Below are 144,179 nucleotides of genomic sequence, written 5' to 3'. Positions count from 1 at the left end.
AAGCAATCAAAATTGATCAATAGAGCTTTCTACATACACATATTCTGGTAAGTTTTAAGTTTTTTAGATTGGTAGGGTGAGGTGACTTACATGTATCCAGGCAGGTATGGGAGGAAATGGCTTACCTACAAAGCAACAAAAATTAGGTTGGCTTCAGATCCTTTCTCATTAATATTAAATTCCAGAAAATATGATGCAATTTTGTAGAGTTTAAAGGAAAAATATATGAGTCTGAAAAATCTATCAAGTTATTTTCACTTGCAAAAGGGAAAGAAAAAAAGGATCCTTAACAAGTAGAAACTCAATATATATATCTGCGCTTCCCAGAAACCTTATTAAAATTGTGCCCTAAAAGATAATTAAAATAAATACTCTAGGATGGGAATGTCTTTAGTGCTGCCATATTTAACATATATTTTGCTTTTAGCATCTAACTTTTTTTAACCATATTTAAACTTTCTTACTATTCTGCATACAGTGTTAAATCCTAATATGTAACCTCCACAAAGCAGGGAGTTTGGCTTGTTTTTGTTCACTTCCACACCAAAACCAGAAAACCATACAGAATTGGTCCTTAAGAAATGTATGTTGAAGGAATGAATGAACTAACCAGAAATGAGTGCTAAATCAAGTATAATGCCTTTCCCCACATGATTTTTCTTTTTAAATAATTAATATTCTCATTTATATTCATAGACTTCCTAATACTGAGCCATAACCTAGGAGTGAGCACATAATTCACTCCTGGCCAATTAGAGCACCAGATTTCCTGGCCACAGTGAATGGTTTAGTGATGGCATGGGAACAAAGCCGGACTAGTGAGATGCCACTCTGGGGACTTGTGCTGGAGTTGCCAACAGAAAGATGCTCTCCTTCTGCTGGAGTGCCAAGCTACTAGAATGTCAGCTTGTACCTAGACAGCTTCCCACAGCCAGGTGAAAATGTGCTTGAGAATGAAACCAGTACAAAGGGAAGCTTTAAGTACTTGTTTCCAGCATGCCAAAGAACATTCTGCCATATCTTTTCGTAATATGAACAGATCAGCTCCCTTTTTTTCTTAAGTCACTTTGACATGATTTCATTTGCCACTCATAAATTAGAATTTTCTATATTTTTATGTTTTGTGCTCTCATCAAGTTTTAGTGTCAGACCTATCAATGCTAGCCCCATAAAAAGATGTAGGCAGATTTTCATATTGTTTGCATTCTTGGAACATGTTGGAAAGCAAATAACTCATACCTCGTTCCACCTTTATTTACAATACACTGAAAGATAGACACTGACCTGGGGGAAATTAAAATACCATACACCCTTTATTACCTGCAAAGATGGCCTGAAGGACATGAGCTCTGCGGGCAAAGTGGGATCCTCCTAACAGAACTCTCCAGGCAACTGGAAGGTTCTGGAGAACCACAGCCTCTCCCACTGCCACCCCTACACCCACATACACAGGGTGGGGAGGGGTGGAGAGACTTGTCTGGAGTCAGTTTTGATTTTCTAATTTTCCTAAAGAATTCTGTATTTTGTTTAGATTTTCATCTAGTTATACTTTTCTCATTTCTAATGCTTTATATTTTTATTTTCTGCCTTCATTCAAGGCCCAAATTCCAAAGGACTTGTTTTTTTTTTTTTTTTTTGAGGCAGAGTCTTGCTGTGTCAGCCAGGCTAGAGTGCAATGGCATGATCTTGGCTCACTGCAACCTCCGTCTCCCAGACTCAAGCAATTCTGCCTCAGCCTCCCAAGTAGCTGGGATTACAGGTGTGTGCCACCACACCCTGCTAATTTTTGTTTTTTAGTAGGACAGGGTTTCACCATGTTGTCCAGGCTGGTCTCGAACTCCTGATCTCGGGTAATCTGCCCGCCTCAGCCTCCCAAAGTGCTGGGATTACAGACGTGAGCCACTGCACTGGGCTGGACCTGCGTATTTTATTTATCGTTTTGAAGAATCGCCCCTTTTATCCATTAATTGTATTTTTTTATTTTTAACATTCAGAGTCATTAATTTATGCTTTTACTTCATTAATTGTATAATTTTATATATACATCTATGTGGGTTATTTTGTTAACTTTTCCGTGTTGAATTGAAGGCTTGGTTGTTATTTTTGGCCTTTTGAATTTAAATGTATGAATAGCCCTTATGCTTAGCACCAGCCCATACTTTTGCTATATACTGTTCTCATTTTTGTTGATTTTTAGATCTCAGAATATAGTTTTGATTTGATTTACAATTTTTTAAAGAAATTTGAGATTTTGCTTGTTTAGTTTTTGTTTTTAAGTTTTTCAGTAGGTCTCAGTTTTCATCTAGCATTTATGTGGATCTAGCTTGATTGTGCGATAGTCCTAGAATGTAGTACACATTTTTTTTCCGGCTTCTATGGGCATATAATGTATATTCTTTATAAGGTACCATATACTAGATTATCTAGTAAATTCATCCTATTAATTATGTGACTAAACTCATTAATATTCTATTTTTGGTCTATTTGGTCAATTAAATTTAAAGACAAGGTGTTTAAAAACTCTTTTTTGTACAGAAAAATTGGAATGAATAAAAATTCTTTTAGTGTATCAAATTTTATTCTTATATCTAAGAATTGTGCTTTCTATATCTTGCAATACTTTGTTTAAAGTGCATATAAGTTTATGACAAATGTGGGCCTGATGTTTTAAATCAAATAGAAAATATTCTCTTTTTCCATTTTTACTCCTGGCCTCAAAATTTACTTTATTTTTGAAATGTTTTTACATGTGTGTTTATTTATTTATGTTTGTTTTGTTGTTGTTGTTGTTGTTGTTTCTAGACGGAGTCTCGCTCTGTCACCAGGCTGCAGTGCAGTGGCGTGATCTCAGCTCACTGCAACCTCCGCCTCCCAGGTTCAAATGATCCTCCTGCCTCAGCCTCCCAAGTAGCTGGGACTGCAGGTGCGTGCCACCACGCTCAGCTAATTTTTTCTATTTTTAGTAGAGATGATGTTTCACCATGTTGGCCAGGATGGCGATTTCTTGACCTCGTGAACCACCCACCTTGGCCTCCCAAAGTGCTAGGATCACAGGCATGAGCCTCTGTGCCCAGCCTATTTATTTTATTATATGCTTTTATGAGTCAAAATGTGATTTTTTGATATATGTGTACATTGTGGAGTGATCAAATCAAGCTAATGAACATATCCATCACGTGACATGCTTATTTTTTTGTGGTGAGAACTTCACAATGTTCAAGTATACAGTACATTATTATTAAATATAGTCACTAGGCTGTACAACTGATCTCCAGAATTTACTCCTTCCATCTAATTGAAACTTTGTACCCTTTGACCAACATCTCCCCATCACCACCCTACTCCTGCTGCCCCAGCCTCTAGTAATTGCCATTCGATTCTCTGCTTCTATGGGTTCAACTTTTTTAGATTCCACACACAATTGGGAAATAGTCTCTTCAATAAACAGTGTTGGGAAAACTGAATATCCACATGCAGAAAAATGAATTTGGACCCTTATTTTATCCTATATATAAAAATCAACTGAAAATGGAGTAAAGACTTAAATGTCCACCCTAAAACTATAAAACTTCTAGAAAAAAAAGTAGGAAAAAAGCTGCTTGTCATCGGCCTCAGCAAAAATTTTTTGGATGTGACTCTAAAAGCACAGACAACAAAAGCAAAAGTGGACAAATGAAATTGCATCAAACTAAAAAGCTTACACACAGCAAAGGAAACAACAGAGTAAAGAGACCAACTCTAGAATGGTGGGAAATATTTCCAAACGATATAACTGATAAGGGGTTAATAGCCAGAATATATAAAGAACTCAAACAATTCAATAGGACGAAAGCAACCCAATTTAAAAATGAGCAAAGGACATAAATAGATATTTCTCAAAAGAAGACATTCAAATGGCCAACAGGCATACGAAAAAAATGTTCAACATCACTAATCATCAGGAAAGTGCAAATTAAAACTACAATAAGATTACCTCACACTTGTTTAAATGGTTTATATCAAAAAGACAAAAGATAACTGTTGGTGAGGATGTGGAGAAAAGGGAATACTTGTACACTGTTAGTGGAATGTAAGTTACTATAATCTTTATGGGAAACAGTAGAGATGTTTCTCAAAATAGAACTATATATGATCTCACTACTGGCTATATATCCAAAGGAAATGAAATCAGTATGTGAAAGACATAACTCCACACTCATGTTCTTTGCAGCATTATTCACAATAGCCAGATGTGAAATCACCCTAAGTGTCCATCAGTGGATGAAAAGACAAAGAAACTGTTGTACCTCTATCCACTGAATACTATTTGGCCTTAGAAAAACCTGTCCTTTGTGGCTGGGCACGGTGGCTCACGCCTGTTATGCCAGCACTTTGGGAGGCCAAGGAGGGTGGATCATGAGGTCAGGAGTTCAAGACCAGCCTGGCCAAGATGGTGAAACCCCATCTCTACTAAAAATACAAAAATTAGCCGGGTGGGGTGACATGCACCTGTAATCCCAGATACTTGGGAGGCTGATGCAGATAATTGCTTAAACTCGGGAGGTGGAGGTTGCAGTGAGCCGACATCACACCACTGCATTCCAGCCTGGGCGACAGAGCAAGACTCCCTCCGTCTCAAAAAAAAAAAAAAAAAAAAAAAAATCTGTCATTTGCAACAATGTAGATGAATATGGAGAACATTACACTAAGTGAAATAAACCAGCCATAGAAAGAAAACCTTTGGGTTTTGTAGTTTGTTTGGTTATAAAATATTTTATTACAAAATATAGCATACAGAAAAAGATGCATAAAACATAAATGTCTGACTTAAAGAACACTCATCTGTTCACTACCCAGGCCCAGTAACAGAATGTAGAATATGATGGAACTCCAAAAGCCAATAGTTCCTTTCAGTCTTACCCTCAAGTATTAACCACTCTCGTGACTTTTATAGGAATTGTCTCCTTTCTCTTCTTCATATATCATCCACCAAAGTGTGTGTTCCTTACTTCAAGGTTTAGATTTGCCTTTATTAAATTTACACTATAAAAATTATTTAGTATAAATTTGTTATGTTTTACTTCTTTTGCTCAGTATTATCTTTTAAAGATTTACTTACCTTTTGTGGAGCTATAGTTTTTGGGTTGTTGATGATGCTTTATACTATTCCATGGTTTAAATATATGTTAATTTATTTTTCTCTTCCACTATTGTCTGCCATTTGGGTTATTTCCACTTTGGGGCTATTACACATAGTGCTGCTATGAACATTCTTAAACAACTTTCTTGTGCAAACATTTACATTGATTATACAACAATAAGCAGATTGTATTGTATGATACACATACTGTGTATCATCAAATTTGGGATTTGCCAAATATTGTGCAAAGGGATTGTATCTATTTATAAGTCCCACAGACATGTATGAGTTTCTATTGGCTCACATTCTCAGTGATACATGATTAGTCTTTTTGACGATAATGATTCTGATGACTATATAGTGATACGTTCCAGTGGTTCTAATTGTGCATCCCTGAGCTTACTAATGAAACCGGGTGCTTTTTCACATGTTAATTTCCCGTTAAGTTTTCTCTTTTGTGCAATGTCTGTTCAAAATTCTTGGTTGACAACTATTGGGTTGTCAGCCATTTTCTTATTAATTTGTTTTTTGAATTATATTTTCTTCATACGAATCCCTTGTTGTAAAAATCTTCTCCCACTCCATGGCTTGTTTTTTCAGCCTCAATAATATCTTTTGATTAACAACATTTCTTCATTTTAATATACTCAAACTTCTCATTCTTTTATGGGAAAGAAATGTGTGTTTTTCGTGTCTTTTTAAATTAACTTTATAGGCCAGGCCCTCTGGCTCACACGCCTGTAATCCCAGCACTTTGGGAGGCCAAGGCGGGCGGATCACCTGAGATCAGGAGTTCGAGACCAGCCTGAGCAACATGGAGAAACTCTGTCTCCACTAAAAATACAAAATTAGCCAGGTGTGGTGGCTCATGCCTGTAATCCCAGCTACTCAGGATGCTGAGGCAGGAGAATCGCTTGAACCTGGGAGGTGAAGGTTGTGGTAAGCTGAGATCGCACCATTGCACTCCAGCCTAGGAAAGAAGAGTGAAACTCTGCCTCAAGAAAAAATAAATAAATAAATAAATAAATAAATACTTACTGGAAACAGAAATTCTTCTATTTTATCTTATAAAAATATTTATTTTTTGTTAAGTCTGTCGCATTTAGGTCTCAAATCTCTTGAAATTAGTTTTTGCACGTGTTGTGAGATAGGGATCAAGCTTAGTATCATTTACTTAGAAAAAAAATGCCCTTTCTCTACTGCTCTGCATTATGACCTATATCACATATCAAGTATTTATCTCTGCTGGAGTCTGTCTGTGGCTCCTCTATTCAAGTTCGTTGGCTACATCCTTTTGCTGATATTATAGTGTTTTAATAACTGTGATTTTATAATGTCTTCATACCTTATATAGCATGTCTTCCTACCTTGGTTTCTTCTTAAAAGTATTCTGGGTATTTGACTTTTAAAATTTCCATATGAATTTCACAATCAGCTGAAGTTCCTTTGGGAAATTTGGGAAAAAATAATTCTTTGGGATTTTGATTGATATCGCATTGAATTTTCAGTATAATCTAAAAGAAGTGCATATTTACAACACTATCTTCCAGTCCATGAGTGTGTTATATCACTCCATTTAGTTTGTTCTTCTTTAATGTCTCTCAAAAATATTCTGCTCATCTGAAGAGAGACCTTGCACGTCTTTTGTTAGATTTGCTTCTAGATATTTGATATTTTTAATACTCATAATATATATTTTTAGAATTTTATGTGTTAACTGTTTGTTAAAGGTATATATGAATACACCTGATTTCTGTACATTAATTTTGTATCTAGAAAACTTACTAAATTTTAAAATTATTGTAATAATTTATCTATATACTTATTTAGATCTTCTACATATATGACCATATATCTATGAAAATTACCATTTTAATCTTTCCTTTAAAATCTTTCATACTCTTTTATTTACTTTTCTTACTACTCTAACTAGAATCCCCTGATAATAGTCAATACAGAAGTAGAACTTGGGCATTTTGTATTGTTCTTACTTTGAGAGAGAAGCTTTCAACATTTCACCATGATGCGTGAATTTGCTGAAGGCTTTATGAAACTACCTTGCAGGCTTGCTAAGAGCTTTTATCATGAATAGATCCTAAATTTTACTAAATATTTTTTCTTTATGTTTCTGTGATTATATGATCTCTTCTATTCATGTGGCAAATTCATTTATGATTTTTTGTTGTTGTTAAATGATCCTTAAATTTTTATAAGAAGTCAATTTAAATGGGATGCATTATCTTTTTTATACATTGCTAGAATCCACTTGTCACTATTTTGTCTAGGACTTTATATTTCAGTGAAAATGAACTATAATATTTCTTTTGCATACCATTCTTGTCAGATTTTGATATCAAAACCATATTAACCTTAAAAAAACAAGTTAGAGGTTGCTCCCTCTTTCTATTATATGAGATAATTTGTGTAAGATTGACATTACTTCTTCCTTAAATGTTTAGAAGAATTATTCACTGAAACCATTTGAAAGAGGTTTTTGTTTGTTTTGTTGTTTTGCTTTGTTTTTGAGATGGAGTTTCGCTCTTGTTGCCCAGGCTGGAGTGCAATGGCACAATCTTGGCTCACTGTAAACTCCGCCTCCTGGGTTCAAGCGATTGTCCTACCTCAGCCTCGCAAGTAGGTGGGATTACAGGCATGCACCACCATGCCCAGCTAATTTTTGCATTTTTAGTAGAGACAGGGTTTCACCATGTTGGTCAGGCTGGCCTCAAACTCGTGACCTCAGGCGATCCGCCCTCCTCAGCCTCCCAAAGTGCTGGGATTACAGGCGTCAGCCACTGTGCTAGCCGAAAGCTTGAGTTTTTTATTTTGTATTTTGCCCTCAAGTAATGTATTACTTGCCCTTTTTTCTTTTCTTATCTGAATTTATTCTTTTGTCTTTTATTTCTCTTGTGATTTGTTTTAGTTCTACTATGTATTTCTGTTTTACTAATGGTTAGTTTTAAACATTTAACAAACACACTTAAACTTTATGCAAATACAAAACTTAGAAAGTGAAGTAACTATGTTTATATTCCCTCAAGAAGAGACTCTTAGAGTGCTTTCTCCTACTCTGTCTTCCTTATGCCTGTTAAAATGATTGGAATTCTTACTCTGTCTGAGTTGTTAAAATATTTCTTTTAGTACTTCCTCTTCTATAAGAAACTTGATTTATATTTTAAAATAAGATTTACTGGATTCATTGAGAATCAATATTTTTCTTGTGTATTTCATCTCCCCCAATCTATCTTGTTTCCTGATTAAATTTTAATTTGGAAGGCATGCTTTTTCAAGTTCTCTGGAAGAGGCTCGTGGGTTCATACTTTTGGAGTCCTTCTAGTCTCTGGCTGTGGAAGATTCCGTAATCACAGCCCTCTCCCACTGATACTCTTTGAATATTTCCCAGTGTCTTTAGCTTCCGTTGTTGAAGATAAGAACTCTAATGTCAAGTTATTTCCTTTCCCTTGTAAGTAACCTATTCTTTCTTTTTAAAAACTTACAAAATGTGCTTTTTTATTCCTGGGAATTAGAGTTTTCACAAGAAAATGTTTGTGTTATTTCATTAATTATGTACACAATTCCTTGACTTCCAATCCAAAAATCTTGGTCTTTTTTCAGCTCCAGGAATTTCTTTTTAACTTTTCATGTTATTCTTTCTTCACTCTTTTCTCTTTCTCCTCCAGAGCTGCACATCTTTTTCAGTTATGCATCCTGAATCTACCCTCCATTTCCTTTCATTTTCACTAACGTTTTCATTAATTTGTCTTTTTTTTTTTTTTTTTTTTTTTTTTGCTTTATGCTATGGGGTATATTTTTAAGTCTGTCTAAAGATTAATAATTCAATTTTCAGCCTCTCCACATATTTCCACTCCTTCTAAAGATCATTTTAATTTCAGAAATCATTTTTAAATTTTCTTCCTAATTTCTGAGATTTCTTTCTTACTATGAGTTTTCTCTTATGTGATACCTTTCTGAATCTCATTGAGAATTTGTATCAGAGTTCTCTCTTTTGATCTCTTCTCTCTCCTGTTCTGTTTAAACCAGCCCTACTTTATTTTGACTTGTCAATATCATATTTCTCCCTTTAGGCTTCTCATTCCCTCAAATGCCCACTATTTATGTCATAGTCTTTTACTTTTTTTTTTTTTTTCTCTATTTTCATTCTTATGAACACAGACCTAGACCTACCAGCACCATCAGCCAGCATAAGTCCCTTCAATACTACTAAGGCATGGCTGTGGAGGACTTACTTCAAGGTGTTGGTCCCTTTCCAGGCAGATCAACAGCAATGGGGTAGACAGGCATGGATTTCTAAACTGAGGAGAGAGAAAGGCCATTAGGTTCATGAACTTCTCCAGGTTCAGGGAGAGAGAAAAGTGATTACTGCTAAAGAGCCGTGCGCCTCTACAGGACTGAGACCTACCAGGATAGCTGGTGTCAGCAAGGCTGAGCTTCTCCTGGGGCTACGAGCTGTATACTAACGGGAAGGCTGGGCTTCTCCCACACTTCGCTCCTTGTCCTCTGAGATGCAGACTATCACCCATAGCAAGCAGATCCCCAGACACTGCCTAAATCATCTCCATGAAAACCGAGGCTGCAGTTAGGTAGGTGGGACCTCTTCCAGGCTTCTTCTCTGGCCTTTGGCCACATAGTGAGTGCTGAGACAGGGAGTGAGTTCAAAGCATATAGATACAATACTTCGTTTCCCTTCTACCCCCTTAGAAAATACATTCCATTATTTGTAAATTGGAAAGTAAAAATAATTACTATCGTTAAAAAGGGAATTTTATTTTATTTTTCCCTGAGATGGAGTCTCATTCTTGTTGTCCAGGCTGGAGTGCAGTGCTGCACGATCTCAGCTCACTGCAAGCTCCACCTCCCGGGTTCAAGTGATTCTCCTGCCTCAGCCTCCCAAGTAGCTGGGATTACAGATGCCCACCACCATGCCAGGCTAATTTTTGTATTTTTGTAGAGACGAAGTTTCACCATGTTGGCCACGTTGGTCTTGAACTCCTGACCTCAGGTGACCCGCCCTCCTTGGCCTCCCAAAGTGCTGGGATGACAGGCATGAGCCACCATGCCCAGCTGGGAACTGCTTTTTGAAAGCACCTCATGTGTAAAGTCAGAAGACCCTGCACTATATTCATGGTGGGGAGCCAGATGGACCTGTGTTCCTCATCAGTGAAGCAGTAATGGTAGAATAAACCCAGGCTACTCCCCAATAACCTTGTGAAAAATCACACAAAACAAACGTGAAAATACTTTATTGGAGATAAACCACCATTAGAAAGAAAGCTGATGTTGCTATTAGTATCAATAAGAATGAGAGTTATAATAAAGAAAAAAAATGGACTGTCTCAAATAGTAATAAAACATCCCATCACTGGAAGCATTTGTAAGGAAGGCACGCAACCCTCTCTCGGAAATGTTGGGGGAGATTGATGCATAGGACTTTCAAATCCTTAATCTCCGAGTCCCTTTTCAATTTTCTAAAACCTATGATTTATTCAGTACTTGGCAAGCGTTGTAGGCCTGGGAACCAAAATCTCCCTGAAGTTAAATTTAACTCCACGAATTTGAAATCAAGGAGGAGCAAATATGTATTGTAAATTGGGGTAAAGTATGACCGCAACATGTGGCTAATGCACACAGACTTCTCTTTCACTGATGACAGAAAAAATTACAATGGGAATTCTGCAGTAAAATAACTAGCTGCAGCCCATTGGCATCACTCTGTCAGGCAGAGGGAGAGAGGAATCCCAGATTAATTAGCAAAATTTGACAAATTTTCTCTCGAGTCCTAGACTCTAAGCCCACCTGCTCCTACTACTTCAGAGGCTCAGAACGCAAAGCCTCCAGTCTGGGCCTAGATGTGGTGTAAATGGATACGTTTATAGGATGCAAGTTATCAAGAAAGTCCATTCCCTCATACTCAAAAGAAACCTACATGAAAATCACATCTCTGTCAGTTATGTCCAATATATTCTGAAAACTAATGAGCCTTGTTAGGAAATGAATGAGACTGGAAACTGACAGTAGAGCCCCATCATCATGAAACCAAAGTGTAAGGAGAAAGCAAAGTGAAAGGAAAATCAATCTGGCCGTTGAGGCTTTGTTTGATTTACCTAATTGATTAATTCAACCAACACTTACCAAGAATCCTTTATATATTGAAGCCCTTGGTTCAGCACCTTGGAGAGGATCCAGAAAAGACCTGGAGACATATTTTGTTCCTAAGATATTTATAGTATCAGGTATAACAAATTATGACAAAGTAGAAAATAACTGTGATATGTAGAAGTAGGAGGTTCAATTAAGGAGTGAGTGGAACTTGGGAAGATTATTCTTACTGAGAGAATCAGGAAAATCTTCCTGGCCAGTCAATATTGGAGCTGAATCTTGAGAATAAGAAGAACACAGACATGCCAGGAGGAAGGTGAGTCAAGGCATTACCTGAGAGGCAGGTGAGTGTGAGGACTATTCATGGTACAAGGAGCTAATCCACAGCATTTATCAAGTGTCTACCATATGCCAGGAGTTGTGCAGAGCTCTTAAAACAAATTATTTCATTTGATTGAGAAAACTGAGGCACAGATACGCTGATCACCTTGCTTGAAGCTTAGAAGTGATAGAATGGATGCCATGTCTGGTAGTAGTTATAGGAGGATGTATAAAAGGTGCTCACGCTACATCAAGAGGACTTTGGATGTCAAGCTTAGGAGACAAATGTGTCCAGCTCTTGAGATATTCTCTATAGGTCTTGTTACTAAAAAGATTGAACATATTAGTTATTAGCTAAATGTTTCTCTCACCATAGTGATTTGGAATGCCTTGAAAACCTGGGCTTCTATGGCAGAAGTGGAGACAGTCAACTGCTATTACTTTTTCTTGCCACATGGTTCTTGCCTCTAAATTAAGCAGAACTCTGAAATAATGTAAGAAAAGTCTTACTACAGTTGGAATCTTTTGACTCTGGCGGAGGAGAAATAAGGAGTCTTGCCACAGGTAGGCAACAGACTGGTCTAGAAAGGAGTCCCCACCACTCACCTCAGCCTGAGTAAGAAAGCCCTATTGTATGGAGAATAGATAGAAGAGGCTAGAACAAGCATCTACAAACCAGGGGTCAGCAAACCAAGTTCAGCTTTCCACTTGCTTTGTAAATAACATTGTAATGAAACAAAGCCAGGCTCATTCATCTGTTTATTGTCTATGGCTGCTTTCACACAACGATGAAGTGTTGAGTAGCTGTGACAAAGTCCAAGTGGTCCACAAAGCCTAAACCCTCTGGCCCTTTACAGAAAAATGTTGCTGACCTCTGAAACAGAAAACTCAGAAAATCCTAGCATATTCACATGGGAAGCGAGAGTGCCCATCCTGTAATCCAATTACCTTCTCCCTCTCCACCCTGCTGCTGCCCACACACTGATCAAGAATCTGAACCCGAGAGAGGAAGAGATTTGCCTAAAATCACAGAACTGGTAAGGGAGCATACTTGGGGTCCCTAACTGTTCGACTAATATTCCTTCTGTTAATACCACACCAGTCCTGAAAGGCTAAGGTAAGTTGTTTGTTTTCTTTTATTTTTTTCCTTTTCTTTTTTTTTTTTTTTTTTTGACAGAGTGTCACTCTGTCACTAGGCTGGAATGCAGTAGCATGATCTCGGATCACTGCAACCTCCACCTCCCTGGATCAAACGATTCTTCTGCCTCAGCCTCCCGAGTAGCTGGGACTACAGGTGTGTGTCACCACACCCAGCTAATTTTTGTATTTTTAGTAGAGACGGGGTTTCACCATGTTGGCCAGGATGGTCTCGATCTCTTGACCTCGTGATCGGCCTGCCTTGGCCTCCCAAAGTGCTGGGATTACAGGGGTGAACCACTGCGCCCCGGCAGGTAAGTTGTTTTCTAAGCAACTATTCAATAACTACTTCCTGAAACACTGGGTGCCCAGCACCATCCCTTCTCAGGCTGCTGTGGGGAGTACAAGTTGCAGAAAGGAAGCTTGATGGCTTCCCATCATGTAGTCTGCACCGGAAGTGGTGGGAGACCTCACACAGTGGAGCATTACCTTAAAACCTGCAGCTTGAGAGGGGAAAGGATACAGCATCATAATTTCCCTGTGAACCCTCTCAGAAAGTCCCCACAATGCAAACTAACTTTACATTCCTCTATGAGTCCGATGTCAGCAGTCGGTCCTCCAGGGCTGGAAATGATTTCTGCTTGTGGATGATGCCTCAGATGAAGTCGCCAGCTTGCGTTTAGCAGCTGTGTAACTCAGGACGCCTACAACTCTGAGCAGCACTCAGGGAATGAGACACATTGAGGAAACGGCAGGCACTCGGCTGCCATCCTACCTTCAGCCTGGGCTGGGGCTCTGCTTAATGAGCAGAAGGACAGGCGGCCTCCCCAAACTGTTCAAATTACTTTCCTGCTCTTCTTCCTCATCAAGTTCAGGTAGTTAAATGAAAGCAAGTGTGACTCCACTGAATATAGGAAGCAATTCGAGTGTGGGGTTGTGTGTGGTAAAGCTTTCAGTGTCTAGTGGAGACTGGCCATGTGGGGAAGTGTGTGGAGTGTATGTGGGTGGGTGGGGGGGTTTCTAATGGTTAGAAACCCGTTATGCTCCCTTAGCAGTTCTGTCATTTTAGGCAAATCCCTTCTTCTCTGTTGGGCTCAGATTCTTGTCATAAGGTAGTGGGAAGAGGAGATAACAGAGTGGATTATGACTGTGTGATCCACCCCCATGAGTAGATTACATGGGGGCACCCGTGTTTGGGGAGGTGAGAGGTTTCCTCAAACAGGAAAGTCTTTTCTGGAAATAGTGGAATTCGATCTGGAACTTTTTATCAGAGATTTATAGAATCATGCAATCAGAATGTCACCTGAAGGTCACTGACTCCCAGGTGATGCCCGGAGTGGGAACTGCACCTGAAGCATCTGAGACAGACAGGCTGTGCTGAGTGATCCCAGCAGCACACTCACTATTTCCCAGGGGCGCCCGCCATGTGTTCAGACAACTTCAGTTGTCAAGTAATGATTCTTTACATTGAAATGAACTCACAGTTTTCAGTCCTGTCTTCAAGTCCACATAGAATGAGTCTGTTCTCCCATTCCTCATGTTGGCACTGAAGGTGTTTGCTTTAGGCAGTAAAGTCCCCTTTCTATCCCCTCTTCTGTCTTCCTGATCATGGAGCAGATGAATGGATGATGTGTGTGTACATATGTGAGAAGACATGTGTGTATGCACATGTACATATGTGTTGGGATGTGCACAGGAGAGAAGAGGGAGTAAATACAGCAGTTCTGAATTAGTACAGTATAAAAGTCAGGTGGAAGAGAGGGTACAAAAACAGGCAGGCTGTATTGCAGAGGGCATTATATGTGAAACTCACACAGCTAGACTTGAGGTAGGAGAGTGACACTGCCAAACTGGCGGTTTAGAAAGATCTCTCTGGGGCTGGGGGCAGTGGCTCACGCCTGTAATCCCAGCACTTTGGGAGGCCGAGGCGGGCCAATCACCTGAGATCAGGAGTTCGAGACCAGCCTGGCCAATATGGTGAAACCCCATCTCTACTAAAAAATACAAAAAATTAGCTGGGCATGGTGGTGCATGCCTGTAGTCCCAGCTACACAGGAGGTTGAGGCAGGAGAATTGCTTGAACCTGGGAGGCGGAGGTTGCAGTGAGCCGAGATCACGCCACTGCACTCCAGCCTGGGTGATAGAGTGAGACTCTGTCTCAAAAAAAAAAAAAAAGAAAAAAGAAACAAAAGAAAGATCATTCTGCCCTAAATTGCAGAGGAGATGCCTGCAGGACCAGGACAGGAAGATTCATAAGAAAATATTCTAAGAGGTCCAAGTGAGAGACGGTGAGTGCTGAGCAAATCAAAGGACATAAAGATGGAGAAACAAAGTTACCTCCAAGAAATGTTCAGGAGGGAACCTTGGCAAGACCTGATGACTGGTGTAGAGTTTGACATAGAGAAAAGAATCAGGGATGATGCCAAGGGGTTGGCTCGGGGTGATGGGACAGTCAGCAGATGGAACATCTTCAAAAGTCTGCCACTGCCAGAGAGTTTTATTTTGTGGCCTCCTCAGAGCCCTCCCAGAGGAGTTTCTGCAGAGAGAGAAATGATACATCAACTTCATGAGTTGGCAAGGAGTGAGGAATAGGAAACACTAATTACAGGCCAAGATAATTAACCAGCAGGTCTGGGATCAGCTGCATGTAACCTCAGCTCATCTGCTCCTGAAAATGACCAAGGGAAGATGTGAGGGAGGAGTGTGGGCAGGACATTTTGCAAGTACTGAGGGAGCAGCTGAGCTCAGGCCTTGGTGACACTTGAGTTTGATGTTCTTGGCACTTTGGCTCTGGTTTCTGGAGCCCTTGGGGGTGCCAGATGCACTGCAGCCGGCCAGCCAGTTGTCCAAACATCACTTATGCCTCTGGGCCACTAATTACAAGCCTCCCCTTTAGCCTTACTGCTGTGCTCCATTAGGGCTTGCTGGTGACAGGCACAGGAAATGGACTAGAGGCCATTAGACCATCCAGGTTGAGAAAGGTCAGGTCTTGCCTCTTGGGAGAAAAGCCTAAAGCCTAGCTTTATAATCTGATGCTTGAAGCAGGAAAAAGATCTCAGGACTAGGAAAGAGGGATAAGTTCTCATCCAAGCCCAGCCATATGACCTTGGGCAAGCAAGTCATTTCACTTCACACAGCCTCTGTTTGCTTACCCCTTACCTAGGCATAAATAAGCCCTGGTTGGGAAGATCAGATGATATCAGAAGCATGGAAACACCTTGTGAACGGCAAGTGCATTTTAAGAGCTGTTTTTACTGCTGTTAATGTTAATTTCTAACACAAACATTAAGGTACACTTAACTGGGAAGGAAGAAAATAGGGTTTTAATCCCATTTCTGGCTCTGATCTTCATATGACCTTAGGCAAGTCACGTCTCTCCAGGCCACGGTTTCATCTGAAAACTGAAAACGTTGATTTAGATCAGTTATTCTCAACTAGAATTTTGCATTAGAATTGCCAGTGGAGCTTTGTAAAGATGTCCATTCTCCACCCAAGATATACTGAAGTAGTTTCTCTAGAGAAAGGAGTGGTTCTCATGCCCACTGAGAACCATTGGAATGGATGGTCAAGCTCTGCCTGCCTCCCACCTCTGCATACCTGCTCCCCCCACTGCTAGAACTATAGGACCCCTCTCTTAGGTTAAGGCTGGACACAACCTTCAGCACTGACCCTATCCTTAGGCTGAGGCACTTAAACCACCTCAGGCCCAAGCTCTGGACCTCAGCGTCAAGTCCTCTGAGCCCCGAACTGGCTCTGACCTCTTGTCTCAGTCACATCTAAACTCCAACCAGACATCAAGATGTGGTACTCACCTCATTCCCTAGGAGATCTGCACGATGGCCTTGTCCAGCTCTGCTTGGAAAGGCATTGTTTGGCTTTTCTCAGAGTCTGAACCCTAGGCTGATGGGAGACCTGCTGCTAGCGGAAAGATTGCCCTGCTTTGACCACCTGCTGGGATTATGCAGCTATCACTGGCTGTTGGACCCTTCCTTTTGTCATGCCAGCTGCCTCACAAAGAACTCCTTCCCATCCTGAATTCCTGTTGGACAGCATGATGGGCTTCCCAGGATTACATGTGGCCTGTTGTGCAGTGGAACAGGTGGCATTTTCTGCCTCTAGGCTGCCTACTCAATCCTTCCCTACTCCGAGCTTATTCCTACACTGTCCAGCTGCAGCCAAAGTCATTTTGTCCATTTCTGCCCCACATGTGATTTCAGTGGTTGCTAATATCCCTCAGGGCTGAAAAGAACCAGAGTGGTTTCTCTGGACTTCAGGAAAAGCACTGAGCCTCTCTGGGCCTGTTTGCTCATCTGTAAAGTCAGAGTGACAACCTCTGCCTTGTAGGAGCATTAGCTGACTCAAATGTTTCTTCCCATCTATTAACTGAATGAACTTCCTGTCCTCTGGCCTTAGGTCTTAAGTGTTGCTTCCGAAAGAAGGTCTCCCTCACAAACATTCCCCCGCAACTCTTCTGTGCTCTGATAGCAACCTGTACTTTTCCTTTGCAACTCCTTAAACTTGTGTAATTGTCAATTACCAGTTGAAAGTCTTTCTCCCGGCCTGACACAGTGGCTCATGCCTGTGATCCCAGCACTTTGGGAGGCCGGAGTGGGTGGATCACTTGAGGTCAGGAATTCAAGACCAGCGTGGCCAACATGGCGAAACCCCATCTCTACTAAAAGTACAAAAATTAGCCGGGCATGATGGCAGGTACCTGTAATCCCAGCTACTCGAGAGGCTGAGACAGGAGAATCGCTTGAACCTGGTAGGTGGAGGTTGCAGTGAGTTGGGATCACATCACTGCACTCCAGCCTGGGCGACAAGAATGAAACCCTATCTCTAAAAAAATAAAATAAATAAAAAATAAAGTCTTTCTCCCTGACTATTTCATAAGTGCCATGAGGACAAAAACTGCCTAACTCATCACTATTAAATCCCCCATGCCTGGAACATAGCAGACATGAAATACACATATCTGATGACAGACAGATGAAATGTTGAATGTGTCTGACACATAGCTGGTGCTCACGAATATTATTCTCTCCTCGCTTCTCCTCTCCTCTTCTCTCCTCTCCTTTCCTCTCTTCTCCTCTCCTCTTTGAGAGTGTACCACTAAGCCCTCCACAGGCAGTGATCCCTCAGCACAGAGCAACACAGAGCAGAGCTGAGCTGTTGCATGAGGCCTAGCCCAGCCTCTCTCCTGGGTCCTGTGTGATCCGAAACCCAAGCAGCAGCCCCAAGTCACTCGAAGTCTGGTGAGAGTGATGCCCATATCAGCAGTTATCAACCCTGAAGTATTCAGTATTTAAGAATCTTCATTTGGAAATCTTTTTTAAAATAGTGGTGCCTTGGTCCCAGTCATAGTGATTTTCAGGTAGTTGGTCTGGAATGTGGCCTGGTCTTTGGTATTTTTAAATAATTTCCCTAGGTGATCCCAATATACAGTAATGGATTAGAACCACCGATCTGGTTCAATCACCATTTTTCAGATACAAAGGCTGAGGCGCGAGGGGGAACAGAGTTAGCCCAAGAACCTCCAATACCTTTTGCAGAACTGGAGCTAGAAGTAGACGAGCTAACTTTCCACCCATAGCTCCTTCTACTGCACCAAGTAACAAATTGAAATCCCCTTTATCAGTAACAGAGGCGGCTCTCCTGGCATCACAAAGCTGGGAGCAGAGAGCTTGTTTTCTCACCCTAAAAGATCTGTTATTAAAAGCCTGTTTATGCAAGAAGGATATAATTAAAAGTGAATGAGTGCCATTTTTTATCGCAATGAATATTAATTAAAGGAAAACACTGAATCAATACTCATTAGAAAAAGACGGAGGCTGAAAGGCAGACTGTTCATACCAGGGTTGTCAATCACATCAGGCAGTAATGAGATGACAGGACCCTAATAGCAAAATGTTGCTCTATTTTCCTCAAATCCTCTTGGATTTAGAAGTTAGCCAAAATGCAAATCTGCTGTCAGGCTAGGCTCCGTGGCTCTGCATTCTGCTTGGGCACATGACTGTCTTGCCTAGGACACGGCCCTCAGTGGGCGTCAGGCTGTAAATGGTTTTACTTATGCAGGGTCAGAATGCTAGAGAACTAAGTGGCCTCTTCAGCCTCCCTAGAGAGTGAGGGGCCAAACAGATCCAGTGACTTGCCACATCGTTCCTGTCACTGAGCCCTGGGAGAAAGGCAAAAGCACAGACTTTCCCAAAGAAGAATCCTCAAGTCATCAGCAGGTCGCCAGAGCTGATAAATTAGGCTCAACTGGGAGGCTTTTAAAAATGCAGTTTGCCAGGCCTTGCCTTGGTCCTACTGAATCTGAATCTTTTGGGCTGAAGAGTCGTAATTGGGAGTAAGCATTTAAAAAATTCTCGTGTTAAACTCTGGTTTTAAGCCCAGCTCAAGATCTTTGCTTTCCTTTGTCAGTCAGGGTCTTAGATGATTTTAGTCATCTAAGAATCAATCAATCATAGATTCACTCATTCAGCTGATAAATATTTATCTTCATTAGGCACTGTGCTGGTCATACATGAAGACAGAGACTTGACCTCTGTTTTCTAGTTTCCTGTGGTTTAACAACGGAAACTACCACAGTGATGACTGCACCATGAACGAGGAACACAATAGTGAGGGAACACAGAGGTGGGAGGGCTCAGCTCTGAATGGGGAGTCCACGAAGGCTTCCAGAGATGATGAATGGAGAACTAGGTTGAGTGGCATGTTCTCCCAGCAAAGGTGCAGAGCCTTAGAGAGGTGGCTGGAGAATCCATTTTAACTGGAAGGCAGATGGTTTGGTGTTTTACGAGGCTGACGAGTGCTGGATGGGGAAGAGCTCATGCCATGTAAAGGCATGTGCATTTCATCATGTCAAACACAAATTGTACCTACATTGTCTGACGGAATACAAATATCAGCCAAGAGGAAAAGAAGCGAACGGTTCAGGAGACTGACACACACATTGGTGGGTTCTAGTGGGAGCACATGCAGAGACTGCAGGTTTAAATGCTTCTTCATTACACTGGACTTTGGAACCAAACAAGTGTTTGGGGGAGTGATATGGTTTGGCTTGTGCCCCATCCAAATCTCATTTCGAATTGTAATCCCCACATGTCAAGGGAGGGAGGTGACTGGATCATGGGGGCAGTTTCCCCCATGCTGCTATCATCATAGCTAGTGAGTTCTCATGAGATCTGATGGCTTCTTAAGTGTTTGGAAGTTTCTCCTTTGCTCTTCTCTCTTCTGCTGCCTTATGAAGAAGATGCTTGCTTCCCCTTCATCTTCCACTGTGATTGTAAGTATCCTGAGGCCTCCCTGCCCATGTGGAACTGTGAGTCAAATAAACCTCTTTCTTTTATAAATTACCCAGTCTAGGGTATTTCTTTATAGCAGTGTGAAAATGGACTAATACAGGGAATTTCAAAAAAAAAAAATGCCAGATAGGAAGGGCACATCTACTTAGGAGCCAAGATAGCAAATGTTTAAGTAATGATGGAAGACAAGAAAAAGAAGAGACCAGAAGTTCAGAGAAAGAAGTGATATCTTCCCAGAGAAGCTGAGTAGATCCTGAACAGGCAGGGAGGAGAGGAGAAGGAACTTTAGGCTGGGCAAGGCTTGGCCCTGGGACCAGCAGCAGTGAGCAACGGCCCTGACCACTACTGTAAACCGAGAATGTCTTTATGGGCTTTTTGACCCATGGCTGTGGACAAATGCCTAACAAATTCCTAAAGAGAAGGGCCCCATGTCTGGCTGCACCTGCACAAACAGAGCAGCAGGATGGGTACCAGTTCTGACGACCAGGAACAGGCGAGCTCTGCACTCGCATGGGTCCCATATGGTACATTTTAGAAAAGAGTAAGTGGATTCTATGTTTTCTGAGACTGGCCTTACAGAAGTGGGGTTCCTCAACTCTGGCAGGGCCTGTGGAGCTCCTCCATACCAGCTCTCACAACTCAGAGAGATGTGAGATTTCAAAATGAATGTCTGAGGGTACAGGGGCCCTCCCACTGTCACTCTGCCATCTAGTCCCACCTGAAATGAGACCTTTTCCCTTGAAGGACCTGTTCTCTATTTTTCTGGTTAGCAACCCAGCTTCACATTGCATTGGACTCACTTGGGGAGTTTTAAAACTTGTTGATGCTTGGGTCCTACCCCTAGAGATTTTTTTTTTTTTTTTCTTAGAGACAGGCCATTGCTTTGTTGCCCAGACTGGAGTGCCATGGTATGATCATGGCTCACTGCAACTTTGAACTCCTGGGCTCAAGCGATCCTCCTGCCTCAGCCTTCTGAGTAGCTGGGACAACAAGCACACACCACCATGCCTGGATAATTTATTTTTGTTTTTTGTAGAGACAGGGTCTCACTGTGTTGCTCGGGCTGGTCTTGAACTTATGATTTCAAGCTGTCCTCCTGACTTGGCTTCCCAAAGTGCTGGAATTACAAGCATAAGCCACTATACTAGGCCAGAAATTCTTATTAATTGATGTGGAGTGGGGCCTGGGCATTAAGCCTTGTAAATATTGCCCATTCTTACTCTCATTTAGATAGGCAACCAACAGATGTTAGAAGGAAATTAAGGAATTATTCAGCAATTGAGGTGTTCACTGAGAATGTTATTCCCATTTTAATGAAGGATTCTTTTCTTTTTCTTCTTATTCATATCTTGTTAATTTTCCTTTCAAACTCCAAAAGCAGTTCACATGTATTGCTATAGTCCAAACAACACAAATAAACATTTTTGTATATCTAAAATTAAGCTATCTATACTCTCCCTTATTTATAATAACAAAAACCATAACTTCCTACTATCCACATCCTACATAGGGAACATTTGGGGGTTGGGATCTGGCATAATATTGATTTTTTATAGTCCAACAATTATTTAGATTTAATTTTAAATTTTCTTTCTTTACTCAAGAATACTTCTCTCTCCTATGAATTCCCATTGTATTCCTTTTTCATTTTAAAGATTAGAGCTTTCAGGAATTCTTATAGTGAGAATTGTGCAGACTTTTGTATCCTGAAATACTTTTATTTTGATCTTGCCTTTCAATGATCATTTGAGTCGGTACAGAATTCTGGGTTCAAAATTATTTTCCCTCAAAACACTGAAGATACTATACTATTGCATTGTCTCTTGAAGCCATTATTGCCAACCAGAAGCTTGTTGTTTATTACTGTTCCATTCTTTCTCCTTTGTACATAATCTTTGGTTTCTTTCTAGAAGCTTTTATATTGTTTTTGCCTTCATTTTCCAAAATTTGGCTAGAATATGTCTAGGGTTGATTTGTTTCTTCCCACTCATTTTGCTTAGAAACCTGGTGTGCCCTTTCAATCTAAAAATTCTGGCACTAGGCTGGGCGCAGTGGCTCGTGCCTGTAATCCCAGCACTTTGGGAGGCCGAGGTGGGTGGATCACGAGGTCAGGAGTTCAAGACCAGCCTGGCTAACATAGTGAAACCCCGTCTATACTAAAAATACAAAAAACTTAGCCAGGTGTGGTGGCGGGCGCCTGTAATCCCAGCTACTTGGGAGGCTGAGGCAGAGAATTGCTTGAATCTGGGAGCCAGGGATTGCAGTGAGCCAAGATCATGCCACTGCATGCCAGCCTGGGCAACAGAGTGAGACTCCATCTCAAAAAAAAAAAAAAAAAATTCTGGCACTAGGATATTCTCTTATATTATGTCTTTGATTTTTTTCTCATTCATTTTGTCTGTTCTCTCCATCTTGTACTCCTATTATTACAAATGCCGGAATTTTTACACTATCCTCCGAATGTCTTAACTTTCCCCATATATTCTGTCTCTTGGTCCTTCTGTTGTTTGGTTGTTTGTTTGTTTGTCTGTTTGTTTTGAGATAGAGTCTCACTCTGTCGCCCAGGCTGGAGTTCAGTGGCGCGACCTCGGCTCACTGCAACCTCTGCCTCCCAGGTTCAGGTGATTCTCCTGCCTCAGCCTCCGGAGTAGCTGGGATTACAGGTGCGTGCCACCATGCCTGGCTGGTCCTTCTGTTTTAAGTACTGGCAGAATCACTCCATTCAGTCTTGTGGCACACGACCTTTCTCTTCACATATATCCAATGAGTCTTTGCAGCCCATTTATTGACTTTCTTCTCAACCAGCTTTTTTTTTTCATTTCTAAGATCTTTAATTGGTACTTTTTTATAACAGCTTGTTCTTATTTTATAAATGTAAATATTAATTATAGTTTCCACATTTTATTTACTGAATTTTCTCTTTCCTAAGGTGCTATTTTCTGTTAAGTTTTGTTCCTTTCTTTCTCAATATTTGTTTCCTTAAATACTTAGTGATTATTGGTGACATATTCAACTTTGTATTAGAGATGGCTTTCAAGGCCATCTGAGAGTGCTCTTTCTTTACCAAAATCTGACTCTAGTCCTGTGGTGGAGGAATGGGATGTGCTCTAGGTCATGAGTTGTGGCTGTGCCCAGACTTAGGCGTGGGGGGTGGAGGGGTTCCAGCTTCTCTTGGATGTCACAGGTACATCCCTGCCTCTGGGGCCACAGCACTAGGAGGCACTGTCCTGTTGCACTCATTCATCTGGCTTGCTACTTGGCTCTGTGAAGGGAGTTCAAGGTGAAGACTGACAGCACTACTAGTGGGTCTTGAGACACTCTAGGTCTGGGGAAGTAGTCTGCCAATGCTCACATGTAGAGGAAGTGGGCCTCTCTTTGAATTTTATTAGCACTGGGCTCAGAGACACTTGGGAAATGCATGAACCCAAACATAATCCAAAGACAAAAAAAAAAATCCTTTAAATATTTCACTATGTTGCCTTTCCTTATTCTAGGATGAATATATGTGTTTAAAAGGCCAGACCCCAGTGGTTACATGTGCATAGTTAACTTGAAAATGTTAAGTGTTTTTCACAAGACCTGAAGCTTGATAAATTACAGCCACTATGAAAAGACATTCAAAGAATGTATTATAGTCATCAAAAGTCATATGCTCTCCTCTTTTTCCCTCTATCTCTACTGCTTCTCTTTTTAAAATCAGATTTTAAGTTAGAATGGGTCTTAGAAGCCATTTACTTCAATCCCTATATTTTCGCTTTTTTGAGGTTAATACATTAATATTTCAAGGTTAATTAAAACATTTTCATTGCAGCAAATATGGAAAGTAAAGCTAAAACAATATGAAAAAAAGTCATCCATAAACTCATTACCAGAGACCAGATCAGCTCCATAATGTATAAGCTGTGGCTCAGGCAGGAGAAGTGGTGGGCCAGGAATCTAGCTAGCAGTGAGTAGGTCATCTGTCAAGTCTTCTCCATGCCAATCCTCTGTCCTTCCCTCTGAAACAGGAAGACTTTGTTTTTTCTATTGGTTGGAGAAACACAAGATTGACAACAAGCCTGGGTAGGGTTATGGTTTTGCAAAGCAAGTACAGCACACAGGAGAGAAGGAGAGGCAAGGGAGTTGGGAGTAAATACAAGGAAGTTGTAGCAATAGACCCTGAAGAAAACATTACTGTCTTACCCAAGAAGCCTAAATGAAACATCAATTCTGCCTGCTCATGCCCTCTTTCCTGTCCCTAATCATGTTGGTCACAGTGTCTGTCTTTTGAATCTCATGGCCTCTCAGAGCTGAAAGAATCATTCTGCTCTTTGCTTGTCTTGAAGTATGAGTGTGGTACGGGCTTTGTCATTCCAGGTGTGAGGCCGTGCCAAGACCAGTTTCGGGAGAGCTGTGGTGGCTGTGCAATTGTTCCCCTGCACTACCAGGAAAACTCTTCTAAGAAGCTTCAATGTCACCTCCAACTTGAAATCCTCCTTCCTCTGCCCAGGCAGTGACTCAGTCCCAGCTCTGTGTTCCTTAATACTTAGGGCATATTTCTCCCACAGCATTTATAGGGTGAATGTTTATTTATAGGTCTGTCTTAACTGAACTTCCTAAAGACAAAGATACAACAGCTAGAACAATTCCAGGCACATAGCAAGGGATTAATAAAAGTTTGATGAATTAATGAATGAATGTTCAAATTAATACACTTCACTAAGGAGGCTTACCAAATATTCTGGAAGCATTTTTGTTTTTATAGAAAACAGCCCCAAGAACAAATAAGACAAATTCACCTGCCATACTAAACATGATATAAACATTCTAGTTAAGGCTTTCTTCTGTTAACATAGACATTTATTCCCTGACATATCCTAGAGTCAAGGGTGGAAAGCATGTGAGCAGTCATTTACTCTAACACCACAATCACTGCTTGAATTTATTCTGCAGAATCTCAGAAGAGTGCTAATCTAGTGCAAACTCCTCCACTGTCAGGGATACACCTGCTCCCCAATTCACCTATTTCAAACTCAGGAAAACACTATTTTTAGAAGAAAGCATTTTAGGAAATGCAAAGAGAATTGAATTTAAAGTTAAAGATTTAGACTTGAAGTCTAGGTCTGCAATTAGCCAGCTTTTGTGTTCATCTCTTCACTATCCCAAGCCACATTGTATTATCTTGAAAGTAGAAATAATAATAACTGCTATCATAGGTGACTGTGGACACAAAGTGTGAAAATGAATATAAAAGATTTTGTGAATAGTGAAACATTGTGTACATTTAAGGAAAGAAAGGAAGGGAGGATGGGGGGTTGGTAAAATTAAAGTGATCCTTCTCCAAAGATGAGAGGGGAATCATTGCAGTCATGGAATATCATATTACAGGGAACAGGAATGCCTTCCTTGAGGTTACGTGGGGAGTCAGCAGAAGGAATCAGTTTTGTAACTCTAATCTGATGCCCTGTCTTTCCTGCCTCCATCCTCCCGCCTTTCTGATCCTGTGTCTCTCATAGGGAGCTATGTGCTTTGAGCCACACTGCTTGGGTTTGGATTCTGGCTCTGCCACTGATCAAACCTCAAAAAGTATTTAACTTCTCTGTGTATCGCTTTCCACACCTGTAAAATTGGTGTAATCATGGTATCTCCACGTAAGGTCCTTTATTCCCTCTTAGCCAATTTTTTCTTCAGGGTCTATCACTACAACTTCCTTATATTTACTCTCAACTCCCTTGCCTCTCCTTCTCTTCTGTGTGCTGTACTCGCTTTGCAAAACCAATACTCTTGTTAATCACAACTCTCCTTTTACTCTGTGCCTGCTACCATGCACGTGGGAGCTTGAGAAAAACCCACGACCACACAAACTGCCCTGCTTTAAATATAGGACCAAGGACCACAGGTGTGCCCTTAAGGCTACCTGGCTACCATATTGTATTTTCTTATTCTACTCACTCTCCCACCTGCTAGAAACAATTTTGCAGCTTCTCTCTCCTCAATCTGCCATTGCCCACACCTGCGGCCACTGACCTTGCTTTCCACATCTCTGAGGAAATGGAAACAATCAGATGAGCTTTCTATGGAATGTCACAAATATATCCATAAAACTGCCAGCATGTTCAAACGAATCCTCTACCTCCCCTTTTATTACTAAAAACAAATTTTCCATCTCTCCTCTAAAGCTGTTATGGGTTGTATTGTGTATTCCAAAAATTCATACGTTAAAGTCTTAATCCCCATGGCCTCAGGATGTGCCCTTATTTGGAAATGAGGTCATTGCAGATGTAATTAGTTAAGATGAGGTCATACTGGAGGAGGGTGGGCCCCTAATTCAATATGACTGATCCTTAAAAAGAGGAAAAGTGTATTCACAGACATCCACATGGGGAGAATGCCATATTAAGATGAAGGCTGAGATCAGAGTGATGCACCTACAAGCCAAGGAACACCAACAATTACCAGCAAACGCTAGAAGCCAGGGGAGCAGCATGGAACGGATTCTGCCTCACAGCTCTCAGAACAACCAATCCTGCTCACACCCTGATCTTGGACTCTCGGCCTCCAGAACTGTAAGACAATGAATTTCTGTTGCCTAAACCACCCAGTTTGTGGTACTTTGTTGTGGCAGCCTAGTAGACTACCATGAAGTCCAAACCAAGACCTAAAGTGGCTAGGTCTTACCCTCTTTCAGCTACTCAAAGACGTTGTTTTAAGAGCACTTCCTTTTCTCTCATATCATGTTGGTTTTTCCCACTCTATTGCATCATTCTTATTGGCATCCACGCAGGCTGTTATTTGTCCCATCATAAAAAATAATAGTTTTTAGCTTCCTTTGACTCCACTTCCTCTGCCTTCCACCCCCTCTTTTCTCTGTAGTACTTTGCAGCAAAAATTCTTGTGCTGATATATTCACTGTCTCCAGTTCTTCTCCTCCTATTTTCTCTTAAAGAGACTCGAACTAAGGCTTTCATGCTGACTACTCCACATGAAGAGCTCTTGTCCAGGTCACCAGTGACTCCACATTGCTAAGCCCAGTGGTTGATTTTCAGCCGTGCTCCTACTTAAGCCACCGGCAGCATTTGATGCAGCCAATCTTTGCTTCTTCCTTGAGGCACTTCCTTTCCTTGGCTTGTGGGACAGCACCACTTTGGCTTTCTTTGTCATTTTTCACTGACTGCTCCTTCTCATTCTTGTCTTCGCTGAGACTCCTGACATTGGAGCCCGCAGGGCCCTGTCCTTGGTCCTCCTCTGTGTGTGCATACATTTCCTCAGCGAGCTCTTCCAGGCTCAAGGTTTTAACTGCCACTTGTGTACCAAAGACTTCTAAATGTATACCTTCAGCCAAGCCTGTTCCCTGAATCCCAGACTCACCTGTCCCGCTGCCCACTCTAGTAGATACCAACAAGCTTAACATGTCCCAAACTGGACTCCTCATCTTCCTTCAAGTGTCTACTCACCAGTATTCTTCTCCCTCTCAGTAATGGCCAACTCCGTCCTTCCAGGAGCTCAGGCCAGAACCTGGTACTCATCTTTAACTCTTCACTTTCTCTCACTCCACAGACTCACTAAGTCAAGAAGTCTGACTGGCACTACATTTAAACCATATCTGGCATCTAAACCTTTCTCACTTCCTCTGCTGAGCTATCATCATCTCTCCCTAGAATTATTTCAATCGCCTCTGACTGGCCTCTGGACTTCCACTTTTGCACCCTATGTCATGGGTGTAACTGGCTGGGGCTGACTTCACGGGTGGTAAAGGAATTTATCAAGACAGTTGTAGGTACAAAAAGGCAGATTTATTAGAGAAAGCATGAAATGTTTTTGCAAGGTGGCAGTGGGCAGCACAGCAGAGAAAGGACTATCTGCAAAGATGCCGGGGCTGGAGGAAAGTTTTTTAGGGTCCTGCTGAAGGGGGCTATGTGTGGAATAAGGTCATTGTGCCTGCCAAATAAGGTCATCATACCCATGGATTGTTCTCCCCAACCTGGGGCCCCTTCTTCATTGTTGCTTCCTTACCTTCTCAGGATTCCACACCCTACAGTCCATCTCAACTCAGCAGTCAGAGAGATCTTGTAAAACACAAGTCGCATTAAGTCAGCTCACTTTTAAAGTCCTCCAGTGGCTCCCTACTTGATCCTACTTGATTTGGAGAGAAAGCCAAACCCTTACAGTGGCCCCTTAGGCCCTTCATGGCCTCTGCCCACCCTTATATCTCTGACCTCATCCCTTTTATTCCCCTTCTTCCTCCACTCCAGCCACAGGATTCCTTGCTGGCCCTGGAGCATCCAAGTTGCTCTCCCCTTAGAGTCCATGCACTGGCTGGTCCTTCTGCCTGGGTTGCTGTGCCTCCAGCTACCCACAGGGATAACTTTCTTACTACTTCTGCTTAAATGTCACTACCTCAATGAGGCCTACCTGGATTACAATTATTTAAAATTGTAATCCCTGCTCTCATTTCCTTTTCTTTCCCCTGCCCCATCACCTCCTAACATACAATATAATTTACTTATTCATGTGATTATCATATATGTTCTGCCTCCCTGTGCTAGACTATAAGCTCTAGAGCGCTGGGATTTATTTTTCTGTTTTGTTTATTCATGTATGCAATAAGTGTTTGTGAAAGGAAAATACATCTCAGGACCCCCAAATCACTAAGTGAAAGGGAAAAGTCAAGTTGGGAACTGCGTCAGGCAAACCTGCCTCCTATTTTAATCCTAAATAAGATAGCTGCAAAGATTTTTTAAAAAACGATATACCTCCCTCATAATTTGCCTGCAAGGAAATTCCTTGTGGGCCTCAAGATCTTTGCCCTAAACCAGTTCTGTGGAATTTCACCCTGACAACATAAATTGATAGCTTATCTTCATAGGTGTGGGACAATGGACAGACAGAATCAAGGTAATTCCTCTGCTTACCTGAGACAAATGCATATCCAATTGCTTCCTCTGCCCTATTGTTTATGTAAAAATGCAGATTCACTGAGCCAGACTAAGACATAAAAGACTATTCCTCCTCTACCCCCTCTTATATGTAGAGTGTGTCTTCAGTGAAATGCTGATCAAAGACCCAAAAGAATGCAAGCTTTTGGCTCTTATCTACCTATGACCTAGAAACCCCCATTTTGAGTAGTCCCGCCTTTCTGGACAGAACCAATGTATATCTTACATGTCTCACGTCTCCCTAAAACGCATAAAACCAAGCTGTGCCCCAGCCACCACTAGGCACATGTCATTAGGACCTCCTGAGGCTGTGTCACAGATGTGTCCTTAACCTTGGCAAAATAAACTTTCTACATTGATAGAGACCCGTCTCAGATACTTTTGTACGCACATACTCAAAATAGATTTGTTGGATGAGTGAATAAATGAATGGATATAAAATTTTTTAAATAGTGCCTGGCACCAAAAGAGTGCTTAATAATTATTTGCTATCATCAATATTACCACCCATTCTTCAGATCACATTTGCATTATAAAGATCTAGGAACTTCGTTGGCAAAGAACCCCTTGAAGGAAAAGACCATGGGTGAGGAGGAAAACGCAGGGAATGTTTGCAGATTAATGAAGCTCATCCAAGACTCATTTATTTCCAGTAGACTTTGCATGGGCTCTTTGATTTTTCCCCAATCGATCTCTTATGCCAGCCTTGAATGAATCCCTTGGACCTAACCCTGGCAGAGCTCTGCTAAAATCACTGCTCTGGGTTTCTCAGGAGAACCACAGGCCCAATTTAGCTAGCAGGAAGTAAAAATTAACAACTTCAAAGAAACCTCAACCTATTTCTGCTGTTACCTCACTTCCAGAAATTTTCTGTCTTTAAGAATAAATAAAAGAAGTAAACCCTAGCCAAAGGGGTGGTAATGGTTAATGCTACTAAACAAAGAACAAGCAGGCTCTGCTGTCAGGATATTCCAGTGATCAGTAGAAAATACAAATAGTTTAAAATTTGTTTTTAATAGAAGGGCTTACAAGGGGACTGACTTAATAAATCCACGTGACTTCTGCTTTACAGGATGACTGTGGCTGTGGCTTTTAAAACAGAGTGTAGGGTAGAAGGGTAGAAGTAGGGAGACCAGCTAGGAGGCTACCGCAATCATCCTGGAGAGAAGTGATGACAGCTCAGATCACAGCAGTGACAGTAGAAGATGTGACAAGTGGGTGGGTACTAGATATATGTCTTGAAAAAGGGAGTCAGTAGGATTCCCTGGCTGGCCGGATGTGTGATGTGTGGCATGAGAGAAAAAGAGGGGTCAGAAACACCAGCACAGCTTTGGAGCTGAGCATCTGGAAGGACAGGGTTGCCCTCAGCTGAGTTCGAGGGAGCCCTCAGAGCACCTCACCCCACCTCTAGGGCACTGCTGACGTTCAGAGAATGTGTGCGTGTGGTTGCCTTACATTTTTTTGTACATGAACATTTCACATGTCTTTTTTTTTTTATTTTCATTTTTTGGACAGAATCTTGCTGTTGCCCAGGCTGGAGTGCAGTGGCACGATCTCGGCTCACCGCAACCTCCACCTCCTGGGTTCAAGTGATTCTCCTGCCTCAGCCTCCTGAGTAGCTGGGATCACAGGCGTGCACCACCACACCCAGCTAATTTTTTTTTTTTTTTTTTTAATACAGACAGGGTTTCACCATGTTACCCAGGCTGGTCTCGAACTCCTGACCTCAGGTGATCCACTGCCTCAGCCTCCCAGAGTGCTAGGATTACAGGCATGAGCCGCATGTCTTCTTTAACGCAGAACTGACATGTATTTTTCAATTTTCTCAGAAGCAAGAGAGAGGAATTCAAAATCCCTAATCATTAATTCCTCCTTTCCCTGTCTTTTTCACTCTGTCCAGAAAAATTAGTTTTCTGAATAATTTTCGCAGAACAGAAATAGCTGAAGTCTGACATGTTCTTCAATAAAAATGCAGATATTAGTGACCTTCACACACACGGAGCCTCTCTCAAGTGAACATAGTCCCTCAACGTGCAAGTCTTGCCTGAATGCCTCAATGTCCATTTAAAGCCACCCGGTAAGAGGAGCAGGTATTTCTGTAACTGAGAGGAGTATTGGGAAAAGGCTAGAGACAACATTTTATATTTCTGAGCCCTTGGGATAAGAAAGAGCCCCATTTTCTCGCCTGAAGGCCTCTGAGCAGTTAGAACCACTGGGCCACTGCTGCTCATCTGTAGCCCATCCACTGATGGCTCCTTGCCCAGACACAGAGCCCTACCCAGCCAGTGGACCTGGAGAGGAAAAGGGGATAAGAGTGAGAAATGGGAGTTGAGGGCCTCCCAGCTCCCCATTACTAATATTAATTTACTTTCTAAATGCAACTATGGCTATGGGAATTTAGGACCACATGAAGCAATAAGATCAAATGGAAATCTTGACCTGCTTGTTTGGGTGAATCAATTTTCCTGGAAGGCTCAGGGCACTGTGGGGAAAGAACGCATACAAGGTGAAAGCATGGCTGTTGCTAGAGCCCAGGAGACCCCATGAGTTCAGTCAAGGCTGGGAGAGAGTCAGGGACTCTACCCTGTGACCCCCAGGAGAGTTTGCACCCACCGTGTCGCAAGGGCACTGCTGTATGCTCAGAAGGGAGCTGTGTTACGAGTTTTCAAATGATTCACTGCTCTCTAGATCAAGGTTGTTGTTATCAAGCAAAAGCAGTAGGAAGAGTGTGTGAGTAGAGCACTCTGTAGTTAACAGAAGGTGTTCAGATACTTGCTGATTTGATTCTCAAACTACCCTGGACTGTCGGCTTCATCAAGACAGAGAATCATGTCTGTCCCATTCATTGTTATCAACTGTGCTAAGGACGGGGAGTGGCATGTAACAGGCGCTCAGTGCACATTTGTTAAATAAAGATAAAAGAACCCGATAAGATAAGAAATAGGAGTTATTATTCCTATTTTATAGTTGAAGCCGAGAGTCCCACAGTTAATAAACGGCAGAGCCAAGACAAGACTGAGAATCTTAATCCCAAGGTCATTGCTAGCTATTTTGTCTTACGAGGCTTCTAGGTCACAAGCTTCAGGATGCAAAGAACTCCAAAGGTAGGAGCATATGGAGGAGCTGTACAGTGCAGAGAAAAGCAGGCAGAGTCCCTGGAGCTTCCCAGAACACAGAAAGATTTACAAAGAAAGCTCAGGACTGAGGTGTGGACACCGACATGGCAAGAAGCTTCATTTCCTCCCTGCGTGGCCAGGACGCATCCCCAGAGAGCAGGCATTCACTGGAGATATGCGTGGCTCTTTAGCCTCCCCTGCAGGAGAGTTTCAGAATGCACCCTCTCTAAGGGGCTGAAGTGCTCATAGGAAAGCCCAGATCTGATGGATGATCCACTATTGAGGTATTCCTGAGCAGTGGGATTCATCACCCCCACTTCTCCAGAGGAAATAACCAAGAGTTTAGTCTTCCTACAAATTAGAACGCTGCTAATGTGCATAGCTCGTTGTGAAGTACAACTATAAGACATTGGGTTCTTAAAGCTGAGAGGATCCCTAAATAGTCCGTAGCCTGGGTCCCTAGACAAAAGGTCTGCGAAGCTGCTGAAATAATCTGCATGTTATGAGTGTTCTGGAGAGGATTGTCCATGACCTTCATCAGATCCTCAGAGGGGTCTCAGATTCAAACCCAGCCACAGGAGGGTCTAGAATTACCTCCTCAGCCCCTCAACTACCCAGATTTGCTCAAAGCCCCAGGGATGGGAAGTCCGTCTTTCCCAAGGCAGCTGAGGTCATTTCCTGTGATCAATTCCTGCTCCCCACAGAGAGTGAGGAATGTACAGATGGTTCCACTAGAACCCGAGCAAAACAACTCCCTCCATGTGTCCGGCATATGAGGTCCAAAAATGAGCTGTAGGGTGGGAGTACTGGGACAGCCTTCAAAATGCACCAGCCAGCATGGAAAGGGCTGCTTTTGAAATTTGTGCATTTAAAGACAACTAACGACTAGTTTCATTGCCTCCCCCAAAGTGAGGTTTTTAAGTGACAGATTCTGCTCCTCTGTCTCATAATATTCTTACACAAAGGTTAGGCATGGAGCTGATGACACCCATCAGCTCCAAATTCCAGTAGACCACCCCCAGAATGAAGTCTAAGACATGGAGACAAAGCCCCGCGCTTGTGCTGAATGAGATCCTCTAGTGCTCTCTGGTGGCTACGACTTGTTACTGCACCTTTCACAACACATTTGTACGAAGTTTGTATTTCTGATTTTTTTTAAGTATTCCAAAACTGAAATCAGTTTGAAGTCCTCTCTTTGCTTACATATGAGTTGGGGCTCAAGGATTGTATAATCAATGTGTCATGTGACTTATCAATGGCAGAGCCAACAATGGGGCTTAGGCCTTTCCTCTCGTTCGGGAGCTGTTTCCCACTCTGAGATTGGAAGGTGGGTGCAAGAGCGGGAACTGCCAGTCTCAGGGTGGGAGCAAGCAGGTGTGTTAAGGATATCTCCGGGGCACAGAGCAGATTTGAGAGTTGGGGGCGACCCAAGAGCTGCACAGGGGCCAAATCACCAAAGGTCCTTTATTCTAGGATATGGAGCTTAGCGTCTGTTTGTAGGGAGGACAGCCCCATGAAGGATTTTAAGGAGGAGAGCAATGGGATGGGGTCAAGGCAGCAGTGGGGAAGATGAACTGGGAAACATTAAAAAGTATGGCCCACAGGCCGGACACTGTGGCTCGTGCCTGTAATCCCAACACTTTGGGAAGCCAAGGAGGGTGGATCACTTGAGGCCATGAGTTTGAGACCAGCCTCGGCAACATTAACCCCGTCTCTACTAAAAATACAAAAATAGTGCACGTCTTTAATCCCACCTATTCAGCAGGCTGAGATATGAGAATCATTTGAACCCGGGAGGCAGAAGTTGCAGTGAGCTGAGATCCCGGCACTGCACTCCAACCTGGACAACAGAGCGAGACCCTGTCTCACACACACACACACAGAAAAAGTATGGCCCACAGCCTGGGCTAAATAGCAAAGCCTCATCTCTACAAAAAATTTAGAAATTACCCAAGTGTGATGGTGCATGCCTGTAGTCTCGGGTACTTGGGAGGATGAGCTGGGAGGATCACTTGAGCCTAGAAGATGAAAGCTGCACTGACCCGTGATCACACCACTTTACTCCTGCCTGGGTGACAGAGCAAGACCCTGTCAGGGTGGGGGTGGAGGGGCCGTGGGAAAGTGTGGTCCAGGGAAAGTGTCAGAATCTCCAGGAGAGACAGCTTATAATGCATGTTCCTACCCACCTCCAGAGAATCCATACAGTTGGTCTGGACTAGAACTCCGGTCATACCTTTAGCAAGCAGAAAGCTCCTTGGGTGTTTCTGATACAAATGATTCCAGAGCCACACTTGAAGAGTCACTGGAGGAGAATAAGAGGAGGAGGCAGTCAAAGACAGAGGCAATTTGCAAGGGATGAAAGGGAAAGAGTGCCTTGAGATTACAGCTGAAGGGGGGCAGTCCGGGGTATAGGAAGGAGAAAGGAGAACAGACAATGTGTGAAAAACTAAAGGAAGATTGTTTTAAGAGGGAGACAATCGTTCACAAAACATACTCTACCAGAAAGTTAAAGTAGGTGTGAACAAAAAACGGGTTCATACCTACTCTACGGATTGGATGTGGCCACTCAGAGGGTTCCTAATGGCTCCACCTGGCAGCAGTTTTATTGGAACAACGAGGGCAGAATCAGACAATAGAGAAGAGGAGCTAACTGGAGAAGAGAAATAAAGAGAACTCAGGAAATATTCCTCTCTCCAGAAGCTTGACTGGGAAAGAAAACGAGAAAGAGGATGAAGGCTGAATGGGAAGGGAAATTTTGTGCCAAAGAAAGATTTTGTTTCTCAGATGGCAAAGATTTAATATCGGTCTAAGCTGTGGAAGATGAGCAGGCTGAGAGTCACAAGCAGTGGATATGAGACAGAGCAGGCACCGCTGGAGAGGGGAGGCTCCCGAGGACCAAGGAGGAGGGCCCCTTCCCTCCTGAGGCAGGTGGCTAGAAGCAAGGGGAAAGTGTGAGGGAAAATAGATTCGCAGGTTGATTAAATGTAGAGGCAATGAAAATAAATGTCCTGAATACAAAAGCTCATTTGGTAAAATTTGAAATACTATAAATCTGGAAGAATTGATGAGTTCATTAAATAACTGAAGATTCAAAAAGATATTTACAATCTAGAGGGAAGAGCTACAAACCGGCTTCAGTAGTGTAAGTGGAAATTCTGCAGTTGGTTTTTAAATTAGCTTGTGCAAATACAGGAGGGTGACTTGACCTAATGGCAAATGATAACATAAAAAATTAATTGATGGTATCTCCATTTGACTAAAAAGGCTTAGGAGGCTTTGAAAAGCCAAGAATTTGAGGTTATCAATGTGGGTTCTCAGGGGTTTGCAGAATTCTAGCCTAACAACTATTATACCAATTCTTTCTAAAGATGCAAAGGTAAGAAATAGTGGGTGGTGTGATTGTTGAGGCAACTTAATCTATACTGTTCTTTATAATATTTTAATGTCCTTTATTTGCAAATCTTGCTATTTAAGCTATAATTGGAAACTAGTTCTCTGTGATGTATCTCGAAACTGACTATACCAAAGGATATGGCTACAAATGGGGCTCATAAACCTCCCTGACCACCTGGGAAATTTTTTTTTAAATGGAGCCTCACTCTGTCACCCAAGCTGGAGTGCAGTGGTGCCATCTCAGCTCACTTCAACCTCTGTCTCCCAGGTTCAAGCAATTCTCGTGCCTGAACGTCCTGAGTAGCTGAGATTACAGGTGTGTGCCACCACGCCCAGCTAATTTTTGTATTTTTAGTAGAGATGGGGTTTCACCATGTTGGCCAGGCTGGTCTTGAATTCCTGACCTCAAATGATTTGCCTGCCGCGGCCTCCCAAAGTTCTGGGATTACAGGCATGAGCCACCACGCCCGGCCTGGAAAAACTTTTTAAGAAGTGTCCCCACAGAAATTCCAATTGATTAAGTCTGGGCAGGGGATGAGGTCAATGAATCATTCTGATGATCAGTTAGATTTGAAACCACTGAACTGTGTAGGAAACTAGTCATCAACTGGTTTGGAGGTGACTGGTTCCCATCCTAAACTCCTACAGAGAGATAGAACTTTTTTCCCTGTGCTTCACAAGCATTCAGAACCATTAGACTGGGCCTGTAGTGTGTATGACAAATTTATGTGCTTGAATCTGTGGCTAATTATGATTTGCTAGTGGCATTTGTTGGTATTGGATATAAAAATGTAGAAAAATCTGCTTAGACTTATAAAACTCATTTTCTTAAGACAATTCAGTTTTCAAAATAAATTCAATCAGTATGTATATATTCTTTTTAATATTTTCAAGTGAATAGTCATTGATAAGCAATGGCTGTGTGTAATGATGCTGTGGATGTTATGAAGAGAGATGAATAAAGTAATAAGAGGTGGTTTGGAACTAACTCGTCATACCCAGAGAACCTACATTTTAAAAAATGAACAAATAATTTATCATCTGTATACTTTAGATTTAATTTTATTAGTTGTCATATTTATTTGAGTTATGATTGATATACCATGAAGTCCATCCTTTATAAGTGTATTGTTTGATGAGTTTTAGTAAATCGGTACCACTGTGTAAGCACCATCACAGTTCTAGAACCCTTCCATTTTCTGACAGCCAAGTCCCCTCCTGCCTGTGTACAGTCCTACAGCCTCAGTGAATCTCTGATCTACTTTCTGTCTCTATTATTTTTGCCTTTTCTAGAAATTCCCTATAAATGGAGTCATAAAACCTTTAGGCTTTCATGATTGGCTTCTTTCACTCAGGATAGTGTCTGTGAGGATGATCCTATTCCTTATGTGTATAAGTATAATCAGTCACTCCTTATTTTTCGCTCTTGCATTTCTGTCTGTGATCCATTTACTAGTCAATTTTTTGTGTATCATGTGAAGTAAGACTCTAAGTTTATGTATTTATGTATGTATGTATGTATTTATTTATTTATTTATTTTTGCATCTGGATAACCAGTTGTCCCACTGCTATTTAAAAAGACCATCTTTCCCCATTGAGTTACCTGGGCACCCTTGTTAGAAATCAATTGACCATAAGTGTACAGATTTATGTGTGCATTCTCTCTTCTATTCCATCCATCTTTATGTCCATCCCCATAGAAAGTGTAAGTATTAATTTATGAAACCTTTGCTTCAGTTATATAAAGTAGGCTACTGTGTAAAATGTATTTCTTACTGAGGATTATGGTAAAAATATTTTTTAAATGACATTTGTCTAGGGAGTGCCAGATAATATTCACAATAAGACACAAAAAAGAGTCCTAGAATAAATAGGCTGTTGGAAACCCATAAAGATTGCAGAACCAGGTACACCCTCATGCTTTGCAGAAGGGGAAACTGAGGCTTATGGAGAGAAAGTAACCTTCCCAAGGTTATGACAGAATGCAAGACTGGAGGACCCCTGCCTGGAAGACCCCACCTTCCCACTGCACCTCCCAGCTGCTTCTACCTCCTCCCTCCACCAAGCTCCTGCTGGTAGCAGCTGGCAGAGCCCACAGGGGCACAGGGCTGGGCAGCAGCCCACTGGTGCTCCTGTCTTAACCCCTCTCCTCAGCCTCCTCTCTGAATCTCACTGAAAACAGTCTCCCCAGACGCTGCAGAGCCCTGCCAGGTCCAGATGACAGTTCCCTGGGCTCCTGCCCCTTCCTTCTTCGGAGAAGAAGGAGCTGGCTCTTCTTCAAGGACTCTTCTCAGAATGGAAAAAAGAAAGCAGTGCCACCAACGTCAAATGGCTCTTACACAATGGTGGTGTCTTGCTCAGAATTGTGTAAATAACTGGGGAACATATGAATTAAATTTCCCTCTATTTACCCAGGAATGTAATAAGTCAGGACTCTGGAGAAAGGCTGCCACTCGGCCCTAGCACTCAGAACACCTGAAGGAGTTGTCGTGTCCCCAACCCCAGTGGCTTCTTACCCTGGAGCATTTCTATCCCTTTCAAGTTCCAAGGGCTCATATGCTCGCAAGGCACCCACATATGGGCTTGGCTCTGTCCCTGACAGGCTGGGTTCGGTCATGACTGTAGCATCCCGGGCAGCCTCCACCCCTTCCTTCATAGGGAGAGTATGCTTCCAACCTCTCAGACAGGGCTAGATATGTCTGATCATTAGTTCATTCATTCATCCCTTCACTCAACTAATACTTGTTAAGCACTGTGTTGGGAAACGCTGTGCTAGCAGTAGGAATACAACAGTGAACAAGAAAACACAGTCCTGCTCTCATGCCTAGTGAAAGAACTTTCTGGCATTCCAAGTTAGCAAAGCTTTTAGATAGAGGTGAGCTCCTAACACTGAAAGTGTTCTGCAGAGGTTGAGACTCAAGCATCAGATGAAGAATTGAGTGGTTGGCCTCCAAGATCACGCCCAAGTGCAAGGTTTCAGGAGGCTTTTAAGTGCCTTCAACACTGCACCTGCTCTCTTCCTCCCTCCTGCCTGTGCAGTTCTCTTTGGACAGCACCTGCAGAAGCTTTCAGCCAGAGGTTTCTGTTAAGGGCATGGATGGTCCCTGGAGCAACGATGAGTCTAAGTAAAGCAGATGCTCACTTTTCCTGCCTGAAAAAATAATTTAAAAAACCCATTATTATAATTTTTAAAAATGTTCTGTCTTCTCTGTCCCCTCAGAAGAGATCTGAGAACTTTCTCCTGCATGTGAATAAACCTGAAGAATAAAACAAAGATACTTAAATATAAAAGTTCTAGATGAGATGTTCCCATTGGGAGAAACTGCATAAAGAATACATGGGAAATCTCTGTGTTATTTTTATAACTGAATGTTATAAAATTAACTCAAAATAAAAGGTATAACTAAACACCTCAGGAGTTCTTGATGCTTGTACCATGGGTATGTAAGATGTTACAATGAGGAGAAGAGGAGTGAAGCAGGCTCTAGCAAGGGAACTGCAGATCCAAGCCTGGGAGACAGAGAGAGGGCATGGCCTGGGAGGGAGAGAGATGACATTGCCTGGGTGAGAGAGAGATGGCATGACCTGCGAGAGAGAGAGATGGTGTGGTCTGGGAGAGAGAGAGATGGCATGGCCTGTGAGATAGAAAGAGATGGAATGGCCTGGACAAGAGATGGCATGGCCTGGGAGAGAGAGAGAGAGAGAGAGAGAGATGGCATGGCCTGCAAGAGAGAGAGAGATGGCATGGTCTGGAAGAGAGATGGCATGGCCTGGGAGAGAGAGATGGCGTGGCCTGGAAGAGAGAGGGAGAGATGGCATGACTTGGAAGAGAGAGAGAGAGATGGCATGGCATGGGAGAGAGAGAGAGATGGCATAGCCCAGTAGAGAGAAATAGATAGTATGGCCCAGGAGAGACAGGTGGCATGGCCTGGAAGAGAGAGAGAGATGGCAAAGCCTGGGAGAGAGAGAGAGAGAGATGGCAAAGCCTGGGAGAGAGAGAGAGAGAGATGGCATGGCCTGGGAGAGAGAGAGATGGTGTGGTCTGGGAGAGAGAGAGAGAGAGAGATGGCATGGTCTGGGAGAGAGAGAGAGAGAGATGGCATGGTCTGGGAGAGAGAGAGATGGCATGGTCTGGAAGAGAGAGAGAGAGATGGCATGGTCTGGGAGAGAGAGAGAGATGGCATGGTCTAGGGGAGAGAGAGAGAGAGAGATGGCATGGCCCAGGAGAGAGAGAGATGGCATGGCCCAGGAGAGAGAGAGAGAGATGGCATGGCCCAGGAGAGAGAGAGAGATGGCATGGCCAGAGGAGAGAGACAGAGAGATGGCATGGCCTGGGATAGAGATGGCATGGCCTGGGAGAGAGATGGCATGGCCTTGGGCCTGGGAGATCAGAGCAGGTCTCATTCTTCCAGGACAAAGGTTAGAGGGAGAAATTGCTCCAGCTTCTCTTATTTCTCCTTTCCTACCTACAACAAAGACCTGCCCTCTATAAACCCCACCCCCTCCCCACCCCCACCCCTACAGCTCCAGAACCAGGAGGCTGGGACTCAAGTTCAGAGAAGGGAGGATGGAGCTCAGGCTGAAGTGCTGGCTGCAAAAGCAGAGGGAAGGAAAAGAAGGAGTGAGGGAATTTCCCCAAAGTCTAGAACAAACAAGCTGAGAGGGGAGAACTGAGCAAATTTAGTCAATTCTGGTGTGGGGGGAATGTTCCTGGATAATCTGGGAAAATAGATAAGTTGAAGGTTGCCTGTGGTTGTGTTTGTCAACACACAGGTGATCTAGTGGAAAGTTACATGGACGATGAAAAAAAATGGCTAACATTCAGGAAGCATTCAAGTCAATGGCTGACTCTACACTAAGCAGCTTACACATTATGTCTTCATGAAGTAGGCATTATTCCCCATTCATACACGGTGACTGTATGTCATACCAGTACCTGAGTTACACGGACACCCAAACTGCTTGAGGCCTGGAATCAGACTCCCTCTATCCACTAGGTTGCTTTATAACCTCCTGGGCTCTGTCACTGCCTACAAGCTTTGTGACTTCCAGCAGATTAACTTTTCTGAGCTTTAGGATTTTTTACCAGTAAAAGAAGTTATGCTAAGTATTCCCCAAAAGATTTTGAGGTTCAGATAAAATAGCAAGTTGAAATGCAGGTTGCTTCATGAGTCTCAAACACCAACCTAATCGCTATTAGTAGTGGCCATGGCCTCTGACATTCACAAGGCCAGCCACTTAGAGAGTTGACATTTAGTTCTCAGCACCACTGCGTTGACATTTTAATTCTGTTTTAAATAAAACCATTACTCACTAATGTAACTAATGTTTTATTGTTGCTAATTCCAGAACCATTACACCATGGAGCCAGAAGTTAAAAAGAATTTAACTGAAGACCAAAACGTGCTCAGTAGCAAATGCCTGTTTTATAAATAATTTCTGTTCCAAATTCTAACTTGGAAATTAAACAAAACACTCCTGAACAACGAATGGATCAAAGAAGATATCCAAAAGTATTTTGAGAGTAGTGAAAATGGAAACACACATAACTAAATGTGCGGAATTCAACAAAAGTGGTCCTAAGAGGGAAGTTTATAGTAATAAGTACCAATATTAAGAAAAAAGAAAAGTCTCAAATAAACAACCTAACTGTATACCTCAAGGAAGTAGAAAAAAAGAACAAACTAAGCCCAACGTTAACAGAAGGAACTAAAGATTACTTCTGAATACATAAAACAGAGACTAGAAAGACAACATAAAAAAATCAACAAAACTAAGTGGTCTTTTTAAAAAAGGATAAAATTAACAATTATCTAGGCTAAGAAAAAATAAAGAGAAAACTCAAATAAATAAAATTATAAATGAAAAAGAAGACATTACAAGTGCTACCATAGAAATTCAAAGAATGTATTTTATGTCAACAAATTGGATAATCTGGAATAAGTGGATAAATCCCAAAAAACATACAACCTACCATGAAGAAATAGAAAATCTGAGCAGTCCAATAATGAGTAAGGAGACTGAGTGAGTAACGAAAAACTTCCCAGTACAGAAAAGCTCAAGACCAGATGGTTTCATGGGTGAATTCCAACAAACATTTAAAGAGGAACTAAAACCAATCCTGCTCAAACTCTTCCAAAAAAAAAAAAAGATGAAGAGGAGAGAAAACTTCCTAATTCATTTTATGAAGTCAGCATCACCCTCATACAAAAGCCAGACAAGGATACTACAAGAAAGGAAAATTACAGGAAAATATCCCAGATAAACATAAATGGGAAAATGCAATAAAATAAATATAGCAAACTGAATTCAACAGCATATTTAAAAAATCATTAATCATGATGAAGTGGGATTTACCCCTAGGATGCAATGATGGTTTAACATATGCAAGTCAGTAAATACGATATACTACATTAACAGAATTTAGAAGGAAAACTATATGATCATCTCAACAGATACAGCAAAAGCATTTGACAAAATTCAGCATCCTTTCATGATTAAAAAAAACTCTCAAGAAAATAACTATAAAAGAAACGTAATTCAACACAATGAAAACCATATATAACAAGGCCACAGCTAACATTACATTCAATTGTGAAAAGCTGAAAGCTTTTTCTCTAAGGTAAGGAGGAAGACAAGAGTGCCCACTCTGGCCACTTCTATTGAGCACAGTACTGGAAATCCTAGCCAGCGCAATTAGAAAAAGACATAAAAATAAAGGACATCCCATTCAGAAAGAAAGAAGTTAAATTGTCTCTGTTTACAGAGATATGATTTTATATACAGAAAGCTCTAAAAATGCCATCAAAACAGTTAAAACTGATAAACAAATTCAGTGAAGTTTCAGAATACAAAGTCAACATACAAAGATCAGTAGCATTCCTATACATTGACAACAAACTAGCCAACCTCCGCCCCCGCCAACAACAACAAAAAAACAAAACTGAGAGATCAGGCACAGTGACTCAGGCTCCCAGCACTCTGGGAGGCCAGGCAGGCAGATCACCTAAGGTCAGGACTTTGAGTCCAGCCTGGTCAACATGGTGAAACTCTGCCTCTACTTAAAACACAAAAAAATTAGCCAGACACGGTGGTAGGTGTCTGTAGTCCCAGCTACTTTGGGAGGCTGAGGCGGGAGAATCACTTGAAGCCAGGAGGCAGAGGTGACAGTGAGCCGAGATCGTGCCACTGCACTCCAGCCTGGGTGGCAGAGTGAAACTCCATCTCAAAAAAAAGAAAGAAACTGAGAAAATTCCATTTACAATCCCATAAAAATATTAAAATACAGTCATGTGGTGCTTAATGACAGGGATATGTTCTGAGAAATGTCTTAAGTGATTTTGTCATTGTACAAACATCATGGAGTGTACTTAGACAAACCTTAATAGTACAACCTACTACACACCTAGGCTATGTGGTATAGCCTATTGCCCCTAGGATACAAAACCAAACAGCATGTTACTGTACTGAATACTATAGGCAGTTGGAACACAATGTGTATCTCAGCATCTCTAATCATAGAAAAGTTAATGTGCTGCACTGCGATGCTAAGACGGCTAAGAAATCACTAGCAATAGGAAATTGTATATGCGGTCCATCATTAATTGAAACATTGTTATACAGCACATGACTTTACTTAAGAATAAATTTAACAAAGGAAGGAAAAATTCTATGCAGTAAAAACTACAAGACATTGAGAAAGAAATTGAAGACATAAACAAATAGATGTCTCACGTTCATGGATTGGAAGAATTAATATTGTTAAAATGCCCATGCTAATCAAATTGATCTACAGATTCAATCCAATTCCTATCAAAATTCCAATGGCTTTATTCACAGAAATAAAACAAACAATTCTAAAATTCATAGGGATCCATAAAAGACCACAAATATCAAAGCAATCTGGAGAAAAAAGAATAAAGCTAGAGGCATCACACTTCCTGACTTCAAACTATAATAAAAGTAAATAATTAAAGCTATAGTGATCAAAACAGCATGGGACTGGCATAAACACAGACACATAGACCAATGAAACTGAATAGAAAACCCAGAAATAAACCCATGCATCTACAGTCAATCTTTGGCAAGGATGGTAAGAGTTCACAATAGGGAAAGCTTAGGCTCTTCAATAAATGGTGTTGAGAAAACTGCACATCCTCATGCAAAAGAATGAAATTGGACCCTTATCTTATACCATATATGAAACTTGAAGTGGATTAAAGACAAATGTAAGATCTGAAACTGTAAATCTCCCAAAAGAAAACACAGAGGGAAAGCTCCTTGGCATTGGCCTTGGCAATAATGTTTTGGATATGATCGATACCAAAAGCACAGACAACAAAAACAAAAATAAAAAGGTGGGACTACATCAAACTGAAAAGCTTCTGCACAAAAAACGAAACAATCAACAAAATAAAAAGGCAACTGACAAGAAGATATTTGTAAATCATGTGTCTGATAAGGAGTTGATATTGCAAGATACATATATAAGAAACTCATAAAACTCAATAGAAACAACAACAACAAAATGACGTGATTGAAAAATGGGCAAAGAACCTGAATAAACATTTTCTGAAAAGCACATACAAATGGCCAACATGTATATTAGAAAGTGCTCAACATCATTAATCATCAAGAAAATTCAAATCAAACCTATAATGAGATATTACCTCACACCTGTTAGAATGGCTTAAAAAATAACAAGTGTTGACAAGGATGTGGAGAAAAGGGAACTCTTGCACACGGTTGCTGGGAATGTAAATTTATACAGCCATTATTGAAAATGGTATGAAGATTCCTCAAAGAATTAGAGATAGAACTACCATACAATCCAGGCAATCCACTTTGGGGTACATATTCAAAGGAAACAAAATTAGTGTCTCAAATATCTGCACCCTCGTGTTCATTGCAGCATTATTCACAATAGCAAGATATGGAAACAAGCTAAGTGTCTGTTGATGAAAGATACACACACACAAACACACACACACACACAAATGGAATATTATTCAGCCTTTACAAAGAAGAAAATTCTGTCATTTGTGACAACATAGATGAAAGCAAAGGGCACTGTGTTAAGTGAAATAAGCTGGGCACAGAAAGACAAATACCATGTAATCTCACTAACATTCTACTCTCAAATTCTATGAGTTCAACTTACTTAAAAAGTAAAGGGCTGGTAGGTGGGAGTGGGGATGCAGAGGTACTGGTTAAAGGATGCAAAATTTTAGGTAGACAAGAGGAGTAAGTTCGAGAGCTGTATTTGTACAACATGGTGACAATAGTTAATAACAATGTATTGGATTTTTGAAAATTGCTGAGAGTAAATTTTAAGAGTTTTTACCACAGATAAAGTGTGTGAGGTAATAGTATACATATGCTAATTAGCTTGATTTAGCCATTCTACAATGTATACATATTTCAAAATATCATGTTGTACACCATAGACATATACAATTTTCATCAATTACAAAGTAATTAATTTAAAAAATAAGTTAAATTAAATGTTTACACATAAAAAAATGCCTTATGATTAGCCAGCTTCCCTGAGATGGTTTTTTGTTAGTATTTTTATTTTTAAAATCCTGCTTTTAAAAAAGCCATTGTCATTCAGATTTGCTGTGTTGTGACAGCTGGAGTGTTTAAATTTGTCCTGTGGTTTGGCCAGAGAAGCCAATGGACCACCCAGCCCCTGTGCTCTACGCCCATGACCCTCAGGCAAGACGGGCTCTGGCTGAGGACCCAGAAGGTCTTTCCAGCTCTTTTCTGAGTGGCCTTATCTGACATTTTTCCTGAGCCTAGGGAGGGGCATGAGAATCAGGAGACCTGGGTACTTGGGTATTGTTAGCTCCCTGGCTTACCATCCGGTCTCACCCACTCCTTCCCATCCCCCATATTACTATCAAACAGGTGAATTATTACTATTATTATTATTATTATTATTATTATTTTTATTATTATTCGAGACAGAGTCTCGTTCTGTCACCCAAGCTGGAGTGCAATGGTGTGATCTCGCTCACTGCAGCCTCCGCCTCCCAGGTTCAGGCAATTCTCCTGCCTCAGTCTAGCGAATAGCTGGGACTACAAATGCCAATGCCTGGCTAATTTTTTGTATTTTTAGTAGAGACGGGGTTTTACCGTGTTAGCCAGGATAGTCTCGATCTCCTGACCTCATGATCTGCCCACCTCAGCCCCACAAAGTGCTGGGATTACAGGTGTGAGCCACCGCGCTCGGCCAAACAGCCAAGCCAAATCACTTCTGGCCATATCATTTTCTGTTTTAAAAAACTTTTGTGTAGCCCCATTGCCTAAAAATGTTGCAGTCCTCGGCCCTGGCCCACTGTCAAGATTCTGGATTGGTTGGTCTGGGGGATGTGGCAGAAGTTTGAGTTCTTAAAGTTCCCCACGTGACTCTGATGTCCAACCAGGGTTGAGAAGCACTGACCCACACCATAAATTTTCAACACTGGTCTGGCAGGCGAGGCTGTTTCCATTCTGATCCCTGCTTGACGCCCACTCCCCTTGTCTTCCCCATCTCAGTAAATGGAGCCAATTCTTATGCAGAAATTCTGATACTTATCTTTGCTTTCTACCCCTCCCTTATTCCTCACTCTCATTTTATGGCCAGGTTCAGGCTTTTCTTCTTACAAAACATCTCTTGTCTTTGCCTTTGTTCACTTGATTCCATGTCCACTGTCCCCACTCTGCTGTATCCAAGTCATACCCAGGGCCTCTTTATGACCTCCATGGGCCTCCTCATCCATCAAAAAACATTAAAAAGTATATATTTAGTGCTATGTTGGTATAAAAGCAGATATAATCCAAGCTGGATTTATTATTTTTTATTCTGATTTTTAAAGAAATCGAAATTAAAACATTTTCATGGGCCCCTAATGGTGCTGTGGCCCCAGGCTCTGTGCTCACTGTGCCTTTTAGTATAAGTGGCCTGGGTCCTGGCCACTGCCACAGCCTCCCAGCTGGTTTCCCTGTCTCCCCATCCTCCAAGTCCATTCTCCTCATGTCCACAGAGACCTTTTATAACTGTGAATTACATTGTTCCACACTCCTGCTTATAATGCATCAGTGATTTCCTGTTGTACTAAGAATACAACCAAAACTCTGACCATGGCTTACAAGGTCAGGCATCAAAGCTTTGTTGTATTATAAATAAGAATAAAGCCTCTTACTATTGTACCCTCCACATAAGTAACTTCTAATGTTTGAATCTTTACAGTGAAGTGTGAGTAGTCATTTGATTTGTGGGTGGGGAATTGAGCAGCGACATTTAGACTAAAGAAATAGGTTTGTCAGTGATCAGTAGTTAACAATTTTTAAGTCTATATTGGTAGAGTGTATGCAACATATTCAGGAATGATGGTTGAAGCTGAGCTTCAGAGCTTCAGGCCTCAGGAGGGCCATCAGCCTCCTGAAATTATATGCCAAGTTTTGAGAATATGTGTTGTATTTAAGTTTTTCTTGGAAGAAGCCACATTCCATAAATAAGTATTAATTTCCTACTATGTACAAAACAAAGGCACTATCCTTGGTACTAAGACTACAACAGTAAATAGAGAATATAAAAATGCTTTCCACTTGGAGATTATATTATTCTAGTGGGGTAAAAAGCAAGCAATAAACCAATAAATAATCAAAATAAATAGCCTCTTAGCTAGTTGTCAGTGCCATGAAGGAAAATAAATTAGCTTATGGAGATAGTGAATGGGATAGGAATAGAGGCTGCATCCTTAAACAAAGTAGTCACAAAGGACTTTGCTGAAAAGCTGACATGTTTAGAAAGAACTGAAGGAGGTGAAGGAGTGAACTATGAGACTTTATTTGGGAGTGTCCCAGACAGAGGGAGTCTAACTATCTTTAGATCCTCAATAATTTACCAGAAGACGAAGTACCGCTCCTTTGAAGTAAGAAGAGAGTCAAGAAACAGGCAGAAAAAGAGTCATCTAAGGAGTGCTGGCGACTGGTTGTGGAATTCAAGGAAGATGTAAGGCCAACAGATTCTGATAGACTGGTATAAAATGAAGTAGTGGCAAAAAAACTAGATGAGGTGGAAGTCTAGACAGAAGTTTATTGAAAGAATGCAAGACCTAGAAAGACAGAAGACTGTGATTAGAGAGTGGGGTGTGTAAGAATTTCAGATTTCAGAGGTAGACATGGCTATGGGTATAATAGATGGCTAAGGTGAAGTGGAGGAAGTCATCTTTGAAGGTGAAGAGGTCAAGGAACTGAGAGCCCAGTGTGCCCAGGGCACTAGGAGCAATTGTGAAGGAGAGGTAAGCAATGGTGACACATCCCCAAGCAAAAGGAATGAAGGATTGGACAAAGAGGTTGAAAGGTGACAGTAACAGAGATGAGTAAATACGGAATAGCCAGAGTGGAAGAAGAGCAGAAGAATTTGGAAAAAGAGTGGAAAAGTAATGGTCATGAAACATCAGTAAGGAGTTAGGGAAGCGAGAACCCTGATTCTCCCATGATCAGAGCCCTGCTCCCCAGATGTTGGGACCATGTCTTGTGGTCCATTTGCTTCATATGGCCTACTTTCTCATGTCCTATGGTTGAGTATGCTTGGTCCATGTGGCTGTAGCATCAGAAAAACCTCTGGGAAAGGGGAGACAACATGAATGGATAGAACTATAATTGGGCTGGGTGCAGTGGGATGTGCCTGAAGTCCTAGGAGTTGGAGTCCAGCCTAGACAACATAATGAGACCCCATTACTAGAAAGAAAGGAAAGACAGAGAGAGGGAGGGCGGGAGAGAGAGAGAGAGAAGGAAGGAAGGAAGGAAGGAAGGAAGGAAGGAAGAAAGAAAGAAAGAAGAGGAGGAGAGGAGGGAGGGAGAAAAGGAAGGAAGGGAGAGAGGGAGGGAGCGAGGAAGGAAGGAAGGAAAGAAGGAAGGAAAAAGAAAAGGAGAGAAAAGAAAAGAAAGAGAGAAAAGGAGGTAGGGAGAGAAAGAGAGAGAAAGAAGGAAAGAAAAGAAAAGAACTATAATTAATATAAAATAAACTTAGGTGAGCAAAGGTAAAGGAGGTATGGCTGAGTATATTAATTTGCTAGGTTGACATAACAAGACACCACAGACTAGGTGGCTTAAACAACAGAAATCTATGAAGTTTATTTTCTTACAATTCTGTAGTCTAGAACACTAAGATCAACAAGTTGGCAAGTTTGGTTTCTTCTGAGGCTTCTGAGGCTTCTCTCTGTGGCTTGCAGATGTGTCTTCTCCCTGTGTCTTCACATGGGCTTCCCTCTGTGTCTGTGCCCTGATCTCCTTTTATAAGGACACCTGTCATATTGGATTAGAGCCCAGACAAACTACCTCACTTTAACTTATTCACCTTTTTAAAGATTCTGTCTTCACATTCAGTCACAGTCTAAGGCAGCGGTGGGCGAGGACTTCAACATATGAATTTGGGGAAGCGACAATTCAACCGATAACAGATGGTATATGTATCAAGTACTTAAGAACTCGGGGAGCCCGAGGCTGGTGGATCACCTGAGGTCAGGAATTCAAGACCAGCCTGGCCAACATGGTGAAACCCCGTCTCTACAAAAATTGGCCAGGCGTGATGGCGGGTGCCTGTAATCCCGGCTACTCAGGAGGTTGAGGCAGGAGAATCACTTGAACCCAGGAGGTGGAGGTTACAGTGAGCCGAGATCATGTCATTGCAGTCCAGGCTGGGTGACAGAGTGAGACTCCATCAAAAAAAAACAAAACAAAACAAAACAAACCTCCAGAATTCTTCCTAATACCTCACCCATGCTCCTGCAAGATTACCATGGGGAAAATAACCAAAGAGGAAACCAGGTATCCTGTGTTACCAGCTAGGCTATTACCTGAATTCATAGCACTGGACTCTTCAGTAATTCTGGGTTAAATGACAGGGCTTCCTTTGATTTAAGTGGGGCATCCCTAGTTCCTGCCAGAGCTTAAATCCTAATCTTGGTCTCCTATCACTCTTTGTCGAAGTGCATGGAGAAAGAAAGACAAAGCCAGAATGATTTAAAGGATGCTGGTCCCAAGCTGTTTTTTCACTGTATGAAATAGGGCAGAAAGCAGGAGAAGTTAATGTATAATATGGCCAGTTGATGACACTTTCATTGCCTCCTAATAAACAGACTCTGGTCTGGATAAGAATGAAGAAGAGGGTGGGAAGCAGGTTGGGCTGAGAGGCTGGAAAAAGGGGAGAGGTGTCCTTTCTTACATAGTCACTAAAGTAGGTTCTAGAAGTGATCATCCTAATGGCAGCTGAGAAAGTGTGAGGATTTTGTTCTTCAGGAGAAAAAACATCTCAGTGTACCTTTATTTGACAATACCATGTGCTAGAAAGCCAGGCTGTGTTGACCAAGCAAAGGTCACTTTGTACCTTCAAAAAACAATTAAGTTTCTTTTTAGGGTACTTACTCTCAAATAGAATGGTCAACAACCTAATATAAAAGAATATGAGCATGGCTAAGATATGGAATGAATCTAAGGGTCCATCAATGGATGAATGGATAAAGAAAGTGTAGTGTGGTATCTATACACAGTGGAATATTACTCAGCCTTCAAAAAGAAGGAAATCCTGTTCATTTGTGACAGCATGGATAAACATGGAAGACACTATGTTAAGTGAAATAAGCTAGGCACAGGAAGACAAATCTCACATGATGTCACTTACATGCATGTCTTAGTCCATGTAGTGTTGCTATAAAGTAATATTGGAGACTGGGTAATTTATAAATACAAAGGTTTTATTTGGATCGCAATTCTGATACTTGGAAAAGTTCAAGACTGGACACCTGGCGAGGTCCTCAGGCTGCTTCCACTCATGGCAGAAAGTGAAGAGGAGCTGGCCTGTGCTGAGATCAATCACATGAAGAGAGAGGAAGTGGGGGTGGGAGGCTATGCCAGGCATTTATTTATTTATTTAGAGATGGAGTCTCGCTGTTGTCACCCGAGCTAGAGTGCAATGGCTCGATCTCGGCTGCAACCTCTGCCTCCTGGGTTCCAGCAATTCTCCTGCCTCAGCCTCCTGAGTAGCTGAGATTACAGGCACCCACCACCATGACCTGCTAATTTTTTTTTTTTTTTTTTTTGAGACAGAGTCTTGCTCTGTTGCCCAGGCTGGAGTGCGGTGGCCCAATCTCGGCTCACTGCAAGCTCCACCTCCCAGGTTCACGCCATTCTCCTGCTCAGCCTCCTAAGTAGCTGGAACTACAGGCACCCGCCACCAGGCCCGGCTAATTTTTTTTGTATTTTTAGTAGAGACGGGGTTTCACCGTGTTAGCCAGGATGGTCTCGATCTCCAGACCTCGTGATCCTCCCGCCTTGGCCTCCCAAAGTGCTGGGGTTACAGGCGTGAGCCACCACGCCCAGCCACCAGGCTCTTTTTAAGACCCACTCTCATGAGAACCAATAGAGTTAGAACTCACTCATTCCCGAGGGAGGGCATTGATCTATTTGTGAGGGATCCACTCCCAGAACCCAGACACCTCCCATTAGGCTCCACCTCCAACACTGAGAATCAAACTTCAACATCAGGTTTGGAGGCGACAAACATCCAAACTATAGCAATGTGTAATCTAAAAAAGTTGAACTCATAGAAGTAAAGAGTAGAATGGTGGCTGCTAGGGTGTTGGCGGAGGTAATGTGGTGGGGAGATACTGGTCAAAGGATACAACATTTCAGTTAGGAATGCATTCAAAAGGTTTATTGTACAACTATAGTAAATAACAACATATTGTATTCTTGAAAATTGCGGAGACTAGTTTTTTTTTAAATGTTCTCAGTGCAAAAAAAAAGTGTGTGAAGTAATGCATATATTAATTAGCTTGATTTACCCTTTCTACAATGTATATATAGTTCAAAACATAATGTTGTACACAATCAATATGTATAATTTTTATTTGTCAATTTAAATAAACAAATGTTAAAAAGAAAAAAAAGAGCATGAGTACAGGGAAATCTGTGTTCATGATCCCAGCCTCACCTACCTTCTCTGTGACCCTGGGCAAGGTATTTCTCTCCTCTTGGACTCAATTACCTCCTTTTAATATTGCTAATTTTGTAAGTAAAGTAAAGATGATAATGTTTGACTTTTTTGTTGTTTTCAGGATGAAATGAGTATTAAAGGAGAAACATTCTTTTTGGGAATAACGTCTTGTTTCGTACCAGAGTGCAGCCCCTTTTTAAAACTGCTTTGAGAGCCTCTAAAACTATAATCCAGTCTTAATAATAACATAATAGGTATAGTTCCACACACTGAAACAGAGATGTCATAAACTGAGTAGAAATGTGCTTTAAACACACACACAAACACACACACACAACACCAAATCCAGCTCAACATTGTGAATTAGAAATCCAAAGCCCAAGGAAGACCAAAAGTTCAAGGTTTCACATTGGGTTAGGACAGAAATTGGCCTCTGTCTCAGGCATCGCAACTCACACTACAGTCCTCTCCCACCTTGCTGGGGTGCTTTCACTGAGTCTACTCTCCGGAGCAATGTTTCTGTATTAGTAAGGATCTCCAGAGACATAGAAACAGTAGGAAATATATAGATTTATAAGAGGGGATTTATTATAGAAATTGGCTCACATGAGTATGGAAGACAAGAAGTTCCAGGATATGTCATCTGCAAGCTGTAAAACCAAGAGAGCCGGAGCTGCAATTCAGTTCGAGTCCAAAGGCCTAAGACCCAGGGCAACCAGTGATGTCTAAGTCCAAGGCTGAAGGCCTGAGAGCTTCGGAGGGTGGGATAGGCGTGTAACCACTGGTGTAAGACCCAGAGTCCAAAGGTCCAAGAACCAGGAGCTCTGATGTCTGAGGACAGGAAAGGACGGATGTCCCAGCTCCAGAAGAGACAGCAAACACACCCTGCCTCTGCTTTCTTGTTCCACCAAAGCCCTCAATGGAATGAATGATGCCCACCACATTGATGACAGCAGATCTTCCATACTCAGCCCCCTGGTTCAAATGATGATTTCTTCCAGAAAGGTCCTCACAGACACACCTAGAAATAATATTTTACCAGCTATCTGGGCATCTTTTAACCTAGTCAGGTTGACCCATAAAAGTAAACATCGCCATTTTTAACACTTAGTAATTTATCTTTACATTTTTTCATATGTCTTAATACCACCTATATTATTACTTATTTCTATATTTTTGATTAAATCTCTTCTGGAATTTTTAACTGAAATCCACATATTTAAAAGTGTGTCGGCCAGGTGCAATGGCTCACACCTGTAATCCCAGCACTTTGGGAGGCCAAGATGGGCAGATCACTTGAGGCCAGGAGTTCAAGACCAGAGTGGCCAATATGGCGAAACCCTGTCTCTATTAAAAATACAAAAATTAGCCGGGGGTGGTGGCAGGCACCTGTAAACCCAGCCAGCTACTCAGGAGGCTGAGGCTCAAGACTTCCTTGAATCCGGGAGGCAGAGGTTGCAGTGAGCCAAGATTTCACCACTGCACTCCAGCCTGGGCGACACAGCGAGACTCCATCTCAAAAGAAAAAAAAAAAAAGTATGTCACTACCACTGATAATACTTTTTTTTTTTTTTTTTTGAAATGGAGTCTCATTCTGTTGCCCAGGCTGGGGTGCAGTGGTTCAATCTTGGCTCACTGCAATCTCCGCCTCCCAGGTTCAAGCAAGTCTTGAGCCTCAGCCTCCCGAGTAGCTGGGATTACAGGCGCCTGCCACCATGCCAGGCAAATTTTTGTATTTTTAATAGAGACAGGGTTTTGCCATGTTGGCCAATCCAGTCTTGAACTCCTGGCCTCAAATGATCTGCCCATCTCGACCTCCCAAAGTGCTGGGATTACAGGCGTGAGCCACCGCACCCAGCAATACTACTTTTTTTAAATTGTCAAATTCTAGAATACTAATGCCTCCACAAGCTCTGAATCTGAGACCCATCATTCCTTTTTAAGAGGCAAATTAATGTTAATGGCATAATGGCCCCTTGAAGCTTTCTTCTTAACTTTCTTCTTAATAATATCAGGAATGAAAGACGAATGAAAAAGACAGCACTTTCTTGGCACGTATGGTAACAGATGTTGAGAGCTGACTCATGCAACACCCATTTCCAACCTTGGTCTTCCTTGCTGCCTGCCTTGCCATAAAAGCTGCAAAATAAGAATTTGACTTCCCAGCCTCCCTTGCTGCTAGTGCTGGTTGCACAACCCCACTCTGGCCTGTGAGACACAAGCAGAAATCTCCCAGTGCTACCTCATCCTTGTCCTCCTTTTCCCCCCTCCCGCTTTGAACGTGAACATGACGTCTGGAGTTACAGCAGCATTTTTGTGACCAAGAGGTGACAAGCATGAGGAGAAAAGCCCCATCCTAAGGCTGGCAGAGTGGACACAATCTTGAGCAGTTGCCCCAGCCCTGCCTACTTCCTTACTTCCTGCGATGTGAGGAAAATAAGGCCCATGTACTTCAACATTAGTCAAGATTTCTCTTACTTCCTACCAAACAGAGCCTTAACTGACCCAGTGTTTGTTAATTCCATGAATGTGATGTGTGAAATCAATGTGACACCCCTGGTGGTGTAGGTTTCATGCTTTGGGAGGCCCTTCTGTAAGCCAGCTGTACTCGTTTGCCAGAGATGCCATCACAAAACACCACAGACTGGGGGGCTTAAATCACAGATATTTATTTTCTCACAATTCTAGAGGCCAGAAGTCCAAGATGGGAGCTAATCATAATCCCAAATGCCATCATCCCCAATGTTAAAATCCTGAAAAATCAAAATCCCAAAAATATTTTAGAAAAAAGCTTTTTCAGCCGGGCGCAGTGGCTCACGCCTGTAATCCCAGCACTTTGGGAGGCCGAGGTGGGCGGATCACCTGATGTCAGGAGTTCAAAACCAGCCTGGCCAACATGGCGAAACCCCATCTCTACTAAAAATACAAAAATTAGCCAGGCATGGTGGCGGACACCTGTAATCCCAGCTACTCTGGAGGCTGAGGCAGGAGAATCGCTTGAACCCAGGAGGTGGAGGTTGCGGTGAGCTGAGATTGTGCCATTGCACTCCAGCCTGGGCAATGACAAAAAAAAGCAAGACTCCGTTTAAAAAAAAAAAAACAAAAAACTTTTTCAAAACGTTGTAAAATATTTACTTACATTTTTAAAGGGGATTTATTTAAGAAACATATAAAAACGTGACAGAACTCTTCATAGGCTACTTTACACAATAAAATGGACAATAATACCATATTTTTGCAAGCAGAAACACTCAGATATACCAACAACAGTCACATGGGTATCACAGTTATGAGCAGATGAACCATATTCATAAAGAAATAGATCAAAAAGCAAAATATAAAAATGTATATCACACTATGGTTGGTAATTGTGTGCCCCCAGCTTTATACAGCAGTCATCTGAAATACTGTGATTCTTAGCTTCTTCTAAGTCTTTTGATAAGATTGATCAAAAACCGTGATGAGTCACCACCATATCACCACCACATCAGTTGCCCAAAGAGCCAAGGCATTGAGAAATTTTATTTTTCATAAAAGCAGATGTACAAAGAAGATACAATTTCATTTAATGAGGAAGTTTTAATGTCTTTATGCACACACATGCTGCTTACACACAAGTTCAACATTTTGATAATATACTTTCATGGAGTTACATTTGCAAAAATGCACAAAGCAAATTAGAACTCTCTAAAACTCTCTATACGATGCATACAGTATTGGAAATGATGCAAAGATGAAATAGGTAGCATAACAAATTATAAAACACAATGCTGACAATTTCTAATAGTGAAAAAATCTAAAAAACAAACAAAAACAAAAAACTAAAAAGAAAATTCAACAAATAAAAAAGTATGGAGCTAGATTATAGGCAATTGCATGGAGATAGTCCATAAGAGCTGGCCAACTTTCACAGTCATTAACTATATTTTGAAATCTCACATCACAAAAAAAAGGCTGCTTTTTTTCTTTTAGGACATGGCTGTCCTTGGAGAATATGTTCACATTTATTTTCTATGTGACACTTCTCTTTTCAAAATTCTTCTATGGTTTAGTACACATCTACATGAGTATTCCCCATTAAGTTTTCCCATCTTCTGTGCCATGTTTCCGTGTTGTGGGTCTGTGGAAATCTATTCCATATGCACACATATATAGACCACAAATCTGGTGGAAGCAATACTGGTGATTGAACTGCAACAATACTGCCCATCATGCATGTAATCGTTTTTGAACCAGTTAGTAACTTCTCTGGCTTCTTCAGGCAAATGTGGCTTTAATTCATTAAAAGCTCCTGGAATGCCATCAGCTGGAATGAATGCCAATACTGAAGTTTTTGTCATTGCTGTATCACGTGACCAGTCCACTCATCTGAAGTTTCTGCCAAACACATTGGACAGAATGGAAAAAAACAAACTTTATTGGTAACACCTTGAAGTTCACCTTTAGAAATCTCAATCACACCTAATTCCAAATCCGTCTTTATGGTTTGAGGATTCAACTGAAATCCATTTTCCTCTGCATAAAGACAGTAACCAAGTAAATAGTTCCACCTAATATGATACAACTATCTTGTGATTTTGATTTTGGGGATTTTAGATGTTAGGGATTTAGACTTTAGAGGTTTTGATTTTTGGGAATTTCAATATTTGGGATTATAGATTTCAGGACTGTGTCTTTCGGGACTATAAACAAAACCCGTCCAAGATGGAGGTGTTGGCAGATTTGGTTTCTTTTGTGGCTTTTATCCTTGGCCTGCAGATGGCCATCTTCACCCTACGTCTTCACATGGTCTTCCCTCTCTGTGTGTCTGTGTCTTAATGTCCTCTTGTAAAGACACCAATTATATTGGATTAGGGCCCATTCTAAGGATCCCATTTTAACTTAAACACCTCATTAAAAGCCCTTTTTCCAAACACAGTTACCTTCTTAAGTACTGACGGTTAGAAATTCAACATATGCATTTGAGGGGAATGTAATTCAGCCCATAACAGAGCCTAATCATGTATTTTTTTAAATAGAAGCTATTTTTTGTCTTCTCTAAAATCTTGTAATCACATGACAGCATGGCACATGAATGTTCAGAGTCCATAAGAAGTACGAGAAATTTGCAGACAACGGGGAAGAGCCTTGCACTTGAGATCAGGGGTCCCTGGGCTCTAGACATACATCATTCACTTACAGGCATGGGCAGGCTTAGTGTCTCTGAACCTCAATGTCTTTACTTGTAAAAAGATGTGAATACTATATGCAATAATACATGTAAAAGTATCTGGCATATACAAATTATATCTTATCAAATCTAAGGAGCCATCAATGATAAAATGTATCATTATGTTTTTTGTACCAAAAGTGGCAAAATCATGCCAGGGGAGATTTTCAAATTACAGATTCAGGAGCCTTACCTGCAGATTCATTGGGTTTGAATCTCTTGGGATGAAGCTCAAGGATTGTCATTTTTTAAAAATATTTTCCCCATTATTCTGTTGATAGACTCAGAAGCCAGGACTTTCAGCATGCTGTCAGTCAATGTGCTGAAGAACCCAAATTTTAATTCTAAGCTGCAATCTTTGGAGCTATTTATCAGTTTCTCAGATATTCTATAGGAACCCTGGATTTCAGCCCTTGCCAACAAAAAGTCATTGCCCAAATTCTTTACATTTTCTAACCCATTCATTGAATTCCAGAAACTCTAGCTCAAAAATTGCATAAAATAAATACTTTGGTAGAACATGTAAACCAAAACCTGTTCCAGTGGTAGGAATATTGCCGCATTTACCCTTAGTAGTCAGCTCTCTGATCCCTTTCCCGGACTATAGGACTATAGTGTGCGGGTGCTGAGCCCATCTCAGTCGTTCTACACTTTCATGATTCTAAATGATGTCAGTTCCTTGTATGCATTTTTTTAATCGCTTTTGCCAAACTCAAAAAACTAGTTGAACCCTTTTAAATATTACTTTTGCTGAATATCTATGATTAAATTCTGAGTAATGGTAACATTATGAGCACAGAAAAAGCAAATGTCAAGATTATTAGAGCTATTTTGGACTCCTTGACAATCTTTTAGGCCTAGCAAACTACCTAACCCCCTCCCAACGACATCATTTAATAGTCTTCATATCCACATATTGACATCTATGATCTCAACCGAGTCCAACCCCGAGATTTCATAGTTGAACAAACTGATGCCCCACCCCTCCACCCCTCAACCCCCGCCCCTGAGAAAGTAAGTGACTTACCCAAGGTCACATACAAGCTGGCCTATAGTCACCGAGCCCAGTTCTATTTCCAGCCTAATGTCCCTTCCCTTCCTTCCACCCCTCACGACCCACGATCTCTTAGTGACACTTCAGGGAGATTCATCAAAAGCATCAGACAATATGTAGTGTAACCGAGTAGAAAACTGCCCTGAATCACATGCAGATCATTCCTGAGCCACGTAGTTCCTGTTTTTATGCAGATTTCCTCTGAGACTTGGCTAACTCCCAGGGAAGCGCACATATCAGATCTGCTATATATTGGCAGAACTTTGGCTTAGAACACATCTCGAATGCTTTCCGTTGAACATTGGCAGCCTTGAAGAAACATGGCTAGAAAATTATTCCAGGAGGCCTAATTGCTCTGTGACACTTTACAAGGAGAAGCTGATGGCTTTCTCGCCCAAGCTCTTCCCTCTGTACCCAGAACAAATGACTGCAGTTCCCAGTATATGTCCTAAATTAGGAGAGGGCAAACTCTGTGGCAGCATGAATTGAGGGAATGTCTTTACTGGGCAGGGGCCCTCTTCCCAGCACGGTGTGCATTTTGCCAAGCTCTTTCTCCTTCAGTTTTAAAACCCTTGTGTATTCCAAGAGAAATGTCGTCCATGTGTTTCTGATTCATTTACACTTAAATCATTAAAATGTTGTTTTGTGAGAGTTATTTAATGTGTGCGGAGCCTGTGAGTCTTCTTAATGGGAATGTTAAAAGCTTGTTTTCCTGTGCTGACTGAGACAGAACACATTTTGCTAAAACAGTGCCTGAGTTCAAACATATCCTCCCATCTCATATACTTGTACCTGCATTATCAACCACAGCCTCTTGATAATGCCAAGCTTGACAAGGCTGACATTCAAAAGTGTGAAAATTAGAGAAACTGGAGAGAAAATGGAGTAAGAAGTATAGTGAGAGTCAAGCCACTGTTCCCCAGAACGTGCCAAAGGAACGTTATCTGAGGGTAGACAGTGCATGTGTCTGCCGCTCTGGTTAGCGTGGCTGGCAGCCCTCTCTCTGGTACTCCCCTGGACACTTCTACAAGCACAGTCTTATTTAAGCCTCAAAGGAACTCCCGTTTTCCAAATGAAGACAGAGAATCAGATACGTTAGGTATTGTGCCCAAAGTGCACAGCTGTCTTGGGTAGAAAGGAAAGATTACAGCTAAACTCTGAGTCTAATCTTCTTTTCAAAATGACTCAAATTGAGTTTCTCTGTGAATGCTGTCTGTGTGTGTGCATTTGAAATTCCATATGCATTATAAAATGTTAATGAGTAGCAACGTAATACGGTGGCTAACACTTCAAATTCTGCCTCTATTACTTTCTAGCTGTGTGAACTTGGGAAAGTTACTTAACCTCTCTGGTCAATTTCCTCTGAAAAATGAGACTATTACCAGCCATGTATACAAGATATAAAGATGACTGAAAAGAATTCATATATTAAGTGCTTAGAGCAGTGCCTGACACATAGCACTCAATAGCTGTTAGCTTCTAGTGTTAGTGGCAGTGGGGAGTCATAAATAACTGGATAATCTTGGCAAGTGACATATTCTCTCTGAGCCTTAGTGTCCTCACTTGTAAAATGAGTATAACAGCAGCACTCTCACCAGTTTGTGAAAGTAACTGAGATGATGTTAGTGCCTAGCACTGTGCCTAACACAGAAAAGGTGCACAGTCAAACTTAACTTTTATACCCAGATATGCCTCTCCCTATTCAGTGTTGGTTGTTGTTGTTGTGGAGGGGGTAATTTTCTTATTATTCAGCTCATCTTAGATCTAGTGTTGATTTCTCCAGAAGCCATGGGTATAGACATGTATACAGGCCCAGGTCTTTCTGGGGCAGTGAGATTTCTTGCTGCGATGGGCCCTTTCTTGGCTGGAGTAGAGCCGCGCACGCTCCAAGCCGGTAAATAGTGCCACAGGTATTGCTCATGGGGAGGAACAACCAGCCAACTTCAGGACTTAGTGCTCCCCCAGTTCCGGGCCCGTGGCTCTGTTCACAGGAAAACCTGTCGTTGTTTGTGACTCTGATCATGAGAAAACCTCTAGTTATTTGGGGCTCTGCTCACAAGGAAACTTGTAGTTATTTGCAGACAGACGCTCTGGGATTTAGACCTTTTTTTTCTTCTAGTGTAGGTGCTAGAACTGCCTTCATAGTTGGTTGTTTCTATTTAATTGCTTTTCTTTCACGGGTGTCCTGAAGAAAAGCGGAAAATTATAGTCATCTGGCAAAAGAGACTAAAGAGAAATTAGACTTTGTCCCCTTTCACTCTCTCTCTATACACACACACACACACACACACACACACACACACAGTGATACAAATACCTGCTTAAGCCCCTCAGTTATTTTCTCTCAAGGGCTGAAGTCAGCCACGCAGGATAAAGGAGGGAAGGGAAGGAGCAGATCTTTTCGGCAAGAAGACAGATTTTGTTGTCAGGTTCCTGGGAGTGCAAGAGCAAGTCAAAGGAGAGAGAGAGGAGAGAGGAAAAGCCAGAGGGAGAGAGGGGGAGAGGGGATCTGTTGCAGGCAAGGGAAGGCGTGACCTGAATGGAGAATGCCAGCCAATTCCAGAGACACACAGGGACCTCAGAACAAAGATAAGGCATCACGGACACTACACCGGGCACGAGCTCACAGGCAAGTCAAGCTGGGAGGACCAAGGCTGGGCAGCCGGGAGCACCCAAGGCAGAAAAATGAGGTACGTGCCAGGGGAGGAGAGGGCACGGTTCCCTTTTGGGGACTGGTGTCAAATAGCAGGGAGGGTCTGACCTTGTCACTGGACAGACTCACCTGCGTGTCCTGCGTGTGGTAGTGAGGGGCTTTCTCATCAATTCTTAGGGCTCTGAGAAGGGAGCTGTGGGTGGGCTGGGTGCCTTCCCCAGGACTCTAGGAGACATAAAACTTGAAACGGGAGACTTTGTGCAAATCCTGCTCTGGACGCTGCTGAAGCTCGGATTTCTCCCGCTGCCTGCACAGGGTGCTGCCTGCTGGCGAATGTGACTCTCCTCCTGTTCACCCACAAGGCTGATTTTTCCGTGTTCCTCCTCTGGAAAGAGCATTGCTTTCTCTCTTTCAATACTTTGTGAGTTAGATATGTGTTTGTATGTTTATTCGTCCTGACCAGAAAAGAAACCAGCTTCCCCATAGCTTGGCTCTGTGGTTTCTTCAACCTTTACAAGTTTGCCAGTTAAACCTCAATTTAGAAAACTAAAAATCTGTCCCCATTTTACAGTTCCCTATAAATTTTCTGCATTTCTCATTGAAATCAGAGGCAGCTGGTGGCATGAATCAGGCTATGAAGTACACCAAATGGCTCTTAAAGAGATATCACACTTAAAAAACAAAAAAAAGGATTTTAGAGTTCTGAAATCAAGAACTTCAAATTCTAATTGGTTTTAAACTCTTTAACCTCTCTTATTCCTCATTATACTTGACACTCCTTACCAGACCTTTCATACAAGTTCTTTCCTGCAAGTCTGAAAACCCAACCACCCTAGTTATTTTTATTACTTAAGTGTTAATGCTGTTAAACACACACACACACACACACACACACACACACACACAAAATGCTCTGCAGATGTGTAAAGTCCGAACACATCTTTTACTATTAATTTTCTTTTCAATTGGGAAAGTGTTTTTATTTGTTTCTCTTCTGCAAAGTAACCTAGCAACTTTTCTGGGTCTGAGACCAACGAGAGGCTTCAGACTACGTTAACTCTTTGAACTCTGATTACCTGTGGTTCGGAGAGATAACCAGGTCCTTAAAAATTAGTGCAATAATTCTGTTCTTTTTAAATCCATCGTAATTTTAAACCTGCCATTAAACATCATTTTTCTTTCTCCAAAAAAAAATGTGATTTATGTCAATCTGCATTGAATGATAATCTCATTTATCTGTCAATGATCTGGTCTGAATCCCACCCTACCATTCAGTGCCCCAGCGCATATCAAACTACTTGGCTGAGTAACAATTCTGTATCTTTGCATATGCTCTTCCCTCAACCTGGAGCAACCTTCTTATTTTCCACCTAGAAGACCTGATTGTTCAAGCTGGCACAAATATCTCTTTCTCTCTCCTGACCACCATCTTCCAGAGTGAACATCCCCTCCTTTGTCCTTTGTTCTGTTTCTGTCCCTTGAAGCTGCATCTCTTATTGTCCTTGTAGTATCTCCTTGTTTAAATGTCCACCTCCCCTTACAAATTTCAGTGCTCCTTAAGTTACGTGATCTGTGTCTTCATCTTTGTATGGCCAGCACCTAACATAATGTCTATTTCCTACTAGCCATTCAATACCTATTTGTTGAATTGAATTCAACTTTTGAATAGCCAAGCAACTATGAGAAAAGTGCTCCACTAGAAAAGTCTCCAGCAGGTCTTGTCTCACATGGATACAGTATTTCAGTGTTTGCAGAGCACTTTCAAGAGCACTGTCTCATCTGGTTTTCAGATTCTGGATGAAGTAAGGATTTACGGATAAGTTGTGGGTACAAAAGCAGTTAAGCAACTTGCCCAAACCACACTGATGATCATGAAAAGGTCCAGATTCAAATTTGGGTCTTCGGGCTCCAAGTTCAGGATTTTTTCTACTATATTCTGCTGGACTTTCAGCCAAGTGTATTATTCTAAACTGATGGCTCATAATTCTGACTGTACATCGGAATGATCTGTGGTGCTTTAAAACATGACAGTGCTCAGGCCTCACCCCAGACCAATTACACCAGAATCTCCTGGGGAGGGAATTTGGCATTAATATTTTTAAATTTTTCACATAAAGCCATGGGTTTTTAAATTATTTTTCACAGGATTAATTGCTTTGGCCAGATGCCTGGGCATGATATGGGCATGGACCCAGCTTCTTCTGTGAGCTCTTGTTATTCCCTTCTTCTGTTGAAGTTAATTCACCATATGGTATTGAGCATGATGTGACATCTCTTGGGGTATCCTTTTCATCGTCTGTCAAATTAGGGTGCTCCGTAAGGGATCCATGCAGTCCCTTCCAACTCTTCAATTCAAAAATGGAGTCTTGGTGTGGTATGGGCTGAAACAAGGGGCATGTACGGACAGTGTATGGAAAAGACAGCAAGTGCCGTTCATGCCACAATCATAGATATATGCAGGCATTTTTACAGAGTCCTGCTAGCCTGTTCCTACAGTGGGGCCTCTAAAATCTCAGCTCTATATATTACTTTTGACATTTCTGCAATGTAGCTAAACTTTTTGATTAGCTGGAGGACAGATAGCAGGTGTTGGGAACGATACAGCCGGTGCCTCGTATACAAGAAGCCAAAAACATTCAGAGAGTGTGACGAGGAATGAAAGCTGCCACTTATATTCTTCAATTTACAGCCCCTAACACAAGCAGGCAAGCATATGCTCAAGCCCATTACATGAAGGGAGATATTTGTTTCATATGTTTGAAACCATTTTGAGATGCAAACAAAGTAGAAGGGAAAGCTTCCTGGGCCTTCCTCCCACGCTGACCAGTTGCCTACCACACATGGCACCAGGCTTCTGGGCTACACAGGGCTATCTGCTGCCAGTCCTTGACAGAACCGGCCTCAGGAGGCTCAGTGTCTCCTCAATGTGGTCTGGAAAAAGCAGTCATGAAGGAAGTTGACCTTTCGGCCTTGCATAATTTGGGTGTCGCTATTATAGGGAAGTCCGGTTTAGGAGCCAAAGCTCATTCCTGACTCTTGCTTTTCGGGAAGTAGCGGGATGGAATAATTATAACTAATGTTTGGCTAGGGCTGGACAGTTACCAAAATACTTCCCCATCCTCCTTTACGCTGATAGCAGTGCTGTGGGAAGTCGTTATTATTACTACTCAGTGGATGAGGAAACAAGACCTCCCATGACCTCCTAAAATGGAAAGGATAAATAAAGTCAACGCTGGAGCTGAATCTAGCTCTTCTGACCCAGGGCCAGTGCCCTCCCCTCCTCAGCAGGGCTGAACCTGAACTCCCAGCCCTGTTAACACTGGTTCATTTCCTCACTCGAAAATGGGATGCCTGGGCCCTGCCAACTGGTTTTTTGACTCAGCTTTCTAACTAATTCACAGGTTAACTTGGACATATGCCTTCCCTTCCTTCTGCCTCTGAGGCCCTCCTTCCACAGATTGGTTTAAGAAAATATTGACATTGGCTATGGGATTAAGACATTTTGTTTTCTTAATAGAATCTCACATATTGCTATTGTAGGGACCTTGAAAAAAATTAAATAAATGTATTTTCTTTTTATTGAAAAAATAGTACATGGTCCTTCTTGACAAATGTAAACATTCTATATGCACAAAAATGGAAATACTTATATTCCCATTTCAGAGATAACTACTATCAATACCTTGGTGTATATCCTTTCAGACTTTTTGTACCTACCTATTTACACTTTATGTAAATATTAACATGACATAGCTACATAATCTATGTATGTAGTTATCTTGCTCTGTTTACATACACAAAAACTCAAATGTATGCATTATACAGATATATGCATCTGAATACATGGGCAGACTGGGTATTGGAGAGAAACAACTTCCTGATTAGCAAATATATCATTGTTAATCTAAAGATGCTGGTATGGTTTCCCAGCATTGACTTTTTAGGCTATCTAAGACTTAGGCCCCACTTTCATGGATTCATTCATTTATCATCTGTTATATATCAGACTCTGTACTGGGACCTTTATATACATCATCTTTAATGCTCATAGGAGCCTTATGAATTAGCTATTATAATCTCCATTTTACATCTCAGGAAACTGGGGCTCAGGGAGACTAGTTGCCCAAGTTTTCACAGTCAGTAAGTGAAAGAATTGGGACTTAAATCCAAGTACATTTCACTCCAAAGGGTGTGTCTAACGTAGTGCAATGTGATACCCACAATGATAGAGAAATGTGCAGGGAGCAGTGGCTTGTGGAGGAGTGAAAGGATACTCCATAGCTGGGAAGCTCTGAGCTGGATGGTGGAGGATAAGCAAGATGGCGGAGTATAAGTAGGTGAGGAGTGAGCAGGGCACATGCAATGAGGCTGGAATGGAAGGGCATGGCGTGCTCCCAGAATAACAGGGGGCTCACAGGGCTGGCTACTGAGATGAGGTGGGAAGGACAGATCAGCCAGATCAACAGGGCCTCAACAGCCATCCAAGGAGCAGACGCTTTACCCTGCAGACACAGTAGAACAGCATGGTCACATCTGTGTTTGAGAAAATCAGCTTTGGCAGAAGACTGCTGGTGGGTAGGTTGGGGATATTGGTTAGGATGCTACAGCAATAAGCCATATAGGAAAATGTAAACTATGTAATTAACTGGAGAGGAGGAGAGATGGATTTCCAAAACATAGGAAGCAGAATAAGTAGGACATGGTGACTGTTGACTCTGGGGTAAATGAAAAGATGAATGGTTAAAGCTCAGGCCAGGGAACTGGTTGATGGTAATACCATGAACAGAAATCAGAAATGAGAGCAAGAAAAGATTAGGAGAGGAGTGATGAGGCAAGTTTGGGCCCACTAAGTTCAAGGTCACTGGACCTCTCAGTGGAATCAGTCTGTTAGAAGCCTGGTGTGGTGAGTACAGACTGACCAGAAGGGCTTTGACCAGCCTTGGTCATTCTGCCTCGTTATTGCGTCAGCCATGGTGATGTTCTCTGTAAGTTTTATTGAATTTTCCTTGCCTCTTTTGCAACTCTTTATTAGTCTATTATCTCTGACTCCTACAGGAAGAAGTTGTAGGTTTTTGATCCTTTTACCAAGAGGAAGAAAACTTGCTTTGCTTGTTCTTTCTTTATTAAAGATTTTGCATACTTTGACTGAGTTTGTGGTGAAATACCATTTTGAACATGTTAAATCTGTTTAAGGTACTACGGATTCCATCAATGCATTTAAGCCTCATCCCAGTATGATAACGTTTACTTTTTAGAAAAGAGAATCAAGAGTTAAATGAAGCTGAGCTAGAGAAATATCAACTTTCACTTAATTAAGAAAAGTACATTTTCAACAGTAAAATGGAAGTGTCAGACTCCCAAATGTGATACTTTCTAGGAGTTTAAGTTAATACTATTATCAGAGCTTTGAATGAGCAAAACCAGAAGAAATCTTAGAAATTATCTAGTTACCATATTCCCATAATACAGACTGAGGAGGCAAGGTCAGAAGGGGAAAGCTCATTACAGCAGGCCAGAGACAGAGACATGCTGAGATCTTGTTCTCCTGGCTGTGATTGAGACGAATGGCGGGGGCCTGTGTTTATAAATGTAAGTAGACCTACATTCATGTCTTTCAGGTGGCTGCTTCTCTATCATGCTCTGTGCTTCTCCCTGTCAAAGGCTTCAGCCCACACCGTGGAGCTAAACGATATGTTTGGCCAGATCCAGTCGCCTGGTTATCCAGACTCCTATCCCAGTGATTCAGAGGTGACTTGGAATATCACTGTCCCAGATGGGTTTCGGATCAAGCTTTACTTCATGCACTTCAACTTGGAATCCTCCTACCTTTGTGAATATGACTATGTGAAGGTGAGACTCCTGATGTCCCCTAACTGGGCCAGGCTCTCTTCTGGGATTTAGACAAGGCAGTATGAAATTAGACCCTTCCAGGGTGGCATATAGTAAGAGAGACACACAACATCACAATGGTATGAATTCAGGTCAAGGTGGAAAGCTAAGTGCAAGCTGATGGGTAGAACTAGAAAGGTCCATGAAGGAAACTGAAGCTGATAGAGTATGACTCAGCCCAACACAACATCCCTTCTTTCTTCCTGTTCTCAAAGCCTTTACTGTTTCTACCAGCCTCTGTTCCAACGTCACCTTTAATTCAACAAGCAGAAAAGGGCAGAGACCTCAGAGACCTCAGAGTAAGCAGTAAACATGGAAAGAGAACCATAATTATGTCCAAAGTTGAGGCATTAGAAAGCATTGTCCAATTTCCCAAATAAAGATCAAGTATTTGGGAAGTGCAGGGTATACAGTAGTAAAGAGTCAGAGATGAAGTAGGAAGGGTGAGTGGAGGGGAGATTCTTAAGGGCCTTGAATGTTATGCCAAGGAGTTTGCATTTTATCAGTAAAAGCGTGGGTAGGGAGGGGACGGTCACTATCAGAAGCAGATGTAAAAAGTAAATATGGGGGAAGAGCAGGACCGCATCAAAACAATATACCCTGGAATTTAGAGAACCCCCCACAAAAAAATATTCCACGGGTGGGAAGCTGTTCTTCTTTTAAAGTGAGGCTGAAAAAGGTCAGAATATTTCTAGGGGATCAAGTTTATTGCAGTTATATCTATTTAAAAAAGATGTGGAGACCTAAGAACCTACCTTCTAAGCTCTCTCCAGCTTCCTGGAAGAGGTTCTCATCAAACAACTCTAGAGCATTTAGATATTTTTAGTATTATTGTAGACTCATTATTCCATAGCCAGTAATTCAACATGAATTAACCTTGTATTAACCAGAATATTTGGTCAACAGCAGAGAAGTGAGTTTACAAGGTGCTTTTACAATTATAATCTCAATCAAACTTTAAAACAATTTTGAGACGGGAGCCATGACCCCATTTCACAGGTAAAGAAGTAACCCAGAAAGGTTAAGCAACTCACCCAAGGTTGTACATCTGGTAAGTGACGGATTAAGGTCTCAAATCCATGCCTTGTGTTTTTGAATCACATGCTCTTTTGTCTACACCAAACAACTCCCAAGCTATTCTCCACCGAGCCTAAGATACAGCAGAGGCGTACAAAGGCACTGTACTTCCACTTATTTTATATGTAGAATGTTTTCATTGTATATGTTGGATCTGCCTGTAATGTCCCATTTACAATTGGTCTCTGCATCTAAAAATTTTCCAAAATTGGTGTTCCATGGTAGGGATTTTTAACCTCAGCACTACTGATATTTTTAACCAGATAGTTTGCTGAGAAAAGCTGTCTTGAGGATTGTGGGATTTTTAGCAGCATCCCTAGCTTCTATCCCAACTAGGTGCCCGTAGCAGCCCCTGCCCCACCACTTATTGCAATCATAAATGTGTCCAGATGTTGTTCAATGTCCCACAACCACTGCTGTATGGGATGATGCCCTCTTAGAATGCCCTGTGCTAGGGACGGTGGAAATACTAGGACACAAAAGATCTAGCCTCTTAAAAAGAAAGATGAGTCTTGAAAATAGCCATTGCACAAGATAGAAAACAGTGATGGCAATAAAGACTAACTGATAAAGAATGAGAAAAGGTGGAACTGGTTGCTCTAAGAGACAATGTGGATTGGTAATCTAGATGCAATTTTTATAAATTCATTAAAAATAGAACCAATTTCTCAGGGTCACAAGGATCAACCAGGGGGTCTTCACTGAGGCCATGAGTATGTATCATCCTAACCTGAACTTTCTGACCAAAAGGCCAGTTATGCTTTTCAGGATAAAAGGGTTATCCAGAGTTAAACTCCAGGATAAGATGGATTGTAGGTATGGGTCCTCAGGCTAAGTGGAATCTCCCAGCCCATTCCCCCAAATAATGTTGGTCACAAAATCATGGCATTTTTTAATATTTTGGTTGGAGGGTTGTCTTAACCAGAAGAAAAATTACCAAACACTGGTTTAATATGACAATAAGTTCCATGGATTCAGACAAGGCTAGATATGAACTTTCTAACCATATTTTTCTCACTTTCAAACATGTCAACCATCTAGAAATTTTGTCAGTGCCAATAGCTTTTATTGGTACCTGAGGCTCAAGATCACAGAAATTATAGAGTTTTTTTGCTCAGTTGTAGTAATGACTTCTTCTCATAATTTGCCCCCTCTCCTCCTTAAGATTTGACTCTTAACTTCATATTCATTGAGCAACTCTTTCTCTTAAGTTTGATTCTTTTTCAGACAGAAGACAAATTTAACCTTGTTAGGTCTCCTTTATCAAGATGATAAACACACAAGAGAGGATTTAGCTCATTTCTTTGCTCCAAATAAGTGGAGTATCCAAGGAAGGCAGATGAAGCAGCTGACATAAAGCAGCATTTTGTTAATGGGAAAAAATGATGATACTTTTCAAGAGCAATAATATAATCTGAAGACCTCTCCTAACACTGAATTAAAGACATTGGAATAGATTTCTATCCAAAGCTTGGCTTTCTTGGCTAAAGAATATTTTGGAAATTGGTTGATGGCTTCTATCTAGAGTGGTGAGACTCCTTCCTGAAACCACAAGTAGATGGACATGGGCCCTCTGGAAGGGGCAGCACGGTCCTGGGCCCTTACATGGAATTCAGGAAATGCCTTTTCTGCTCTCAGATCTGTCACTAACTCCCCAAATGACATGGAGTGGAGAAGAATATTATTTTACAGCACCCTCTCTGCTCCAAAATTAGACAGATGACCTCTGGGCATAACAGAGAAGTAGTCTACTTGAGGCAACTTAGGGATTGAGCTGCCTACCTGAAGTGCCCTACCGTCCTTGCATCTGTGAGTTGGGACAATTTTCCAGTTCCTTTGAAAGAAGAGATTTAACATGGTGGCGGCGGGAGCTGAGATAGATTTCTCCACTTATGCTTGCACAGCTGACTCTCTTCCAGAAGGCCATCCTAATGTCAGCATTAGCCTTCTGCAGAGGTTTCAACAGCCGTGGGGCACCAGCAGGCCTCCCTTCTGCAGGATGCTGCATGCTAGTTGGCTGACTACTGGTGCTCATGTGGAAACCACCCTGTGCCCCTGCCTACACACACCCAGTGAGTTGCCCTCCTACAGCTGAGAACTCACAGAATGTCAGGCTGCAGGGGCCCTCTGGGGACGCATCTCATCTTAAGTTGTGGTTTTCAAATGTTCTCCCCAGTACACATTTTCTTCTTCTTTTTTTTTTTTTTTTTGAAACAGAATCTTGCTGTGTTGCCAGGCTGGAGTGCAGTGGCGCGATCTCGGCTCAGTGCAACCTCCACCTCCCAGGTTCAAGTGATTCCCCTGCCTCAGCCTCCCGAGCAGCTGGGACTACAGGCACATGCCACCATGCCTGACTAATTTTTTTGTATTTTAGTAGAGATGGGGTTTCACCATGTTGGCCAGGATGGTCTTGACCTCCTGACCTCATGATCCTCCCACCTCGGCCTCCCAAAGTGGGATTACAGACGTGAGCCACTGCACCAGGCCCGCATTTTCTTCTTGAAAATCTTCAGTTAGGCCCAACATAGAGAAGAGACAGAAGTGAGCTGCTCTAGCTGAAGGTGGTTCTGCTTGCTCATCCTCCTTGGTTACCCTGAAGCACCTTGAGGGATTATGGCTTGAATCTTGCTGCTCTGGCCACATTCTTATTGGACAGAAGAGGAGGTCAGAGTTCAGAGAGTTGGTGAGCAGTCTGCCTCTGAAATCCCAAACCCAGAAGTCTTCCACACTTAGTTGAAACCCACTGACTTTTTCTAATCGCCTGGCCAACGCTAGCCCCTAGCATATATGCTTTTTCTGGCTATAAATGGAAGAGAAGCTCTTCCCTTTCCATCTGAATAAAAGTGCAAATATGCCATGTGGCCCTCAGGTAAATCCACATCCCTCTCCAAAATTCTGTTTTTTGCTCTGTTCAATGAGAGGGTGGAACGAGATGATCCCCATGGTCCTTTCAATTCTGGAATTATAATCCCAATCCTCCTCACCAGAACTTCCAAGATGACCCCACCAAACCCTCCTTATCATAGTCAGGATAACACCAGAAAACAGAAATCGTATGTTTACAGCAGCTGCTTCTCAATGTTGCATAACTGCAAGCACTCCAGTAGGAGCCTGCAGCCTGCTGGGGATGTCTTGGTGGTATGTCATCACAGAACTTGTAAACATATCATGCCAACACTGTCCTTTACCAAGCAACTTAAAATATCACTGACTTGCCTTTGGCAGGATAAAATTCCCTGTTTTGAGGCATTTTTCCTCTATGACTAAATTCTCCTCCCAGGCCTATATAGGAGTAGGTTTAAGAAACCTTCCAACTCACAGGAACATTTTCCAGCCCAGCCCAACCCCACAAACTGCCCTTCCCACCCAGGCCCATCAGGGCGATGATGATGGAACTGCTCATACTGCTCATCAGTAGCCTGAAGAAGAGCAGGACTCCCAAGTCTGTGGTCCAGATGCTCACATTTATGAAAATTCCTCTCCTGCCTGATTTCCCACAGTTCTTGGTCTTCAAGACTCATGCACATCTGCACAGCAGCATCTGCTTCCTTGGAATGTGGCTGCAATGTTTAGATTCCTGCAGTGTAGGGATGAAGCATACGAATCAAGGCTGGTTAATGCTACAGGGAAGAGGCAAAGCACAGATACTAGTCAGGGAGTCAGGCAGCCTGGGTCCTGGGTGTCATTCTATACTCATTAACCTTGGGCAGATGACTGCACCTAAAAGGGACTCTGTTTCCTCCTCTTTCAAATACAAACGGTTAAACCAGATGGTCTCTAAGGTCTACTTTTCCTTGTTGTTCTGTGCATCTAAGACCTTAGAAATCATGATCCAACCCTATGATCATCATGTCCAAAGCCCAGGGAAGGGCAGTTGATTGGTCAACATCATGCTTGTATCAGAATTTACATCTTAAGATTCTCAGTCTTTTCTTCTATTTATTTAACAGAATTATTTAACAGATTAAAAAACAGCAAAGTCCCATCTTGTGGATGATTAGTTTTTATGTTGTAATATAAGACAAATACTGTCTCTAGTCAAACTTACCGTTAAAAAATCCCCTAAATATTGTAAAGCATTATCTTTTAGATGTCCAGAAAAGAATTTTTTTCCAAAAATGCAAGAAATTAAAGTTCCTTTTGTTGAGCACCAGATGAAGTGGTCCATTTATACTTACAAAAAAACTATGAAGCTATAGTTATGGAGAGAGTTTAGATAGTTATAAACCAGAACCCCCAAGAGAACAGCAGATTACACGTTCCAATTTCAAGTTCATTTCATGGCATCTATTCACTGTAAAAGGAAGCATAAATCATCTGCATTTGGATTGTACTCTCTTTCTTTTTTTCTCTTTATGTCACCATGTGTAATATTTTAATAGCATCTGTGACATGTTTATGTAATGCAATGCCACTGTTCTCCTTTTAACCCTATATCCTTGATGTATTTGACATTTCTTCCAACCTTTCCACTGCTAGTTCCTTAGTTCCAATTCTTATTCCTCTCAACTAGTCTATTGTAATAGCCTTCTATATGTCTACCAGATGTCAGCCTCTCCCCATCTAGCCTACCTTCTATGAGTATCCAGAAGGATCTTCTTTGAACATAGCTTTGATTATGCTACTCTAAAAATCTTTCAATGCCTCCCCATTATCTATGGAATGAAGCACAGTAATTCTATTGAAAATCTACCATAAGCTGGACACTATGCCAAAGACTGGGTCTGCAAAGATCAGTAAAAAGAATTCTTCGCAGTAAAATGAACTATAAAGTCCTCAAGGAATTCACGGTTCCATAGAATGTAATGAAATAAGTGCATAATAAAGCCAGACAAAGTAACACAAGGGGTATCATAAAAGTTTGGGAGTGGTCATTTTTAGATGGCCAGGGAGGGCTTTGGAAATAGTTGATGTTTGAGATTAGTCTTTAGAGGTAAATAATAATTTGGCAGTGCAGTTCTCTAAGTAGGATTTCTTAGCAGAGCTACCATCAAAGCAGGGAGGTTGAAGAGGATGGGAATGATGCAAAACTGAGAATAATCAGAGTTGGCATGTTTTGGGGAGATGTAAAGCCCAGAAAGATTGTCTGAGGGTGAACTGAGAAATGTTTGGTAAATTTGGGTTTAAGCATGTGCTCCCCAAATCACATACGAGTGGTCAAAGGTTGAATTAATTTCACAGATGGATTTTGTTGGCAGGCCTAATATTAACTTATACTATGATTTGGGGGTATAAAAAAAGAAGAAAGAATTATGAAAACATAAAATTTCCGATCTCACATGACAATCTACATTTCCAAATTCTCTTAGAATGTTAGAAAATCTGGCAACTCTTGCAGCTTCCTGCCTTCAGCAATCAGCCAGCACCAGGAAGAGGTGGCCTTGTGGAGTAGGGTCCCCACCATTCCCTATAGCTCCCCCATGCTAATGCTTTCTTGCCTCTTAATGGCACCATTGCTGATTTTACAGTAAAGAAAGTGAATCATTTTTCCCCAGTGTCTCTATCAAAAGTAGGAAAGTTAAAAGTTCTTGAGAAAGACACGTATTTCAGGAAAAATTTCTTTGCAGAGTGAAGAATATCCCTCTGTATTTAACACGCAAAGTGTGTATTTCTGTCTAAAGAATTCATAGCAGCTTGTTTCACTCGTTTATGTTTTCTGCCTGGCATCTTTTAGCATTTAAGTCTAGGACCTCCAATTAGAAGCTGTGATGTGGTGGAGGGGTGGGGCAGTGGGGTTTCGGGAATGTGACACAGTCAGGGGTATGCTTGAGGAAGATTAATCTGGAGCTGCGTGAGGGATGTCAAGGACTAGTAAAGTCAAAAGAAACTGGAGCCGCTGAATGAGGCCATTTAGGTGGCTGTGCTAAATAGATTGGATATGACTATGTGGAGCGTAGTATACTTCAAGAAAGCCCACAGGCCTCCTGGACAGCTATGGAAGAGCAGGTAGGATGTGCAGAGGTAAACTCCACAGGAACTGGCTGCATATGGGAGAGGAAAAAGGAGGAATCAGAGGCTTTAAGCCCCAGTTATGACAACTTATTGGCTACTTAACCCAGAAATTGAGATCAGGAACGTGAAGATGTGTAGATTTAGAAAGATATAGAGTGCACTGAAGTGCATTGAGTTTTGAATACAGCTGGAAATGCTGGTCTAAATTTTGAGACACAGCTTAAAGAGTCATAAGAGTGGGTGTAGAAAGAGCACAGAGACAGTGATGGAGAGAGGATTAACACACTGAGGATTAAATTCTGTCTCTGCCACCATCTGAGTGAGGAACCTTGGCAAAGCTCCTTGATCTCCCTCAGTAATGGTTTTGTCATCAGTTGAAAGGAAGAGTTCCTAATGAATACAAAGTCTTCCTCACAGGTTGTGGGAGGATTTGAATGACATGAGGGTCTAAGTGGAATCAGTACTGCAAAACGCAGTTGTGCTCAGTGGTTGGGAGCTCAAACTTTGGAGTCATTCAGACCCAGTGTCAAGTCTTGCCTCCACTTCTTACTGGAGCAGTTGCTTAACCTTGCTAAGATTTTCTTCTCCATCTGTAAAATGGAGATAATAATGATGCTTATTTCATAGACTTGCTGTGAATGCCAAATGAAGTAAATGCTTTAATGACATATGTCCAACACATCTCTAATTAGCTCAAAAGTACTATTATAGTGGTAATGAAGGCAATGGTATGAGTAATAAAGTGTCTGCCTGGTATCACCAGATGCTCAATGAATGTCAGTTTTCTTATCAACTCTGACCCTACCACTGACTGGCTATGTATGACCTTGCTAATGTTACTCAGTTTTTTCTAGCAATTTATGGAAAAGTGCTTCCAAAGCACTATTCAAAAGCAGGAGGTTATTTATTTCTCCTTTGTATTTACCTTGTAGAAACACACATTTTACTTGCAGTTTCTAATCCATTAACTAATTTGATTCCCATGGAATAGGAAGAGCAGGGATTGGGATTATTGCACCTAATTTACAAAAAAGGAAACAGGTACAAGTGAATTTGTTCAAGTCTCTGCAGGAAAGCCAGGTTTGAACCCCTGCTCTTCTAACTCCCTGAGTCATGGTTCTGTGTCTCTATGGAGCCTTCCTCAGAATAGGCTTTGTTGTGGGAGGGGCCCTGTTGTGTTTCCCGGCCATGCGTTATTCCTAAAAGAATACTCTATTTGTCAAGATGATTTCATAAAATTTAGCAAACCGGAAGGTCCTTGAGGGTCCCTATATTGTCTAGATTGTTTTAAATAACGTTCTCTTTTATCTTTTGAGAGAAAAAAATGTTTTTTAAAAATAATAGAAACTGGAATCTGAACTACAGTGAATCTGCAAGTGCTTGTATTATCTGCTTGTAGTGCATCATTTCTGATGAGCTCAAGCTCATTCCCACTAGATTGCCAGCCCCATGAGTTCAGGGCCTATGTCTGTGTTTTCTCCAGTAGAAAGCACAGTCCTGGGCAGAACAGGAAAAGGCACATGTCTCCTGGCAGTGGAAAGGGCTCTGGCCTAGAAAACAGCTGCTGACTCCTGCTGAGAGCTTGGGCAAGTCACGTCTTCATTCAAGGCCTCAGTTTCCCCATCTGCCTGATGAGGGAACTGGATCAGCTGGCCTCTCCAAACCCTTCCAGTTCTGATGGTCTGTGACTCCCAGTCCAATGCCCCTTCCCTCAGGTCACATTGGGTCAGTCTGCATCCTGCTGTGTAATTGAGAGGTAAGTCGCTCCCAAGTGGGACTCTTCTGACCCCTAAGCTCCTAATTTCTGTGCAATGCTCTGTGTTTACTTAGAACATGCCCTCGACCTTCGGGCTGAACTCACTTCACCTACTGCGTAACTCTGCTCTTTCTCTGGGAGTGGACAGGAGGCCTTGGCCCCAGAAGGAAATGAGAAATGGGTAAACATTTCTCATGAATTTCAATTGTAGTCTCCAGTGGAATTCTCCCACTCCAGAGACACCGGGTCCCAAACACCAATTCTAGCTGATTCAGAAGAATTAGAAAATGAAAATGAGCTTGCTTCAGGAAAGTGTAACGAAAGCTCATTTTATGCCAAAAGTGCAAACAGCACAGGCTTCAGGGTGATGGAAAACAAAAGGAAGCTTGCAGTGCTGAGGAAGAGCATGTGGGTGAGTGTGAGCTGGGAAGGTCCCAGGTGTGGGTGCACATGGGGTGCATATCTCTGTGCTTGAGTATATTACAGGTTGCTCTTGAAAACACCTTGGTGAAGAGCAGTGCCTGAATTTACTTTGATGTGCTTATAAAGGGAAAAGTTAAGGGAAGAAGAGGTATTCATTTATTCAACAAATATTCATCTAGTGCCTACAATTTATTAGAACTTAGTGTACAGCAGTAATTAGAACAGATAGAAATCTCTAAAGTGAGGCTTACATTGCACTGGGATAAACAGACAATAAACACTAAACATAATACATAACTAAATTATGTACTAAGTAATAAGTTTATGGACAAAGAAATAAAATAGAGCAGGGCTCCGCATGAGTTGAGATGGGGGCTCTGATTTAAATGTGGTGCTCATTGAGAGAGTGACATTTGAGCAAACACTTGAAGCAGGTAAGAAGGTTAGCCATGTGGCTTTCTTGGTCAGGGGGGCTACCCTGGGGGGCACTCTAACCAGAGGGAACATTCAGAACTTCATCCTTGAAGAATAGCAAGGATGGCAGTGTGGCTGGAGGGCAGGAACATGAATGAAGACTGAGAGGTACAGATGGGGGGCGGGATGGGAGACTGGAAAACAGGGTTCCTGTTAAACGGTGCCAGGCAATGGCAGGCTTTACAAGCTGCTTTCATGCCCCGAATCTCATCTGACCTGATGCTCAGAGGATAGTATTAATGTCCACTTTTTACGTTTGTGAAAACTGCGGCCTGGAGACAGGGGCGTGAGTGCCAACATCCAGATTGGGGGGTGGGGGCAGGGAATGGGGGCAAAGAGATGCGCAGTGGCTCATCACTCAACATTCAGATAGCACAGACACAGAGGGCCCGCAGAGCATAGAGCATAGAACAATCACAGAATTAGGAAGTAATGACTTTTCACAGAACTGGTTTTCATACAACTGGTTTCTAATAGAATTTATTTAATTGTAAGTTTATGAACCTTGATGATGTCTGGATTTAACAACAGGGTAGCAAAATCTCTGAAAAGCTGACCGTTGGCTCTTATAAACTGGTGTGAGCTGCCGGCTCCAGCACACCTACTGCCTGGGGAGGTTTAAGTGACCCCTGAGGTATGAGTGGCAGAGCTATGACAGTTGGTCCTTATTCCAGCGCTCTTGTAGGATTTCTGTGCAAAGATTTGAGGATGTAAGTTTAGCCTGAGTCGGGGCAAGGTCCTGGGCAGTGTCACAGGAACACAGCGGCTCACAGTCCTTGAAACTCTGCTGGAAGACACTGGCCCAAGGCGGCCCCTTCTGTCCACTCAGCACCAGCCGCATCACTGCCTTCACCCACATCCTGGCTATGACACACCTGGAGCCAGGCAGCTTCTGCCGCAAAAGAACACAACAACCCTTTGTGTTTCCCATCCTGGGGCTATTTTCCTGTCCTGAACTGTTTGGGGCCCAGCCTCCAAGTTGCTGAAGGGATTTGCATATGAATGAGCTCAGCTCTGGAGTCCCAGAAGGGGTGAGGTGGGGGAGTCTGAGCCATTCTCAGGCCAAAGAGAGTGTCAATCTTCCCTGGCTCTCCCTCCCAGACACAATTCCAGACTCTTCCCTCCCACCCCACCCCCCAGCCCAGCTCCCTCTGAGACGGTGGGCACTGCTGGTTTCCCACCTGCGGGATGCCCGCTTCCCAGGCTCTTGCCTGCCAGCTCTTTCTTCTCCCTCTGCTCATGCTGCCCTTTTCTGTCCAGAGCCCTCCCAAGAATGGGCAATCCTTCCTGGCAGCAGTGGGATCCTTGGACTCTTAGGACCTGCCAGCTGTTTCTCTGGCCCCCAACAGCTGTTTCTCAGGCCCCCACATTCTTTATGGTGCCAAGCATTTGCATGTATACAATACCTGCTTAGGGACTCACCCAGCTCTGTTGGGAGGTTTTCACCCTGATTAACAAATAAGAACACCATCCTGGGAAGAGCAATGCACCTGGGCCCCGGTACTGGCTCTGCCATTGACTGACTTGAACAAGTCTGTTCCTCCACCTAAGAAAGGACACTGCCATTGACTGACTTTGAACAAGTCTATTCCTCCACCAGGTATAGACTTGAGGTCTTTTCATGTTCTTTTCAGCTCTGACCTTTGCTCTGGCAGGTGGCTTATCAGCTGTGTGATTCCAATTATTGAGCCAAACCTGGCTGTCAGAACATTCTGATGTTGTCTCAGGTCTGCTACTTGTAGGCTATGTGGACTTGGGGGAGTCATGTAACCTCCCTGGACTCAGAACTGTCTCCCTGAAGTGCATTCACTACATGACTGCCATTAGGAGCAAATAAAATAGAGAAGGTAAACGTGCCCTGTCAACTGGAAAGTTCCACATAGAACAAGGAATTATTATCATCATCATTATTTTTATTACTTTTTTTTTTTTTGATGGAGTCTCGCTCTGTCACCCAGGCTGGAGTACAATGGCGCAATCTCTGCTCGCTGGAACTTCTGCCTCCCGGGTTCAAGCGATTCTTGAGCCTCAGCCTCCTGAGTAGCTGGGATTATAGGCGCCCGCCAGGACGCCCGGCTAATTTTTGTGTTTTTTAGTGGAGACAAAGTTTCACAATGTTGGCCAGGCTGGTCTTGAACTCCTGACCTCATGATTCACCCACCTCGGCCTCCCAAAATGCAGGGATTACAGGCATGGGCCACGGTGCCTGGCTGATTATTATTACTCTTTTTTCATAGCCAAAAGACTTGAGCCAAGACTGGATCATCAATCTCCAGAACCTCTCATTTGAAGTCAACTTGAGCTTAGATCTGCCAGCTGTGTTATTTTTACTTTACGTGGCTTTCAAGAGCTTCTGAAGTGCAGCACACACATGCAAACACATACCAGATGCCTCCTTCATTTCTAGACCCAGGTTTCTATCTGGTATCAGGTGCCTTTAACTTGCTTCTACTCAGATCACTGACTGAAATTAAAGCTACCTGGCAGAGTAGCAGGACTGGGCCATTAACCACTGGCCCAGCAGCTGGGAGTGATAGACTTTCCGTGAAGGTGAGCTCAGGAGTACCCAGCCCGCACAATGAACAGGAGTCGGCCCGGGGCTGTCAGTGAATCATTGGCCTACCATTCACACATCTAGAAAAATTGTTTGAAGCACAGCAAAGTAAAGAGAGAAATTCCTAGACTTAATACTGTCTTCTTGTGGACAGAAGCCTTTAGAGATCCCTCACTTTGCTCTGATCGTCTTTCATAACTTAAGAGTTCCCTTTTGATGTCTCTCAGCCCCAGGACTGTTGGAAGGCTTTGTAAAGTGCAAAGAGCCAAACAGATAATAAGCCACCTGCCAGAGGAGGAGGCTGGGCTGGGAGGTCTCTCTAGGTGCCCTTCCAGCTCTATCAGCCTGGGTTGTGGGTCCTCACAAAAGGGGAAACCACTGCTGATGGCTTCGGCGAGATTAGGAAAGGAGTGAAATGGAGAAACAGTATCCAAGGACAATCTCAGCTTCTTAATGTTCTCCAAATGCATGAAGTGACCCTTGCCCCACTAGCTGGGAGCCAGAATGTGTCATCTCAGTTGGTGGATGGATCTCAGCAGTCCTGCTTTTCTCATTGATGTACTGAGTGCTCAACATATCCCAGGCACTTTTCTGAGTGTTTTATGTATATCACCTCCCATCCTATTTACAACAGTTCTGTGACATAAATATGATTATTTTCACTATTTTACATACGAGAAAAACTATATACAGAGAATATTAGTTTCCTAGGACTTCTGTAATAAATGACCACAAACTAGGTGGCTGTTTAAATTGTTAAATTTCTTAACAACAGAAATTTGTTCTCACACAGTTATGGAGGTGAAAAGTCTGAAATCAAGGTGTCTGCAGGACCATGCTCCCTCTGAGGGCTCCAGGGGAGGATCCTTCCTTGCCTATTCTAGCTTTCTAGAATAGGTAGTTGTAGGCGAGCAGTCTTTGGCACTCCTTGGCTAGTGGCAGCATAACTCTAATCTCTGCCTCTGTCTTCACATGGCTGTCTTCCCTCTGTGTGTGTCTCTGTGTCCAAACTTCCCTCTTCTTATGAGGATACCAGTCATTGGGTTAGGGTCCACTCTAACCCTGTGTAGTGTCATCTTAACTTGATTACATCTGCAAAGACCTATTTCCATATAAGGTCACATGCAGAGAAACAGGGGTTAGGACTTGAACATGTATTCTAGGGGGACACAATTCCCCCTACAGTACACAGAGTTTAAGTAATTTTTCCAACATCTAATCATTGGAGAAGATCACATAAAAATGAGATGCCCCAATAAGTAAGGGGTTGCATCCTAAAGAAACAGAAAACCTAACAAATTGAAAACAATTCAAAATTTGACTCACCCTTGAGAAGTCAAAAAAGGGCACAGATGTTCTTATTGCAACCTTTCTTGAACATCTAAGATCTATCTTTCTTCTCTTTTTCTGTCTCTCTCCCTTTCCTGTCCCTCTCCCTTTCTTGTCCTTTAGGTCTTCATGAACTCTAGACTAAGAAACTCTTCTCTCTCCCCTTAGCCATCCACTTACACCCACCTACTCACTCCTTGCACTTCACAGTCACAAAAACTGTCCCCTGACGTGAGACCCTCCCTGCCATACACTGCCATATGTGAGTTTTAGGTATTCTGAGTTTCTTGATATTTTCTCAGAATTTTACTTTTCACCTTGTTGTTTATGAAGCAAAGATCTCTTTTTCAACTCTGTTGGGACCCAAGGGCTAGAGAAATAAGAGGAGGTGACAGAGTGCTGAGGAGTTCCCACGCCATGTTCTATAATGAAGGGAAGACACGGGGGGAGGAGGGTGATAGCAGATGAATGACCCTGCACTTCCAGGCTGGTTTAGTTGCCCCTCCTCTGTGCTCCCCTTGTTTGTTGACTTGGATTAACTGATTTTATACCATGGGGTGGAAGCTAGAGGAAAGCAGCTTTGAGCTCAAGTTTCTTTTTAAATGTAAAAAGAGAGGAAAAAGAAAAATTACCTATAGTTCCACTAACCATTGCTAACAGTTACTCTAATTCCTTCTACTTTTTATTTTGAATGCATACTTTCAACATAGGTATAATTATACCATATATACTATTTTTTCTGCTTTTTCACTTAATATTGCCTCCTAAGAATATTTCCATATTGCTATAAACTCTCGATTAATGTGATAATTAATGGCTGCTTGTATTTAGAAGTTAATACTAATTTAACTATTTCTCTAGAAAAGGATATTTACAGTATTTCTAATATTCTATTATCATATGACTGCTATAAATATCTTTGTTTATAAAAGTTTTTTTCCACATTTGGAATATTTTTCCCTAGGTTATATTCCCAGATACGGAACCAAGAGATAACTTTCAAAGTCAAGGATAATCCAAAACAGCCTGATCTATCTTGGAAGATACTGAGTTTCTCATCCCTGCAGCTGATAGTGAAAAGGTGATATGATATTTGCTAAGGGTGTGGTAAAAAGATGATAGGTTAGACTAGGTGACTTTTGAGGCCCCAGAAACCCATGAGATTGTGGTTCTCCAAATTTCAGTTTACAAATGTCAGCCTGTTCTTTGTCCCAAATCACTTTCTTACTTGCTGTAAAAGTTATCTATTGCTGTGTGATAAACCACTCCAACACTTAGTAGCTAAAACAACATCCATTTTGTTTGCTTATGATTCTGTGATCAGGCGTTTGAGCTGGGCCCAATGAGATGGTCTTTTTGCTGGATTAGCCTCAGGTCCTTCATGCAGCTGCAGTTGTTCAGAGGCATGTCTGAAGCTGGAAGGTCAAAGATGACCTCAGTTGCTCATCTGGTGGCTGATAGTGAACGCCAGTGAATTGGTCTAGAGACTTTAATCAGACGGTTCATCTCTGCCCTATGTGGCCGCTGAGCCCTGTGGCCTCACAGGGCTTCTTCACACAGTTGCCTCAGGGCAGTATTCCACATGTGGAAGTGTTAAAGAAAAAATTATTCAATGACACTTGTTAAAGTGTGGTAAGGCAGACTTTATTCAGTACCGGGACAAAAAGTATAGGTACCACGGCAATGGGATTTTGCAGTGAGGGAGAGAGATTGGGCTCAATTTTGAGTATAGCATGGGCAAGTGGGGATTTATAGCCAGGGAGCATGGTGGTGGTCAGTGGATGTTAAATTACTAAGGGGAAACATCAGGGGTAAGGGGGGTGCTAGCTAAAATGACCTAACAGGATTCTTGCTGATGACAGGCCAAGATGATCAGACAGCACCTGTGGGGATGGTGGAGGATGAAGATCCCAATTCAATCTCTAGGGTGAAAAGATTTCAGGGATGGGGCGTTCTTGCTACACTGATTCAGCAAAGATTTTGCTAAAACTGAGTTTTACAAGGAAGTACACAGAAGAGTTGAGGAGACGTTTCAGAAGCCTGACTAAAGTTTGGCTAAGCAAAGAATCTTTGTTAATAGCTACAAGGCCCCTTGAGGCCTAAATTTGGAAATAGCATACTGCTTTTAACGTATCATATACTTGTTGTCAAAGCAAGTTAGGCCAACCAATGAGCAGTGAAGTTATATTGCAGAATTATCTGTGTGCAGAAATGGAAGAGATTATTGTGAATAATTTTTGCAAACAATGTATTATTATCTATCCTAGGGAAAAAATAATTCTTGTCCTTTGCATATGTGAAATGTGCTTTTGCCCCTTCTCTCAAAGTTTTATCCCATTAGCCATTCAGGCTTGAACTCCAGGACCTCATGATCTAAATCAGGTCTAGAGTTAGATGACACACAAAGGTATAGCTCTTGAAGTATATCTCTTCTTGATCTAGAGATCTCTGAACCCAAAAGAAAAGTTATTTGCTCTCCACATGCTCAATATCTCCTTGTCTTGGTGAGAGAAGAATAAGATAACCACAATAGAATTTCCATTGAAAAATGGAAAAAATGAGAGGCATATAGCAATTACTGCTCCATAGTAATTCTGAAATTTAGCCAGGCACATGTTGCCAACTGCAGATACCAAGAATGTTCCTTGATTAGAGCCCAGTTCTGCTTCCTTGGAGTGGTGAGAGTGGATCCCCAGTCCATTGCTCTCTGGGAGTGGTGAGAGTGGCTCTTGCCTCTGATCTTGACTCTGCCTCTGGCTTCTTAGCTTTGTCTTCTGAGACATTCTTTCCTTTCTGTAAGAAATGGCCCATGTTTGTAGCTGAGTAGTCTATTCAGCTCACTTTCTGTACATAGAAACCTGAGGCTCAGGAGCCTCTTTTCATTTTGAATTGCCACAGTCATTTCTAGTCCAAGCGGATATAGCTCCCTTAAAATCTTTTTGGGTCTCCAATGTAGCAGAATATAGTTCACTCCACAAGATGAAAAACATATCCACAATTCTTTTCAAAATAGGCCTTCCTATTTTAAAGGGCATGTCAGGGTGCTACAGAACAATGCTCTTAAGATTCTTAGGTGCCTTGTGGTCTGGCTGATAGGGAGTACTAGGTACTGCCTTAAATCTTCTAGGTCTTAACAAATGATTCTAACAGCCACACCATTGATTTGACATTTACCCTGAAGCCATTTTTGGTTTTAAAATCTTTTTTTTTTTTTTTTTTTTTGAGACAGTGTCTTGCTCTGTTGCCCAGGCTGGAGTGCAATGGCATGATCTCAGCTCACTGCAACCTCCGCCTCCCAGGTTCAAGCAATTCTTCTGCCTCAGCCTCCTGAGTAGCTGGGACTATAGGCACACACCACCACACCCAGCTAATTTTTGTATTTTTAGTAGAGATGGGGCTTCACTATGTTGGCCAGGCTGGTCTCGAACTCCTGACCTCATGATCCACCCACCTCAGCCTCCCAAAGTACTGGGATTACAGGCATGAGCCATCACACCCGGCCTTAAAATCTTTTACTAGTGGATAGACTGTTTTCCAACCCAGCTAGTTCTGGGCCCTCTATATTTCCTCTAAGGTCTGCTCACATATTGAAGACTTACTTCTTCCTGAAGTACGTTGCCATACACAACCAGAAGTACACACTGACACTTTCAACATTCTGTCTAGAGATCGCCTTAGCCAGATATGGAAGTTCACTACATATAGTCCTTCCTTTCTTTTCTTTTCTTTTCGCTTTTCTTTTCTTTTCTTTCTCTCTCTCTTTCTTTCTTCCTTCCTTTCTTTCTTTCTTTCTTGCTTGCTTGCTTGCTTGCTTGCTTGCTTTTTCATAGACAGAGTCTTGCTCTGTCCTCTGTTGCCCAGGCTGGAGTGTAGTGGGATGATCATGGCTCGCTGCAGCTTCAACCTCCCAGGCTCAAGTGATCCTCCCACCCCAGCCTCCAGGGTAGCTGTGACTACAGGCACGTGCCACACCACCACACCTGGCTAATTTTTGTATTTTTTGTAGAGACAGGGTCTTGCTATTATGCCCAAGCTGGTCTTGAACTCCTGGGCTCAAGTGATCCTCTCACCTTGGCCTCCCAAATTTCTGGGATTACAGGTATGAGGCATCACACCTAGCCCATTACATACATTTTTCTAACTTCTAAGTTGCCACAGACAAGTTTTGCCAATTGATTACCACTGCATTACTCAAGTGGTCTGTTTTAGACCCCTATAGCAGTCTCCTCACTGTTTTTCTAGTATTTACTTGCTAGCCAATCCTAAAACTGAAGCCACATATTCTAGTTTTTTGTTACTGCAGCATTCTACTTCTGGTATCAATAACTATTTCAGTCACACTTCAATCAGGAAAGCAAAGTCTTTATGAGTAATGTGAGATAATGAATATTTATGGGTCTTAGAATTCATGTAATTATAGAAGGAGCTGGGCAAGTAAAAATTGGGAATGGGGAGTCAAAGGATTACAGAAAAGGTCACCAAGCAGTTCTCTTAAAGCCCTGGCATGGGTGGAAATATTGGCATCTGCAAGGGAATCTGATAAGTCAATTCTACCTAAGGGGCCAAAGTGCAACTATGAAGGGGAGGCTCAAGGAAAAGGGTCTCTGAGAAGCTGTTGGCTGAAAGCAGCTACCACCTCTGTGGCTTCACCTGAAAGCATCTGGTGATAGGCATGGGCCACTGTTGGCCATAGAGCCAGTAGTTATAAAGAAGAGCCGGGTGCAGGGTAGAGGAACGTGAGAGCAAGTGAGGATGTATTGGACACATCTACACATTTCTTTCTCTGTATGTGATTACAAAACAACCTTCAGTGAGTAATGACTATTGCCCTTCATACTTGCACAAATTCCTCTTTTGGCCAACTCTAGTCTAGAACTATACAGGGAAAGAAAGTCTGGGGAACGTAGCTCCCAGATTAACTAAACTGGCAACAGGGTAATCCAGCATACTCCCTAAATGTCTGCCTAAATTAAGTCTGCAATGCTCCTCAAGGGCCCTGAGCAGATTTCAGAAAGGCTCCAGGAGATAGCTCGGGAACATTGACAAACAAAGTCATGAGGCATTTGGCTTATAAGACAGCCTTTGTTTATTTGCCTAATGTCTTAGAGGAGCACTGGCTAGGGAATCAGGATGCTGCAATTGTGGACTTGGATCCACCACTCACTAGATTCATTTATCATGAGATTCATTCACCACTCACTAGATTCACCAGTCACCTTGCCCAATTTGTTCAAATTATCTGGGCTTCAATTTCCTCATCCATAAAAGGAGAGCAATCCCCCTGGGCTGCTTTCTCTATACATTGCTTTGAGGAGCCAGTTGGTAGCTGTCAATGCATTTGTTTAGCTGATGTAATGAATTTATGGACATGCAGAGAGCAGCCATACATAGTGAGAGTAGCTCTCCTTCCATAGAGTAGCTGTCCTTCCCTAGAGTAGCTGTTCTTCCATAGAGTAGCTGTCTTTCCATAGAGTAGCTGTTCTTCCATAGAGTAACTGTCCTTCCACAGAAATTTGGCCAATCCCTGCTGCCCTGCCATCGTTTTGCCTGGCAGGTTTGTGCTGTTTCTGCTGAGGTAGAAAATTCATGGAAACCAAAGCCTCTTGGCTTCTCCTTTTCAGATCTGCCTTCCCAGCTCTCTGTCCTTAACAGAGCCCCTTTCTGACACCAGGTAATGGGTAGTGGGGAGGAGCAGTTGAGACTTGAATACCCCCGGCCTTCACTATTTCCTCTCACTACATACTCTACCCACCCCCTTCCCTCCATCCGTGATTTCTACCTGCCTAAATTCTACTCATGTTTCAGTCTCCAGCTCAGAGATTATTCTCTTCTTCCTAAATGTTTTCTGATTCCCCTCAGCTGGATTCAATCTTTTCCATTTCTTAAACCCCCAGGGCAGCCCATCTTTGTTTGCACTTACCATACCCTGATAATACCCCAACACATATACCTTTGAGTACTTATCTTATTCTTCTACCAAGTGTCACATTCCTAGAGGCAGGGAACTTTCTTATTGAGCTCATATAACAAATAAATAATTTTTGGCACCCTTCACATTAAAGTGTAGACAGAACTTAGTACACACATATTTGGTGAATTGAGTTGAAAGAAAACAAATTGAGGACATACAGCCACATGTTGGTGTCCTAAATAACAATAGTCTGTAAGGACATAGTTGCCCACAAGAAGAAATAGAAAAATGAAGAGTTTATTATTCGCAGCCACATGGGCCTCCGTCATTATGAATGTTTTGTCTTCACTTGATAAGGTCCCTCCATCATGTTGATATGATGACCTCTGAGAGGGGACAGTCCAAATAGAAGCTAGGTCTCAAACTGCCTATACTCCGAGGTAAATGATCTTTATAGAACTCCATATTCCACAGCAGAGGATGCAAATATTAACCAGGACCAGTGACCCCTCTGTTTAGGTTATGACTGGAGCTGTCACTGAGCCACATCCTCTCTAAGAGACAGTCCATGCACCCAAGATAAGGTTTCAAGAGGCCTTTGAGCCAGGAAAATTGTTTGGCCAAGTGTCTGTGTCTTTAGTCATGTACTCTCTGGGTTGGTGGGTTCTTTTCTCTCATCTCAGAATAGTTCCCAAAGCAAAACTGATATCAGAAAATGTTCATGTTATCTCTCCAGCCTTGAGCAAGTCACTTCCCCTCTCTTGACCTCTGTTTCCTATAGAAGGAGGCAGATAGAAATAGCTCTTAAAGGTCCTGCCCAGCTCTGATATTCCAGGACTCTATTCTGAGCTGCAGGCTGAATTCCCAGGGCCCCAAGCTACTGGCCTTCTCTTCTCTGCTTCTAAAACGATGTATGGCTCAAATTTTCCCATGGGCCTCAGCTGGGACATGCTTCCTGTTCTCTGGAATACTGTGGCTCTGCAGGTGATAACCGTTTATCTGATTTATCTGCCATTATGAAAAGGTCCTTCAGCCCAGACGTTACAAGGAGGGAGGTCATTTATCACAGACCCTCAGTAGTATCTCCCTAATCCAAATGACCAGTGGGTTCACTTGAAAAAGTTCATGTCCCAGTCACTGCAGAACCCAAGAGGCATTGGGGATACCAAGTTCCAGAAAGAAGGCTGTGTAGCCAGAATTATTAATGCCCAAGGCATGACTGTTCATTATTAACAAATTCAAGTTCATCTGCAAGCAGTAATCCTGTGTGTGTTAAAACTCCTGCTTACCATCTTCTGGTTGGTTTATATAATATATGACTATGATGATTTGTTAGAACTATGTTAGACTATGATGACTACTATGTCCGAATTGGAAAGGAATCTAGAGCTCAGCTAGTCCAAACCCCTGTTTTTACAAGTGGATAACTGAGAGCTAGAAAGGAGATGGCCCAAAATGCAGAATATGGCAGTGTCAGGAACAGGACCCAGGACCTCCAACTGCCAGGTTCCTATATATCGTATTACTCCAAAGCAGAGGTCACCAAGATGGTGTACTCTAGTTCATGCAGTTACTCACAGAAGAATCCCTTTCCCAGGCCCTCATTCTAAATCTATTTAGCTTTTTTTTATTAAGTTCTAGCAAAAGCAGTTTAACTGGTTTCTAATTCACAACATATTAAAAATAAGCAGACAGAAAAGTACAGTGAATAGTCTGACAAAAAGACAGGAAATAAAACATGACATAAAGAAGACTTCAGAATTTCAAGGCTTTATAGTCCGGCAATGTTTAATGCCAGGTCAAGCGACATTACACAACTCAATATCCCCAAGATTATCACTTTAATGTAGTGTCACAATAGTTGACATTCATAACAATGTCCCTGGATCACCAAGAAAGGGTTAGCATGTTTCACTTGAGAAAGTGGGTACTTCTTTAAAGTACTTTTTTTTAAAAATGTTACACCAAAAAGAAAATTTTTAGTTATAGTTAGGTAAAGCTTTGGCTATCTGGAAAACTGAGTCAGACAAAATAGCACAGCAGCTGGGAGGTTCAAGGAAGTGACATTTCAGCTGTGTGCAGATAGGCACATTCTACAGTAACAAGACTGGTGTGAGTTCGGCTGGTATCTGCAGAGAAGAGGAATAAATAGCAAAGCCATGATCTCATCTTCTGTTTACACTTCAATTCCCAAAGTTAGTGATTAATTGTACTTGTGTTTTGTTGCCAGGGCAAATTGTTTTTCTTTGAAACTCCCACTTATTTTAAATAAATAAACCATTAGTTTCAAAACAGAAGTGTCAAATGTCAAGATATTTCTGACATGCTAAGCTAATGAACAAAACAATGAATTCATTAGAAGCTACTAGAGATAGGCAGCCTTTGAGAACTTTTCTCTAATGACTTTGAAAGGCAGCAGGAATCATTCTTGGTAAGAGATTTTTTTCATGCATCTTGGCTAAAATATTAGTCCAGAGGTTGCAAACACAAATACAACTTAAAAGAATTGGATTAGGTATAAGATAATCGAATAGGTACATCAAGAATTCATACTCAAATAAATATAGCAACTAGCTATCATATGAAGCTTCCCAAACTCCTGTCTCACATAAAATCAGCTTTAAGCCACCAGTTTAGGATCTCTGCTTGGTTCTCTGAATTCGCACAGGGCCTCTGGCTCTTCCAAAGAAGGGAGTTCTTTTAGCAAACAGGCATGTTTTTTGCATCTAAGTCTTAACACAAACATGTACACACAGAGATACACACTCAAACTATTTTTGGATGATTCCAATAAACAGTTTCTGTATTAAGACTGCCTACTAAACATTAGTTTTCATTACATGACTTTCCTGCTTAAAAGTTTTCAGTGTCTTCCACTTACTCACAGAATTAATGGCATTCAAGGCCAACCATAATTTACTTTCCATGTATCCTTCCAAGTACATCTCCTCCTACAATCCCCACAGACTCCCTGGCTACTCACTGTTCACAGAATGGGGCTTGTACTTTTAGTTCTTGTAAACAAATGTTTATTGGATAACTATTATGTGCCAGGTCCTGTTCCATGCACTGAAGACACATCTATAAAGAAAATAAAGTCCTTCTCTCCTGTAGCTTATATTCTAATATGGATTGTTTGCCTGCTTTGAGTGCATATGCAGTGCTTCTGCTTGTGTAAAAGCATTTGTCACACTGTGTAATATCTGCCTGTGTCTGTGTTCCTCAATCTCAACACAGCTGTTGTGTGCACAGCACTATGTCTGACTATCTCTCATCACCTCCATCTCATGCTTTGCTCGGCAGTAGGCACACACTGGATACTCAATGAACGACTTATGTTGTGTATACAGTTTCCATTCTTTGGAAATGTGGTAAGTTCCTGTTGCGCAGAGAATCTGTCTGCGAGGTTATCTAACTTTTAAAAACTTTCATATTGAGTTATTTTTAATAAATAAGCCGCTTGGTTATTGACAGGAACAAAAAATATCAAGCTACTTCTAATGGAACTAAATAAGATGAATGAAACTGATCAGATGTCCACATTGAACTAACCTGTAATGCGTCTTTTCTCAAGAATCCTTAACCTCCTTTCTTTGGGTTTCTCAGGCTGACTAGCCTACTCTTGAGTGGCCCCTTCCTTTTTCTTTCTAAAGATAAGGAAAGAAGCCTAGCTGGGAAACTGCTCATCTTGTTCCCTTTCTCTTTGACCTCAAAGGTAGAAACTGAGGACCAGGTGCTGGCAACCTTCTGTGGCAGGGAGACCACAGACACAGAGCAGACTCCCGGACAGGAGGTGGTCCTCTCCCCTGGCTCCTTCATGTCCATCACTTTCCGGTCAGATTTCTCCAATGAGGAGCGATTCACAGGCTTTGATGCCCACTACATGGCTGTGGGTAAGTTGGAGAACTGACTCATCCTCAGATCTCTCTCTCTCTCCGAAGATGAAAACTGCCTTGTGACCTCTCCTTTACGATGGAAATCTGTGTGTGCACCACATAGATTTTATCATTAATGTCTTACTGCATTTGCTCTATCACATATCTATCCATCTATCTACCCTTTATCCATCCAGCAATTCATCTTTTACAAAGTGTTTTAACGTAAATTGCAGACATCAGTATACTTCTTCCTAAATAATTGAGCATGCATATTATTTTGCTAGAGTTTCATATTTGTTCACAGCATTTTTTCTTTTTGTGTAAAATTGACATAAAATGAAATATACATATCTCATGTATACATTTGTTGAATTTTGAAAAATCTGTATTTGTGTGTAACCCAAACCTCTAACAAGACACTGAACTTTACCACCAGCCCAGAGGGTTCCTTTGTGTCCCTGCCCAGTCAATCTCTTCTCCCACTTCCCTTAGAGGAAACAACGGTTTTGATTTTTTTTCTGCTGTAGATTAGTTCTTGCCTCTCCTAAAACTTCATTTAAATGAACACATAGAGAATATATTTTGGGGGTGAGGATTCTTTTACTCAGCATAATGTTTTTGAAGTTAATTCATGTGTCGCATGCATCAGTAATTTGCTCCTTTTCCCGGCAGAGTAATTTTCCATTGTATGAATATACTAAAGTATGTTTACTCGTTCTCTCATTGATGGCTACTTGGAATCTACCCATTTTTTGGCTCTCACTAACAAAGTTTTTATGAACCTTCTTGTGCAAGTCTTCTTGCAAACGTATGTTTTCAATTCTATTGAGTAAATATATGAGAAGAATTGCTGGGTCATAGGATAGGTATATGTTTAGCTTTATGAGACATTGCCAGACCTTTTCCAAAGCAAATGTACCATTTTTTATCTGTCCACCAATGTATGAGAGTTCTGGTTGCTCCACATCTGAACCAACATTAGATGTTGTCAATTCTTAAAAATTTTAATCACTCTGGTGGGTATGTAGTGGTACCTCATTGTGGTTTAATTTGCATTCCCTTAATGACTAGCAATGTTGAACATCTTTTCATGTGCTTGTTGGCCATTTGTTTATCCCTTTTGGGGAAATGTACATTCAAATGCCTAGGACAGGGCTTGACCCACATTAGGGGCAGAAAGAAAGAAAGAGGTAGCATGAGGTAGAAGTTAAGGGCACAAGCTCTGTACCCAGCTTGTCTGTATTTAAATCCCGGGTCTGCCACTTGCTATCTGTGTGACTCTAAGTTCGTTAATGCCTCTATGTCTCCATTTCATCCTCCATAGAATGTGAATAGTAACAGAATGCATAATAACAAATGTGTAATGCTTCCTGAGGTTGTTGTCCCACACACAGTTATTATTATAACTGTTAGAGGATAGTGGTCCCACCAGAAGTCAAGTTACCTGGGTTTGAACTTGGCTCTTTGTGACCTTGGGTAAGTTGCCTAACCTCTCTGAGTTCCAGTTTCCTAGTCTGTAAAGTGAAGATAATGGCTACCTCCGGGCTGTATGTGAGGATTAAATGAGAGAATGCATGAATCTCCTAACATAGTGAGTGGCCCGTATCAAGTGCTCTATAAATGTTGGCTGTAGTCTTCATCATCATGCATGTATTGATGGAGAGGCTTTGCCTGCCCTACAGATGTGGACGAGTGCAAGGAGAGGGAGGACGAGGAGCTGTCTTGTGACCACTACTGCCACAACTACATTGGCGGCTACTACTGCTCCTGCCGCTTCGGCTACATCCTCCACACAGATAACAGGACCTGCAGAGGTAGAGCCTACCAATGATTCTATGCATTGCCCTTATTAGGCCACATCCTCAATAACATTAGATGAGGCTCAGAGAAAGACAGATATGCATTAGGAACAAGTAAAAATGAAGTCAATGATGCACCTCAGACACCACATGGATGAAGATGCAGAAATGCCCACCCAGCCTGGAAACCTTCTCTCCCAAAGGAGAGAAGCTCTAGACTATTTGGCCATCTTTCTTTCTGGGCAGCATTTTTGCTATATAGGTTGCTGTCTCCTATCCTACTGTAGGCAATTGGTCTGGTCAAGTTAGGGGTAAACTTGGGTTTCCCAGTTCTTTCTCTTTGAGCCATGAATTATGCTGTACCCAGCAACTCCTTTTCTCTTCTTTTCCATGGCCCCTAAGTTCCTCTATAATAGAGAGACCTCAGTCCAAAGGAAAGAAGAGAGAGAGGAAAGAGGTAAACAGAAACAGCCAGAAAACTTCCTATTCCTTCTATCTACCTTTGTTTTCATCTATCATCAACATACCTACTATGCTATAGTCTCATGCTTAGGGAGGGATGGAGAAATGGAAGGGTTTAGCCACTTTCTAGGAGGAGCTCTTGGGCTAGTGGGGTAATGGGCATGTAAGCAAATGGTGAAGTGTCTTATGGTCTCTATTTTAACATTAATGTTTCCATTACACTTATGTAATGGAAGTATGGACATAGCACAATCAGACCTGTGCAGGCAAACACTTCCCAGAGTTGTGACCCTTGACAGAGATGAAAGAATAAAGAGAAGAAGGGCCTTCCAGGCAGAGAGAAGAGCTTCTGCAAACAGTCAGAGGTGTGACAGAAATTGGAATGTTTCAGGGAACAGCCAGTAGATTAGTGTGGTCCAGGATAAGCATCTGTGCTTGAAATCTCACTTGGAAGCTGAGTGAGGGATCACTGGAGGAGGGCAAATCTGGAGACAAAATTTTTTTTCTTCCTCCTTCAAAAGCTGCTATTTGCTTCTGATTAAAACCCTATATAGCACATCAGTATAAAGCAATCTAAAACCAAAAGAACAGGCATATGCAGGATTTTTCTTAAAGAGTGTATGGTTTCTATATTTTTATTTGGTTAAATTTTCACTGAGTATCTACTATGTGTTCAGTACAATCAGGGCCGCGAATGCTTAGGGCAGAGCAAGATTTCTCACTCATTTTCTTCATTTTCACCCGTCACCAGGAGCTTTTTTAAATCTCATTTTCCTAAGGCCCCCCTCCCCCATGAAATTTTAATATCACAGATAGACTATATACCTGTTTATGTACTGTATGTCCATCTGTGTATTCTGCATTTAAAAAGCAAGACCTTCCCCACCAAGAAGGAATTTCAGCTTTCTTGAGGGCAAGATCGCCCCCATGAGAATGTTTGGGGTAAAAAATTAGAACAATCAGGAACTCAGGAGACTTCCATCTTCACCTTGTCCTGCAGCTCATAGCTGTGAAACTTTAAGTTAGTCAAGACCCCTTTTTCAGAACCACAGTTTTCTCATTTGCAAATAAGCAGAATGAACTAGGGCGTAGAAACATTGACATCCCAGATCTAGGATGAACTGGCCCAAGGGTAAAGACTTAGTGACAAATAAATGTTCCTTAGCAGGGCTAAAGTCATGTCTAGGTTCCCAGGACGGTGGATTCTCGCGTGCAGTAAATGCAGTGGGGAGCGAAGCAGAATTCCTGCACTCACAGAACTTACAGTCTACTGGGAGCAAGAAAATCAACATGGGAAGCTGTTAAAAGAAACACTTCAGACAAATTAAATTTAACAGAGTTTAACTGAGCAAAGAACAATTTGAGAATCCTCCCCTGCACCCACCCTACCACCACCAGAATATGTTCAGAGCAACTTCAGGGTTGCTCATGCTGGATAATATTTATAGGAAGTAGAAGGAAAGTGATGGACAGCAAATGGAAGTCAGGTACAGAAACAGCCAAATTACTTACAGCTTGGTATTTGCCTCGTTTGAATGTAGTTTGAACAGATGGCCACCTGTGACTGGCCAAAACTCTGTGATTGGTACTGTTAACTTAAAAATCAAGATTATAAATCTGTAGGTTTAGAAAAAGAGAGGAGATTTTATTCCTTATGAAGGGTTACAGCACGTGGCCATCCTCATAGTCTGGGAAGCACCGCCTTCAGCCAACACCAGAGATAGGCAATTAAAAGGAGGAGGGGTTATGCTGAACAGGTTGGCTAAATATACATATTCAACAGGTTATAAGAGGAGCTATGAATATTCATAAGAATGGTCCCGACACATGCATATCGAACAAACATAAATGCAACATATGACCCATTTCACTTTGGGATGGAGACTTCACATTAAATGTATTACAGTTAGGGTCCAAACGTCTTTTCAGGATGGGAGACATTCAGGTGTGCAGCCTCTGTAAACTGGCGAGAACCAGGCCATGGTCAGAAGTCTCTTATCAAGAGAAAGTGACTGAAATCGATGTCTTGTCCATTCAAAGCTATAGTTATGGCTGGTGGAACAGGATGGGGATCGGCCAGTCAGCATCTGGTAGAGCTGAAAATTGTTTTCATATCACTTACCACAAGGCCAGTACTTGTTCAGCTGCTGGAGAAAAAGAAAAACTTTGTAGCATCGTTAGAACACAGTTTATGCTTTCGGTGTAGGGATGCGTGACTTAACCCTTGCCTAGCATGGCCTTAGTTCCTTCATCATTTATAATCTGGTATTTTATTGCCACAAGGAGTCTGTTTTCTCAATCTCGTGATCTCTATTTAACATTAATGTCGGTCAGTTGTTGTGTCCAAACTGGAGAGAAAAGGGGCTATAGAAGGAGTGTCTAACCTACCACCCCAACATGAACAGGAATTCCGTTTTAAGGTTTTTCTGGAGATCCTTTTGCCACAGGGAGCCAATCAGGTCAGTGGAGGGCTTAGGATTTTATTTTTAGTTTACAGTAAGAGAGTAGATTACAGTCTACTTAAAAATCCAGTTAGGTTGCAGTTCACCATGTATGCAGAACCCTTCAGGCTGAATTTAAAATATGTAAGGAGGCTGGGCGAGGTGGCTTACACCTGTGATCTCAGCACTTGGGAGGCCAAGGCAGGCAGATGGCTTGAGTCTAGGAATTTGAGATCAGCCTAGGCAACATAGCAAGATCCCATCTCTACAAAAACTTCAAAAATCAGCCAGGTGTTGTAGCACATGCCTGTAGTCCCAGCTATTCAGGAGGCTGAGGTGGGAGGATCACTGGGAGAAGGTGGAGGTGGAGGCGGAGGCGGAGGTTGCAGTGGGCTGAGATGGCACCACTGCACTCCAACCTAGGTGACATAGTAAAGTTCTGTCACAGTAAAACAAAATTAAGTAAGAAGGAAGCTTAAGGCTACATTTAGTTGAACAGAGTGAATAGCACTATAAAGAAAAACAAAACAAAGACAGGGGCTAGGGCTAGAAAGTGAGGGTGTGTGTCAAGGGCCTGTAGGAGATGAGGGATCTCCTGAAGTTCCGGGTACAGGGAGGACACGATCACAGAGGTCCAGGCATCCCCCTGACCACTCCATCTCAAAACCCTTCCCTCTCAGATCCCTCTCCCTGACCCCCATACCAGAGGATCTGATGAGAAGGATCTTCACACAGGGTAAACAGCCCTGGACAGACAATTAGAAAATTTGTGCTTGAATCTCAACTCGGTAAATTACTAGACATGCAACCTTAAGCTTCATTTTTCCCATCTGTAAAATGGAGATACCGACACCTTCCCTGTCTACTGCTTGGGACCATTGGGAAAATCATATAGTAACAGATAAGCAAGGCTTGCTATGGTCGTGGTTGCAATGTGCCATTTTCTCTATTATGTTTCCAACAGTGGAGTGCAGTGACAACCTCTTCACTCAAAGGACTGGGGTGATCACCAGCCCTGACTTCCCAAACCCTTACCCCAAGAGCTCTGAATGCCTCTATACCATCGAGCTGGAGGAGGGTTTCATGGTCAACCTGCAGTTTGAGGACATATTTGACATTGAGGACCATCCTGAGGTACCCTGCCCCTATGACTACATCAAGGTGAGCCTGCAGTGAACACTTTTCCTGGAGATGCTGGAAAATCTTGGCTGAGTTGGGAAAATTGATATTGTGGAACCTTCACCTTCTTCTCCCAGGATAGAGAGCCTAGCAGCTAGTTCCTCAAAAAGGCATTATTTAAAATAATATCTACCATCTTGATTAGATCTATTCCAGGAATCTCTGATCTGAAATGACCCCGCTGACCACTAGGGTGGCTTGAGGAGGAGAGTCGTAAGGTGAATCTGCATTTTAGAAAGGTCTCTGGCAGGCATGCCCAGCCTCATGAGCATGCATCCCATGCCGTCACATAGGGCCCTGTGCACAGAAGGGCCTCGTGCTTGGTTTAATAAACATATGAAACTATTTTTCTTCTGTTTATTTTTTTAACCTACTACCAAGGCAAAGAAGAATGTATGAAAATTTTAATTTGTTTTAAATAAGGGGCCCTGTATTTTCATTATGCCCCAGACCTCACAAATTATGCTGCTTGGGCCCACTTGCGGGAAGAGGCTATGTCAAAGGCAAATAAAGACGGAACAAATACCACAGGCAAATAACTACTCAACTTGTGGTTATTTCAATATTATAATTAAGAAGGAATGGCAGCCTGAATTTGAGCCATGGCTGGGATAATGGGGGAGATATTTTTGAGATATGTGGAAAGTAAAACCAGCAATTCTTACAGAGTGATCAGTCAAGACATCCAAGAAGAGCTGAATATTAGGGCCTAGCTCAGAAGAGACCCTGAGCTGGGGATAAAGATGGGTGTCATGAAATGTTTAAAGAGGTGCTGATTTAAACTGTGGAAATGGCGAGATGTCCTAGAAAAAAAAAATGGAAGCTAGAGCATAATAGATTATGAGACCTAGATGGAGGAAGAGGAACCCACAAAAGAGGTCAGAAAGAGCCAGCAAATGAGACTGCCCAGGAGAAAGCTGTCAACAGTGACAGAGGCAGAAAAGCCTGAGAGGACACAGAAGAAAACTCTAGAACTTAGAGCCTGGGCTGTCCCCTACTTGTGTACAGAGGCTAAGAGGCAGCTTGGCTGGAGGGGGTTAGCAGGAAGCATAGGCCACAGGTTTTCTATTTTGCTGTGTTAGCAAACTACCACAAACATAACAGCTTAAAACAATACCAATTTCTTATCCTAGTATTGTGTCGGTCAGAAGTCCCAGTGAGCACAATGGGGTTCTTTGTTCAGGGTCTCATGAAACTGAAATCAAGGTGTCAGCTGATGGAGCTCTTATCTAGAGGCTCTGGAGAAGAATCAACTTCCAAGATCATTTAAGTTGTTGGCAGAATTCAGTTCCTTGCAGATGTAAGACTAAAATCCCCTTCTTCTTCCTGGCTGTCAGCCAGTGGTGGCTCTCAGCTCTAGAAGTTGTGCTCAGATACTTTTACATTGGCCCCTGCCATCAGAGACAGTCCCGTCCATCAAATTCCTATTACACTTCAAATCTCCCTGACTTCTGCTGCTGCTACCAGCAGGAGGAAACGGTGTTGAATGGGCTCGTGTGATTGAGTTAGGCCCACCCAGATAATCTCCCTCACTTTAGGTCAACTAATGAATAACTTTAATACATCTGCAAAATCCCTTTTGCCATTTAACATAACATCATCACAAAGTAATACCAGGGGTGAAGGTCAGGAGGACCACCCTAGAATTCTGCCTGCCATGGTGTCCCAAGGAGCTGCACATGGGAGCCTCACCCAAGCACACAACCTCTTGGGGCTTCATTTGTTTGCCCTCTCCTCAATAAGGACAGGACAAAGATGTCACTTGGGACTTCAGAAGTCACCAAATGATAGGTAAGGAGTCATGGCCCTCAAAGATGGGGAAAAAACAGGTTAAAGACGTGGAAAAGAAGCAGGACTGAGAGGTGGGGAATCCGGATCAGATAATAGAGCCTATTGCCTTCTCTCCCCCACTGCCCCCAACCTCCTGCAAACTCATCACCTCCCTCCTGCTCAGCTGCAAAACTTCCCAACTGTTTTTTGTTTTGTTTTGTTTTTTTGCTTCCACTCTTGCCCTACACAATCTATTCTCCCATAGCATTGAGGGTGATCTTTATAAAAGCTAGATTCGATCAAGTTTTTACTTGAAATTAAACCTAAATTTCTCAACACAAAGTGGCATTTGTCTGTTTTCCAACCTCATGCCACAGCACTCCCACTGCCCAGCCAGCCTGGCTTCCCGCCTGTTCCTAACACTAGGCAAGCTCTTTCCCACCCTTAGCCTTGATCTTTCCATATGCAGTTTTCTCTCCCTATAAAGTGTTCTTCCCTTCTCTTCAAATAGGCTCATACTCATCCTACGTATCTCAGATCCCCAATGCTACCTCAGAGAAAGGCCTTCCTTGATTACCTAATTAAAGTTATTATCTATTATATTACCATTATAGGAATGATTACTTGTATAGGTTACATAGATTTTACATCAATTATAAACATATAGCATATATTTCTATTGTATATGCATATCATCTTGATTATTTTTATAACCCTTATGACAGCCTATAATTATTTTGTTTATTATTTCTTGTTAGTCCCCCCCAACTAGAGTGCAGGTTCTTTGACAGCAGAGATCATCTCTGCTTTATGCACCACACAGCACTCTGCCCTTCTCTGAGCCACAATATGTTCATCTTTAAGCAGAGGATTTTTTTTTAATTTTACTTTAAGTACCAGGATACATGTGCAGAACATGCAGGTTTGTTACATAGGTATACATGTGCCATGGTGGTTTGCTGCACCCATCAACCCGTCACCTAGGTTTTAAGCCCCACATGCATTAGGTACTTGCCCTAATGCACTCCCTCCCCTTGCCCCGCCACCCCCTGACAGGCCCTGGTGTGTGATCTTCCCCTCCCTGTGCCCATGTGTTCTTATTGTTCAACTCCCACTTATGAGTGAGAACATGCGGTGTTTGGTTTTCTGTTCCTGTGTTAGTTTGCTGAGAATGATGACTTCCATCTTCATCCATGTCCCTGCAAAGGACATGAACTCATCCTTTTGTATGGCTGCATAGTATTCCACAGTGTATATGTGCCACGTCAATGCCAGTCTATCATTGCTGAGCATTTGAGTTGGTTCTACACCTTTGCTATTGTAAATAGTTAAGTAGAGGATTATTAACCTGCCTTGTCCACTTCAAGAGCCATTGTAAATTATAAAAGAGAGAATGAAGATGAAACCATTTGGTGAATGGTAAGGCTCACTAAAAACCTAAGTGAATACCAAGGGTTCATATGGAAGCTTCCAGAAAACCCAGAGTGCAGTGGAGAGGTGTTACCTGCAGCGGCCATTTTGGCTGCTCAGATGGAACCCTCTCTTTCTCTCTCTCTCATCTTTTGCAGATCAAAGTTGGTCCAAAAGTTTTGGGGCCTTTCTGTGGAGAGAAAGCCCCAGAACCCATCAGCACCCAGAGCCACAGTGTCCTGATCCTGTTCCATAGTGACAACTCGGGAGAGAACCGGGGCTGGAGGCTCTCATACAGGGCTACAGGTAACCTCTTCCTTCCCAGGTCACACTGAGCTGCTGTGCTTAGCTCTTGCAGAGGCAGTGGCTGAGGGAGGAGGTGTGCAGGCTTGGATCTCCTCTGGAGACCTGATGGGACTCCCAGTTGAGCAGCTGGGGACCAAGGCACGTGGTCTCTCCTGACTCAGTTTTCCATCTATAAAATGGGGGCAAGGGCAGCAATAATGTTGGGTGGACTAGACTGGTGGTTTTCAAAACATGTACTTCAGTATCACATAGAGAGATTAAAGAAAAAGAAATCTTGTTTCCTGAACTCTAGCCCTCACACAGTGATTCAGTAGACTTGGGGAGGGCCTTTTCAGCTCCAGCCTTCTCCAAGTCTAGGGCTAGAATTTGGATATGGGCTTGTAGCCCAGAATGTTTCATTATGGTGCTTTGCCTCCTTGTGGGTCCCCCATCGGCAAAGCCCATGGGTCTCATGCCCCTATCCCCCAAGTCTGCCAGTCCTAGCCCAAACCTTGATCGAGCCATTCAACCTGCAGTAACTGGTCTGTAGGAACCCAAGGAAGGAGAGGGTGAGCAACAGTGACAAAAGATCGCAGCTGGGCATGACTAATCCAGTTCATAGACTAAAACTCTGGCCCTGCCTGCATTATCACATACACTGCTCAGATGGGGGAGAGTAGAGAGGATCTTAACAAAGGGGAGTTTGTCTCAGAAAAGTGTCAGGGATAGGCCCAGGCCTGAAGAGCCTGTCAGATTTAGCCTTTCGAGGAGAGGACTCAGAGGCATATGATCACAGCCTTTCTAATGCTTTGAAGAAGGGCCTTGTGAAGAAAGAGCAATTTGGGTCATCCTTGGTGGCCCAAGAGGACAAATGAGTAAAAATTACAGGGGCACAAATTTCAGTTAAGTAGGAATACAGTGTTCGTGTAATCAGCAGAGTCCGTGCCTGAAAGGTACAGGTTAGGGAGGCATTGAGCTCCCTGTCACTGTGTCCCTGAGCTGCCATGCTTAGCCCTCCCAGGGGTGGTGGCTGAGGGAGGAAAGATGCAGGTAGTGGCTGAGGGAGGAGGGATGCAGGTTTGGACCTGGTGGGGCTCCTAGCTGAGCAGTATGTTTGGCATCTACTGCGGAGGATATTTTAAGAGAAGCATCAGACAAGGATTGGATTTAATGACATTTAACATTCCTCCCAACCTGTGTTTTAATGAAATCATCTGGTCAACCATTTCATTCTACAAGTAAGGACATGGTGGTCCAACTTGGAAACTGCCCTATTCATGGTTCCAGAATTAGTCTCTTGCAGGGCTTGGAAGATCCATGCCTCCAATACCCAGTTTCATGTTTTATTCACCTTCATCAGGCCTCGCTTTCTAGGGACTAGCCCTTTAAGGTCAGAATTCTCATTTTCTCACCCGCTGTTCTTTCATTTGCTCCTCACCAGGAAATGAGTGCCCAGAGCTACAGCCTCCTGTCCATGGGAAAATCGAGCCCTCCCAAGCCAAGTATTCCTTCAAAGACCAAGTGCTCGTCAGCTGTGACACAGGCTACAAAGTGCTGAAGGTGCAGAGCCTTGCCTGGGAAAGGGGAGTGACCAGGCCACAGAAACTCTCCAAACCTGCCCCCTCCCCAGGGCAGATGGGCTGCCAGAACTTGTCATAGTTCCAGCACAGAATTTCCTAGCTGCCCATCAACTTTTCAAATGCTCCAGAAATTCCAAAGCATGCGTCCCAGGCGGTCTCACACTCTGAAAGTGGCACAAAAGTTTGTTTGTTTGTTATTTTAATCAGAGCATGAGCTGGTTTGAATTTTTAAAATATGGATCTTTACAGCTCTATAATCAAGGCTGAGAACTGTAACAAAGTTCATCAGGCTTATAGAGGGGAGTGGAGTGGGATACCAGGAAAGGAAGTAAACAGTTTAAAAGTAGCAAATGGGGCCGAGCATGGTGTCTCATGCCTGTAATCCCAGCACTTTGGGAAGCCCAGGCGGGTGGATCACCTGATCTCAGGAGTTTGAGACCAGCCTGGCCAATATGGCAAAACCCTATCTCTACTAAATAATAACAAAAAATAGCCAGGTGTGGTGGTGGGCGCCTGTAATCCCAGCTACTCGGGAGGCTGAGGCAGGAGAATCACTTGAATCCAGGAGGCAGAGGTTGCAGTGAGCTGAGATCACGCCTTTGCACTCCAGCCTGGGTGACAAGAGCAAAACTCCATCTCAAAAAATAAAAAAAGGAACAGATGGGTTCCCCTCACTCTCCCACCCCCAGAAGCAGTAGTTCTGGGAATCACATGGTTAGCTTTAAAAAAATCACCTCCCAGCTCTCACTTGAGATCAGTTAAAGCAGACTTTTTGGGGCTGCGACCAGTGATTGGTGCAGCCAAGCTAGAGGACCATCGCTTTCAAGGAATGGTTCTCAAAGAGGGGTGTTCAGTTTCAGCATCACCGGGAACTTGTTAGAAATGCAAATGCTCGGGTAGGCCAGCCCCACTGAATCAGAAACTCCTGGGGGAGAAGCCCAGCAGCCTGTGTTTTAACAAGCCCTCTAGGAGATGCTGACCGCTTGCCCTGGTTTGAGAAGCACTGCTCTGAAAAAGGAGTCAATGCTTACCGTTTTCCCTTCAGAGATAGTTGCCCAAACCCCTTCTTGCACACAGCCCTTTCCCCTCTCCAGAGTATGAAAAAGGAGTATGAATTCAGCATGTATCTTTTCCCTACCTTCAAGCTCGCCCTTGGAAGCCCATGGGTGGAAAATCTCAGTCGAGATCAAGACACGTGTGGAGCTTGAGTTGGTTTTGCTAGGAAAAAACCCCTGACACCACCCCTTCTTCCTGTCTCTTCCCACTCCTTCTTCCCACTCCCTTCTTCCTGTCTCTTCCCAGGATAATATGGAGATGGACACATTCCAGATTGAGTGTCTGAAGGATGGGACGTGGAGTAACAAGATTCCCACCTGTAAAAGTAAGAAAGCCTGATGGGTTGTTATAAAGATACTGAGCTCCCCAACACTGGCGGGATCCGAGCAGAGCATGCAAGGGTGAAAGCAGGAGCACTCTAAGGCGGATGGGAGCAGGAATTTAACAGACACACAAGGGTTGGGAAAAAAAAGAGTATCAATGCCCCTTTTGGCAATAAGACGTTTGAATCCCAAAAGAAACTTCTTGTGGGCCCAGTACTTTGTTAAATACCAATTTTACTTCAGCCCATAGATGGGTTGCCAAACTTACTAAAGGAATAGCATGTGTCCAGGTTCAAAACCAGCTTCGGCAATTGCTAATTCAGGAAACTAGTTTGGTGCTGGTGCCCAGAGCTGAGTGACCTTGCTAGTCTTCACATGGCCATCAGCTATATCCCCTACATCTTCTGAGACAGGTCATGATTTAGGGCTGTGCAGGAAGGGCTGTGGGGTCAGCACAGTGGGCCTGCATGAAGCAGAGGATACAGCTCTTCACTGGCTCCTGGGACCCAGAGTTCTTGCCTTGGCTCTGCCCCTAACCAACTCTGTGACTGTGAATAAGTCCCTTCACCTCAACCATAAAATAAGGAGTTTGGACTAGCTTTATATTTTAGAATATGTGCCAATGGTTTTAAAATGATATAGTCTATATAAATCATCTACTGAGCTTTGTAAAAATACAAGCTTCCAACCCCTTCACCTCACCACCACCCCCTGCAACCACCCCTCAACACCCAGGTGATTTCAATGAAGGACTTATAAGGACCACAGTTTTAGAAACTTATTATGGCCAACATTGATGAGAGGAGGCACAGTGACAGAAATAGTCAGGGAAGGAAGGGAGACAGAAGGGAGAATTTTCTTTACAATGGATTGGTGAGGTCAAGAATTACAGCCTGGCATGGTGGCTCACGCCGGTAATCCCAGCACTTTGGGAGGCAGAGGCAGGTGGATCACTTGAGTTCCAGAGTTCAAGACCAGCCTTGCCAACATGGTGAAACTCAGTCTCTACTAAAAATACAAAAATTAGCCGGGCGTGGTGGCGCATGCCTGTAATCCCAGCTACTCAGGAGGCTGAGGCGGGAGAATTGCTGGAACCCAGGAGGCGGAGATTGCAGTGAGCCGAGATCGTGCCACTGCACTCCAGCCTGGGTGACAGAGCAAGACTCTGTCTCAAAAAACAAACAAACAAACAAACAAACAAAAAACAAATTAAAGTTGGTCCCACCCGTCTTCCTTTCCTGACTTTTCATGCAAACTGGAGCGCTATCCTCTTCCCTTTCTCCTACAAGGCCTTGATTCAGTAGGCAAACAAATCTCCTCCCATTGTCCCAAGGGGGACATTCCCTTAAGGCAAATCCCAGGAAGAACTTTGAAGTAAAATACGCTTGTTCTTTTCCTTTTCATATGATGAAATTTTTCCTTTTCATGTGATGTAGCTGGAGTCAGAGCCTAGTGTGGGGAAGGAGGGAGCATTTTATGACTTTAACAAAATGTTTCAAAAAATGTTGACTGGATGCCTGTGCAGAGTTCCATAGGGAAGTCAGACAGAAAAGACAAGGTCCAGGCATGGCGGAACTCAAGTGGTGGTGGCCACAGCCACCACCTCCTCCAATCCGAGGCTCGAGGCACAGTGCTGTGACTGGGTTCTAAGCAAAGCACTCTGCAGAACAAAGCAAGGGCCATGTTGAAGGAGAAGGTAAAGGAGGATATGGGGTGTTCTGGAGAGAATCAGGCTTTGGAATTAGGAAGTTGTAGATAGAAACGCAGACTCTACCAGCTGAGAGTCCCTCTCAGCTGTAATCAGTGTATTCAGACTCTTTGGCCTCAGTTTCCTGCCCTCAAGATTGCTGTGGGGATTAACTGGGTTAATATACATACAATACCCATGGAGGGCCAGAAACATGCAAAAGATAAACGGACTCCTCCTGCCCCAACCCAATCCCCTCACTAGGAAGTGGTTTCGTTTCTCTCATTCACATTTTTGGAAAGTAGGAAACATTAATAATTTTTCCCTGACTTACATTAGCATACAACAGAACACCCTGTCATTTTGTAGTAAAGAGAAATTGTTTCCCTGATATGACCCTATTCTCCCAAAATAGGCTGGATTAAGACTATTAGAATTCCCATTTCAGTCATACCCAGCATCTTTGCTCACTCAGTAGGTATTTATTGAGCATCTGTCTGTACGAGGCACTGTGCTAGGTCCTAGGGGAGAGGCAAGGACAGGACTGAGGAGTTGAGAGTCCCCAGGCTTCTGGGGCTTACAAGTTCTATGTTTCTTAAAATTCGCTGATTAAAAATTTTAAAAAGATAGGTATCACACCTGAAAGCAGTGGCCCCAGCTCTGTGCCATGGGACATCACAGGTCCTAAACAGTGATAGAGAAAGGGCTGAGGAGTGGCAGCTGGAATCTCTGCTTCCAGAGAAGAGGGGTGCACTGTGTGGTAAAGAAACATGCACTAGAAAAGAAGCTGGGAATTGTGGGTCATTGTGCTGGCCCTGCCTCCACCTTGCTGTGGTGACCCCCGGACAAGCCCTGTTCTACTCTGAATGCTGTCAAGTGAGGGTTTGGACCAGATGCAGGCAAAGCTCCCTCCAGGGGCAGAATTTTATAATCCTCATGAGCCAGGATGTATGACTCTGCAAATTCTCAGAACGATACAAATTCCACAATCCCAAACTGTTCTTCACACTGGCTGTACCTAAACTATGCATTCTTAATCAATTCTGGTGGAGTAATTTCTGTATTTCCTGCATAAACTGTTTCTGCTTTGCTTGCTAATCTCTCTCTCTCTCTTTCTCTTCCTCTCTCTGCTTCCTTCCTCTGTATCTCTTGATCCCTCTTTGATGTTCACCGTGGTGGCAGAAAACGAAATCGATCTGGAGAGCGAACTCAAGTCAGAGCAAGTGACAGAGTGAATGACGGGACCCCACACAATGCAGACATCCAGAAATGGATCACTCCCAAGACCCCCGGGGCCCAGAGCTGCACCACCCCTCCCCACCCAACAACACTCCCGTGCCCCTTTCCATGTGGATTAGAATGGGTGCTAAACAACATGATCTCAGCAGTTGAAGCTGCTACTTGTGTGAAAACAAATTCTCCACTTGAGGGTTTGCCCATCATTCAAACACTATTCCAGAAAATAATGAAAAAAAAATGTGGGATTTATTTTAGCACCTCTGAGTGGACTGTACTTTTCTCAAAGGAGAAAAAAATGCCCTTGGTCCTAGAGACATAATATTTAATATACAATCATGTGGCCTCAGGCTGACCAGATCAAAGTGGTTTCTAATCCATTCTACATGTCAAGTTTAAATGAGCCAGACTGCCTGTGACTTTATGAATCTGAAGGTGTTACCTGTTGCTGCTTTCTTAACCACCATGAGTAGGTAAAGCAAATAATAACTCACAGAGTATGGATTTTTGAAAATCTGAATGTTTTCTCATTCACAAAGTATCCCTTCTACGCCTATCTGGCGTGGGGCTGAAATGTCATCATTAGAGGTTCTGTCTTCTGGGGTTTACAAGTTCTATGTTTCTTAAAATTCGCTGATTAAAAATTTTAAAAAGATAGGTATCACACCTGAAAGCAGTGGCCCCAGCTCTGTGCTGTGGGACATCACATGTTCTAAACAGTGATAGAGAAAGGGCTGGGGAGTGGCAGCTGGAATCTCTGCTTCCGTCTGAACATCTGGACACACATATCAGAGAACCTTTGCATTAAATGGACTGCTCGATCTATTTGGTGACTGAATGGCTGTGTGGTGAGGGGAGAACCCTAGGCAGTCTGGAGACTGAGGTGCCATTCTCGGCTAGAGACACCACTGAAAGAAGAGATGGGCTGGCTACTAAAGACAAGTGTCAGTTGAATAAATGTCTTTAAACCTACAAAGTATTAACAGCAATCATACTCAGTGCCATACAGGGAATCAGAATTTAAGAGGAAGATTTGATATGTACCCAAATGATTGTAATAGCTTTGATGCAGACAACATCAGATACATCCGATCAAAGAAACATGAGTGAAGAGTTCCAGAACAAGGAAGCAGCCCTGCCCAGTTAGAATTAGAAAGCCTTTCAAGAAGAAGGAGTGTTTCATCAAGCATCCAGGGTGGCCAGAGCATGGACACAGGATGCCCCGGGCAGCAGGGATGGCACCAGCAAGGCCTGGGAGCAGGAGGCAGCAGGGGAGCACACTGAAGGAGCTGGTGTTTGGAGGGTGGGTGCACCAAGGGGAGGAAAGAAGATGAGGCCAGGGAGGGGGCTAGAGCCCAAACCCCCAGGCATGAGTGCCAGGGTTAGCTGATTGCACATCGTTCTCTAGAAAGCCCCCCAATACAGCAAAGCACACTTGAAACTGCAGGTCAAGAAAGGTGTGTCTGGAGGAAAATAAGTGGCAACAAGAAATTACCATGGAGATAGGGTGTTGGGCGGTACCGCCAAGGCAAGGGGAAAGAGAAGGGTGTTTTGATTCCAGAGTGAGGAACTGGCCAGACAGGACTTTAGAGAAAAGGATAAAACCCTTCCTAAAGCAAAGAGCATAGGCCAACGGAGGAAGTAGGGTCTAGTGTGTGCTGATTGTGCCAGACAGAGCTGCTCAAGGCCTCTTGTGAGGGGTTAAGTCACTTCCATGTCCAGGAGAAACATGGCTTTTTCCCTGCCACTGCGGACTTGGGAAGAAAGTGTATCCCTCCACACTGCCAAGACCCTCCACCTTCCACTATTTATCACCCCTCTACCTAGTTGTAGGGCCAGCTGTATCAGTGGGCAAAGTTACTTCTCTGAAGTGATGTGAAAGTAGGTCCTCCACCCAGAAAATATGTATCCGCCAGCATCAGCCACATAACAGGCTCCCAGGGGCCCGTCCATCTAGCCATGTTAAAGCCAACCCTGGAATTCCTGAACTAGGTGGTCAGGTGGACCAAAGTTAAGGGAGATGCGTGATATCAATACATAGGCACCAAGTCAATGGCATTTTCTGAAAAAGGAGGAAAAATTGGCTTCAACAGAAAATAAATCTAAAACTGTTCATAGTATTTAAATAATAAATATTATTGCCTCATCATCCTATTGTTGAGCTGCACACATTTACCTCACAAAGTAGAAAAGCCTCTCTACTTTTGGGTGATCAAAACAAATGGAGATGATTTGTCCAGGGTGATTGGACTGGAGGCCAGGACAAAACCAGTTGTCTTGGTTGGCCTTCTTAGTGGATAAGAAGTACCTATATTAACTCCCTTCCTTCATCTTTTCCTCCAACCCGGAGGGACTTGGAATTATTTACATTTTGAGTGGACTCTCTAGCTAATCAAAAAGACGAATTTGGAGTCCTAGAGTTAAAATCACAATGTCTAAATGGCACTCAGGGATAAATTACATCTCACTGTTTCCCAAAATGACCAGGTAAAATTCAGAAGGACATGGAACTTTGGAAATTTTACCAGGGCTCTGGAAATTCTGACACTTGATGTCCACCATTGGCCAGCTAGTATCTAAAATAGGCAATTTAACTGGAAAACAGATCCTTAAGAACCACTAGTTCCATTTACTAAAACAGCACTGGGTTTGAAGTCAAATCTTGCTCTCACTCTGACAGTAACTTGCTGTATGTCCTTAGACGAGTCTAGTCTCCTCTCTGGGCTCATAGATAAAATAAAGAGGACATTCTAGATTGCCTACTTCAGGTTTCTTTCCAGCTGTGACATTGTATGATTCATCTATGATTCTTCAACTCTGGCGTAGGCTGTTATATCTAAGATTAGGATTTCCTTAAGAATGAAAAGATTGACAAATTTTGGTCCAAAGCCTCTGATATGGCCATGAAAAGATGCCCTGACTCTCAGCTGACTCACGCTGGACTCCATCAGTGCTGAAAACTCCCCAAGACTGAGCTGGACTGGAAAGCTCCCCAAAGACCACCTCTGAGGAGCAGGCATCTTTAGTCATGTCCAGTACTTGGAATTATGGCTCAAACATCTGGCCATCAACAATTACAGAAAATGAACAGGGGAAGACTGAAAGCTGATCCGCCTCCAACCCTGCCTCCTGGCTTCTACGGCCAAGCAAGCTTCCTGTAGAGAGGCAGCAGGGTGGGGCTGTGTACTCATACAGGAGCTGGGTTTCTTTATTTTTTGTGCCAAACTCCAATGTGAGCACATTAGCTGCTCTTACTCAGCCTAGGATTGGGACTAGAAGAACAAAAGATTATTTGGTTTATGTCAGCTAGAATTTTCTCACTAAGCCAAGGGTTTCGTCCTTGGGCAGAAGAGGCAGAGAGGATTGCACAATAAAACTAGAAGTAAAAGAAAGAGGCCCTGGTGGGTAAGAGACTGGAGTCTGCTTAAACCTCAGTAGACCTTTCCCTACCCAAAATTGACACTGGGCAGGTGAATTGACCACACAGTAGTACCATAATGAATGGGAGAGACCTTAAAAGCAGGACCACGGGTAGCTTCACAGGCTGTACACTGAACACCCGAGGGGCGCCCTTCAGAGGCATTGTAACATTGCTTTCTGGAATTGTGTGCAGTGCACAACCTGTACATCTGCATGAGACAGATCCATCAGATAGCCAAAGGAGGATGAGCAAAAGGCAGTTGAGGGGTCTCACTTCTTCTCTCTCAGTTGTAGACTGTAGAGCCCCAGGAGAGCTGGAACACGGGCTGGTCACCTTCTCCACAAGGAACAACCTCACCACATACAAGTCTGAGATCAAATACTCCTGTCAGGAGCCCTATTACAAGATGCTCAACAATATCACAGGTAAGCCCTCCATGCTAAGCCATCCCACTCCCGTTTCACACTCTCGGGGCCTCAGGGTTGGACTGGGGGCCGAGACAGCTCTGAAAGGAAGAACTGCTCATAAGTGTGTAGAGCCTGATAATGCAAAACGTGTCACTCACACATCTCCTGAGGTTCTCACTTTCCATGAGCTTGTGTTACTGTGCCCATGTGGAGATGCAGAAACAGTCTCAAAACCAAAAAGCAGCCTTTTTTGTTTTTAACTTTAAATCTAGCACTGATTTACTAATGAGTTGTTGGTGGGAGCGTGAAGGAGTCACACATTGACACAACTAAGGGAAGAAACGAGACCCTAAAGGAAGCCTAGAATCCCCCAAGTTAAACTCCTTCATGTGGTCTGAGGCTGAGTTGGGGTTTCCAAAAAATGGCCAGTATTACTGCTTCACCCAGTCTCTGCCTTGGCTGCTGGGTGAGGGCAACATCTCACCAGGCCAGACCCATTCTGCAGGTAAGGGACCTTCCTTCAAAGACCTGTTCCCCTGGTACGGACAGGGGTCCAGGCAGGGTTGGGGAGTGAGGAGCAGATCCTCTGTCTCCCCAGGTAGCCCAGCATATCCCCTGACCACAGCTCAAGCACAGCCATAGCAGTCCCTGTCCAGGCCTCACCCATGCCACCTGGCAGAGACCCCTGGCTGCCCCAGGGGCTGGGCAGCAGCACACTGGCCAGAGGGTGAAGGACCAGCAATAACCTGCCCATTGGCCACACTGGGGGTTTGGGAGGAACTGGAAGGAGAAGTGCTTAGAGACATAACCCGCCTCTCCCTGCCTTGTGGCAGCCAAACACCCCCTCACATGCACTCATAGTCCCTAGCAGAAAAGGAACTCTCAGGGAGAAAGGAGGGCCCATCGGCTCTGCCTCTCTGGCATGCAAGCACTGAGAACATTCTCCTGACTCATCTAAGCCTCCAACTCCTCTTTGTTTTTGTTTTTGAGACAGGGTCTCACTCTGTCACCCAGGCTGGAGTGCAGTGGCGTGATCTCGGCTCACTGCAACCTCCACCTCCTGGGTTCAAGCAATTCTCTTGCCTCAGCCTCCCAAGCAGCTGTGATTACAGAAGCTTGCCACCATGCCCAGCTAATTTTTGAATTTTTAGTAGAGACTGGCTTTTGCCATGTTGGTCAGGCTGGTCTCAAACTCCTGACTTCAAGTGATCTGCCCGCCTCAGCCTCCCAAAGTGCTGGGATTACAAGCGTGAGCCACTGCATCTGGCCCCAAGTCCTCATTTTTAAAAGAGGGAAGAGTTACAAAGCTCTTAGAGCTATTTCAAAATGCCAGTGAGACGGTGGCCACAAATGTATGCTTATTAAAGAGTCTGTCAAATGGAGAAGAAAGGAAAGGGCATCTGTGCAACAGGGAGCCATGTGAGCCCAGGTCTTTGGGACAAGTGAGGTGGAGGTGCCTTCCAGGACCTGGGCAGCGTGGGGTGGGGAGGGGAGCGGTCCTCAGCCAGGCAGGAGTAGGATTCCCCAGAGCTTTGGACAGACACCATGCTGAAGAGTGTGGTGTTTATTTTTCCGGGTGACAGCAGCCATTGGTGATTCTGAGCTGAGAAAGGACATGGTCAGATTCCCATTTTAGAAAGATCCTTCATGTTGCAAAGGGAGTTTGATAGAGGGACTAGGATGGTAGCCCTGTGGGTATTTGAAGATATTTGGAGGTTAATTGGTCCCTTTGGAGGATTGTATCCCAGAGAGTACCTGCCACATTCTTCCTCATTCTTCTTAGTACATCTAGGCTCAGAGACAATAGTATCTGAGCCTAGATGACCATTTGGAGGACTTTGTAATAACTCACTTTAGAGAAATTAAATACCCAGATCTATTTTCCATGTGTTACAAATCAACCATTTTCTCCCTCTTTTAACCTCTTTCACTAATCCAGGTATATATACTTGTTCTGCCCAAGGAGTCTGGATGAATAAAGTATTGGGGAGAAGCCTACCCACCTGCCTTCCAGGTACCTCACCCTCCAAATCCTTTGCCTCACAGTTTTCCATCTAAGGCCCTAGGACCCCAGGTTTTCTGGCTGTTAACAGGGAGATGGGGGACAGGGGAGGTGATGCTTTGGTTGCTTTTTAAGAGACGTCTTCAAAAGGTTAAAGGTCAGAGAAGCCTTGCTTCTCACCTTCTCAAACCAGCCTGTATTTTCTGCCTGCTCCGTAACTCTGAGAGCCCTCCTGTCCCCTCTCTGTGCCCTTGCCACAAGCTTTTTCATATAACACAGTTTGTGTGTGCGTCTGCTCTTGTGCCAGGGAAATTTAAAAAGTGGGCACCCTGTCCTCAAGCACTCACCATGCCATCGAGGAGATGATAAGACAAACAACATCATGATAAGACAGAGTGAGAAATTCTTTCTTCCAAACAGCAACGTAGTCAAGCCTTTCCGATTCCCATGGTTTACTTACTGACTCCACTTCAAAACGGAAAGAAAATTTTGTGGTAACAGGAAGTGTTACTGTGCATACAGATTTTGAGGATATTTGCTTTAGCATTAAAAGTATAGGCCGGGCATGGTGGCTCATGCCTGTAATCCCAACACTTTGGGAGGCAAAGGCGGGTGGATCATCTGAGATCAGGAGTTCAAGACCAGCCTGGTCAACACAGTGAAACCCCATCTATACTAAAAATAGAAAAAAATTAGCCAGGCGTGGTGGTGCGCATCTGTAATCCCAGCTACTCGGGAGGCTGAGAGAGGAGAATTGCTTGAACCCAGGAGGCAGAGGCTTGAACACAGGAGGCTTGAACACAGGAGGCTTGAACACAGGAGGCAGAGGCTACAGTGAGCCGAGATTGCACCATTGCACTCCAGCCTGGGTGCCAGAGCTAGACTCTGTCTTGAAAAATAAATAAATAAATAAATGAATAAATAGTATGGGTGATTTGCATTGCAATCACATTGTGTAGCTATTCAAGTCGACTTAGAAAAGTGTAGCCCCAAAATGCACACTCTAGGGTTAAACAAATAATCCACAAAAAGTTAAATTTAATATTCACAACAATTTACATTTTTCTAAAATGTAATATTAAATTTTAAAGTGTAAAATTTAATATTCACAACAATTTACTTTTTTTAAAAAAAAGCAAGAATGGCAGTAGTTTAATGATACAATCACTCAAGACAGCATTGAGGAATACTGAAAATTAAGTGCCTTGTCTAATCCCATCTGCATGTTTGCACAAACAGCAGGAAATTTGCAATATGGTTAAGCATTGGGTGATATTTGTATTTTGCTGAATGAGAGTGTTGGGTAAACTGACATAGTGTATTATATTAACGGTACATTTCAGTAACCCTACAGTATACAGTATAAAGTAGCTATACTAGTATACGGTAGGTATATTAGTCTGTTCTCACACTGCTGATAAAGACATACCCAAGACTGGGTAATTTACACAGAAAAAGAGGTTATTGGACTCACAGTTCCACATGGCTGGAGAGGCCTCACAATCATGGTGGAAGGTGAAAGGCACATCTTACATGGTGGCAGGCAAGAGAGAAATGAGACGTAGCCAGTTTGGGACATAGCCAAACCATATCAGGAGGCTTCTAGATATCAGATTAGACACGAAAATTGAAAGGCTATGGAGTTGTCTACCATTCATCCTTAAGAAGTGAAGAACGTGTTAGCATTTGGGAGTCAGGTTTCGACCATCACAGGTGCCATGGGATCCCAGAGAAGAAGGAAGTAATAATGCCTGGTTGTCTATGAGTGAAGGGGTAAGAACTGACTAGGAAGGGTTCACGTAAGAGGTCTTTATTTCTAAGAAAAACTTATGAGGATGTGGAATAAGGGAATGTTCATCCCACCCATTCTACTGATTCCACTTACCTCAATTAGGCTTGCCCAGAAGTACACCCAAGGACTCCAGGCAGTGAAGCCTCAGAGAAGAGAGGAATGGTGGAGCTGTAGAGGAATGGTGGAGCTGTAGCAAACCAGAGGATCTAATCCCCATTTTGCTAAAAGACCATGTGAGCCAAAAAAAGCTAGGGATAGATTCCACGCTGGAAACCCATGTGGCCACCTCTGGAAGGGGAAGAAGCCCTGGGCAAGGAGTCAAGGCCCTAGGTACTAATACTGATGCTGCCATTTCCTAACTGTGATCTTTGGTAAGTAATTTCATGTCTCTGGGTCTGGGATCCCATACCTCAGAAGTAAAGCATCAGGACCAAGAGACCTATGATATTCTATGACCTTTTTTTTTGTTTTGAGACAGAGTTTCGCTCTTGTTGCCCAGGCTGCATGCAATGGTGCAATCTTGGCTCACTGCAATCTCTGCCTCCTGGGTTCAAGCAATTCTCTTGCCTCAGCCTCTCGAGTAGCTGGGATTACAGGCATGCGCCACCATGCCTGACTTTTTTTTTTTTTTTTTTGAATTTTTAATAGAGACAGGGTTTCTCCATGTTGGTCAGGCTGGTCTCGAACTCCCCACATCAGGTATCCACCCACCTCGGCTTCCCAAAGTTCTGGGATTACAGGCATGAGCCATGTGCCCAGCTATTCTATGACTTTTAATGGTCGACATCCTCTGTTTGTACAAAGCATCTTGGATACAATGAGTCATGACATTATTTTAACACCCAGTGTTGGGCAGAACCATGGTGTATCATTGGACTAGGCCAGAAATTTGTAAATTCTCTCTTTGCAAAACACTGTGATTGAACCAGGATGCAAGCCAAGATGGAGAAGGCCATCTCATCTATTGTCAAAAGGCCCACCATTTCAGGGGGCCTGCTAAGCAAATATTACTTGCCCTTTTATTTTATAAATGAGAAAACTATCTGAATAGTGTAGTGATTTGCACAAAGCTACTTGTAGAAAGTCAGAAGCAGAGCTGAAAGGTGAATTCAATACTTTTGATGGCAACATAAGCAATGCCGAGCCATTCTTTTACCATGATCATGTTTTATGCCATCCTCAGGAACCTTGAATCCTAGAGTATCACATTTTTTTTAAAAGACCCTCCCTCGGTAACCACTGTCCTCTAGAACCCAAATCTGGCTTCAGCATAGCCAAAGCTGTAACATTTCAAGAAGATCCCTTTCTCCCAGGAAAGACTGGGTGGGGAATGGCAGCAGCCCATAAGAATGACCCCATTTTAATGAGCTCTCCCAAGAGCTTGTTGCATCATTCAGCCTCTTAAAAGGACAAGAACACATCAAGGAGAAAAACAGATTTCAGTGGAGATATGAAGCTAAACTCAGGATAAACAGGTTCGAGTTCTGGCTTTCCCATTAACAACTTTGAGTAAGTCACTTGCCTTCTCTGAACTTCCATGTTTCCATCTATAAATTAGCTGTTCCCCAAGGTCTCTCCAGATCTGATCTGTGACCTGCAGTGTGCCACCGGCACCTTGGTTGGAGAAAGGTACCGTTTAGTACTGGCTTTGTTGTGACCACGGACCAAGCCACAGATGTGTCCCTTACCAGATTAGGGCCTTGAAGCACTAAATATATGTAGGACCAGTTGCAGAGCTGCGTTGAGATGTTGCCTTGCAGCTTGCTACTTGTAATTGGAAGGCTGACCCTCAACTTTGAAAGGCCAGGCCACAGAGAGTTACAAAGACCAGTTCACATCTGGCCTGGGGTGAATGGCAGGGTGCCCCAGGATCAAGCAAGAAGCATTTGGCCTCAGGAAGAAGAGCATCTGAAAAGCATTAGGTTGCTAAAAGCCTGCTCTCCCAAAGTTGCCAAGAAAACTCAAATGTTCCATGGTGTCTAAAGGATTGTCAAAAGCACCCAGGCCAAGGAGTGTAGCCTGGCCATTTGGAACCAGGAGGAGGCCCACACTCATAGTAGGTCTACCTCCAAGACCCAAGCACCCTGCCTGGGAAGGGCCATGCAAGCACGTTCTTAGCCAGCGGGAGCCTGGTGCCGAAGACCTTCTGATCACTGGCCAGAGGCATTTGGCTGCAGGAGGCTGGTGGTGCATGTGCATGCTCAGGGTGCAACTCAGTGGAATGAAGTTCGCTCAGATCTTTCTCCTTCCCCTAAAGGTACTACACAGCTCCTGAGTGCAATGATGGGTGGCCCAGAGTAGGGTCCATGCATCATTGCTTATAGATTATGCCACCTTTCCCCAACCCTGGATGCCCTGGACCTTAATCCATGGGCATCAATTTATAGCAAGATTCTTTTAGGACAGAGAAGAAAAGGTTTGAGGTCCTATGCCCATGGTCTTAATACCTGTTGAGTCAGTGTAGGATACAAGACTTAGAATCTAGTTAAGCTCCTCCTATCTGACTTAAGAGTCATATCCTTTTGGGCTAGTCACTTAAACTCAGGAGGTTTACTCACCTAGAAAATGGTAATGGTCAAGGCAAATAAAATGAAAATTAAAGGATCCCTGGAATTTGAAGGATCCCTGGAGATCATTGTGACCAAATGCCTCATTTGGCAGATCAAAAATTGAAATCCAGAGAGGGAAATTTACTGACTCAGAGTCACATGGGAAATGAAAGAGAAAAGCCAGGTCAAGGCTTCCAGCATCTTTGTTCCCAGTCTAGCGTTTGCTGTGACCTGCTAGATGGTTTTTTAGGTTCCTTCCATCTCTCTGTCCCCATGGACAGAAAACTTTCAGAAGTTTTCTAGGTTCCCATAGCATGGACCACTTCTGAAATAAGACCTGCCTTTCTAGAGAAGGAAGGGGAGAAGTGACCACTACTGGAAATAGATGGCTGTAAATGGTCCGGGTCACAAGTGGTCTTAGCCAGAGGTGGTTTAGGATAGAGAAAGCCCAAGTACAGAGTGGTCCAGTCCAGAGACAGTCCCAGCTACAGAAGAGCCAGACTAGAGATGGGCCAGCCTAGAGAGACTTAGACCCAAAATGACCCTGAGTAGAGCTCTCCCAGGCTAGCATGACTCAGGCAGGTGAGGGTCCCACAGTGGCATAATCTATAGTGGGTGAGATGTGAATTTCTCTTTGTGGCTCCTGTCATATGGCTGACCTGACCAGTCTCTGTCTCTTGTCCCTGCTCTCTCTTTCTCCTTACAGAGTGTGGTCAGCCCTCCCGCTCCCTGCCAAGCATGGTCAAGAGGATCATTGGGGGCCGAAATGCTGAGCCGGGCCTCTTCCCATGGCAGGCCCTGATAGTGGTGGAGGACACTTCGAGAGTGCCAAATGACAAGTGGTTTGGGAGTGGGGCCCTGCTCTCTGAGTCCTGGATCCTCACAGCAGCTCATGTGCTGCGCTCCCAGCGTAGAGACACCACAGTGATACCAGTCTCCAAGGAGCACGTCACCGTCTACCTGGGCTTGCATGATGTGCGAGACAAATCGGGGGCGGTCAACAGCTCAGCTGCCCGAGTGGTTCTCCACCCAGACTTCAACATCCAAAACTACAACCACGATATAGCTCTGGTGCAGCTGCAGGAGCCCGTGCCCCTGGGACCCCACGTTATGCCTGTCTGCCTGCCAAGGCTTGAGCCTGAAGGCCCGGCCCCCCACATGCTGGGCCTCGTGGCCGGCTGGGGCATCTCCAATCCCAATGTGACAGTGGATGAGATCATCAGCAGCGGCACACGGACCTTGTCAGATGTCCTGCAGTATGTCAAGTTACCCGTGGTGCCTCACGCTGAGTGCAAAACTAGCTATGAGTCCCGCTCAGGCAATTACAGCGTCACGGAGAACATGTTCTGTGCTGGCTACTATGAGGGCGGCAAAGACACGTGCCTTGGAGATAGCGGTGGGGCCTTTGTCATCTTTGATGACTTGAGCCAGCGCTGGGTGGTGCAAGGCCTGGTGTCCTGGGGGGGACCTGAAGAATGTGGCAGCAAGCAGGTCTATGGAGTCTACACAAAGGTCTCCAATTATGTGGACTGGGTGTGGGAGCAGATGGGCTCACCACAAAGTGTGGTAGAGCCCCAGGTGGAACGGTGAGCTGACTTACTTCCTCGGGGCCTGCCTCCCCTGAGTGAAGCTACACTGCACTTCCAACAGCACACTCCACATTACTTATCAGACCAAATGGAATGGAACACACTGACCTAGCGGTGGCTTCTCCTACCGAGACAGCCCCCAGGACCCTGAGAGGCAGCAGTGTGGTATAGAGAAAAGGCTCTAGGCAGGAGACCTGCGTTCCTGAGCTTGTCCAAGTCTCTTTCCCTGTCTGGGCCTCACTCTACCCAGTAATACAATGCAGGAGCTCAACCAAGGCCTCTGTGCCAATTCCAGCACTCCTTTCCAGGCCATGCTTCTTACCCCAGTGGCCTTTATTCACTCCTGACCACTTATCAAACCCATCGGTCCTACTGTTGGTATAACTGAGCTTGGACCTGACTATTAGAAAATGGTTTCTAACATTGAACTGAATGCTGCATCTGTATATTTTCCTGCTCTGCCTTCTGGGACTAGCCTTGGCCTAGTCCTTCCTCTAGGAGAAGAGCATTCAGGTTTTGGGATATGGCTCATAGCCAAGCCCCTCTCTCTTAGTGTAATCCCTTGGAGCACCTTCATGCCTGAGGTTTCTCTCCCAAAAGCTTCTTGCAGTATAAGCCTTATCCCTTATGTTCCCCATTAAAGGAATTTCAAAGGACATGGAGAAAGTTGGGAAGGTTTGTGCTGACTGGTGGGAGCAGAATAGCCATGGGAGGCCCACCAAGCCCTTAAATTCCCATTGTCAACTCAGAACACATTTGGGCCCATATGCCACCCTAGAACACCAGCTGACACCATGGGTGTCCACACCTGCTGCTCCAGACAAGCACAAAGCAATCTTTCAGCCTTGAAATGTATCATCTGAAAGGCTACCTGAACCCCAGACCCAAATATGGGGGCTTAGTCGATTACCTGGAAAAAGAAAAGACCCACACCAAGTCCTGCTGTGCTTTTGGGCAGGAAAATGGAAGAAAGAGTGGGATGGGCACATTGGAAGTCACCCAAATCCTGCCAGGCTTCCTGGCATCCCTGGGGCATGAGCTGGGCGGAGAATCCACCCCGCAGGATGTTCAGAGGGACCCACTCCTTCATTTTCCAGAGTCAAGGGAATCAGAGGCTCACCCATGGCAGGCAGTGAAAAGAGCCAAGAGTCCTGGGTTCTAGTCCCTGCTCTGCCCCCAACTGGCTGTATAACCTTTGAAAAATCATTTTCCTTTTCTGAGTCTCTGGTTCTTCATCAGCAACAGGAGGGCATAAGGTCCCCTGCAGCTTCCTTCTAGCTGGAGCTTCCCTGACTGCTAGCAGCCTCTCTAGCCCTCACAGGGCTGATTGTTCTCCTTCTCCCTGGAGCTCTCTCGCCTGGAAATCTCCATCACAGCAAGGTAGCCAGAGAAGCCCCTGAGAGGGAATGATTGGGAAGTATCCACTTCTCCAACCGGCTCATCAAAGCACACTCCTATGTCTATGAATGGCACATGTAAAGGATGTTCTATTTTGTATCTTTTCTATCATATGCTTCACCACTCTGTAAAGGGCCTCTGCATTGTTGCTCCCGTCAGGGGTCTAAAGTGGAAATAAACCCTCGTGGATAACCAACAGCCTTGGCTTACAGGTTTTGTTATTGTTGGGGAAGTGTGTTCATTTGCTTTGACTTTTTTTGAAAAGAAATTGGCCTCCTCATTAAACCAAAATCTCCCTTGTTGCAGAAAAAGTACAACTTTTGGTATCTGGACATTATCCAAGAGGTAATGAGGAAAGGATATGGTTATTGATGTGTCTCCTTCTCAGAGGCTGCTCGTTCCTTCATTTAAGTGCCTGCCATTTAAGTCCTTGCCTTCAAAGGACTTGAGCCTGAAGGCCCATCCCCCACGTGCTGGGCCTCATGACAGACTAGGGCATCTCCAGTCCCAATGTGACATTGGATGAGATCATCAGCAGCAACACACGGACCTTGTCAGATGCTCTGCAGTATGTCAAGTTACCCGTGGTGCCACACACTGAGTGCAAAACCAGCTATGAATCCCGCTCAGGCAACTATAGTGTCACGGAGAACATATTCTGTGCCAGCTAGTTTCTAGTGCCAGTTTCAAAGGGTTGAAACTGGCATGCAAGACAAGCTTATGTGCATATAGGTCTTACATAGGCAAAAGGAGTTAAATGTAAAAGGAACAGAGATTTAAGTACTATAGGAACTTAAAGAAAGGGCTATTTCGTACAGCTGGAGGGGCTTGGAATAGCTTTGCAGAGGCTTCAAAGGATGCGTGGGAGATAGGAGGGAAGGGGCAGAGTGGAAAAAAGCATGAAAGCTGGCCATGGTTGAAGTGAGAGCGGTGGACATTGAGTGGGAAGAGTTTTAAAAGGCATACTCTATTTGAACTGTCCTGAAATGAGTGATTCTCTAAGTTTGGGGTATGTGAGAATCACTTGGGGTGCTGGTGAAAGATGCAGACTGCTGGGTCTCACCCACTGGAAAATTTGAATTCAGTATGTCTGAGGGTGGGCAGCATGGTGTGGAAAGTGGACAGGAAGGGGCTGAGCTAGGAAAGCAGTTATGCAACTTCTGCAACTGTCCTGATGACGGATAGTGCAGACCCACCAGCCATAGGGCTGTGACAGTGCAGACGGGAGGAGGGGCGGTTTAAATAGATTTAAGTGGTATATACAGCAGGGCTTGGCCTATAGGCATCTCTTGATAAGTTCAAGCATGAGTGGCACGTGATAGTGAAGTCTCACCGTGGGACGCACTCATGGTTCGCCTTTGTTTTTGGTTTGTACCATAATGAAAATGCCATCCTTTTTACACTATTGAGAATGAAAATAAGAGCTTATTTATGCTTTGCACTTTATGGTTTGAAGGACTATCGTGTCTCATGTTCTATTACATTTCCAATTTTTGTTTTCCTTTTGATACTTGGACTTTATGTTGTGACATATTGAGGTACTGAGGCATGGTGAGGTTACATAGAGAGCACTTTGTGACATGGAGTCAGGGAGACACATCACTCTCCTTCTCCTAGGGATTTACTAGCAGCTTAGTGACTCATTGAACATGGGGTTGAAGAATAGGGAGGCAACAAGGATGTGATTGATTCAGACATTAGCAGGCATCTAGAATAACAAAGGGGAGAAATTTAGTGAAGGGTGGATACTTGGGCTTGGTTTCACTGAGCTGGAAGAGTTTATGAGCAATCCAGCTGGAAATGTAAGCAGGCAGTAAAGAATGGTGAGTTTTAGAGGACAGGGCAGATTTAAAGACACTGATTTGAAGTTCATCAGCGCATGGGTAGTACAATGGCATAGAGGTGGAGGGCATCATCTACGAGAAACTTACAGATACGAAAAGGAGACCAAGGCCTGGGGCCAAATGGGTGAAACACCAGCATCATGGAAGGCATGAAGAAAAGAGAGGCCCCAAGGGAAAAAAAAGGGGAGGGGAAGGGATCAGAAACACAGGGAGAAAAGTGCTTCAGAAGCCAAGAGGAGGAGTTGTAAAGAGGGATGAAGTAGTCAACAGCACCCAATGCTGCTAAGAGTCCCAATGAAGGACTCCAGGATGGAAGTTCCTTAGGAGAGGAATCAAGTCTCCATCGTCATCCCTGAGGGTTACGCAGGCAGGAGGCTCCATGTGTGAGTTTCAAGTCTCTAGGACTTCTCTCTTCCTTTGTCCTCTCTCTCTCGGTCCTCTCTCTGTACTCCCTCCTTCCTCTCTCTCCAGCCTTCTCAGTCTCCCAGGATGGGCTTTTAGCTCTTTTCTCAGAGGTAGGAAACTGCCCATGCATCTTCCCTAAGCCCTATGGTAAAAATTACATGTTCAGTTCTCCATGATTTGGTTCCTTGAAACCTACAAATTTTTTATTCTTACTATGAAGCCTGACTCTTCAAAATGAAAGTCTGTCTTACCAGACTTTGGTTTCTGCTTTGCTCTTTCAAGTCAAAGCCTTATCCAGCCTTTGCTTAAAACCGTGGATGCTCCAGCTTCAATGGCTTGGGAGCCACAGTGCACAGTGAATTCCTAGGGATGAAAAATGTATCTGATAAGATTCAAAAAATAGTATCCTACTCTGTATGTAGATGTCATGGTTGAAGTTCCATTTATGGTCTCAGAGACATTTTATTTCCATCTACTATTTGTAGACCTGTTAAATATTCAAATGGCTGCCTATTTCCAAGTTTGTGCAGTACATGGCACTTTTCTTCTTCTGAATCCGGCTCCAAAGGGGGAGGAAGAATGTGGGAAAGGAGTGTCAACTCGTCTTTTCAGAAGCTTTACTATAGAAGGGAGGAGAAGGAAAGACTGTGGAATGAATGGCGAATGGGGAAATGGAAGCTGATTTTTAGGATGAAAAGTCTTGACTGTGTTTTGGAGGCATAGAATAAGGAGAGATGAAAAATACAGGAGACAGGTGATGATCTCCAAGGCCAGGTCTCCAAGAGTTCAAAAGTTAACAGATCCAGAGTGAAAAATTAGTTCTGGAGACAATAAAGTTTATAGGAAGAAGAGATGATGAGGAGGACAGTTCCCACTCAGTGGGATTCCCACTCAGGGAGTTCCCACTCAGTGGGATTCCCACTCAGGGAGTTCCCACTCAGTGGGATTCCCACTCAGGGAGTTCCCACTCAGTGGGATTCCCACTCAGGGAGTTCCCACTCAGTGGGATTCCCACTCAGGGAGTTCCCACTCATTGGGCTCTGAGCGTCTGTTGGGAATGGAAGCAGGGCATTAGCTTGGGGAAGCTGGCTGTGGGCATGTGGAATGATGCTGGGAGGTGCTGAGGCTGCATCAAGGTTGTGGATACAGAGCATTTATCTGTGATTTTCTCCAGCCTGGTGACAGCTACAAAGGTAGCAGATGACTGCCTGGATCCAGGGGCTTGGGTTATGAGTGTTCTGGGAAGCCACATAGTTAAAAGTTTATGGGGCTGGCCAGAGTAAGAAAAGCCCAGAGTTGGGAGTCAGGAGACCTAGAATTATAGTCTTGCTACTAACTCATGGAATACCTTTTGGAAGTCAATTTCCCTCTCCGGGCCTTGGTTTCTTTAGCTGAATGATGAAAGGGATAGACCAGATGGTCTCCAAGGGCTATTCAGTTGTAAAGTGTGTATGTGGGAGCGTGTCTGTCAATCCAAGCCAGTGGAAAACGGGATGGAGCAGGCAGACACTGTGGTGGAGGGGATCTTCAACTCCACAAGGCCCTGAGGAAGGGCTTCTCTGAGGAGAGAAGATTCATGTGGCTGGAGCATAATGATTCTTTATTAGCTGTGACTCTTTCATTTGTAAGTGACATAAACCCAACATAAGCAGCTTACAGGGAAAAAAGTTAATTTACAGGCACACATAACTGAAAAGGCTGTACCAAAAGGCTTCACATATAATTAGATCAAAGGGCTCAGCTATTAGGGTGCAATCTCTCTCTCTCTTCGCCCCTCAACTTTCAGCTCCACTTTTCTTCATCATTCTCAGCAGACTCTTAATGAAGTGATTGTTGGCAGATCTGGGCTTATGGCTAATAGCTTGGCAATTCCAGTAGAGAATGACTTTCTCGTAATATGTTTAGCAAAATTCTCAAGTAAGGCTTTCATTGGTCCAGCCAAGATCACATTCTCATCTCTGAGCAATTGCTGTGACCAGAAAGTGCATGGCTTTGATCAGTCACATTCCTATCCCTGAAACCAGAGGTGAGGTCAATCCAACTCTAGCTGCATAGACTAAGAATAAGGAAAGTGCAGCCTCCAAAGAAAAATTGGGATGCTATTATCAGGAAGGTCAATTAATGGTGGAGGAGCAAAAATAGTAGATGTTCCTAACAGGGTGATGAGCTGGGAGCTCTGGCAGTGGGCAAGATGGAGCCCAGAATCTGATCTGTCTCTCCCTCCCTCCCTTGGATGCAGTGTGTGGGCTTCCCAAGTTCTCTCGGAAGCTGATGGCCAGGATCGTCAATGGACGCCCAGCCCAGAAAGGCACCACTCCCTGGATTGCCATGCTGTCACACCTGAATGGGCAGCCCTTCTGCGGGGGCTCCCTTCTAGGTAAGGAGAAGGTGGAAGGAGTGGAAGCTAAGGAACTGAACCCCCTCCTTGGAGACTGACCAAGATTTCTTCATTGAGAATCATTGTGCACACTAGCATCAGGGTGCAGAAGCACAGTGTGGTAGAGAGTTCTTGACTAGACTGGATCCCGGTCTGTCTCTGGCACTGGGAAGGACAAAGTCAGGGAGTCTCTCAGCCATGAATAATAGTATATGGAGGTCAAAGACAGGGCATGCCAGGGCTGTGAGTTCAGGGAGAGCCAGGAAACTCACCCTTGGGGATCAGGGAAGGTCGATTTACAAGGACTTTGAACGCTATGCTTAGGAATTTCTATCTTGTCTTGAATGCTGCTTTAGGTTGTTAAGTATGTTCTGGAAAGTTCTCTCCAAAGGCAGCATTGATAAAAAGGAGGGTGAAACTGGAGACCAGGAGATCAGTGAGGCATCCATTGCAGTGGTGGGGAGAGAAGGCATATAGCCTCAGAGTAAGAACAGGGTATGATGAATGGAAATAAGGCGGCAGATTCGATAACACTGGGAAATAGGACTGTCACCTTTGGAATGGAATGTGGGTGGGAGTGGGAGCAAGAATGAAAACAGCCAATGGCTCTCCCTGACACCGTTTGGTCCAGGCAATCTAAGATCTATTCCAGTTGTGATGTCAAAAGAAAACTGAATAGCAATCTAGGCTATCTAGGCCACTTCTACATTGGATCCCACCCCCGAGGAAGAAGGCCCGGCTTGGCCCATCTCTGCATGGGCAACTCCCAGGCTGATGGGCATGCCTCTCACTCAGCCTCACCCTCCTCCAGATCCAACCAGGGGTGGACAGCTCTGGGGCAGGGATCCCTTTGGCAAGGCATCAGGTCTGGGCTAGAGCTGCAGCCAAAGCACCAGGGCTACATAAATCCCTACTCTGCAAGGAATTTATCCTTACATTCTCACAGGCCCAAAGATGAATGGTCTCACTCAAAGGAGTCCCCCAGAGAGGTAAAGAGAGTGAGGGAAGGTATTATAGGGCCAGACAGGGCTGAGGGCAGTGCAGTGGGAGCAGAGTCGGGGTGAGGACTAAGGGAGAGAAGGGAAGGGAGACAGAGGACCAGAATTGGAAAGACAACAATGGAGAGGACAGAGAGAGACAGAGAACACGAGAGATACCTGGAAAATAAGATAGATGATTGAAGACAGTAAAGAGAAAAATGAAAGGGAACAACACAACAAGAGGAAGAGGTACTGGCAGGGCACAAGATACCCAGGAGAGAAGAAGCCAGGGAAGGAGGGACCTGAAGAGAAGTTGGAGAGAAGCAGGGTGGTGTGGAGGAAGAGCTGCCAATGAGGGCAGAGGGAGGGAAGACTCTGCTTCACCAGACAGCTCCGATTTTGTTAGAGGGCAAGTAAGAGAGATGGATTGTGTGCACCTAATTTTAAGAATGAATTCGTTTTCTTAAATCTTGATTTTTTTTTTTTTTGAGACAGAGTCTCACTCTGTCACCAGGATGGTGTACAGTGGTGCAATCTCGGCTCACTGCGACCTCCACCTCCCGGGTTCAAGCCATTCTCCTGCCTCAGCCTCCCGAGTAGCTGGGACAAACCTTGAATTTTTGAGTCCACTAATGTCCACCATGTATTTTTATTCATTGTGTGTTTATTCCCTATGACTTATGTTTGAAAAATGTTTGACTTTCACTTCTCTACCCTCAGCCAAGCTGGAATGCCCTCACACTTCGCACTCCCTGCAGCAATCCTCATCTATCATTTCTGTCTCCTCCTGTCATTCAGTCTTAAAGAGCAAGGGAAGGATAGGAAAGGGCAGAAGAAACAGGAAAGCGGCCAAGGGACAAAGGAAGGGGAAAGCACCTCATTAATGCCCACACTGACACCTGGGTAGAGGGATCTGCAGAGCTGGGAGGCCAAGCTATGTCTCTGAACTGGCCAGTGCACACCCCTGGGTTCATCTAAACAGCCCAGAGCCCCACACCAAGGCAGGCTCTCCTAACCTGGGTACCTCAGCCCACCTGATCCACCTGGAAAATCTGGTCCTGGACGTGGGCAGGGATCAAAAAATGCCCCAGGGCAGAGAAGAGTGGCCTAAGTAGAGCCCTGGCCAGGACCCAGGAGCACATAGCTGCTTCTGAGAGGGCCAGGTGGTGCCTGGAACCCACTCTGGGACTAAGCACTTCTGCCCTCGACCCTGAACTTTGACCTGATACTCAGCTCCCCCCCCCCACCCCCATGTTCTAGAGCTTTTCTTTCTGCTTGGCTCATCTTGGATATGTCTCTGGGCTCAGCTACTTATGGGCTTGTCATCTGCTCCACATAAGAGGTGAATGGAAGCCTGACCCTGCATTAAACAGAGGGCAGATGCCTGTCTATCCAGAGAAAGATGCCAGCTGAGACACAGGAAATGCATTAAGCTGACTATCAAGAGCCCTGGGGTCTGGCCCTGGCCCTGACCCTGAAACCAACCTGCTGGGTGACCCTGGACATCTCGGCTTTCTCCACGCCTCAGAGTTCCTGTCTATATAATGAAAGGTCTAGATCAGAGCAGTGATTCTCCACCTTGGCAGCAGTAGAATTAACTAAGGAAATGTTTAAAACATTATCTGTGCCTGGGCTCCACCCCCATGACATAAATTGTCTAGATATAGGTCCAGACACTGATTTACTCTTTTTTCATTCTCCAGGTAATTCTAATGTGCAGCCAGTGTAGCTTCTGATTCATCAATTTTAACCTTTGATGTGCATACAAATTACTGGAGAGTCTTGTTAAAATGAAAATTCTGATTCAGTGGATCCGAGGTGGGGCTGGCCTAAGAGTCTTCATTTCTAAGAAGCCTCCAGGTGATGCTAATGTTGCTGGCCCAGGGACCACACTTTGAGAAGCAAGGCCTGAGAAGGCAGCCAGTTGACCACACAGGCTTTCTGTGCACCCACCTTGGGCTCTCTGGCTCTCACCAATGCCATGGGCTTAAAGGATCCCTGAAATCCTGTTTACAATGTTCAGTCCTGGCCTCGGTTGGAATAGGCAGGTAAAAATCACAGATTTAAATCCTCATCTTCAGATTAGGATCATATGGGCATTTGAGTTGGGAGCCATAAAATACAATGGAGAGAAGTATGGCCATTTTCGAGGTCTTGAGGGGTCCCCTAGAGTAGCCTGAAGATCCTCAGCTCAAGACAGAGGGAGGCAAGACCCGGTAGTGAAGGATGATGAGACGTGTGTTCTGTTCCCCAGGCTCCAGCTGGATTGTGACCGCTGCACACTGCCTCCACCTGTCGCTCGATCCGGAAGATCCGACCCTACATGACTCAGACTTGCTCAGCCCTTCTGACTTCAAAATCATCCTGGGTGAGTGAGTGAGGGGCAAGCTGACTCCTGAAGCCAGCTGTGGTTCTGGGAATGACCTACCAGCCCTTTCCAAGGCGTGTCTGCTCACTCACTCACTCACTCATTTGTCAGGGCAGGACACCTGAGATGGAGGTCCAGGAACCTGAGTCCAAGGGCAAAATATGATTCTCCAGACACATGACCATGAGCAAGGCATTGAAGTCTATGCTTCAGTTTCACAACAATAAAATGAGGAGGCCTCTAGATAATTTCCAAAGACCTGTTAGATTTCCATGAACCTGTGGTTTCAAATGGATCATACATATACGATTCAGATTTCCCCTCTTGTTTATAAAATCAGATGACCAGCTGATTCAATTCAGGTCCACACATATTTACCTACTGACACTATGCCAGGATCTAAGGACACAGTATAATTAAGACCTAGTTTCTGCCCACAGGGAGCTTACAGTCTAATAAAGGAATAAGATATGAGCACAGAGACCTCTAATGGAAAGTAGCAAGCAGTAAGTTTTGTAGAAGAGGAACAGATAAAATGCCATGGCAGTTCAGAGGGGAAAGACTTCTAACCCAAGAATCTCAGAGGCTACACGGAGGAGGTAATGTTTGACGCAGGCACTGAAGGTGATGATATGGATTGGACATGTGGCAGCAGGCATCAGAACAAGCATTACAAGGCAACAGCATCAGTTCCTGAAGAAAGACAGAGGTGGGGACCCATGAGATTATGTAGAGAATGACAAATAGGGTGGGATGTCTGGGAAAGGTGGATGAAGGCAGTGAAAGGGCTAAGGCTGGAAGCAAGGGCTGGATGGGGCTGGGGTGGGGGCTGACAGGGAACAAGGTGTGACCTTATCCTCCATTGCCCCCATGCCTCACATGTCTTCTTCTTGCCCAGGCAAGCATTGGAGGATCCGGTCAGATGAAAATGAACAGCATCTCGGCGTCAAACACATCACTCTCCACCCCCAGTATGACCCCAACACATTCGAGAATGACGTGGCACTGGTGGAGCTGTTGGAGAGCCCAGTGCTGAATGCCTACGTGATGCCCATCTGTCTGCCTGAGGGACCCCAGCAGGAAGGTACTTTCCCCTACCTGGAGATGCTATCCCATGTGGTTGCTGTGATATTTCCATGTTTGAGATAATACTTAAACATAGGTGACCCATGCCAGCTGGCTTCCTTTTCATTCTAATTTCAGTGGTGCCACATCAAGTTCACTTCCTTTAGCTCAAAAGAAAAATGGCTGAGATGTAATCTGAGGAGTATTTAGGGGAACTGAGCCAATAGGAAAGGCACAGGTGTAGCTGGCTTTGACTCATTGGGTGCCATGTACCTACCATGTGCCAGGTGCTTTATGTTCATTAACTTATTTACGAACCATGCAAGCCTTGCAAGGTGGCATTGTAGCCTCATTTACAAACGAGAAAACTAAGGGTCAGCAACGTGAGGTGACTCACCCAAGATGCAGCTTGTATGAAGCAGATCTGGGGATATAGTACAGGTTTTCTGACTTTAAGCCCAACACTGTTTTCAGTATCCAGGCTCTTTTTCAAATGAGAAAATAATTGCTCTGTCAGTGCTCAACCCACTTCCACATTGCCCCACAGATTTACCAACCTTGTAGACTTCTAGAATGTCAACTCTGAAAGGGGTTTTAGGGAATACCAAGTCCAGCCTCCTCATTTTATGGATAGGAAAACACAGGCTTAGAAGGGGAGCAGAGAGGAGGGCTTGCTAAAGGCACATAGTGGACTAGGCTGGGCTTTGTATTTCTTTGCTGTTCTTGACTGAGCACCTACTATGTGACAGCATTGTTATAGGCATTGTGATATAGCAGTGACCAAGCATGAGATTATGCTGTCACGGACCCTAGGTTTCAGACTAGTTGAGAGTGGGACAGAATAGAAAACTAAACAAGTAAACCAGTAACACATCATAGAAACCAGTGCCCCTAGCTCTGCTGCAGGTAATCTGTAGCCCAGCTGCCTTTCACGTCTTCCTCCGCACCATGCCACCTTTCTCTGAGAAGAACAATCCAGTCTTTCCTCTACAGAAGAGGATGATGGAGCTGCAAGCTGCACCCCTCCAAACACCCCACAGATAGCCTCTCTGTTCTCACAGTATCTTCTCTCCTCCAGGAGCCATGGTCATCGTCAGTGGCTGGGGGAAGCAGTTCTTGCAAAGGTTCCCAGAGACCCTGATGGAGGTGAAGTTCCTTTTAAAACCTACAGACAGTGACACCTCAGCTCTGCACTTGGCCTTCCTGCTCTATATTTTTCCTTTAGGGATTTTGAGGCTTGGGTGGGGGTTGGTGAGAGGGAAACTAGGAGCCCAGACCCACCTCCAAAGTTCAATGGAACTTTGAACCCCAGAAAGCTTGATTTGTTTGTTCTACATGTCATGGGCTCTAGCCTCTAAACACTGTTAAGTTTTCCTGGTAGCTTATTAAAGGCTTAGCTTATGAAAATTCTCCCAGAAAACAGCAAGTTTAGACACCCCCATGAGTGACAATCCAGCTGCGCACCATGAGAACTGCACACCAAATTGGCCAGAATGAGCCAGGCTATTGAGAACCACAGTCCTTGCAGTAATGAACTTGACAGTTACACTTAGAAGTTCATATTCCTATCATTTCAGGAAAAAGAAAAAAAGCACTGAACTAAAAATAAGGAGCCGTAGTTTCAAGTCTTGGCTCCTACTAACTTGCTGGGTCATCTGAAGCAAGTTATTTTGCCTCTCTAGACCATAAGATACTATTTCCAACTGCAAAGTTATGGGGCAACAAGAGCTGCCCTCAAAGAACTGATTGGCTCTGATATCACCAGGGCCTATGACTGACACAGCTAGTTTCTAAATTCTTCCACATATATTGTTTTGACATATTTTAAAATTTGGGATTTGCAACAACCATTCATCCCTTCAGTCAGTAACTCCCAGGGGTCTATTTGGTGTTTCCTTGGTACCAGACGCTGTACTAGCTACTAGCTGTGCTGGGGTAAAAGGATAGATCTGGTCCCTGGCCCCCTTGGGCTCATGGTCAAGTGGGATGGACAGAAAGCAGTTATGGATGTGGTAAATGTGGTGAGAGAGAAATGTAGATTGCTCCAGAACATATGAAAGAGAATCTGATCTTGTCTCAGGGGTTCAGGAGGCATTCCCAAAGGAAGTGATGCTGAAATGATACCTGAATGATGAATCAGGTGCTCAACAGTTGCTGAGGACCTGCCCTCAGGACCACCCTGCCCTGGCTTCCTCTCCCCTTATCCAGGGAAGTCCATGGCCCAAGAGGGATCTGAATGGCCTCTCGTTTCCTCCCAGCAAGGGCAACAGGAGTTGTCCGTTTAGAGAATATGGCCCATTCAGTTCTTGATTTGACTGAAAGAGAATCATATGTTTCCTCTTTTTATTCCAGACATCTACTCCAACAGTTACCCCCACACTGGATCAAGGGCAATAATAGTCACAATGCCTTATTTTTATGTATCAATTTTGCTGCATCACAAAAAATATACATATATTTTCTGGGTTTCTACTAAGCTCCAAGCAATGTAAGATAGAAATGCATAAAATACAGATCCAGCATCGAGACAGATACTCAACTATAGTGAGGGAGGACAACATAAGAAAGTGCTTACTGCAAAGCCAGCAGTGATAACTCCACAGTAACTAATATTTATACAGTGTGTGTAGTTTACAAAGCACTTGTTCATGCCTCTCCTCTTTGTACAGTGATTAGTATATCAAATACTGCAACTTCCATTTTTCAGATGAGGAAACAGAGTCTCAGAGTCCGAAAAACAATGAGTAAGCCACATGTTCTAGGTCCTACAGTAGGGATGAGAGAAAAGAAAACCAATCTTCATTTTTGTATACATTGTCCTATTGACTAATACATCTCCTAGGCAAGTATTATTACCTCTGTCTTACTGATGAGAGATCTGAGGCCCAGAGAGGGCATGTTACTTGCCCAAGTTCACACAGCCAAGGTCTTCATAGCCAAGACTGCGCTAGAACATGGGCCTCCTGATTCTCCACTCAACTGTTCCTTCACCTGTAGCATGGGGCAGTCTCTTAGATCAAGTCTAAGGTAGACACAGGTCCATCCAGGTATGGAGTGGAGAGGAGCCGTCTTCAGGGGTGTCAGAATAGCAGAGGCTTCTCAGCCAGGGGTGAGGACCAATAACAGCTTTGTGTTCTAGATTGAAATCCCGATTGTTGACCACAGCACCTGCCAGAAGGCTTATGCCCCGCTGAAGAAGAAAGTGACCAGGGACATGATCTGTGCTGGGGAGAAGGAAGGTGGGTTAAGAGGCTGGCATACAACAGGGGCGCTGCCAGCCAGGGAGTGGTGCAGAGCCAGCAAGGAAGCACAGAGGCCTCCCACTCTGGGGGGCTGGCAGTGTGGGGGTGCGGGGGACTAGAGGAAGGCCGTGGGAGGAGGGATTCCACAGGAGAAGATGCATCGGAGGAAAGATATCTACAGGATGCTCATCATTCCCTTCCCAAGTCCAGCGTTTCCCTTAAGAAAGAGGCCGTGGCCGGGCGCGGTGGTTCATGCCTGTAATCCCAGCACTTTGGGAGGCCGAGGCAGGTGGATCACCTGAGGTCGGGAGTTCGACACCAGTCTTGCTAACACGGCGAAACCCCATCTCCACTAAAAATACAAAAATTAGCCGGGCGTGGTGGCAGGTGCCTATAGTCCCAGCTACTCGGGAGGCTGAGGTGGGAGCATCACTTGAACCCAGGAGGTAGAGGTGGCTGTGAGCCGAGATCGTGCCACTGCACTCTAGCCTGGGTGTGACAGAGCGAAACTCCATCTCAAAAAAAAAAAAAAGAAAAGAAAAAAAGAAAAAAGGAAAAGAAAAGAAAGAGGTCTGAATCAGTGCTTTCTAGAATTATTCGAGCTCTGATGCAGCCTGACCTAGAACTGCCCAGAGCTGAAGTTTGGGTCCAACGGTCTCCTGTGCCCTCTAGTGCCCAATTCTCTGAACTACAACCAATACATGGGAGAAGGTGACGGGCTGGGAGGGGGCATTTTATCTTCATCTGTGTCTCTTTTTCATCTAGGGGGAAAGGACGCCTGTGCGGGTGACTCTGGAGGCCCCATGGTGACCCTGAATAGAGAAAGAGGCCAGTGGTACCTGGTGGGCACTGTGTCCTGGGGTGAGGACTGCGGGAAGAAGGACCGCTATGGAGTATACTCTTATATCCACCACAACAAGGACTGGATCCAGAGGGTCACCAGAGTGAGGAACTGAATTTGACTCCTCAGCCCCAGCACCACCTGCTGTGCTGAGTTAGCAGCAGAGGACAATCCTCCGATGAAAGCGGCCATTTCTCCTTTCCTTCTTCCCGTCTCCCCTCCTTCAGCCTATCCATTACTGGGCAATAGAGCAGGTATCTTCACCCCCTTTTCACTCTCTTTAAAGAGACGGAGCAGGGGAGTAGTCAGAACACAGGCCAAATCCAGGCTCTATCACTTACTAGTTTGCAGTGCTGGGCAGGTGACTTCATCTCTTCGAACCTCAGTTTCTTCATGAGATGGAAATGCTATACCTTACCTACCTCATAAAAGTCTGATGAGGAAAAGATTAACTAATAGATGCATAGCACTTAACACAGTGCATAGCATACACTGTTTTCAATAAATGCGCCTTAGCAGAAGGTCGGTGTGTCTACCAGGCAGATGAAGCTGTCTTACAAACCCCTGCCTGGGTCTTAGCACTGATCAGTGACACACCTCTCCCCTCAACCTTGACCATCTCCATCTGCCCTTAACTGCTGTATGCTTTTTTGCCACCGTGCAACTTTCCCAACATCAGTCTTCACCCTCACCCCTAAAAAAGTAAAACAGTCAAGGTTCTGAGTCCTATGGTGTGTCCCCTAGCAATGTAGCTAGGAACATGCGCTAGATGCCAGATTGCGGGAGGGCCTGAGAGAAGCAGGGACAGGAGGGAGCCTGGGGATTGTGGTTTGGGAAGGCAGACACCTGGTTCTAGAACTAGCTCTGCCCTTAGCCCCCTGTATGACCCTATGCAAGTCCTTTTCCCTCATCTCAAAGGGTCCTCCAAGCTCTGATGATCTAAGATACAATGAAGCCATTTTTCCCCTGATAAGATGAGGTAAAGCCAATGTAACCAAAAGGCAAAAATTGCAATCGGTTCAAAGGAACTTTGATGCAGACAAAATGCTGCTGCTACTCCTGCAATACCCACCCCTTTCCACTACGGGTGGGTTCCCAAGGACATGGGACAGGCAAAGTGTGAGCCAAGGGATCCTTCCTTATTCCTAAGCAGAGCATCTGCTCTGGGCCCTGGCCTCCTTCCCTTCTTGGAAAACTGGGCTGCTCAATGTGGGCCCTGGTAGTTTGTACCCCAGGCCCCTACACTCTTCCTTCCTATGTCCACAGCTCACCCCAAGCAGCCATTCCCCGACTCCTCACCCCTGAGCCTCACCCTGAACTCCCTAATCTTGCAAGGCCATAAGTGTTTTCCAAGAAAAATGCCTCTCACATCCTCTCTCAGGAAGCTTCTAGAGACCTTATGCCCTCCAGAGCTCCAAGATATAAGCCCTTCAAGGGATCAGAAGCTCCAAGTTCCTGTCTTCTGTTTTATAGAAATTGATCTTCCCTGGGGGACTTTAACTCTTGACCTGTATGCAGCTGTTGGAGTAATTCCAAGTCTCTTGAAAAAAAAGAGGAAGATAATGGAGAATGAGAACATATATATATATATATATATATAAAGCCCCAGGCTGAATACTCAGGGACAGCAATTCACAGCTTGCCTCTGGTTCTATAAACACGTCATTCTACCTCTCTGTGTCCTGCTGTTTATTCTGTAAGGGGAAGGTGGCAATGGGACCCAGCTCTATGAGACACTTGTCAAGCTAGCAGAAACTCCATTTTCAATGCCAAAGAAGAACTGTAATGCTGTTTTGGAATCATCCCAAGGCATTCCAAGACACCATACCTTCCCATTTCAAGCACTGCCTGGGCACACCCCAACATCCCAGGCTGTGGTGGCTGCTGTGGGAACTACCTAGATGAAGAGAGTATCATTTATACCTTCTAGGAGCTCCTATTGGGAGACATGAAACATATGTAAGTGACTATCATGTAATAGAACAAACCCTGCCAAGTGCTGTTTCGGAAAGTCATGAGGTAAAAGAAAGACCATTCTGGTATGAAGGTTTTGGGGGAGGAGATATCAATCAAGAAGGCTTCCCAGAAGAGGTGACTGGACTGGAGCCTTGTCCACAGGTAAGACGGAGGAGGCCTTCCAGATGGAGGGAGAACAATAGTAAATGTCCACTCAAGATGTCCTTTATTATACCAGCTCTTCCCACAAAAACACATGTCCAGTAGACTCACTTTCTGGGATCAGAACCAACACCAAAAAGAGCTTTTCTCCTTAAAGTTAGAATTCTAAACAGGACTTGAAATGGCCTCAAGGTTTGTGCACAAATACTGACTTCTGGCTGGACCCAGCTTATTCTGTTTGTCCCTCCAATTGCAATTTCATCCTTATCCCGAGAAAATGTCTAAATAGGCCGTGGAACCCAGGCTTCCCCGTAATCTACAAGCACTTATTAGCTGTGCCAGCTCCTGCACTGCTGCTAAGGTCCAAGAAACCCAAATCTCTCACAGAGCCGTAGAGGCAGAGGGTTGGAGTATCTGTGAGGACAACAACCTTGTCTAACTTCACGACCTCACTCTTGAGCATTTCTACTGATGAGAAACTCACTACCCCCAATTGCAGCTCATTCAACTTTAAAATTGCTGCTTTTTGAATCACTGATTGTGAATATTAATTTTTAAAAAAGTAAGAAAATGTTTTAAATGTGCCGCCTCTTAAAAAGTTCTCCTCTTTGTGCAACCAAAACCCACCTCTCTAGAATACAGTTTGTATAACTGAAGCTATAATTTCATACCATGAGTGCTGCTGTTAGCAATAATAATCACGCCCGGATTTTATTAACAACAGAAGCTGTTGCTCTTATGAAAAAACAAACATTAGTTCCAATAAACATCTGCATTGAGTCAAAGCTCCCTGTTTGTTTGTGTTTTTATGCACTGATGATTATAGTGAGTTGTTTTCATTTACCAACATTTTGCTCTATTCGTGTAGGATCACTGTACCATGAAGGGAAAGACACTATGATGGGAAGATTGTTGTAGACACAAAAGCATGTCTTAGGTTTTGGGTCAGTTCTGTTTAAATACCTGTCCTATTATTCATGTAAATTATCAAAATATCCCAGAATGTCAATGTTTCTGCATCCACATTACAATTATTAAATGCCACTCATTTATTACATTTACTATTATCAGTGGCATTTAATAAATTTGAATCATATGTTCAGTGTTTGGTTTAGAAAATATGGCACCATGTCTGTGAATGGACTGTTCTGGATTGGAGTATATGCTTTCTTTCTGTCCTGAGTTAATCTTATTCAATGGAGAGCAAGAATCAAAGAAACACCACCACCAAGAAGCCCCTCAAGCTAGAGTTGGGCAAGAGTCAGAGAGGGGAATGTAGACCACTCATATGACAGAGGTGGAAACCAATCTTGGTCTAGAATAAGTCTCAAAATCAAAAGACTTGAATTCTAGTGCAGCATAGGTTGACTCCCTTATTTATTTAATTTTCCCATCTATACACCGGTAGAATAACCTCTCTTCTGAGGCTGTTGAATCTGATGAATTAGCAGATAGGAAAGAACTTAGAAAAGTATAAGTTTACTCAAATGTAAAAGGTTATGTGGGAAATAATAATCACTAACATTTTTGAGTACTTACTATCTGCTTGTTATACACATTCTCTAATTTAATTTTCACAAGAAAATGTCATGAAAGGACTAAGCTTATCCCCCTTTTACAGGTGAGCAACCTGAAGTGCAGTGAAGTGTAAAATGTGAGCCGACTTAGGAGCACAAATACCCCAGCAACAATGAGCACTCTTAGTGCACAGGTCTTGGTTTCTAAAATATCATCATCCGATAAAAGGAACACAGGCTCTTTGAAGAAATGGCTGATTCCGGGATTGGGGCAAGAAACACACAAGTTGAGCCTGGAGCATCTTGTAGTCCCAGAAAGTGAGGAAATGCTCAAAGTGCCACACAGTGCTGGGGATATGTCAAAGGGACACAGGAGCCAAATAAAAGAGCTTCCACTGGCCAAAGCTGGAATGTTGAGCAATAAAGCAACATAGCATTGGATAATAACCCAAAGTATAAAATAAATATTCGTGAGTACATACTTATGTGAATAAATTATTGAACAAATAAATCAACTGGGAGAACAGACCAATCTCCCATTGAAAAAATGCAAAATCGTGCATCCCTCCAGAGATGCAGCATGAGTCCCCATCCCTTAAGTGTTGGCAGCACATAGTGATTTCTTTCCAAAGAATATAGTATAAAAGGTGGGACGGGACACAGCAATTCTGCCGTGCAGAAGCCTGATAAACACTACCTTAGCCAGGTAATCAAGGTTAATACAAAAGTGTTAAGTCACATGGATGCTGTGTGACTTTGTGTGCCGTGATGAAAATGGCTTTGTCCCTCTGTGTTCTTCCTCTCCAAATCCCATAACCCCAGGCTAATCATGAGAAACACATCAGGTAAATCCCAGCTGAGGGACATCCTACCAAGTACCTGACCAACACTCATCAAAACTGTTAAAGTCATCAAAAACGAGGACATTCTAAGAAACTATCACAGCCAAGAGCACCCAAAATGGGAAAGATATGTTAAAGTCTCACCCCCCAGTACCTTCGACTGTGAACTTACTTGGAAATGGGATAATTGCAGATGTAATTAGTTAAGAAAAGGTCATACTAGAGTAGAGCGGGCCCTTAATTAATCCTATAGGATGGGCATCCTTATAAGAAGAGTAGGCCAGGCACAGTGGCTCACGCCTATAATCCCAGCACTTTGGGATGCTGAGGCAGGCAGATCACTTGAGGTCAGGAGTTCAAGACCAGCCTGGTCAACCTGTGAAACCCCATGCATACTAAAAATACAAAAATTAGCCAGGCCTGGTGGTGGGTGCCTGTAATCCCAGCTACCTGGGAGGCCGAGGCAGGAGAATCACCTGAACCTGGGAAGCGGAGGTCGCAGTGAGTTGAAATCACGCCACTGCACTCCAGCCTGAGCAACAGAGTGAGACTCCTTCCCCAAAAAAAGAAAAAAAAAGAAAAGACACAGAGACACAGACACATGAGGGAGAATATCATGTCTTGATGAAGGCAGAGATTAAAGTTTTGTAGCTACAAGCCAAGAAATGCTAAAGATTGCCAGCAAACCAGCAGAAGCTAGGAACAAGTGAGGAAGAATTCTCTTTTACAGGTTTCAGAGGGAACACCCTGACTGCAGACTTCTAGCCTCCAAACTGTATAATAATAAATATCTGTTGTTTTAAGCTACCCAGTTTGGGCAGCCCCAGGACACTAATACGGAACCTAAGGAGATATGACAAATAAATGCAATGTGATATCCTGGATGGGATCCTGGAAAAGACAAAAACATCAGGTGAAAACTAAGGTGATCTGAATAAAATACGGACTTTATTTAATAATAATGTATCAATCTTGGTTCATTAATTGTGAGAAATGTACTAAACAAATACAAGATGGTAATAATAGAGGAAACTGGTATAGTATGCGTCAGAACTTCCTGTACCATCTTCCCAACCTTCCAATACTTCTAAAAACAAAAGTGTCATTTTAAAAAATGTGACCCAAGATCTCTCAGCTAGGAGATGGAGAAACCAGGATTTGAAACCATTCTGATGGACTCTAGAGCCTAATCCCTTGACTCGCACACCAATTGTTCTCAATCAAGGCTACAAACAGGCATTACCTGGGGAGTCTAAAGAAATGCCAGTGTCTGTGTCTCAACCACAGAGATTCAAATATGATCAATCTAGAGTAAGGCCTGGGCACTGGGATCTTTTAAAAATCCACAGGTGATTCTAATGGACATGCAATTTGAAAGTCATTATTATAGGCTCTCCTGCCAGTGTGCACCCTCTGACTTAGGTCACTTAGCTGGCAAGAGACAGAGATGAGATAGATTCCCTGATATTGTAGCCCATGATCCAGAACTATTTTGTGACTCTCAGTAGCAACACCATTGCTAAGACCTTTCTGCACTAGTGTTTTCTGGAAAGAACAGTGCTGTTTTACCTTGCAGTAGTAAACCAAGAGGAGGAGGAGCATCCCAGGCACCTGGAGTAGCATATGCGAAAGCAGAGATATGAAAGGACACCGGGCATTTGGGGAAAACTGACTGATACAGTCTCCTAGAGAGACAGACAGTTTGGGAGAAAGAACATCACACCATTTGGGAAGATCTCTATGTGCAGGATTATAAAAAGCCTTGAATACACAGCTTGCTTTTGGGAATAGGGAGCCATCTAAGGATTTTAAACAAAAGAGAGATGTGATCAGCTTTCCCTTTCAAATGAGGCATTAAATGCAGTGAACTGAGGGAGACTCAAGATGGCTACCGTACATTAGGCAAGAGACCTAATAGTCCTGAACGAGGCAGGCCAGCTTACAGGGAGGAGAGGAATCTCCTTCTGGGGGCTCTGAGAACCTAGGGCTGGGTCTAGAGAAGTCACTTCTAACAGATTCTCAACCTCTGTTAACACTTCACAGTGAATTAGTAGAGAAGTAGAGAGAAAAGAGGGCAGAAACCAAAACCCAAAAGCAGAAATCGTTTCCCAGGTCCCTGGTCTTTCTGTAACCCACTGGTACCAGCACTTGTCCATAGAAAGGAAGCCATGGGTTCTCTGAACTTGAGAGAAGAAGACAAGCAGTGCCTTTGCAACAATTTCATGTGTTGGCATTTTTTTTTTTTCAAGAAGAAAAGAAAAATGTCATTTGGATGCAGAAACACAAGCTCAATTCCTAGCAATGAGCTTCTGGTAATAAGGAAAAAGAACCAGGACCATTTCAACACCTAGGCAGATCACAAAGCCACCAAGGGAGTCTTCTCTGAGGAATGGGCTATTAGGATAAAGCAGTGTGATGACAATGGGAAGGTGTGTCAGGCCTGGAAGGTACCCAGGGTGAGTGTCTGAATGACAGATCAGCATTGGCAAAAACATGTCTTCCCTGCCAGCATCTTTCAGTCCCAAAGGAGACCTCTACAAAGTCAGAGGTTATGATACCCCAATGGATACCAACAGGCCAGCACCAACCAGAGCAAGCCTGGAGATCCGAAGGTCACAGTGTAGATGTAGACCAGGCCCGTGCTCTCAGAAGATGCTGACCTAGTTTGAAAGTGAGGACTCTCTTCTCCCCTTGGGCTATTTGTCCTGTGACGTTATCCCATCTTGCCCATCGCCTGGGACCATCTGGTTGATTTAATCCATGCCAGTTAAATGCTCACGTGTGGCCCAGGCCTGCCAGTGGGATCCAAGACAACAGAATCCTTCTTTTAACAACTCTGACAACATCTCCCTTTGGTCTGAGTTTGCATGTCTGACGCCCAAATCCATGATAGCAGTCTGGGCCTCCCACCAAGTCTTTTCATTTGAGTGCATTTTAAAGTTATGAAGTACTTCAAGTGCACTGAAAAAAAAAATAGAGACAAAAATCCACCTCTTGCTCAGATTCGATGAAACAATGTGTCCCATGCAAGGGACATCAGCAGGATTCCAATACGAGAAGTAGCTGGTGCCGTGAGAGAGAAGGAGCCTTGGGCCAGTAGACAGAGCTCTGAACCTGGCTGTGAAGGCCTGGATTCCAGTCCTCACTCTGCTCCCAAGGCTCTGAAAGCCCCAGGGAATCCTGCTGTCTGTGCCTCAGTCCCCATAGCCTCCCTGTTGGTTTCTCCTTATTTTTCCAACCTCTCTACATGGGGATTCCCTGGGCTCAGCTCTTTGGCCTCTTTTCTTTCCTCTCTACCCTCACTCCCTAAATAATCTCATCTAGGCTTATGACATTTAAAACCACCTAAATGCTGATGGCTCTCCAATTTCATCTCTAGCTTGGGCACCTCCTCGAAACTCCAGGTGTGATATTTCAACTGCCACCTTCGCATTTCTGATGTTTAATGTCTAACAGAATGCCCATGTCCAAAACTGAGCTCCTCATATTGCCCCAAAATTTGTTCCTCACAGCCTTCCTCATCTCAGAAAGTAGACACTCCATTCTTCCAGTTGCACAGGCCAAAAATCCTGGGGCATCTTTGACTCCTCTCTCTCTCATACTGCACATCTGAGTCACCAGCAAATCCTCTCAGCTCCACCTTTAAAGTACATCCAGACTCAACCACAGCTGCTACCACCCTGGAATGGGTCACTACAGCCTCTTGCAAGGAGTACTGCTGGAGCCTCCTGGCTAATATTTCCTCTTTCATTCTTGTATCTCTATGGTCTATTATCAACTTGGTGACAGTAAATTGGGTAACAACACCCTGCCACTCAACTTCTCCAGTGGCTTCCTATCTAATTCAGATTAAAAACCAATGTTCTGACAATGACCTGATCCCCATTACCACTCTGGTCCTACTGCACACATTAGCCTCCTCATGTATTAACATTTCAGGATACTCCTGCCTCAGGGCCTTGGCACATGCCATTCCTCTTATTCGTTTCCTTCTTCTTTTTTTCCCCCAGTGTCATCTTCTTAGTAAGGCCTTCCCTCACTACCCAATTTAGATTGTAACTTCATTCCCTACCCTTCCTATCTCCCTTGCCTACTTTGTTCTTCTTCTTAGTATGTAATGCTATCTAATATACCACACATCTCAACTTATATTGTGTATTGTCTAGCTCCTCTATCCACAATAACAGCAATTTAGTAGCTCTTCTCTCTGCCATATCCCCAAGTGCCTAGAAAAATATCTGACACATAATATGCACTCAATAAACATCCATTAAATGAATGAATCTTGAAAATAGGGAATATTTTACTACATTCTGTAAATATCATTATGACCCTATTAAGATGGTGATGTAGGATTATTGGGCTTGTTTTAAAAGAAGTGAAAGGCTAAGAAAAAGACCGAAATTTCATCACTACCACCCAAGTTCTTGTATAAGACAACACCTCTCAAGGTAACTGCCTTTAAAAACTTGAATTCCTTTAGAGAAAAGTCAGAGAGTAAGACACATGTTTGTTTCCAGATAAGAAAGGAAAGAAAGATGTTATGAAGATTTCAGATAAGAGGGTCAAACACCAAACCAACCTAGGCAGACTGAAATCCTGGGGTAACAATCAGGTGACCTGTTGGAAGGGTCAGGGTTAGGACACCATTCCAAATTCCCCTCCTTCCCCAAAATAGGGCTAAGTAGCAGTTTGTGATTAAGGTCAAAGCTGGCAGAGACCCTTCGGGCACTTTATCTGATTGCTTTACAAATAAGGAAACTGATATCTAGGGGAGAGAAAAGACTACGTTGCCCAAGGCCAGCAGCCTACATAATGGTTAAACCAGGTCTGAAATCCAGGTTTTCTGACTCCTAGGCCAATGAGCTCTTCTATACCACAACCACTAATGCAACCACCTCTACAGGACTCTGTAACGGCATAGTCATATAACAGACAGATTTCATTTCCCTGGTGCATGTGGCAGTACCCAAGCAATGCCAAAAATGACTCCAAAGGAAATTCCTTAGCTAGGAGTCCCACAGAGAACCAGAATGGGACTTGGAAAAGAACTAAATTCCTCTGGGGTATTCCAGCCAATGGGAATGGAGCCCAGAAAATTACTGGTGTTTTCTGTTTAAAGAGATTTTTTTAAACAGCTATCTTTGAAGAATGAAGAGTAGCCATCGTGCTTCTGGAAAAATGAAATCATTGCTTTGAAATAAATATGAGGGAAGAAAATAAATAACTCTACAGTTAATAAATAAACCATTTCAAAGCTGCAAAGTTAACCCTTGTCTTTTTTTTTTTTTTTTTCAAGTATTTACCAACCAAGCTTAACTGAAATAACAGAGAAAAAAGAGCCTTTCAGGACTCAAAGAGGAAGCTGCAAATTAAAAGGGAAAGAGGATGAAAGAAGAGCATGAGCATTCAGTGAGCATGTGCCCTATAGCAGGCATTATCACAGACAGGGTATTCTTTATTCCTGGCAATAGCCCTACAAGGCAGATAGGATTATTTCCATTTTGATGAGGAGGAAAATGAGGCTTGCTTAAGGTTACAGAGCTGGTAAGTAGCAAAACCAGCATTCGAGTGTTTGCTGACCCCAAATTTCATGATCTTCTCTTACCCCATGATATACAATGCTGGGCAAATTTCCTAATTTCTCTGGGATTCAGTTTCTCGTCTGCAAAATAAGGGCCCTAGCTCAAAGCATCTCTAAATTGTCTTAAAGCTCTGATAGTCTATGGACTTACTATGTCGGACATATTCCTTACTTGGCAGTCCTCTCAGTTCTCAGGGCTCCTGACCCCCAGGAGGAATCCTCCCATTGAGCTGGTCCTCTGTCCAGATGGGCATGAGGAAAGCAATAAAGGCAACAATTTTTCCCAACCCTACACCAAGAATTTCAGCCTCTGGAACTATAATTCAGTGCTTGTAGTTCTCTTCCTGGCTTGAACATCAAGACAAGCAAACAAAAGCTCCAGGGGGAGAGGCCCAGGATCCAGGAATTTCCCTGAGGAGTTTATTTATAACACATAAGATACATCTAACAAGTTCATTATGTGGCATGTGGCAATGTGTGCAAAGAAAGAATCATCACAGAGAAATCTTTGCTGAGACAGAAGCAAAGCCCATGAGCAAACCCAGAATTCCCCATCTGCAACAAGTATAACAGGCAATAAGAGAGGCAGGTGAGGCCTCCTTAGATTGAAACATCTTCCTAGCAGATCAGGAAGAGTCTTGGGAAACAGTTCTGGACTAAAACTAGGTGAGACTTGGATGCTTTGCTCTACCATCACCTGACAGTAGGCCCTGGGGTTAGTTACTCCCACACTCTCATCACATTTTGTCATTTTTGAAATGAAGTGATTGAGCCTTTAATGGTTCTTCCAACTCTAACATCCCATGACTCTGTAAATACTTGCTTCCCTAAGTAGACTTTGAGAATCATAAAGTCTTGCAGTTGGAAGGGGACCCTATGAAATGGAAAGCAGAGGGAAATATACGTGTTCTTAGCAGGATCATCTATTCTATTCTTGAATGGATAAAATGAAGAGGAAAGAGTGTAGGCTGGAAACGGAATGAGTTGGAATTAGCCTGGCAAAGAGAAAAGAGGAACAGATGGAACAGCATGTGTGAGGTATCATTATGGCCCTGTGTGGAGGCCGGGTTGTAGGAAGACAAGAACAGGGAGAACAGTTGAGTGTGTTGCAGTGAAATGGCAGACGAGGCAGATCCAAACCCATGTTCCCCTCATAGAAACATTAAAACAACCAGAAACTCGATGAAATTAACTTTATAGGAGTGTTGGAAAATGGTAAAAGGTCCACAGCAAAGAAGTGAATGCTCAGTCAAGAAAAAGCCACATTCATTCAAAACATCACGAAATTCATGGTGTTTTTATTCACCCTAGACCCACCCTTTCCCTGGTGTGGCACAGGGAGATGCAGCAGCCCATGCCCAATATCCTCCCTCAGAACAGAAGGAGCAGATCAGACCTTATTTGCAATGTTTTAACATCTTTGTGGGGCTGCCTGGAGGGCTAATCTCCCTCTTTAACCTAGGGTCGCAGGCATAGGAGTCTGCTTTAAAAAGCTTCAAGGAAACTACAGATCCACAGACACCTGTGGCGAGACCTTACAGGTGGAGCTACACAATAGATCATCTAAGACCCAGAGGAGAAGCTGGAGTGAGACTCTGGGAAATGAAGACATTCAAAAGCAGGCCTGTATACTGGGAAAATGAAAAAGCCATAGGCCCAGGCAAGATGCATGCTCATAAAAGAACTGAAAAGACTTTAAGCTTTCACCTCTAGCTGATCCCTAGGTACAGGGCACGCCCAGCTAATTAGTGAAGGGCTTCTCTGGCACAAAGCCAGCCTGCAAAGACTGGAAGAGGTGGCTGTACTCCAAATGCCCCATTTTGAACAACAACAAAATTACCTAAAGAATTGAAAGCAAGAATTCAAACAGATGAATCATTGTCCACTAATGTTTGTAGAAGCATTATTCACAATAGGCAAAAGTGGAAACAATTCAAATGTTTTTCAATGGATGAATGGAGTTTTAGGTATCCTGTTAGAAGCAACAGAAAACAGACTAAGAGAGAAAATTGGTACCAAGGAGTGGGGTGCTGCTTGTAATGAATACCTGAAAATGTGGAATTGGCTTTAGAATCAGGTAATGGGCAAAGGCTGAAAGAATTTGGAGGAGCAGTCTAGGAAATGCCTAGATTCTGATGAAGGCTTAGAAGACAAAAAGACTAGGGAAAGTTTGAAACTCTTTAGAGACTGGTTAAGTGGTCATGACCAGAGTGCTGATGGAAATATGAACAGTAAAGGCCATTCTGATGAGGTTTCAAATAGAACTGAGGAACAAAGTATTTGAAACTGGAATAAAAGCCATCTTTGTTATAAATTTGCAAAGAACTTGGCTGAACTGTGTCCACACTCAAGAACTCTGTGGAAGGCCAAACTTGGGAGTGATGAGCTAAGGTATCTGGCAGAATAAATTTCTAAGCAAAACAAGCAGCTGCATGGTTACTTTTGGCAGCTTACACTGAGGCTGAGGAACAAAAATAATAATTGGAAGAATTTATAATTAAAAGATAAGCAGAGTGGAAAGATTTGAAAATTTATCAGCCTGGCCATGTAAAAAGTGAAAAAGCAAGGATGTAGCCCAGAGGCCATTTGCTGAAGAGATTAGCACGGCTAGAAGGGAGCCAGGTGCTATTCCTCAAGACAATGGAAGAAAGACCTCAGAGGCATTTCAGAGATTTTCAAGGCTGCCCCTCTTATCACAGACCCAGAGGCCTAGGAGGGGAGAATGGTTTCAGGGAGCAAGCCCCTGCACTTTCTATGGGCTTACTGCCCAAGACCACCTCCAGACTCTGTGCCCTGGCACAGTACTCTGACGCCACCCCCGCAAGAACTCAAGCAGGCCAAGGTGTGGCTCATGCTGCAGATCTGTGGGGTAAGTCATAAACCTTGGCAGCATCCACATGGTGCTAATTCTGCTGACTTGCAAGAAGCAAGAGCTGTGGAGGCTTATTAAGCCTTCATCTAAGTTTCAGAAAATGTCATTGATAACCTGACAGCACAGACAAAGACTTGTCATGACAGTAGAGCCACCACAGAGAGCCTC

The 144,179-nt window shown here is 43.3% G+C and overlaps 1 protein-coding gene and 1 long non-coding RNA gene across 11 annotated transcripts; one reads left to right on the top strand and one right to left on the bottom strand.

The window, feature by feature from the left end:
* Window positions 1–54,898: 54,898 nt before the first annotated feature.
* LOC134739210 (uncharacterized) lies at window positions 54,899–60,933 on the bottom strand. The gene is made up of 2 exons (XR_010125802.1): window positions 60,457–60,933; window positions 54,899–55,788 (listed from the first exon to the last, which is right to left on the bottom strand). It is a non-coding gene; the product is annotated as an uncharacterized LOC134739210 (long non-coding RNA).
* MASP1 (MBL associated serine protease 1) lies at window positions 59,991–132,748 on the top strand. Of its 10 annotated transcripts, XM_054482622.2 has the most exons (16): window positions 60,096–60,364; window positions 65,946–66,177; window positions 89,408–89,585; window positions 91,253–91,384; window positions 95,237–95,433; window positions 98,790–98,937; window positions 100,358–100,476; window positions 101,799–101,877; window positions 108,507–108,644; window positions 110,566–110,640; window positions 122,445–122,582; window positions 125,817–125,930; window positions 126,829–127,014; window positions 128,074–128,141; window positions 130,135–130,234; window positions 131,003–132,748. In XM_054482622.2, exons 1-16 carry the CDS (start codon window positions 60,360–60,362, stop codon window positions 131,191–131,193), a joined length of 2,100 nt encoding a protein of 699 aa, XP_054338597.1. In that variant the 5' UTR covers window positions 60,096–60,359; the 3' UTR covers window positions 131,194–132,748. The 10 variants fall into 10 exon arrangements, with proteins under 10 accessions (XP_054338601.1, XP_054338597.1, XP_063518574.1 ...); XM_063662505.1 differs by lacking the exon at window positions 65,946–66,177 and having other exon boundaries at window positions 60,139–60,368; window positions 89,412–89,585; XM_063662506.1 differs by lacking the exon at window positions 91,253–91,384 and having other exon boundaries at window positions 60,147–60,364.
* Window positions 132,749–144,179: the final 11,431 nt, after the last annotated feature.

The sequence above is a fragment of the Pongo pygmaeus genome, chromosome 2 (assembly GCF_028885625.2).
Source record: "Pongo pygmaeus isolate AG05252 chromosome 2, NHGRI_mPonPyg2-v2.0_pri, whole genome shotgun sequence".
NCBI lineage: Eukaryota > Metazoa > Chordata > Mammalia > Primates > Hominidae > Pongo > Pongo pygmaeus.
The sequence above is the reverse complement of the archived record's forward strand: the minus strand, read 5'-3'. Positions and strand labels throughout refer to the sequence as shown.

Bases quoted from the DNA above. Each gene is read 5' to 3' on its own strand.
- MASP1 (XM_054482626.2), top strand. The intron at 66,178-89,407 runs GTGAGACTCCTG...TTGACCTCAAAG, and splicing joins GTGAATATGACTATGTGAAG to GTAGAAACTGAGGACCAGGT. The intron at 91,385-95,236 runs GTAGAGCCTACC...TGTTTCCAACAG, and splicing joins AGATAACAGGACCTGCAGAG to TGGAGTGCAGTGACAACCTC.